This window comes from Schistocerca cancellata, chromosome 5 (assembly GCF_023864275.1).
Source record: "Schistocerca cancellata isolate TAMUIC-IGC-003103 chromosome 5, iqSchCanc2.1, whole genome shotgun sequence".
NCBI lineage: Eukaryota > Metazoa > Arthropoda > Insecta > Orthoptera > Acrididae > Schistocerca > Schistocerca cancellata.
Window position 1 is genome coordinate 618,290,703 of NC_064630.1, and position 144,179 is coordinate 618,434,881.

Consider the following 144,179-nt stretch of genomic DNA (forward strand, 5'->3'; position numbering starts at 1 on the left):
AGTCTCCCAGGAGGAGAAACGGGCGTGGGAGTTGGTCGATAAGATTTGTGAGAGCCTCTAAGTTCACTGCATCCAGAGGGGGTAAATAAAGGGAGCAAACGGTAAGCCTCCGACCGGAATAAATTGCAACTGCAACTGCTTGCAGGTCAGTATCCAGGGGGAGAGCAGAGGAGTGGTGGTCATTATCGACAAACACGGCGACTCCGCCTTTGGCCCTGTCTCCAGTCAGGTCATCTTTGCGATACAACCTATAGCCCCTGAGTACAGGAGCATCAGATTGTTTTAGATGTGTTTCCTGTAAACACAAGCACAGGGTGCGTTGCCGTGCTAGGAGGTGCAGTTCCTCCACATGTGCCCGGAATCCATTCATGTTCCACTGAACAATGGGAGCCATCTATCGGGGCGGGAGTACCTTCAGTCGCACTTTCTGTCGGGGAGGAGAACCCACAACAGGTGGAGGCTCAGTTTTGGGGAGAGACGATTGCCCCAGTCTGACATCTACCTCCATCGCCTCAGAAGAGGAGTCGAGAGAGACGTCAGAGAGAATGACATCCACATCAGCAGACTGTACAACTTCAGTCTCCTTTAGCGGGCGAGTCTTCACCTTTGGCTTGTGCTTCGATTTTCTGGCCTGAGGTGGCATTGGAGCCAAAACCTCAGAAGCAGTAGGGGGTGTAGAAGCGCTAGGCATTGCACAAGACTGGACCTGGGAAGGGGCAGGAAGTTCCATGACGTCAGCTACCACGGCCTGGTCAGAAGGCCGGGGAGGAGCAGCAGGCTTCACAGGAACAACAGCAGCACATGTACATTGACAAACACAGGTGCTAGTGCTGACAGTAGCAACCTCCGTTTGTGTAGCGGCATCAGTTTTCAAGACTGGCTGTTTCAGAACGGAGGAAAAGGAAGCAGCGAACGTGGGCGGCTGCAGGGACTTGTAAATTTTCTTTGCCTCACCGTACGGGATGCGTTTGGTGGTTTTAAGTTCCTGGATCTTCCGTTCCTCAAGGAAAACTCTACATTCCCTACTCCACACAGGGTGATCCCCAGAGCAGTTGACACACTTGGGAGGAGAGGAGCAATCAACTCCCTCATGAGCGGCTTTACCACATTTCCCGCAAGTGGCTTCCCCTTTACAGCCGAGAGTAGTGTGGCCAAAGTGTTGGCATTTAAAACACCGCATGGGATTGGGGTAATAAGGCCGTACACTGAGACGTAGGAAACCTGCCTTCACATGCTCTGGCAATTTGGTGCTGTTAAACGTAAGAATAAATGAGTCAGTTTTTATGAGAGCACCATCCACCCGTTTCATAACGTGTTGCACGTCGACAATTCCTTCCCGGGACCATTCAGACTTCAGTTCGTCTTGGGGGATGTCGACGAGATCTCTGCAAGTCACAACACCCTTGCTGTAGTTCAAGGTGCTGTGAAATTCAGTCTCTATCGCAAACTCCCCAAGAAATTGTGCCTTCTGAAGGTTCTGGATTTGCTGGAAGCTAGATGTTTCAACCAGCAAGGTGCCATTGCGCAAGCGCTTTACAGACTTTAACGTGCCAGCAATACCCTCTAAGCCCTTCTGTATATAAAATGGCGAAACTTTTTCAAAACTCCCATCTTTTCTTTTAATTATGAGAAACACATTCTGAGAAGCAGAATGCGTTCTGTTACTAGTACCTGAATTAGGAGGACTGGCTACACGAGCCCTCTTGTTAGATTGGGTGTTAGAACCTACCAGCGGCCCACCCTTTCCGCTGGGAGGAAAAGAAGAAAAGTTCGAGGGTTCCATCTCGATCCCACGAGCAGCTAGGGAACTAAAGGTCCGCTCAGACAGAGCCCCGCATGCCTGAGTAAGCCCTATACAACTGGGGTGTGGCAGGTGCCCCAGAGGTTGCCCGCTTGCGACTGTTCCACCTCAACAGCCATGCATCTCATAGGCGCGGAGCACACCGGAAGATTGAGGGTTTTTTTATAGAGGTTTGTTCCATCCTCGCGATCCGGGCGGTCAAGCCAAGATCCCCATTCCCTGAGACACACAACGTTCCACCGCCGCGCCGCACGGTGGTCGCTGAAGTGTACTCAGAGCTTACGGTGACGGGGGACAGGTGGCGCTTACCAGTCCCCAGCTCAGGAACCCCGGGGTCGCCAAGCCCGTACCCAGCAAATGAATGCTGAGCCCCTGGGGGCATTTTTGAACCAAATGCCGACATAGTGTAACTGAGGCGGAATAAGGGGAACCAGACCGCATTCGACGAGGCAGATGGAAAACCGCCTTAACAACCATCCACAGCCTGGCTGGCACACCGGACCTCGACACTAATCCGCTGGGCGGATTCGTGCAGGGGACCGGCACGTCTTCCCGCCCGGAAAGCAGTGCATTAGACCGCACGGTTAACAGGGCGGGCTTTCGGGGCGTCACACCTGCACAAATTCATTGGGAATAAATAATAATCCTCAACATACGATTTTATTCAGCCATTTTCTTCTGATTGCGAATATTATACGACAGGTGGAATCATAACCATGACAGTCTTCTACTATTGATAAATTTGTTAAGATCAATGCGTAGATCGAATAACTGCCACCTCTGTATGGTAAATCACGTCGAGACAATTTTTTTTTTTTCTTCGTTCTTCCTGACTTCATCCTGAGTTGGAGCTAAGATGATCCGGCCTAGTGCTATGTCCGCTCCCCGCTAATATTAGAAACCAGCACACAGCAGTGGGAAATACGTTGTCGTCGGTAAATTCCCGATAAATGTAAATACCGTGTGACTAGGGCCTCCCGTCGGGTAGACCGTTCGCCGGGTGCAAGTCATTCGATTTGACGCCAGTTCATCGACTTGTGCGTCGATGGGGATAAAATGATGATAATTATGAGACTTTTTTCCACTAGCTGCTTATTTTTTATGACCCACCGTCTAATTTCTTATGGTGGGTCGTATGTTGCCACTTAGCCGCTGTGACTGAATCCGAGGTCCGGTGCCACTGAAAGGAACACCACCCGCCTCCCGTCCCCACTCACACCGTTTCCCGTGTCCCGCCACGTGGAAGCGGGCTCTATTTGTTTACATCCATTTGATATCTTTTTTGTGCAGCATTAGAGAAACTTATAACTAATACAAAATCAAGTGAGATATTAATAAGCAAAACGAAATTATAGAATTAGGACAACACAACACCCAGACCCTGAAGGGAGAAAACCTCCGACCCAGCCAAACAAAACGAAATTAATGAATTAGGACAACACAACACCCAGACCCTGAAGGGAGAAAACCTCCGACCCAGCCAAACAAAACGAAATTAAAGAATTAGGACAACACAACACCCAGACTCTGAAGGGAGAAAACCTCCGACCCAGCCGGGAATCGAACCTGGGCCCTTAGGATTGACATTCCGTCGCGCTGACCACTCAGTTACCGGCGTCGGACAATTCCCGATCTTTGTCCACGTTAATGACTGCGAGACGAGAACGAGCGCGTGACGGAACCGTTGAGTGTCTGCGAGGACGGGCTTCACCGACTGCGTACTTCGCGACTCTCGGAATAATTGTGCAAAGCTAGCTGCTTGCTGACCTTCACGTTCCGAACTTGTCGCGCTATAAACGACACACACGTTACCCGTTCCAGACGAGGCTCACAGTTGGGCCGACCGTTCTGCTTGCGACTACCTTCTGAAATATGAACAGGTTTCTGGTATGTCTTCGCGAGCCGACAGACTGTAAGCAATTTCCAGTATTTATGAATTTCCGTCAGGATTTCTAAGTCCCGCACACCGTCAGGAAAATCGGCATCCTTTCGGTAAAATAATGCGCTAAGCTATAAACAGTAAATTTAGGTAGAAGTTAAGGTAACTCTGTTTCAAGCAAATATTCGGCGTCATAAATTTTATTCCATTAGTAGCACCAGAGATTTCGAGGATTTCCACGAATATGACTTGTCACATTCAGTAACCCCACATACATTTTGTCAGTAATGATTCTTAGTCTTCATATTATTCATCCATAACGAAGTCACTTTTCTTGCTTCATCCAATAAAACAACAAACACGTAAGTTGAATGTCAACTATCTTCTATTCTACTATACAAATCTGTATTGCTAGATACGTAAATTTCATGCATCTCTGTATATGCGTAAATCCAGCCACTCTATTCATTTCTTTTCTGTACTGTCTGTACAGATGGAATTATCTACACTACTGCCCATTAAAATTGCTCCACCCAAGGAAGATGACATGCTACAGACGCGAAATTTAACCGACGTCCTGTGATATGCAAATGATTAGCTTTTCGGAGCATTCACACAAGGTTGGCGCCGGTGGCGACACATACAACGTGCTAACATGACAGTTTCCATCCGATTTCCCATACACAAACAGCAGTTGACCGGCGTTGCCTGATGAAAGGTTGTTGTGATGCGTCGTGTAAGAAGGAGAAATGCGTACCATCACGTTTCCTACTTTAATAAAGGTCGGATTGTAGCATATCGCGATTGCGGTTTATCGTATCGCGACAATGCACCTCGCTTAGTCGAGATCCAATTACTGTTGGCAGAATGTGGAATCGGTGGGTTCAGGAGGGTAATACTGGAACGCCGCACTGCATCCCAACGGCCTCGTATCACTAGCAGTCGAGATGACAGGCATCTTATCCGCATGGCTGTAACGGATCGTGCAGCCACGTCTCGATCCCTGAGTCAATAGATGGGGACGTTTGCAAGACAACAACCATCTGCACGAACAGTTCGACGACGTTTGCAGTAGCATGGACTATCAGCTCAGAGACCATGGCTATGGTTACCCTTGTCGCTGCATCACAGACAGGAGCGCCTGCGATGGTGTACTCAACGACGAACCTGGGTGCACGAATGGCAAAACGTCATTTTCTCGGATGAATCCAGGTTCAGTTTACAGCATCATGATGGTCGCATCCGTGTTTGGCGACATCGCGGTGAACGCACATTGGAAGCGTGTATTCGTCATCGCCATACTGGCTTATCACCTGGCGTAATGGTATGGGATGCCATTGGTTACAAGTCTCGGTCACTTCTTCTTCGCATTGACGGCACTTTGAACAGTGGACGTTACATTTCAGATGTGTCACGACCCGAGGATCTACCCTTCATTCGATCCTTACGAAACCCTACACTTCAGCATGATAATGCACGACCGCATGTTGCAGGTCCTGTACGGGCCTAACTGGATACAGAAAATGTTCCACTGCTGCCCTGGCCTGCACATTCTCCAGATCTCTCATCAACTGAAAACGTCTGGTCAATGGTAGCCGAGCAACTGGCTCGTCACAATAGGCCAGTCACTATTCTTGATGAACTGTAGTATCGTGTTGAAGCTGCATGGGCAGCTGTACCTGTACACGCCATCCAAGCTCTGTTTGATTCAATGTCCAGGCGTATCAAGGCCGTTATAACGGCCAGAGGTGGTTGCTCTGGTTACTGATTTCTCAGTATCTATGCACCCAAATTGCGTGAAAACGTAATCACATGTAAGTAATAGTATAATATATTTGTCCAATGAATACCCGTTTCTCATCTGCAATTCTTCTTGGTGTAGCAATTTTAATGGCCAGTAGTGTATTTATGGTTCCTCAAAAATATGACACATTTATCAGACTTGATTCCTTCCTCGTGTTTACAAAAGAAATCTTGTAAGTGTCTGCTCCGTAGTTCGAAGATTTTTCTTCTTCCGATAACGATTGATATGGAGGTTATTTATTTCGTTGGCCAGGAGAAGTCTACTAGTACCAAACATAGGTTCAAATTTCGGGAAAAATATTCTGAGATTCTACGTTTGGAGCACAGCGTCGTATGGTAGTGAAATATGGACTGTGGGAGAACCGGCGCAGAGGACAAACGAAGTTTTTGTCACACCTCCTGTTGCAAAAAAGTGCCTGTTGCTCCAAACTAATAGAGGGACCTGTCAGAGAACAGTAATGTAATTTAGGTATCACTGGCGATTATATCTGTGCTGAAAAATAAAGGATAAACATATATTCCGTATACATTAAAGGCATTCATTTAACTATTGTTTTAAGACGTGTGGCGAATGAAAATTACAGTTGCGACACTCTTACGAACAAGTGCTATATTTGTACTCATGTTTCACAATAATTTTCATTTACATCTCTTCTCATATTCCTAAGAGATACTGAATGCAAGTACTTTATTCGTTGTTGGAATTTTCATTGCTGTATTTAGTTAGTTTCTTGTATAAAAATATATTTTAATAATTTGATAAACGTCGTTTTAAGGTCCACTTGCCGGACGATCAACCAGAAATAAAACTCGGATTTTATTAGAGAGGGAGCTGGAACTAAGTGTGGGCGAGAATGCCGAAAGAAGTCGTTTGTGGGTTTACGAGGGAAGACTCAGTATTCTCCTGAAATAACTATGATCAGTGGACGATAATGATGATATTTGGTTCGTCGGGCCATCAACTATGCTGTTATCAGCGCTCATACAAATCCCCAGTCTCTTTGCTTTCCAGACTCACCACTTTCCCGAATAAGTAAAAGAAGAATGAGGTGACATACACCCAATCCCTGGGTGGAGGAAATCCACGACTCGGCCGGGAATCGAACAGGTGACCCTTTGACCCAGAGGCAGCAACATTAGGCACAAGACCACGAGTTACAGATAATCAGTGGCCGGATATTTGACTCAACTCCGGTAGAACACCAGTGTACTGTCTTAAAACCATTCGCATCCGTTGTCACCGTGAGTGTCGGCCACACTGGAAGATTTTTCCTTAGTAGTAGCCTTGGGAGGGGGTTGCACTCAGCTTCGTGAGGACAGCCGTGTAGCTACTCTACCGATTGGTAGAGGTTTGAGGGTCAAGAAACCGGACAAAGACCGGGAGAGCCGTGTTCTGTCTCCACTCCCCTCCACCCGCCATACCGCATCCAATAACGCTAGAGGATGACACGGCGTTCGGTAGTGACCGATTGACCCATCTAGGACCAGAACACGGAACTTCACTTACTTTTACCTTTTACTATAATAAGCGTGAGATTGCACCTAGACAGTTTCTCTAAAGCCAACACTGCAGGTATTTCATCTCTCGTGTTTAACGTGGGCAATAATGTTTGATGTGCAAACGATACCGAAAGGTTTGCTATGTGAGTGCACTGAAAGTACATTTTCTTCTGAGAAACTACACTTCCCCAGTCCTCTCACTGTGAATGACAATATGGCATTTGTCTTGGTGCTATCAAATTAATAAAGTCGTTTCATCTTGTAATGCTGTAAAGTTTCAGGGCTAAATACTTCAAGAACGGCATTGAGTCTTTAACAGCTGATATTCTGAATCCAGAAAACTTAACATTCTTCCCTTCCATACGACAGGAACTTCGATCTCGCTAAGGACGTGTGGCTAAATCTGCCGTGTACATCTGACCTCAGAGATCATTCAAAACTGTAACAAAATCAACAAGGTTCTTGTCAAGTTAGTGGTAGACATAGTATGTTTTTGATTTTACAAGTTTCTGCCAGACCTTTTATCAGAAGAAACTGCTAAGAGAAGCGTTCCATGGGGCCAGAAGTTACAGTTTAAAAACATTTTATCTATAATGCCAAGCTTCTTTTTGCATTACTGCCAGAGATTTCATTAATTCGGTGTTGCAACATTCTTTCCGTGTGGTTCAATCAGGACGACCTGTGCCCAGTCCACCTTCCAGACTAACATATCCAACAGGATTTGTGCCACTGAAGTCCATCCAGTGTTATAAGAAAAGTATTTCTGTACATATCTGAGGCGTATAACGACTTCCTGTAAGCTTACGGATTCAGACGAAACGACTGTTATATTTCCACAAATGGAAATGAAGTCCCATGCTTCTTGACAGAGCGTAGGGGAACGATGCGGGAGACACATAACACCGTACTAGGCAAGGTGCTAATGGAGGTGGTTTCCTGTTGCCTTCCTCCGACCGTAATAGGGACGAATGATGATGAAGACGACACACCAAGACACAGTCATCTCGAGGCAGGTGAAAATTCCTTACCCCACCCAGAATATAACCCGGGACCCCGTGCTCGGAAAGCGAGAATGTTACCGCGAGACCACTAGCGGGGACTTTATTCCACAGCTAGTCAACATAATTATAAATTTTATGTTCGGAAACTAGGAATTTGAAAGAGCGTGTAAATATAGGATGGTGTTAACGACAATGTTACACTACGCAGCCCGTATTTAACTGAAATTACTAACAATCCACTGTAAATTTGTGTGGTACACCACTCTTAGAACTCTGTGTTTCCCAATTGTTTTCTGGCGCAAATACAGACAAAAATTAAAAGATGTCATAAAATATGTCATATCATGCAGAAAGTCCCCAGTCTGTGTCTTTCACCAACCGCACTAAGCTATTTGAAGATCAAATAATCTTTCGAAATTATAATAAGTATGCTAATGAATGTAATACAGGAAAGTTATTTTTAAAAAACTTAAGAGAAATTTTAAGATATGTGACTGCTTTTCTTCTTTCTTTTTCCATGTTACTCGAATTTGAGGCCTTCCCAGTGTGGAACAGTTCATATACACTCCTGGAAATGGAAAAAAGAACACATTGACACCGGTGTGTCAGACCCACCATACTTGCTCCGGACACTGCGAGAGGGCTGTACAAGCAAAGATCACACGCACGGCACAGCGGACACACCAGGAACCGCGGTGTTGGCCGCCGAATGGCGCTAGCTGCGCAGCATTTGTGCACCGCCGCCGTCAGTGTCAGCCAGTTTGCCGTGGCATACGGAGCTCCATCGCAGTCTTTAACACTGGTAGCATGCCGCGACAGCGTGGACGTGAACCGTATGTGCAGTTGACGGACTTTGAGCGAGGGCGTATAGTGGGCATGCGGGAGGCCGGGTGGACGTACCGCCGAATTGCTCAACACGTGGGGCGTGAGGTCTCCACAGTACATCGATGTTGTCGCCAGTGGTCGGCGGAAGGTGCACGTGCCCGTCGACCTGGGACCGGACCGCAGCGACGCACGGATCCACGCCAAGACCGTAGGATCCTACGCAGTGCCGTAGGGGACCGCACCGCCACTTCCCAGCAAATTAGGGACACTGTTGCTCCTGGGGTATCGGCGAGGACCATTCGCAACCGTCTCCATGTAGCTGGGCTACGGTCCCGCACACCGTTAGGCCGTCTTCCGCTCACGCCCCAACATCGTGCAGCCCGCCTCCAGTGGTGTCGCGACAGGCGTGAATGGAGGGACGAATGGAGACGTGTCGTCTTCAGCGATGAGAGTCGCTTCTGCCTTGGTGCCAATGATGGTCGTATGCGTGTTTGGCGCCGTGCAGGTGAGCGCCACAATCAGGACTGCATACGACCGAGGCACACAGGGCCAACACCCGGCATCATGGTGTACGGAGCGATCTCCTTCACTGGCCGTACACCACTGGTGATCGTCGAGGGGACACTGAATAGTGCACGGTACATCCAAACCGTCATCGAACCCATCGTTCTACCATTACTAGACCGGCAAGGGAACTTACTGTTGCAACAGGACAATGCACGTCCGCATGTATCCCGTGCCACCCAACGTGCTCTAGAAGGTGGAAGTCAACTACCCTGGCCAGCAAGATCTCCGGATCTGTCCCCCATTGAGCATGTTTGGGACTGGATGAAGCGTCGTCTCACGCGGTCTGCACGTCCAGCACGAACGCTGGTCCAACTGAGGCGCCAGGTGGATATGGCATGGCAAGCCGTTCCACAGGACTACATCCAGCATCTCTACGATCGTCTCCATGGGAGAATAGCAGCCTGCATTGCTGCGAAAGGTGGATATACACTGCACTAGTGCCGACATTGTGCATGCTCTGTTGCCTGTGTCTATGTGCCTGTGGTTCTGTCAGTGTGATCATGTGATGTATCTGACCCCAGGAATGTGTCAATAAAGTTTCCCCTTCCTGGGACAATGAATTCACGGTGTTCTTATTTCAATTTCCAGGAGTGTATATTTATAAACGACATTAAATAACTGTAATCTCTCTTCTTCTACACACTTCAGGTACTCTAGTCCTAAAATGTCTTCAGAATACAGCGTCACGATTTCTTTCAGGTTTTCGTCGCCGCTGCGTTGTTGCTGGTGGTAGCCATATGCTTATCACCAGCGAAGGCTGTGGCTGTCGCAGCACCATTGACCACCTCACCAGCGAACACTACAACACCATGGACCACCACACCACGGACCGCCACACCATCATCGTCGGGAGACTAACTAATGGCTGCTGTAGCATTGTCATTCACATGCGTTTCATCACTCTGGTGATCAGAACTACCTTTCTGATGGCCACATTTTTGTTGGCTAGGCAATACGATGTATTTGTACCAATTGGTTATTGTTTACAATAAATAATTACAAATCAAAGTTGTCTATTATATGAAATTGGTCATGCAAAATTCATTAGACTGCTTCAGTGCTTTTCAGAATGTGAGGTTACAAGAGCGTTTCCACAGTAGAGGATTCAGTTTGAAGTGCAGAACTACTGTACATTTCCATAAATTTGCATAGCTACACGATATTTTTGACGTTTTAATCAACACTGAAATCATAATTTTATGTGCTATTGTGACCGGTGTTTTCTGCTTGAGTTACTAATTCGTCAGTCGTCGCTTGAGTTAACTGATTCAGTCAGAAGAAATTCAGATGATGATTTGCACTTTATAATTTGAACTAACAACTACTAATACACTCCACATAGTAATTACAAAAGTTACTTCAAAATATCTTTGGCATGAGTGGCGTAGATTTCATATGTTTGACGAGACAATTGAAGAGTTTTCGAGGATATGTTGCATATTCTATTAACTTTCTTGTCAATGAAAGAGATGTTCACAGTTTTAACGTGCGCGTCGCTACAGCACCTGAAGTGTAGGGTGTACTCTCCAACCAGTTTGATACAAATACACTAAAGCGCCAGAGAAACTGGTATAGGTATGCGTATTCAGATACAGAGATACTTAAACAAGCAGAATACAGCGCTGCGGTCGGCAAAGCCTTGTAGCGTTGCTCTTGGGGGACGAAAAGAAAAAGAATTGATATTTTATTTATTTTTTTTTTTTTTTGAAAAATGTAGAAAATGTGATTACTTTGGTGGGCCACTTGGCAACAGAATCAGGGATTGATTACTCTATTATAATAGTATACGTTGACCGTTAAATACCTGAATAAGAGCAGCATATTGATGTATATATATATATTTGAGATCGCTCGGAAGAAACATTATCATTTCTGTGCATTTTTATAGTCGCGATGTAGTCATACCCGGATCAACACTAAGGGACCAGAAGATTTATAGACTTTAAAAGAAATGCAACACTACACAATTAAAAAAAAAGGAGTTGGTTCAGAAATAATAGGAAAACGATAATGTTCCTTCTGCCTCATGCTGCATTCGGCCCATCAGCGTGATCGTATTTCTGGTGATGAAGTAACACAAAAATAATTATCATACAGGTAAATAAGGAGATTGAATCATCAAGGTTAATTTACTAAAATAAGCACACTTATCTTTAACACACGTTTTTTAATGCTACGTACCTTTTCATATTAAATTACAATAGATGACCATTGTGGTTAGATACTTTATACATAACAGTAAAAATGTCCTCTTGACGCTGTCTGTTCGATATCAATTACAAGAAACTACATGTTTTCTGTTTGGAAAAAATAACAATTAGCATATTCACTCAATACTTTCACATAGAATATAAAATACAGTTGCGGAACGCAGCAAGTCCGCGTCCGCCTCTCATGAAATACAAGCAGTAAAAGGTGAGGCGCCAAAAACCTCATTTGTCTTGAAACAACAGAATTCTTTTTTTACACCATTAATCGATACATTTACATAGAGATTTACTGCCACTGCGCAAGAACGGCAAAGATAAAGAATAATAGATTTTGTCGCTGCTATGCGATGGTTCATTTCTTTTACTTTACAATTGTTCGATAACTTTAGGCCATCAGGCGTTTACTATTGAGCGTATATTAATGTTTGTGAGGCAAAATTACTAATATTACACTGCCTCCCATGAGGAGGGAAGGAATACCGAAGGTATTACTTTCATCCTCATGCACATTGGAATATTTGTAATTTTCGGGTGTAACATACAGGTTATTAAAAATTTCATTTCACATTCATTTCATAATAAAAGAATTAACGCTTCAATTTGTAATTACTGACGATGGATCATTGTGAATTTGTTCTGTGTGTCTATCAGTGTTTGCATGGATTCAGTCTTTCTTGATGATTCTTAAAATTAAGGCTATAAGTACACATATTTACAAACTTTATAAGGAAATAGAGTCACACTTCATTTTTCAACGTTGCAAAAGTAATTTGACTATCACTACTGGTACACAACTTTCTGTTTTGACTGTATTCATTATATTGTCATCGTCTTGTCGATTGACTGCCTTGTCCGTTGTCACACTTAATTATAGATTTATTTTCGTCGGACATACACTATTTATGATAGACTTGGATTGTAGAGCGGCCACTGGTGATGGCTTCGACAAGGAAGTCCATATCTTTCACTTTCAGGGCTCGAGTGTGGCTCTCCGAATTATTTCACATATGAAACAGATAAAATATCTTATATTAGAATAGCTTACAAAACTAATTTTATATACATATGGGATGGGATTTAGGAAGGATCGGATCCTTTGACGTATTTTCGTGTGCTTATTTTCATTCGTATCGTGACCTTTCGTTAAAGTTTACATTTCAACAGTGTTCAGAGGTGACCTTGTGACTTGTCTCTGTGTACAATCAGTCATTATACTAATTACGCTAACTTCTCTATCTTAGAGTCTCTCGGAAGATTTAGGATACATACAAAATGCTTTCAGTACTGGGTGTGAATGTTTTTGCTACAGAATGTAGCGCACAGCAACTGTGTTGGTGGTTGAACGTTTACATTATTTCGTCACGTGGTGGCTGTCCGCCTCCACTGTTGCGAGCAATCTTGAAATTCAGTCTGTGCGCGCGCACGTGACCGGAGCTTTCTTGCAGAGCGTTGATTTCGCGCTTGAGGTGCCGTGCGTCGCTTTTGTTCGGCGGATCGTGGCTTTGTGCTTTTTAGATTGCTGGAGGGAGCTTCTGCCACCGAAACTGCCTCATATCACTTCCTGCCCACTATCCAGTTACGGATTCACAGGTAAGTGGTAGCTACCGCTGCAATTGCATGTGTGGAATGATACTGATTATTACACACTGCACACATCAATGAATTTTTCACACATATGGTGCAGTAGAATATTGCCACTGAAAATCGTCGAACTTTAAAACTTCACTTGCACTGTGGTGAGCGTCTGCGTGAACGGTGTATTAAAAGAAATTCTCGCTTCATAACATCACACGGTGTTTACAAGTTGATTTACATACTAATATTTACAAGAGTTCATTTAAATCGAGAATTAATCTAATTGACCACTTTGAATCAGAACAATTGTTTCTTAATTAGTCTTTTTTTTATTTATGCCTACGGTCACAGGTAGGCTATTATAAGTCCTTTTTCTTTGACCAAATCCATTCCAATCTCCTTTACAAATTAATTTCATTCATAGTAATCTTTATCACGCTTGCTTATTCATTTTGTAGGCCCAATACATTTTTTTTTAAATTGCTCGTCTTATTTAGTGACTTGTGAAGGGAGCTTCATTTATGTCAAAGTTTCTCTCGTATGTGCTTGTCTTTAAAGAAAGTTCGAGGACAGATTTGAAAATAGCAATTCCGCCTCGGGATTTCGTGTAGAAATACAAACAGTCGTAAAAGAAAAGTGGGCAAAGCGGGCCTACTCACAGATCATCGACAGAATTTAAATTACTCCTCTAACGGGTCGAAAATTTAATTTACATTACGCATTACAAAAGCAATATGCGCGTCGCGAACCTACTCATTTTTATATGTAGTGCCTCACTTCCTAACACACGTGCATCTTTACAAGTTGATCCTGACGAGCGGATAGGATCAAGGATCTTAAAGGATTTGCACTTAGGAAAGGGATTCAATAATCACATAATCACAGAGAAAACAATAAATATTGCAGTGCGCACTTAAAATAAAATCTATCACTTCAAGCATGTATATCTAATATGTATCTTGCTGCAGCTTGCTTACTACTCTTTGCTCATTTCTTAGACTAAGTCAAGTTTATGCATTACGCACTTGGGTATTAATTATCATTTGTATATATAAGCCTCTCACTAGAGTGTTGTTGTTTGCTGCTGTCGCGACCTGTGAAGCTTGGGCGAGATTCTTATTCTATTTGCTGCTAGCTTGTGAATTTGCAGTATCGCTAATGCTCAATAGTACCGTGAAGTTGGCATAATAAATCATGTTACTCATATGTTCTTTTACTCAGCTTGTTTATAGTCTGGACTCATCTTACTTTGCGTTATATAATAAACTTCCTTTTTATTCCATCACGCTTTTACTTAAGGTTAACGTCAGGCCTTTTTTAGAACAATTGCACTGCGTTATCAATCTGTTCATGCTTAATCCTAGGTATCTGTTTACTTCAAAGAGATGTTATTTCATCGCTGGCACAGCACTGTGCTGGAAGTTACAAGTTAAATCTACCGACTGTTTTGCGCTAACAGGTGGTGCCTTATTTACGTCACATTTGAAAATAGGGAATAACCTCATGGAATCGAATCTTTTCACATAACTTTCCTCTTTTGTCTGGACATTTAAGTATTTCCTTTTAAAACAGGTCATTAACTTGTCCTCGATTAAATTTCACTTACTAATACTAAGCACATATAATCATCATTTTCATATTACTATTTAGTGAGAGAAGTGCATTATTCGCACCTTCCTGCTAATTCTCAAATTACTATTTAGCGAGAGAAGTGCATTATTCGCTCCTTCCTCTTTCCTCATTTTAGTACCTCGGGGCTAATTAATACCTCTCGAGTACATCATTTTTCTTACATACAAACTTATAACTAAAATTGAAAATCGCCTCTAGGACATGTCCTCCTGTTTACATAAAGATTATTCATGTAAATACTTGTCTTCAACTTATTCTGTATTTTATTTTCCAGACACGTTGTTTTGATACATAAGGTTTCCTTTTAGCACCGGTTAACGTCCGTAGTCAGTTCAGTTCAGTTCAGTTCTTGTCACTCATTGGTTAATCCTGATCTCCAATACCTTAGAATTTTCTTACAGCTTAAATTAACTTAATTCCTGGCGTTATAAAATTTTATTAAATCATGATGGTGGAACAATCCTTTGATTTTATTCGTGGCAGGGTCAGATAACAAATAGCTACCAATGTGTGGTTTCCTCATTATCACAAAGGGACCTTCATAAATGTGTTGCCACTTACGATTCTTCTTTAACAACAAGGATGGTTTAAAGTGAGTCCTGACTAATACCTTTTCTCCTTCTTTGAAATCTATAACTCTGTTTACCTTCTTATCAAATGCCTTTTTTCGGAGGTTAGCATACGTTGTCAATGATATGAGAGCTTGCCTGATTTTTGCGTCTAGGTCCAATTCGTTGTCTTGTAACTTTGGAAGGGGGTCTATCCATTCATTCCTTTCTTTTGATCATGACATTAATTCATGTGGCGTGAATCCGGTCGACAGATGAGGAAGGTGGTTTACAATCTGTTTGAAAGGTGTTACGAAGTCTACCCACTTAGATTGTTTATTCGGAATGTACGTCCTTATAAATCTGTTAAATTCTTTGAAGATTCTTTTTGTCGGATTCGATTGCGGTCGAAACAGGGATATCAAAATTTGTTTGATTCCATGGCGAGCAAGAAATGCACGCCACGGGCGTGATGTGAAATTTGAAGCATTATCAGACAAGATTGATTCTGGAACCCCGAATCGTGGGAAATAGTCATTTTCAATGCGACGAATTATTGGATTTGCACAAGAAGATTTTACTGCGTACAGTCTTATGTGCTTAGAAAAATTGTCCAGGATTGCTTCTAAGTATTTAGCGCCTCCCCTACCGGTGGGTAGTGGACCTTTCAAATCAATACTAAGAAGCTGGTTTGGCCTTTCAGCAATTATTGGATTTAGTGGGATTGAAGTGGAAATGTTTAAGGATTTTGCCTTTTGACAGATGACACAGTTTCTCAATAATTTATGGATTCTCTGGTGTAGATTCGGAACATAACAGTAAGTCGAGATTTTCCTTTTACATTTTTCTGGTCCGTAGAGACCCCATGAAATGTGAGTGTACCACAGAAGATGTTCAATGAAATTTCGAGGGATGCAAACACACCACCTCTCAGATGACTCAGACGTCTTATGAAATAGTACTTCGTTATGAACTTTATAAAACTTGGACAACTTATGGGCTGGATTTTCGTGAAGAATTTGTATAACCTTTTTCCATTTTGGATCTGTATTTTGAAGAATCTGAATCTGCCTACATAACTGAAGAAAATACTTTCTGTGAATTGGATCTTTCATTAACAAAACTTTATAAGTAGACATTTGTTCCACCAGTTCGCTGGTTTCTGGTAAGCCCTCAGGTGAGCGAGAAAGTGCGTCTGCTATAACATTATCTTTACCTTTTATATATACAATGTCAAAGTCATATTCCTGCAGGAATAAGCACCATCGAATAAGACGAGGGTGTTGCAACTTGCATGTAAGGAGGAATGATAAGGATTGATGGTCTGAATAGACTTTAATTTTTCTTCCATAGATATAATAGTTAAATCGCCTAAAAGCCCATATTACGGCAAGTGCCTCCAACTCCGTAACCGAGTAAGACTTCTCACACTCTGATAACACTCGACTCGCAAAGCTAATCACTTGGATTTGCTCGTGTCCATTTACTAATTGAATCTGAAAAAGACAAGCGCCGATACCCACAAAGGAAGCGTCTGCAGTAATACAAAATTCCTTATCCATCTGAGGATGATGGAGAATGTTACTGTTAACCAGACTGTCTTTAATTTTCTTAAATCCGTCTTGGCATTCCGGCGTCCAATTCCAATGTGAATTCTTTTTTAAAAGGTTGTGAAGAGCTGGATTGTTCAGTACCTGATTGGGAACAAAACGTCTGAAAAATGACGTAAGACCGATAAATCCTCTCAGTTGCCTTTTTGTAACAGGGGTTGGAAAGTTTTTTATAGCAGACAATTTTTCCGGGTCGGGTTTAATTCCTTCAGGGGTGATGATGTGTCCTAAAAATTTAATTTCACTTTTTCCAAACTTGGATTTCTTAAGATTTGCTGTAACACCATACTCTCTGAATCGTTGAAATACCTTTTGCAGAAGGGCCACATGATCTTCCCAATTTCTCGATGCTACAAGAACGTCATCCACATAGACTGTTACCTCGTCTAAAAGTTCAGGACCCAGTACATAGTCAAGGGCAGAAATAAAAATTCCGGAACTCACATTTAGTCCAAACGGTACAACTTTGAAATGGTAAGATCTACCTGCAAATATAAACGCAGTGTACTTCCTAGACTCCTGCGCAAGTTTTACTTGCCAGTAACTGCTTTTCAAATCAAGGGTGCTCAAATACTTAACTCCATGAAACTTCTGCAGATGCTCTTCAAGAGCCTCTGGTCTCGTTCTTAAGGGTACTATAATTTTATTGATTAATCTGGCATCTAGGACTAGCCTTACGCTACCATCTGATTTTAGTACAGACAATAAAGGACTCGAATAAGGTGAATGAGATACTTCTATCACATTCCAGCGTAACATTTTCCTGATCTCGCACTTGACAGCTTCTCGTCTCGCATATGGAATGGAATAGTTTGTTCTACAGTAGGTTGAATGGGGCAGGACATCCATTCGATATTCAAAGCCTTTTATTAGTCCAGGTTTCTTAGAAAATACTTGAACGTAATCTGTTAACAAATTGTAAAGCTCATTCTTCTGTTGTTTGGATAATTCAGTGGACTCACTAGCTTTACCGTATAATTCATTCTGACCGGGAATTAGGTCTTTACACTCATCGTCATTAACACTTTCAGGATCTGTCACGTCTTCTGTCTGACTGTACTGTTGTCTTTTAGTCCATGGCCGTACTGCTATCCGAAGCACCCCAAAGTTTGTCTTCACCTTACTTCTTAACAAATTTACAGTTACTTGTTGCTGGCTCGCTACTAGAGTACAGATTCCACACTCGATGTCAATTTTAGCTTTCGTCTGCCTCAAGAATTCCATACCCAGGATACATGGCACTGATAGGTTTTTAACAATAAGAAAAATGCACGTTACTGAAATAGACTCTATCTGGATTTGAAGCTGAGTCTGAAGATTTACACGTTGTGTTAGTGGACCAATTGCTCCCGATACGGTGCAACCTTGAATTGGAAGTGATAAAACTTTGCATACAGAGGATATTTGCTTAAATAAACATAAAGATAAGACATTTATATTAGCTCCTGTATCTACAATGGCTGTTACTGGTATGTTGGCAATTGATACGCTTATGGAAGCTTGAACTTGTTCGTCCCATACGTCATCATTGTCTTTCGTCTCAGTGTCTGCTACTAGATCATCCCGTAAGTTTGTCTCTTTGTCATACCTAATTGCTTTAATTTCGTGTGGACTAAGGGACAGGGTGCCCCCATTCAAACCTTCAGCATCCTCTAGGCGGCTCAAAGGTGCTGCTTTTAATTTTCCGCTCGACGCTTACTTTCCTGCTGATTTATATTTCTTAAAGTTTCTTCCGTCTGGAACTGGTGTTGGTTTTGTGTTACGAACTCGGTTGGAAATGGATCTTGTTGTCCTGGCGTATTCGCTTGCGCATAATAAATTTGCGTATTATGCGGGCGTTTAGGCTTCAGACTTCCCGAAGGTCCGTTCGCTTGTTGCGTGAAGTGTATATTTTGTGGCTGAAAGGTATTTTGCTGTGGCTTGTGTTGATTGTAACCGTTACTGAAAGGTGTACGTTGGTCTCCACCTTGATTATTCCATTTATTTCTTTTCCACTGACGATTTGAATCGTAAGACTGATCGTTTTGATAATTACCGTTGATCGGTTGCGTGTGTCCATATTGCTGGGGCTGTGTGTTATAATGTGCATTTTCGTACTGAGGTGGTAACGAATTATATATTGGATTGTATCTCTGGCCGTTATTGTACTTATTTTTGTATTTGCTGTTGGAGTACGTAGTGTGTTTATTTTTGAAACCGTTGTGGCGTTGGTACTGGCTGTCGCTGTGACGCGCTTTCGCTCGGCCACCATTGTTGCCTGCATATTCTGTATTGTGCTGGCCGCCTGCACTGAAGTGAGCGTTGCCAACATCAACTCTAGCGTCCTCGTAAATCAGATCTAACGAGTCTAACACAGATAGGAAAGTGTCCGTATCGTCCTCAGACACGTTTACTAACTTTTCTCTGATCGCAATAGGTAGCTTAGTTTTTAGAATCATAATAACGTCTTTGGCGGTGATCGGCGAATCCCAGAACTTGATTTACGCTAAATACTTTTCAAAATACCTTCTCAAACTGCCGCGCTTACTGTTAAACACTTCGGCGTTGTAAACCTCTTTTCTCAGGCGCTGCTGCACACGAGAACTCCAGAATTTAGCTAAAAACATCTCTTCAAACTCTTTGTAACTCTTACAAGAGTCGACCATTTCGGTTCCCCATAAGGCAGCATCGCCTACGATAAATCCACTAACGAATTGAATTCGCTGGCGGTCACTCCAGCTATTCGGGAAAATTCCTGAAAAATTTCGGAGGAACACTATAGGATGAATTTCTCTTTTCTGTGGGTGAAAGGTCGGAAAAATACGATGTTTGATCACGCTTTCCTCATCAAACTGACGAAAGTGGGTGGGCTGGTACTCTGGTTAACTTGTGCTTCTATAGAACTATGAGTTTGAGCGTTATCAAATGGTGAACGGTAATGTACCTGCTGTTGTTCATTACTTCGTGGTGAATTATTCCAGTCTCCTAACACGGGAGGTGGGGAATTTTCAACTTGACATTTTAGTGTACGAACTTCATCAACTATCTGTTGACGCCATTCAGGTAAATCTTGAGCTAACGTTCGTCTTATCTGGCCTAATTCTGACATCACCGTGTCTCCTGTTTTTCCAGGGGCCGCCAATATTTCAAATGTCACGTTTTTGACAGTTTCCCTGAGTTCGTTCTTGACCTTGTTTTCTATGAATCCGTCTTTATTTTTAATCCACTCTTGGTAATGGTCAGACAATGCTTCAGCATGTGCCTTAACAGTATTCTTTATTTGATCCTCTACATTAAGAGTCTCGATCTGTTTGGAAAGATCATCAACAACATTCTCGATCGTGTCTACTGCGGTTTTAACTCCTTTGACCTCATCAGAGATTGCAGTATAATCTTCTTTTAAGGTCGCAGCTTGTTTTTGATATTCCATCACATTTGAATTTATTTCTCCCTTGGCTGCTTCGATTTTTTCATCTAACCGTTTTGAAATATCCTCTATTTTTGACTCTACTTGTGTGTCAATTTCTAGCCTCATGGTCGTGATCTGACTACTGATTTGGCTTTGGACATTACCCAACAGGGTATTTAAATCAGCTGTTATGTCTGCCTTTAGTTCGGCCTTTACCGAATTTAACCGTGTATTTAGGTCATTTATCTCCGTTTGCAGATCTGTTTTTACTGAATTTATGTCTGTTTTTACCGAATTTATGTCTGTCTTTACTGAATTTATGTCTGCTTTTACTGAGTTGCACAGATTTGTAAGGACCTGATTTTTATTATGCCGTCTTTCGGCCTTCTCTTTTTCTTCGCGGGCCTTTTCATCTAATCTTTCCTGTTTTTGGCTTTCGAACTTGCGTTCCATTATTGCTTCGATCATTGCAGCCAAGTCATTTTTTTCAAAAGCAGGAATAGTTTGCACACTAGGACCAGCTTCTAAAACTTCGGTCGAGGCTGTTTCTGCCTCCGCTCGTGTACCTATCGCGCGTGATCGTAATGGATAGTGAGGTCCATTCGCATCACCGCTGTCGTCTGGTTTTGTTTGTGTCCGCTGTTTACCGTCAGCCATGTTCATGAATTATTTGTCAAACGTCAAAATGCTACAGATATTGTTTGTCACTGCCGTCAGTCGTTTGTCTGTGACGTAGTGCTATGGCTTACTGGGACCTAAGATGAAATTTAAACTCTGGGTAACAACTGACGTTCATTTACGCCAAGAAGACAAGATGGTACCTACTAATTACAAACAAATGAAATATCACACGTTTTACCCGTTTTGAGCGTAATTATCCGCCATACCGTAATTTTTTTTATGCACTGACAACAATGATACACTTTCACTGAATTTAACTACATAAGAATGGACTATGGACAAATTGAAATAAAGCTGTTTCAAGGCAAGGAAAGACAGGTTTACGTTCTGATCAACTCGAAAGATGCTACGTCACTACGAAAGCTTGGCTACTGCGTATAAAAATTTCACTTACTATGGCTGTCTTGATGGTGATACAGATGAATACTCGCGTTTTTTTTTGGTAATTTCATCAATCGTTCTTCTGAATTAATTAAAAGGTTTTCCCACTTCTCTTTCTCGGTTGAATTGCATCCACATGAAAAAATGAAACAATTATTAGAATAAGCACTGAAAAATTTTTAAACACATAAATGAAATGATTTTTTGATCGAGTCCCTGTTCGGGCGCCAAGTGTAGCGTTGCTCTTTGGGGACGAAAAGAAAAAGAATTGATATTTTATTTATTTATTTATTTTTTTTTTTTGAAAAATGTAGAAAATGTGAATACTTTGGTGGGCCACTTGGCAACAGAATCAGGGATTGATTACTCTATTATAATAGTATACGTTGACCGTTAAATACCTGAATAAGAGCAGCATATTGATGTATATATATATATTTGAGATCGCTCGGAAGAAACATTATCATTTCTGTGCATTTTTATAGTCGCGATGTAGTCATACCCGGATCAACACTAAGGGACCAGAAGATTTATAGACTTTTAAAGAAATGCAACACTACACAATTAAAAAAAAAAGGAGTTGGTTCAGAAATAATAGGAAAACGATAATGTACCTTCTGCCTCATGCTGCATTCGGCCCATCAGCGTGATCGTATTTCTGGTGATGAAGTAACACAAAAATAATTATCATACAGGTAAATAAGGAGATTGAATCATCAAGGTTAATTTACTAAAATAAGCACACTTATCTTTGACACACGTTTTTTAATGCTACGTACCTTTTCATATTAAATTACAATAGATGACCATTGTGGTTAGATACTTTATACATAACAGTAAAAATGTCCTCTTGACGCTGTCTGTTCGATATCAGTTACAAGAAACTACATGTTTTCTGTTTGGAAAAAATAACAATTAGCATATTCACTCAATACTTTCACATAGAATATAAAATACAGTTGCGGAACGCAGCAAGTCCGCGTCCGCCTCTCATGAAATACAAACAGTAAAAGGTGAGGCGCCAAAAACCTCATTTGTCTTGAAACAACAGAATTCTTTTTTTACACCATTAATCGATACATGTACATAGAGATTTACTGGCACTGCGCAAGAACGGCAAAGATAAAGAATAATAGATTTTGTCGCTGCTATGCGATGGTTCATTTCTTTTACTTTACAATTGTTCGATAACTTTAGGCCATCAGGCGTTTACTATTGAGCGTATATTAATGTTTGTGAGGCGAAAATTACTAATATTACAGCCTATATAAGACAACAAGTCTCTGGCGCAGTTGTTAGATCTGTTACTGCTGCTATATGGCAGGTTGTCAAGATTTAAGTGAGTTTGAACGTGATGCTATAGTCGGCGCACGAGCGATGGGACACAGCATCTCCGAGGCAGCGATGAAATATGGATTTTCCCGTACGACCATTTCACGAGTACACCTTCAATATCAGGAATCCAGTAAAACATCAAATTTCCGACATCATTGCGATCGGAAAAAGATCCTGCAAGAAAGGGACCAACGGCGACTGAAGACAACGTTTAGCGTGACAGAAACGCAACCCTATCCCAAATTGCGGCACATTTCAGTGTTCGGCCATCAACAAGTGTCAGTGGGAGAACCATTCAAGGAAACATCATCGATATGGGCTTTCGGAGCCTACTGCACGACACAAAGCTTTACGCCTCACCTGGGCCCGTCGACACCGACAATGGACTGTTGAATACTGGAAATATGTTGGGTGTTCGCACTAGTCTCGTTTCAAATTTAATCAAGCAGATAGACGTGTACGGGTATGGAGACAAACTAGTGAATCCATGGACCCTGGATGTCAGCAGGGGACTGTTCAAGTTCGTGGAGGCTCTGTAATGGTGTGATCGTGTGGAACGTGTGCATCTGGGATGATATTGAATCCCTGATACGTCTAGATACGACTCTGACAGAGACACGTACGTAAGAATCCTGTCTGATCACCTGCGTCCATTCATGTCCATTGTGCATTCCAACGGACTTGGGATATTCCAGCAGGACAATGCGACACCCCACACGTCCAGAATTGCTACAGAGTGGCTCCAGGAACACTCTTCTGAGTTTAAACACTTCCGCTGGCAGCCAGGCACTCCAGACGCGAACATTATTGAGCATATCTGGGTTACATTGCAACTTACTGTTCAGAAGAGATCTTCAATCGCTCGTTCTCTTACGTATCTGTGCACAGCTCTGCAGGATTCCTGGTGTTTGTTCCATCCAGCAGTACTTCAGACATTAGTCGAGTCCATGCCACGTCGTGTTGCGTCACTTTCGCGTGTTCACAGGGGCCCTACATGATATTGGGTAGATGTCCCAGTTTCTTTGATTCTTCAGTGTAGTACGTAATTCATCAGTACCATGAAGTGGTGGTTAGCAAGGACTGATATAAGAAGGTATTTATAAGAATCACTGCTAAGGAGGACAGCGTGTGGGCAATGATGTTTGAATGATAAATAATGATAGCAAATTGCATTATAACTTCCCATGTCAGTAGACAGAGGACAGTCGATCTGGTGACAGATATGTTCCTTATATTATTGAAGAAACATTAGTGAAATCTGCAGAGCAGTGCCACTGCAAGTGCGTCACCGACAGAGAAGCAGTATGAAAACAAAATAAAAACAAAAAAATCACTCACAAGCACACGCAATGCAAAAGTAATATTTCAAACGCGTTCCGAGGGTGTATACCTTAATCGTTGGGCTTATCTTCACACAAGAATCTCCGTTGCACAGAAAGCATTTACAAACACTCATCCATGTGAAATTCTCACAGTAGTGTCATTGCACAAAGGTAGAAAAGGCAAAATTACGCTTGTAGCCGTATCGTAACGTTGACTTCAGTCCACCAGCACCTGAATTTCTGAAAATTAATCAGATTATACCAAGCATGAACACTGTTACCGACCCAGTGTTTGAAGTTTGTGTGCTCCACCTGTCTTCCAGAAAGAAAACATGTTCGGATGTCAACACATGCGCTGCATATTTCCTCCACATACGAACCCCATGTGGAAAGGAAGTCTGTACTCGATTGAATGTCTTACGAGACAGTATAAGCGCTATAGGAAGTCCCAGTATAATGATGCTTTTCGGACTTCAATAGATACATCATCGCGTGAAACATCAGGGTAAGAAATCAAGGTTTACCGCCCATAGCTACAGTATTTGCGCAGCGAAATAAACCACACCACGGAAAATCAGTTATTCGTTTTTTCGCCAAGAAGAATGGAACCAATAAAGGACAAAGCTGATTTTGATTTACCCCTTGGACTGCTATTAACGACAGCTTGGTCTGATGCTTTAGGTATTGAAGGGGACCACACCGTGGTTCAGGTCGAAAAAATCGATTTTCGGTTTTCATTATATTTCGATAGATTTAGGTTTTATATAAGTACTCTGAAAATTATTTTTTGAAAAAAAATTTTTTCGAGCATTTAAAGAGGATTTTCCTATCAACTGTGTTTATGTGCCATGCCCACTTTTTTGTCACTCACTTTTCTGCATATACAGGGTGGTCAAAAAATGTGTGAAATGCTAGTAGGGATTTTACAGGGCAGGTTATACTGAGACATAAATGTTAAGAAAGAAATTCTATACGTTGCTCCGTTTCCGAGTTATTTAGCATTGAATTTAGCCAATCGGGGCGTCGCGCGCTCGCAGTCAAGCGGCTTGCCAGGGGCGGTGTTGCCCAAAGAGTGCTTTTGTCTCGTTAGCCGAAACTTGAATTTACGCGTGCGACGATCTGATTGGCTAACTTCAATGCTAAATAACTCGGAAACGGCGCAACGTATCGAATTTCTTTCTTAACATTTATGTCTCAGTACAACCTGCCCTGTAACATCCCTACAAGCATTTCACACATTTTTTGACCACCCTGTATTTTAGATTTTTATCTCCACTACATTGCACGTTAGGGATTTTTGTTTTACTCCCGAGTGTGTTGGCTATCCTTGGAATTCAACGGTCGGTATTCTTTTGTTTCTGCTGTTTGACCGGACAGGGTCGGTTAACTAAAACTGGAATAGAAAACTTCAGGTATACTATGGGCAGGCAATTAGGAGAAATAAAGAAAATCTGAAGGCAATGAAGAGAGATGTTTGGGCCATATTCTTCCATAAGTCCTCTACTGATGATAAGCCATTTTCAGAGACTTGGTTCATCCTTACCTTCTAAGGAAATGTCTGCATGGGTAGACACAGAACCCAAATGAATGTTTCCACAGCATAATTTGGAACCGCCTTCCTAAAACTGTATTTGTAGGCATGCATACAATGGAACAAGGAGTTCATGATGCTGTTATTACATTCAGTTGTGGTAATATTGGAAAGTGTTGGGTACTGAAAAAGCTGGGAATTAATCCTGGTGAAAATATGATCGATGGGCTGCAACATTGCGACAAAATGAGGATAGCCGATGCAGACAGGTCTACATCTAATATGGCCAAGAAAGCAAGACAAACATCCAGGAAGGTGAAAAAGAAGCTGGAAGACCTGCTAGAGGCCAAGGAAGGGCCATCAGATGCAGCAGCACAGTAAGTAACAAATTTCAAAAGTTTTTTCTTTACAGTCAATTTCCTGCAAAGTAAAATTTTCAGTACAAATGCCCCATTATATCAGAAACTGTCATAGATAAATGAATGAAATTTTCAGAGACTCTGCATAACATAAAAAGCCCCCTCTGTGACTGCATTCATTAATATTCCCACATTAGAAAGTTCACAAAAAATATTTTCTGCACAAAAAACTTAGTATCTTTTGTTAATAAATTAAAAAAGTATTTCTTAAAAACTATAAAATGGATAAAGTAGATTTTAGTACAGTTGACTCTATTAGTATCATGTAACATACAGTAAAAATATTAAGGTCCTGCATCAAATAGTTTTTTTCAGAAATGGGTCAAATGCTTGCCTAAATTAACTTGGGTTAGATAGGCAGGGAGTGGTTCCCTTAAGAAATATTTTTTTCAGTGACGGATGAGGTTGGAAGTTGGAGGAGTGTTCTCGGTGCTAAACTTCCCTCCTGAAACCCTTAACTTTATTTGGTCTATACCTACATCTACATGATTACTCTGCTGTTCACAATTAAGTGCCTGAAAAACGGTTCATCGAACCGCTTTTAAGCAACTTCTGTACCGTTCCACTCTCGAACAGCGCGCGAGAACACTTACATCTTTCCGTGAAAGCTTTGATTTCTGTTATTTTATTATGACGATCATTTCTCCCTATGTAGGTGGGCGCCAGCAAAATATTTTCACACTCTGAGCAGAAAGTTGGTGATTGAAATTTCATGAGAAGTTCCTGCCATAACGAAAACCGCCTCTGTATTAATAACTGTCACCCCAATCCGTGTATCATATCCGTGGCACTCTACATCTCCATCTACACCATACTCTGTAAGCTTCCTAATCGCGTGTGGTGGAGGGTAATTTTTGTACTACTAACTGAGGCATCCAACCCTGTTCCACTCGTGAACAGCGCGTGGGAATAATGATGGTCGGTAAGCCTCTGTATTGGCTCTAATTTCTCGAATTTTCGCCTGGTGGACATTACGCGAGACGTATGTGGGGGTAAGTAATGTACAATCCGACTCTTCCCGGAAAGTGCTCTCTCGAAATTGCATTAGTAAATCTCTCCGTGAAGCACAACACCTGTCTTGTAACGTCTGTCAATGGCATTTGTTGAGCATCTCCGTAACGCTCTTCTGCCGACTAAACGATCCCGTCACGAAGCGCGCCGCTCTTCGTTGGATTTTCTCTATCTCTTCTACCAGCCAAAGTTTTTGGGGATTCCAGACAGATGAACATTACTCGAGAATTGGTCAAAGAAGCACCATATAAGCCACTTCCTTCGTGGACGATTTACACTTCCTTGGGAGTCTTCCTATGAATCTGAGTCTAAAATTTGTTTTTCCCGCTATTTGTTTTAGGTGTTCACTCCACTTCAGATAGCTCTGGATAGTTACTCCTAGATATTTTACAGCAGATACAGTTTCCAGTTGCCTGTAATCAATAAAGTAGCTATTTAGTACTGGATTTCTTTTCCCATCCATTCGCAAGGTGTTACACTTATTTACTTTCAGGGTCAACTGCCAGAGCCTGCACAATCCGTCAGTTCTCTGGAGGTTATCTGTTACTATCTTCTGGCGTTGCTTCTTTGTTATAGACAATCGCATCATCTGCGAACAGCGACCATATATATATACTACATCTATACTCCGCGAGCCACCTTACGGTGTGTGGCGGAGGGTACTTATTGTACCACTATATGATCCCCCCTTCCCTGTTCCATTCACGAATTGTGCGTGGGAAGAACGACTGCTTGTAAGTCTCCGTATTTGCTCTAATTTCTCGGATCTTTTCGTTGTGATCATTACGCGAGATATATGTGGGCGGTAGTAATATGTTTCCCATCTCTTCCCGGAATGTGCTCTCTCGTAATTTCGATAATAAACCTCTCCGTATTGCGTAACGCCTTTCTTGAAGTGTCCGCCACTGGAGCTTGTTCAGCATCTCCGTAACGCTCTCTCGCTGACTAAATGTCCCCATGACGAATCGCGCTGCTTTTCGCTGGATCATGTCTATCTCTTCTATTAATCCAACCTGGTAAGGGTCCCATACTGATGAGCAATACTCAAGAATCGGACGAACAAGCGTTTTGTAAGCTACTTCTTTCGTCGATGAGTCACATTTTCTTAGAATTCTTCCTATGAATCTCAACCTGGCGCCTGCTTTTCCCACTATTTGTTTTATGTGATCATTCCACTTCAGATCGCTCCGGATAGTAACTCCTAAGTATTTTACGGTCGTTACCGCTTCCAATGATTTACCACCTATGGCATAATCGTACTGGAATGGATTTCTGCCCCTATGTATGCGCATTATATTACATTTATCTACGTTTAGGGAAAGCTGCCAGCTGTCGCACCATGCATTAATCCTCTGCAGGTCTTCCTGGAGTACGTACGAGTCTTCTGATGTTGCTACTTTCTTGTAGACAACCGTGTCATCTGCAAATAGCCTCACGGAGCTACCGATGTTGTCAACTAAGTCATTTATGTATATTGTAAACAATAAAGGTCCTATCACGCTTCCTTGCGGTACTCCCGAAATTACCTCTACATCTGCAGATTTTGAACCGTTAAGAATGACATGTTGTGTTCTTTCTTCTAGGAAATCCTGAATCCAATCACAAACCTGGTCCGATATTCCGTAAGCTCGTATTTTTTTCACTAAACGTAAGTGCGGAACCGTATCAAATGCCTTCCTGAAGTCCAGGAATACGGCATCAATCTGCTCGCCAGTGTCTACGGCACTGTGAATTTCTTGGGCAAATAGGGCGAGCTGAGTTTCACATGATCTCTGTTTGCGGAATCCATGTTGGTTATGATGAAGGAGATTTGTATTATCTAAGAACGTCATAATACGAGAACACAAAACATGTTCCATTATTCTACAACAGATTGACGTAAGCGAAATAGGCCTATAATTATTCGCATCTGATTTATGACCCTTCTTGAAAATGGGAACGACCTGCGCTTTCTTCCAGTCGCTAGGTACTTTACGTTCTTCCAGCGATCTACGATAAATTGCTGATAGAAAGGGGGCAAGTTCTTTAGCATAATCACTGTAGAATCTTAAGGGTATCTCGTCTGGTCCGGATGCTTTTCCGCTACTAAGTGATAGCAGTTGTTTTTCAATTCCGATATCGTTTATTTCAATATTTTCCATTTTGGCGTCCGTGCGACGGCTGAAGTCAGGGACCGTTTTACGATTTTCCGCAGTAAACATTAACGGTCCTATCACACTTCGTTGGCTGGGTTCAAATGGCTCTGAGCACTATGGGACTTAACTGCTGTGGTCATCAGTCCCCTAGAACTTAGAACTACCTAAACCTAACTAACCTAAGGATGTCACACACATCCATGCCCGAAGCAGGGTCCGAACCTGCGACCGCAGCGGTCGCGCGGTTCCAGACTGTATCGCCTAGAACCGCTCGGTCACTCAGATCGGCCCACTTCGTTGGAGTATTCTGTCCACTTTATCCCAATCCTGGGGTGAGAGAGTTGCCGCCAGTGAAAAATGCACATCAATTAAAACGGGACTAACATAATTCAAGTCTCTGCGTATTTGCTGACTTCTTTCATGGAGAAGTGCTTGGATGGCCCTTTGGTAGATTCTCCTTGCTTTCACTGTCTGCACATGGTGGCTAATTCTGGTGAATCTGGGAATAACTTCATTATCACGACACCGGGACAGAAAGGCCAAATCGCTTAGTAATTTACCTTTTCTTCTGCGAAGATTCTCCAGTCTTCTGACGGTGGTATAAACCTCTTGCCCATACAGGCGTTTTATGTAAGCCTGCAGGCTTTCGTGGCCATTGCCTCTGAAGCTAAATCTTCTGAGTTACTAGGCAGAGTCATGTTTCGTCTAAAATGATCGACGTTTCGACCCCTCTGCTAGGATCATCCACAGGATCTTCTGGTGTCCACTACTGCTAGAGCACTGTCAGAGACAAGTGTAGCGTCCTCTTATAAAGGGGGAGTTTTCACGCGATCGTGCTGAAGAAGTGATAGTATTGGTTAAATTCATATGGCTACCATCGGTGGGCCATAGTTTATTTACTTACCTACAATAATCACTCGACGACCAATGAGTCGACAGTAGATGGTAGTTTGTGTCATCATTTGTGGCTACGTATTACATTTCCATTAACGGAGAACGGGTGTGTCGTCCTCAGCTTCCAAGATTGTTTTGAAATTTAGGACATAGAACATGTATCTAGCTTACGGATTGATAGTACTTACAAGAGAAGAACCGCAATTCGAACAGCTTACACCGAATAACAATGATTTTAAAATATTGAGATGTGTTCGTTCTACAGCTCGTCAAAGTCATTTATCGCTAAAACTGCTTTTGTACAAAATCAGTATGTGAGAGTTAAAGAATCTGAAGATACAATACCTTGCAAGAGACAATTGTGACCAGCAGATACATGAATCTTAACTGACGTTTTATTTGCGGAAACGCTAAATATTTCCCTTAAGCATTTTATGTCGAGTTGCTGCTTTGTCATACGTTAACCCCTTGTTTGTTATCGAAATTCAAATGTGGAGTTTCAATGAAGTGAATAAAACATAGCTGAATGAAACAACTACCAGTTATCTGAATAAAGGTATCACTGCGGCTTTCGATATTGCACTACTGCGGAGAGGATATATCGAAATTGATGAAACGTGTTCACATGTTGCCCTGATCAAGCATGTCTACTGCTCCTTTTGCTACATTTGCAGCCCTATGACGAATAAGGGAAGATAGTATGACAGCATAGTTACTGCTATTGTAAGGCGGGCAAGTCATTTTGATTTTTGTAAGTTATCAGTGTACACGTGAGAGAGAGAGAGAGAGAGAGAGAGAGAGACGGAGAGAGAGAGGGAGAGAGAGAACAAGTGATGTTACTGTTAAACAATCTTTGTTCTTGTTGTGGCGCAGAGTTTGCTTCTGAGCAGACTGATACATTCTTAGTTGAAGCGTGGTAAGTGATGGACGTATCCAGTAGTGCTGTGTTGGATGGTGATTGTATCTGTAAAATGAAGAGAGATTTATTGTAAAGGTCAGCAAAGCTGGATATGATGTATATATTGAAAGAGGAAAAAAATATAAATTCTGATTTTTTTTTAAAGTTTGAGGTAAGACTGCAGCATTGTGCAGCTAGTTTGTCTCAATGATTACTGTCGGCTAATTAAATTTGTTCACTTGCTTAGAGCTGAGAGAAAGACCACCGACCACCCCACTTCCCTGAGCCATGCATTAACACATCAACTGATTAAACTGTTGTATTTTATGGAAATTAACTGTTAATATTGTACTCTTTTTAAAACATTGTTAACTTTGTTAACTACAGTATTGGTCAGACCAACGTTACGTGTGAACATCACGCGAAGTTTTTCTCTGTCATTTTGAGTACATACTGCATTCCAAAATCGTTTTCTTTATCATTTCATTCGAATAGTTACTCTCCACATACCACTGTTTAAAAAAGATATCTCATTACGCATTATCACACTGAACCATGTGGCATGCAATAGTTTGAATACGGTTTGGAAATTTTATTTAAAAAGTGAAAATCTAGCTTAGCCACTGCCTTCTTGCTGTTTGCTGTTATGCTATAGAGTAATCGGTAACAATGTTTTCAAGACGCGAGGTAAGTGGAAATTCTGATTATGGCCAGATAATTGTTTTACATCAGTTAAGCGTTTAACATAAAGCCAAGTTGTATTGAGACCAGTAACAGTTCAGTTCAATTCAAATTAGATTGTGTTTAGTTAAAGGTTAGCGTACGAGTTTAAGTTGGATAACAGTTTGTTGCTACATAGTTTTGTAATACGTAGACATTTTATAGAGCGGAAGGTAAATTTGGGTTAAATTTCATATAGGAGAACATAGAGGGGAACTTACACTATTTAGGAAAATATGACTTTCTAAGTATAGGAAGTATTAATACACACTACATGACAAACAAAATGTTCAGTAATGCATTTTGTGTTAGAGTGCACTTATGAAAAAAATTGTAAATAACGAAAGAAAATAGCGGAAAATCAACTAATACATTTTTACACAAGCCCGACGATCACCAGGGTTCATTACTGTTGTTCACTTTGAGTACTGTTACCAGACGTAGCGAAAAGCTTCATATGTTGAACAATCAATGTGAAGACGCAGGTGCCGCGTACTCATTGAGAATGCGTTACCAGCATTTGAGAGAATGAAAGGGACGTCGTTCTGAGTCTCCATTTGGCCAGCTGGTCAAGTCGTGCAACATATATACTTGTGGCGCACTAGGATGCGACAGTCGCCCGATGTTGGACTGCTCGGCAACGTGACGGCTGGCATACTCGTACCCAGTGTTCCGGTCACCCTCGTCTTACCACCACAAAGCAAGAACACCGTATTGTGCACCAGGCGCGACGTAACCTCTTCACATCTCCCCTCTTCCCATATCCGAGGACATTCCTTGTCATCGAGCACCATTGGTTGTAGCCTAGAAACAGCCGAACTAGGGAATTATCGTCATAGGTTGCCGTTAACATCGCAGCACCAATGGCTACGACTGGAATGGTGCTGTTAGAGGAACACACGACTCCTACTGACTGACGTCACTACACCGGATGATGAGTATGGCGGCGACCTGGCGAGACGTTCCATACTTCTAATATTTGCTTTGGAGAGGCACAGCGTTGTTCCTCATGGCGTCATGGAATGGATGGAATGCCATAGAGTATGACTTCAGAGCGTGGTTACCAGTGACGGCACAATAATACGTCACTGACATCATGCGTCCTCGTGTGTTACCTCCCACACGACAGTAACGTGATGCCACTTTCAACACATGGTACGTGTCCCAATAAACCAGTCGTTCCCAAAATTTATTAGACCATTACCCCTGAGTTCAATCAGACATTAGATATTCAATAACAACACAGGGATCAATGTAGGTGGTGGCATGTATATTTACAAATGCGCGGTGCAGGGCAGAAGTCTCCTACTTAAAAAACTTAGATTGATTATGTGAGTTATCAAGCATCTGCATAATGCTTACTCGACGCATGCTGCCACGGGCACCATATTTTATGCCTAGTGGCCGTGAAGCAGAAAAGTGGAAGGAGTATATAGAGAGTCTATACAGGGGCGATGTACTTGGGGGCAATATTATGGAAATGGAAGATGAAATTGGAGTTTTTGAATTTGACAGAACACTGAAAGACCTAAGTCGAAACAAGGCGTAGGAGTAGACAACATTCCATTAGAATTACTGATAGCCTTGCGAGAGCCAGCCATGACAAAACTTTTCTGGTGAGCACAATGTCTGAGACAGATAAAATACCCTGAGCCTTCAAGAAGAATATAATAATTCCAATTGCAAAGAAATCAAGTGCTGACAGTTGTGAAAATTACCGAACTATCAGTTTAGTAAGTTATGGTTGCAAAACACTAACACGAATTCCTTACAAACGAATGGAAAAACGTTGAAGCAATCTCGGGGAGGATCTGTTTGGATTCCATAGAAATGTTGGAACACGTGAGGCAATACTAACCCTACGACTTATCTTAGAAGATAGGTTAAGGAAAGGTAAACCTACATTTCTAGCATTTGCAGACATAGAGAAAGCTTTTGATAATGTTGACTGGAATACTTTCAAATTACGATGGTGGCAGGGATCAAATACAGGAAACGAAACGCTATTTACAATTTGCGCAGATGCCAGACGGCAGTTATAAGAGTCGAGGGGCATGGAAGGTAAGCAGTGGTTGAGAAGGAAGGGAGACAGGGTTTTAACCTATCACCGATGTTCTTCAACATGTATATTGAGCAAGCAGTAAAGGAAACAAAAGAAAAATTTGGAGTAGGAATTAAAATACATGGAGAAGAATTAAAAACTTTGACGTTTGCCGACGACATTGTAATTCTGTCAGAGACAGCATATGACCTGAAAGAGTAACTGAACGGAATGGACAGTGACTTGAAAGAAGGATATAAGATGAACATCAACAAAAGCAAAACGAGGATAATGAAATGTAGTCAAATTAAATCAGGTGATGCTGAGGGAATGACATTAGGAAATGAGACACTTAAAGTAGTAAATGAGGTTTGCTGTTTGGAGATCAAAATAAGTGATGACGGTCGAAGCAGAGAGGATATAAAATGTAGACTGACAATGGCAAAGAAAGCTTTTCTGAAGATGAGAAATTTGTTAACATCGCCTATAAATTTAAGTGTCAGGAAGTCTTTTCTGAAGGTATTTGTACGGAGTGTACCAGTGTATGGAAGTGAAGCATGGACGATATACAGTGTAGACAAGAAGAGAACAGAAGATTTCGAAATGTGGTGCTACAGGAGAATGCTGGGGATTCGATGGCTAGATCGCGTAACTAATTCAGAGGTACTGAATAGAGTTGGGGAAAAGAGGAATTTGTGGCACAACTTGACTAGAAGAAGGGATCGGTTGGTAGGACTCATTCTAAGGCGTCAAGGGATCATGAATTTAGCACTGGAGTGAAGGGTGTAGTGTAAAACTTGTAGAGGAAGACCAAGAGACGGGTACACTAAACAGATTAAGGAGGATGTAATTCTTGAGTTTCTCCCGGCGTATTTGATAATCAAAATATCCACGGGTATGCTGCCGGTCTATAGTGTCCAACGGGCACAATATTTCGGCGATCAAACATGTGGTGAACTGACGGACTGAGCTCCTGTGAACGTGCCGGCACGGAGATCCGTACGCTATGGCTGCTCAGAGGGAACTGGGTTTGGTCGCGGCGGCGGCCGATTTAAATACCCTCCGCCCGCGGCGCGCTCCCTCCGCCGTCCGCGCCCAGCGCCACGGTCGCGCGGTGGAACAGATTGCGACGGCGTCTGAGATGACGTCGGTGTGATGGCTCTGTCCGCCGTGGTCGTCACAACTATACGTCTGCTCGATTTACTCTCGATTAAAAACCAAACCCAGTTCCCTCTGAGCAGCCATAGCGTACGGATCTCCGTGCCGGCACGTTCACAGGAGCTCAGTCCGTCAGTTCACCTGATGATGGCGACATGTTTGATAGCCGAAATATTGTGCCCGTTGGACACTATAGACCGGCAGCATACCCGTGGATATTTTGATTATCAAATACGCCGGGAGAAACTCAAGAATCACATCATACACCTTTACGGGGAGGAGATGTATCGCAGCATGAAGAAATTTGAAAAGTTGCGCCACCGTAGATGTCGTTTGCTAAGTACTCTTGCCTTTCTAAAGAGATGTCGTTCCGAGAATGTTGTTCCAAATTTTGCTAAGGTTATGCATCACATCGATTCTGCAGCAGCTAAAAGAATCAAGAAACGAGCCAGCCTCGCATTGGTACGTGAGAGAGTGCAATTCACCCGCCGGAGCCTTGAGTTTATCTCACAGGAATTACTCAAACTACATTTGCAACTAGCTAGTAAGTTCACTTCTTGTTCCTGGGATTGGATTGATGGTGTCACCTGGGTGTCAGCTGATTCCGCCCATAAGAAGGCTACAGGACGTCAAACAGCTAAGTTCTCACGTCTCCTTGACAAACCATCCCTGCAAGTTCCGTGCAAGACTGTCATCAATTTGAGTGGCATGGTGTTGAGTGATGATGCGGTCTCGGTTTTGCAGAGAGGTCTCAACTTCGCTCCCACCCCCAAGTTCACTCCGGTCGCAGAAATTGTTAGTGCTGTTGAACAGGTTGCAGCTCGACTTCCGCCAGAATCAGCCGAGGAAATACGTCGTGAAACTTGTCGTGCGTTGACGAAATCCAAGCCGATGAAGTCAAATATCAGCAGTAAAGAGAGGGCGGCCATTCGTGATCTGAGGGAGCGCTCTGAAATTGTTGTCTTACCAGCTGACAAAGGCAATGCTACAGTTGTTGTCTCCCATAAGGACTACACTGATAAGATGCAGAGCCTGCTAAATGACGATTCCTACCGGAAGATCAGCGTTGACCCTACAAAGAAGGTGGAGAACAAGACGAGGACGCTTCTCAAAGACGCAGATTTACCGGAGGGTGACACTAAGAAATTGTTACCCCAAGGTCCGGTACCGCCTAGACTATATGGACTCCCGAAGGTTCACAAAGAGGGGGTACCATTACGCCCCATTGTCAGCAACATCAGGGCACCTACATATTTGTTGGCCAAATACCTGACGGGAATATTAAGTCCTTATGTGGGTAAATGCCCTCATCACATCCGTAATTCCGTGGATTTTGTTAAACGCCTTGATAGCTTCAGGTTGGATGAGTCAGATATCATGGTGAGTTTTGATGTCGTTTCCTTGTTTACGAGGGTACCCTTGCGAGAGTCACTAGAATTGATTAGTCAGAAGTTTGATGAGAAGACCACTGAACTTTTTAGGCATGTCTTGACTTCCACGTATTTTCTTTTTAATGGAGAATACTACGAACAAACGGAGGGAGTCGCCATGGGTAGCCCACTCTCACCGGTGGTAGCGAATTTGTACATGGAGAACTTCGAGGAGGAAGCCCTGTCGTCATCCGTATGGAAACCTACTTGCTTTTTCCGTTACGTGGACGACACGTTCGTCATCTGGCCACATGGTATGGATAAACTCCTTGACTTCCTTACACATCTAAACTCCATACACCCCAACATCAAATTCACTATGGAGACTGAAACGGAGGGTAAATTACCTTTCCTTGACGTCTTGGTCAAGAGAAGGGCTGACGGCGCCCTAGGTCATGGGGTGTATCGGAAGGCTACGCACACTGATCTGTATTTGCATGCAGACAGCTGCCATCACCCTTCACAGAGGAATGGGGTACTTAAAACTCTAGTACATAGGGCGCGCACTATCTCTGACGCAGAGAGTCTACCCCAGGAATTGGAACATCTGAGAACTGTATTTCGAAAAAATGGGTACTCAGAGTGGCAGATTCAACGTGCTCTCCGCCCACCCACTGCAGCACAACCTGTTGAGATGGATGAAGTCACGAGGGAGGAGGTAGGCATTGCATTTATTCCATACACAGGCGCACTCTCGGGGAAAATCGCCCGCATTCTGAAGAAACACCGGGTCGGAACTGTGTTTTGTCCTCCAAATAAAACTCGTGCACTGGTGGGGAGCGCCAAAGATGACCTCGGTTTGAGGAAGGCCGGCGTGTACCAGATTCCGTGTCAATATGGCAAGTCGTATATTGGTCAGACGATGCGTACCGTCGAGGATCGATGCCGTGAACACCAGAGGCACACTCGACTGATGTATCCGAGCAAGTCGGCGGTCGCTGAACATTGTTTGTCGGAAAATCACGCCATGGAGTATGACCGCACGAGGATTCTGGTACAGACGTCGAGATACTGGGACAGCGTTGTTAGAGAGGCCATCGAAATTCGCACCAATGACGACCTCATAAACCGGGACTGTGGCTATAGTCTTAGCAAGGCTTGGGAACCAGCGATCGGGTCAATCAAGAGTAAATCGAGCAGACGTATAGTTGTGACGACCACGGCGGACAGAGCCATCACACCGACGTCATCTCAGACGCCGTCGCAATCTGTTCCACCGCGCGACCGTGGCGCTGGGCGCGGACGGCGGAGGGAGCGCGCTGCGGGCGGAGGGTATTTAAATCGGCCGCCGCCGCGACCAAACCCAGTTCCCTCTGAGCAGCCATAGCGTACGGATCTCCGTGCCGGCACGTTCACAGGAGCTCAGTCCGTCAGTTCACCTGATGATGGCGACATGTTTGATCGCCGAAATATTGTGCCCGTTGGACACTATAGACCGGCAGCATACCCGTGGATATTTTGATTAAGGAGGATGTAGGTTCCAGTAGTTATTCGGAGATGAAGAGGCTTGCACAGAATAGAGTAACATGGAGAGCTGCATCAAACCAGTCTCTGACCGAATACCACAACAACAACAACACACCGTTAACAGCAATGGGCAGCAGAACATTGTATTAATGAAACGGATATGGATGAAGAAAAAATTATCCAGTTTCCATCTACATAACGAATGGATTTCTTTCCATTAGACTAGGAGGTCTTCTTGTGGAGCCACAAAGATTGACAGACCGTTATAATAAGAGCACACAACCATAAGTTTTGTTCGTTCTTATGCTACAGTAGTCCAACAGGCCACCTTTAGTACAAATTAAAATAATGGTAGTGTATAATCTGAGTGTTGGGCAGACATTGTAGAAGGTGTTGTGTACGATTCTAGCAACTCTCACCCGAATTTTTTAATTGGTAATATTCATTGTGAACCTCCAGCTGTCCTTTATCCTGCACAATTCGCTACTAGTTTCAGTCAAATGACCATATCAAGCGAAGCTGGCATGAACGTGTGTGTTAGAACCAGGAAGGGAAAAAATTCCCTACGGTTGACCAGTTTTTGACTGCCTCTCAGAGAAATAAACGGGCGCGTATCAGAATACCTGGCTTGCTCACTTGCTTGCTGTTTCCAGAGATGGATAATGAGGGCTCTTCTGGTGGTATTCAGTTTGTTCGTTGAGCAAGCTGTGAAGGAAACCAAGGAGAACATAGGAAAGGGAATCTAAGTGAATGGTGTAGAAATATAAACTTTTAGACTTGCGATGGTATTGTATTTCTGTCAAATACGACAAAGGGCTTCGAAGAGCAGTTGAACGAAATGGGCAGCTTATGTAATGGAACACCTACAGCCGTCCTTGTGATGTCATTTTTTATATGGCTACCAGTTTTGGTGCGCCATTGCACCACCTTCAGGCCTTAACTGACGCTGAAGGTGCCAACACCATCCGTATACATGATTCATCAATGACCAACATCTACAACTGGTTTTCGCCGACTGGCTGCAACAGCGATGTTATCTCTCCAACCACAACTATCAGCAACAATTGGAGAGACATCATCGCTATTACAGGTAGTCTGTGAAAAACAGCTAGAAGTATTGGCCACTGATGAATCGTTTATACGGATGATGTTATCTCCATCTGCGTCTTTTATGTCCTGAAGATGGTGCACTGAAGCTCTGAAACTGGGAGTCATATAGTAAAAGGCATAATAAGGATAACTGTAGGTGTTCCATTTTATTATACAAGTGAATGGTCGAAGCCCCTCAGATCTCCAATCACAGACATAAAAACCGAATGGACAGTATCTTCAAAGGAGGGTATAAGATGAACATCAATAAAAGTGAAGCAAAGATAACTGAATGTAGTCGAAATAAATCAGGCAACGAGGAGGGAAAAAGATTAGTAGTAAAAGCAGTAGATGAGCTTTGATACTTGGATAGGAAAAAGTTGACAAGGGCTGTTCTAGAAGGTAGGAGACGAAGTACTGGCAGAAGTGAAGCTGTGAGGAGGGAGCGTGAGTCGTGCTTGGGTAGCTCAGATGGTAGAGCACTTTCCCGCGAAAGTTCGTGTCTCGGTCCGGAATACAGTTTAAATCTGCCAGGGAGTTTCGGGTGTTCTACTTAGAATACAAAAAGCAGATGGGCAACAGCAACAAATTTATTTCTGTACAAGAAGTATCTGTTAACTTCAAATATAAATCTAAGTGTCAGGAAGTCTTTACTGAGATATTTGGCCGGAATGTAACATTGAATGGAAGCAAAGAGTGGACGATAAACCGTTTACATAAGAAGAGAGTAGAAGTTTTTGAAATGTAACGCTGAAGAAGAATGCTGAAAATTAGTTGGACATGTAGAATAACGATTGAGGAGGTACTGAAGCTAACGAAACTTATAGAATGGATCGGCTGATAGGACAAGGCATCAACGAATTGTCAATTTGGTAATGGAGAGATGTATGAGAGTAAAAAATGTGGAGGATGATCAAGGCTTGACTACATATAGTGGATTAAGTGGGTGTAGGTTGCATCAGTGATGCAGAGATCAAGAATTAAAGAGAATAGACTATGAAGCATCGAAACATGCATCAAACTACTGTTTAGGCTTAAGAACACAACAACAACAACAACAACCTGTTGGGCACGTAGAAGTCGCATTATCAATATACAGTAAGGGTAGATCATATTTGTGTACGGAACTGTACATTATTATTTATGGTGTTACCCTATTACGGTCTATTGTGCTAATATGACCTTCCATTTTTCCGTCGTGAAACGCTGGGTAGATAGACCAACCACCGACATTCCGTCACAAGTGTATCATTGGTTCTGTCTGTAACACTCCAATCGTTAAAATATATATTCATCTGATGCTGGAGTACGTGATCACCTGAGAACTGACAGCTCTTCTCAATCCCATACACTCCTTGTCCTCTACTTCATTATCTCCGTTATATGAGAGTTTATGAACAAAACGTACACCACTGGCCATCAAAATTGCTACACCAAGAAGAAATGCAGATGATAAACGGGTATTCATTGGACAAATAATTTATACTAGAACTGACATGTGATTACATTTTCACGCTATTTGGGTGCATAGATCCTGAGAAATCAGTACCCAGAACAATCACCTCTGGCCATAATAACGGCCGTGATACGCCTGGGCATTGAGTCAAACATAGCTTGGATGGCGTGTACAGGTACAGCTGCCCATGCAGCTTCAACACGATACCACAGTTCATCAAGGATAGTGACTGGCGTATTGTGACGAACCAGTTGCTAACCACCACTGACCAGACATTTTCAATTGGTGAGAGATCTGGATAATGTGCTGGCCAGGGCAGCAGTCGAACATTTTCTGTATCCAGAAAGGCCCCTACAGGACCTGCAACATGCGGTCGTGCATTATCCTGCTGAAATGTAGGTTTTCGCAGGGATCGAATGAAGGGTAGAGCCACGGGTCGTAACACATCTGAAATGTAACGTCCACTGTTCAAAGTGACGTCAATCCGATCAAGAGGTGACCGAGACGTGTAACCAATGGCACCCCACACCTTCATACCGGGTGATACGCCAGTATGGCGATGACGAATACACGCTTCCAATGTGCGTTCACCGCGCTGTCGCCAAACACGGATGCGACCATCATGATGCTGTAAACAGAACCTGGATCCATCCGAAAAAATGACGTTTTGCCATTCGTGCACCCAGGTTCGTCGTTGGCGCTCCTGTCTGTGATGCAGCGTCAAGGGTAGCCGCAGCCATGGTCTCCGAGCTGATAGTCCATGCCGCTGCAAATGTTCGTGCAGATGATTGTTGTCTTGCAAACGTCCCCATCTGTGGACTCAGGTATCGAGACGTGGCTGCACGATCCGTTACAGCTATGCGGATAAGATGCCTGTAATCTCGACTGCTAGTGATACGAGGCCGTTTGGATCCAGCACGGCGTTCCGTATTACCTTCGTGAACCCACCGATTCCATATTCTGCTAACAGTCATTGGATCTCGACCAACGCGAGCAGCAATGTCACGATACGATAAACCGCAATCGCGATAGGCTACAATCCGACCTTTATCAAAGTCGGAAACATGATGGTACGCATTTCTCCTCTTTACACGAGGCATCACAACAACGTTTCACCCTGCAACGCCGGTCAACTGCTGTTTGAGTATGAGAAATCGGTTGGAATCTTTCCTCAAGTCAGCACGTTGTAGGTGTCGCCACCGGCGCCAACCTTGTGTGAATGTTCTGAAAAGCTAACCATTTGCATCTTCTTCCTGTCAGTTAAATTTCGGGACTGTAGCACGTCATCTTCGTGGTGTAGCAATTTTAACGGCCAGTAGTGTAGAATACTGTGTAAGAAGCTGAATTATTATGATTTATTGCAGTTAACAAACAGTTTATTGTTTATAAAGAAGGATTTGTTTCGGTCCATGAAAAACAGTTGCTGTGTTTCTGATCTGGATGTTACAATTATGCTTCTATCATTCGCAAGGAAATAAGTATTACAACAACTTAATGCAGTTAAAGGTACTTCATTAAAGTTATGTCAAACAGAAGCAGCCATACAATGGATATGCGAGGAAGATATTCAGCTGTGGATGGACGGTTGTTCAAATGGTTCAAATGGCTCTGAGCTCTATGGGACTTAATATCCGAGGTTATCAGTCCACTAGCAAATGGCTCTGAGCACTATGGGACTTAACATCTGTGGTCGTCACTCCCCTAGAACTTAGAACTACTTAAACCTAACTAACCTAAGGACATCACACACATTCATGCCCGAGGCAGGATTCGAACCTGCGACCGTAGCAGTCGCGTGGTTCCGGACTGAAGCGCCTCGAACCGCTCGATCGCAAGGGCCCGCGACGGTTGTTCATCTGATAGTTTACAAAAGTTGTAACGTCCTTAGGCGGTGATCCTTTTCGATTACACAGTGATACTAAATAAAGATAGATGCGTTATTAATATTTTACAACATTGTTTAGGAATTTTGTGTTTGGGTATTTTTTTAAAACAAATTCGTATTGTTGCTCTTTGGTATTGTTTTAGTAGTTGGACACATCTGTATGCTTTAGCGCTATGCGACATTTTAACATTGAGGAAACGCAGTTATCGTTCTTCACGTAAACAAGGAGGATTTATAACAATTTCTGTTTACTAGTTACAGTAGGACGGATCACCGCCGAAATTACTTGTTCTAGTCTCTACGTCTAGTGCCAGCAGAGAGCAGATCCCGACAGCATGTTTACCGCCAAGAAGAAATCAACGACAACGAGGTAACGAGGTAATTAATTTCATCCCTTAGTCCGACTGCTTTCTCGTAAATTGCACCCCAAGCTTCCGACAAAGAGGAATGTGACACAGCAAGAGAACTTTTCTGTAATTCACGCATTAACCAATCAAATTTTCTCTGTTAAAAAAAATGGGCGTCAGCCCCAGAGTGTTTTTTCAGTACTTCAGAATATCTCGTGCAAAGAGGAACGTTATTGATTCATCAGCTGAAGATCCCTGTTGAAACATAGAAGGGTTGGCCAACTTCAAGCGTTTCCTTCCTTTCTGCCCAATGCTCCACAGTTTGTGTAAATTTTCTTTGCATTAACCTATTGAACATAGAAGTACACTTAGACTTTTAATCTTGGACGGTCATTAGGAACCTCTTTCGGCCCGACACAGAAGATGAGCTGTTTTATTACTACTGTGTGACTACCGTAATCATGGATTTTCTAATCGTGAGCGGATGCATTGAGCCTTTATACTGATCTTGCTCTTGTCTGCAGTAAGTAATTGTAATTGCTCTTGCGTTTTACAGAATACTCTGGTCGCGAGAGCGTTTGTGACAAGAAACGAATGAAACTTCGTTTCAAACATTCCAGAGACAAAAGTACATTTACCGTCATTTTAATACTGAAACATTACCAGTAGTTATAAAAGGAAAGAAAAGGGGCAATATGCATTAATCGTGTGGTAATAAAGACCCAGTGTTTGGTTACAACACTGCCGTGCTATTCAAATCGTTATCCAAGTATCATTTTAATTTTTGCAGTATTCGAAAAAATAGCAACACTTTTGTGTTCAAAGAAAAACAATAGACTGTTGCTTATTCGCTTCTGAAGCATTTCAAGAACCCAGGTTTTTGTGATGAAATATTACAATTAATGAATTTTTGAGGTATGACACTATCGTCTATCAAAATGTTCAGCCATTTTAAACAACTGACAGAATGGAAGTGCTAAAATTACTGGTTTCTTTTTGTTACAAAATCCCAAATTCTAAATTGGACACGGAGTTAATATGAAGCTGAAACAGTGAACTAGTTCCTGCAACAGTAAATAGTTTCGACGGTTCATCGAATTCGAAAGTTAAAAGTTAAGAGGTCCCCAAGTTAGTTCTATCCGCGTTTGGGAAACGAACGTTAAATATCTCTAGATTACAGTTTGAAGAAGAAAATTCTGTAGCTATAGATTTCGATTAGTACAGAACGTGTTTTTTGTTGTCTATGCATACTTGAGGGATAAAGTTGTCTATATTTTCTTGCTCTAGAAACCGATAAATGTTGTCATCTTACAAGTCTTCTTGCCTTCGAGAGTTAAACTAGATTCAAGTGAGGCGTAAGATTCCCGGTGACGTTTGCAAATTAACCTGATTTACAGAGCCGGAAATTAACGCTCGCTGTTACACAAGTACTTACAGCTTCCACTGGAAGGCGCCATAGTAGGCAGAACGTGTGACGTGCGTCAGCCTGTTCACACTTCAGCTCTAAAGGAGGGCGCTGTTGTCACTACTTCTGAGAAGATGGCGCTTTACCAGACCGCACAGGTTTGCCGATGTCTTTTTTGTCTATTAGCTTTTGGCAACAGCAACGTATCTCGACTGGGACTTTACTGCAGGCACGATATTTCTTTGACCTTAATACGCGTACCACAACACTGACTTTTTAGTTTCCATTGTTTCTAAACGGTGCTTCCACGATAAAATCCAAATATCTGTGTGAACTATAGTAAATTTAGAGAAGTATGTTGGCATGACCCCTGGACTGGTAGTGCAGTAATTAACTGATACATTATCAGAATATTTTCTCCTCTTTTGGAAATGAGAGTTACATTTATAACATATCACCAGTACGCGTCATGATGTACATTGTTATCCAATTCAGCAATCATCGAATATCAATAACGGCAGATTGTTGATGTTGATCAGAACGCCGGATTAGCTGCGTACTAAACTGACGAATACTTAGAACATGCGAGCGAAAGGAATATTGCAGAGCTACCTGGTGTAAAGTTCGAGTGATTGGAAAGAAACGATAAGTGTGATGAGCATACCACGCGAACGCAAATGGACGATTAGGAGAATTTTTTATGATTAATATATATATATATATATATATATATATATATATATATCAGCAGAGTAGTTACATACTTCACCCACAGATTCCAGCGTAGAGGTTATTTCAGTAAAATCTGACTGGTTTTCACAAATATAAAATAAAGCGGACAACCAGTAAAACGTCGTGTGGATGTATGGTCCACACGTTTCGCCTTACACAACTTTATCGTATCTTAGTAAAAAACGCTCTCTCAGTCGGTAAAGAGATGACTAATCGGTCAAAACATTTTATCATTACAAAATAATGACCAGTTCATGAATTACTGCGGTAGCAATTTTCCTCTTCTAAATTTTTGTGTTGCTGCTGAATCACTAAGTATAAATGTCATAGAAAGGTTATTTAGATTTTTAGTATTACGGAGATGATGGGATACGTATGGAAGTTAGTGGCTGACTCAACACGTTTTATGCAGAGTGTTTAAAAAAATGAGCCACATTATTACAGCGTACGTACGGTACTAGGATTTTATTTACGGATTGAGAGGGATTTAGAGTGGTGTGTGGTCAGATGTAAATCCTCGAGCGGTTATTTAAAGAAAGCAGGCAGGGTCGTTTTAGTATTCTTTGGTGACAGAGTCATTGTGTGTACCCTTGACGACTAACAATAAGAGATACTATTTAGTAATAATCTCTGCGCTTCAATTACTACGCTATTGGGAAATGCTGGCCTTTCAAGTACACAAAATTTGTCATTTCTACAACCGACCGCCACATCACTCTCGCCATCGTAACGTTTCAAAATTGCTTGCTTAGTGACGCATTGATCAAGAACGTCTGCTAGTTTGTCCTCCCCGTTTAACTGACCAAAATCCTCGAAATTCTGAACACGGACACATTCCAAACCAATGGTGTACACCACACTTACAGACTACGCACGCACATTACAGAAGCTTACGACCCGTACACGTGCGCAAGTCTGTGGGTAATCATGTGAGTGGTCTGTTACGAGTTTGTGACTCGTTAGAGTCAATTGAAAGGTGTGTATCACTACACCGAGCACCTCTTGTAGCTTCTGAGTATCATGGTACTATGGTACTAGTTCCTCTAATGATGTGAGACACTTTTTTTCAAAAACAAAATGGCACAGAGCGCTATGGGACTTAGAACTACTTAAACCTAACTAACCTAAGGACATCACACATATCCATGCCCGAGGCAGCATTCGAACCTGCGACCGTAGCGGTTGCGCGGTTCCAGACTGTAGCGCCTAGAACCGCTCGGCCACTCCTGCTGGCACTTTTTTTCACACCTCGTTTATTTGTCTCTGCGTTTTTGTCTAGGTAACCAGTCTAAGTTGAAAAATGCTGTTAAGGAAGGTTCGCCGATTGTGCTTGTGAACAGAAGCGATATCTTCATAAGGTTTACTGACGATGACGACTCTTTATGTGGACGCTGTCTTTGTCTTCATCTCTCTGTGTAAGTTACTGAATATGGAAATGCACACCATACTGGTAAAAAAAAATGTAAGTAGGCTGTTTAGGTTTTTTTATTGGTAACTCCATGTAGCGCTCTGTATGAAAATCGCTGGCTGTGCTGTGTGCAGTCTGTGGTTGGTTTGCATTGTTGTTGGCTATTGTAGTGTTAGGTAGCTGGATGTTAACAGCGCGTAGCGTTGCGCAGTTGGAGGTGAGCCGCCAGCAGTGGTGGATGTGGGGAAGTGAGATGGCGGATTTTTGAGAGCAGATAATCTGGACGTGTTTCCATCAGGAACAGTACATTTGTAAGAATGGATGTCATGAACTGCTATATATATTATGACTATTAAGGTAAATACATTGATTGTTCTCTATTAAAATATTTCATTTGCTAACTATGCTTATCAGTAGTTAGTGCCTTCCGTAGTTTGAATCTTTTATTTAGCTGGTAGTAGTGGCGCTTGCTGTATTGCAGTAGTTCGAGTAACGAAGATTTTTGTGAGGTAAGTGATTTGTGAAAGGTATAGGTTAATGTTAGTCAGGGCCATTCTTTTGTAGGGATTATTGAAAGTCAGATTGCGTTGCGCTAAAAAAAATATTGTGTGTCAGTTTAAGCACAGTCATGTATAATTTTTCTAAGGGGACGTCGCATCTGGCAACCCTGCCAGGATACCTCGCTGGAATCTTCTGATTTTTACTTGTAGTTTGTGTAATTAGTGTAGATTTTGTTTATTGCTAGCCCATAATTGTAGAGAGAATCTGCTTTGTAGTTGCAGTCTTTCATTGTTGTACAGTAAAACAGTTGTGGCACGCATGTAGATTTGCACTAAGTATTTCACAGCTGCGCTTGCAATTAAATAGATATTATTTTCAATGCTATGCTAATGTGGTTTCTTATTTTTGCTCTTCAAATTGTGCTTATCTGTGTTATCGTGTGAAATATTGTGACAATAATGGCGTGTAAAAAACGTAACACTCGGCTCCAAAGTAAACTGAGAAATAATAGTGACAACAAGCATAGGTTATCAGCACCACTGTGTAATGAATTAACAGACATTCGAAGTAGTAATTTGGTAATTGTGCATAGGAAAATGGAGTGGGCGGTAAGTAATGGTGTAGACAATGAAACAAGTAGTGAACATAGAAGCATTATCGATCGATCGGTCGGCAACAACTCACCTCAGGAGTCCGAAATGACGGAACACAATATTGCAAATACTATAGACTCAGGTTTTGGGTCCTCACCGCTTTCTCAAATGTGTCAAGACACATTTTCTGCTTGTCAAAATGTGAATGTTGCCGGTGAAACTGCACTGCCAAAAAGCACAGAGAAACAGATTCGAGACACTAATACATTATTATTGCAATCAATGCAACAAATGGAACAAAATCACAGACAAACACAGCAAAAGCTTCAAAAGTTAGACACAATGGAACAAAATCAGAGACAAACACAGCAAAAGCTTCAAAAGTTAGACACAATTCTTGAACAAACACGTGAAGATTTAACCACTGAGTTACATAACATTGAATCGAAATGTCAAAAAGTCTGTAATGATGTAAAAACACAAATTTGTGAGCATTTTCAACCTATTTTTTCGCGGCATGAAAATACATTACAGAATCACGAAGCTTCCATAAAAGAACTACAAATTATTGTTCATGAAAATCATGAGACCTTGCAAGCTAAAATTGACTCAGTTGCATCTACCGATTCGGTTACACAACTTGCAAAAGCTCAGGAAAACTTAAAGGACACAGTACATACTCTGAAAATTGGTTCAGAAAGACACATGAAGGAAATTAGTTCATTATCAGAGAAAGTAGTTGAACTTGCGGATCAGCTAAATAATTTATCTACGGAGGTAGATGATGATCTGAATGACACAAAACCGGTAGTCTTTAATGACACAGAAGAGTGCGAACAAATTAGGAAATTCAAAGAAAATCAGAATCAAATTAATACACAACACTAAAGAGAAATCCGGGAAGTACAAGATCAGCTGACACAAGTGATACAAGAATTACGTATTTCAGAGGACACTCGCACTCCAATATGGGAAGAGGGACATTGAAATACGGAACAGCCACTAAATCATAAGACAGGGCACTTCAGAAATTATGAAAGACATTGGCAAGGTACACCGAATTTTGAGATGGAACCGCCGAAACGAAGTAACAACGACCGATATGCGACTCGCCGACATGATGATTTTGACTATAAGGTGTTTATTACTACACATAAATTCTAAACATTTAGGAATTCCGGCAACGACATTCATCCACAAGCGTGGCTTCATCAATTTTCTCATTGTTTTCCTCCCAAATGGTCATTAGAACATACATTAGAATGTATGTGTGGCTACTTAGAGAATGAACCAGCTGTAAGAATGCGATCGGTCATTCACGATTGTCACAGTGAAGGAGAATTTTATCATGCCTTCCTCTCAGCATTTTGGTCTCAAGCTACACATGACCGAGTAAAACATAGCATCATAATGATGAAACATTTCGAACAATCTGAATTTTCCAGTCTTGTGAAATATTTTGAAGACATGTTGCACAAGAATCAATACCTGTGAAACCCTTACAGCCCCTCAGAACTCATCCGCATTTGCTTAATCAAATTGCATGAACATTTACGACATACTATTTTGGCAGGAGTTGCAAAGACGACGTGGAAGCTTTTCAGGGACTGTTACAAGAAATGGAAATCGACACTGACAATCGCAGAACGCGAAAACAGGAGCACAACAATTACAGGTCACATCCATCACAATTCCGTGATGAAAGAAATAATAACTGGACACAACAAGGCTATTCTTATAACGCAAATCGTGACCAAAACCGACACCACCCGTATGACAACCGTTGGCAGAGTAGTAATAGTTACAGAGAAAAATCGCATTTCCATAGTAATGACTATCACAGAGACGACCAGAGAAACAGACAATATGGGAACCAAATTAATTATTATCAAGGGAGACAGAAGAACTTCAGTTCAGCGTGCAGTTATGATTCCAGGAGAAATTCTCCACCACATGACCGACAAACAAGAAACTATGTAAACTACCGACAAAACGACAAACCTGAATTCCATCCGAATTGGCGGGATTCAAACAGGGCAGGGCCCTCTCGAGAAGGTGAATTTTTAGAAGTTAGGTTCCCTAACCCCAACAACGATGCGCGCCAACAAATAGACAGACAATGACTCGCACGGCAGGCAGCCACGTGCGCCAGCTGGCTCAGAGAAAAATAACATTGACGCTAACCTTGAGAAAAATTCCAGTATTCTTTACCAACGTACACCGCATGATAGTTGCGTTCAAGTTGAAAGTCTGAGTACTATGAAGAGTAAAGGATTGCACCACATTTCACATGTAAAACCGTTTATTGAGAGATAACCTGTTTTTTAACTTAGTCTTTGCTATAAAATTTTTCAATTCACATTACTATTATGCTTTTGACTTAAGAAACTGTTACCATGCAACAATGTTTGAAGTTAAATATCCAGTCAAGAACCAAGAGAACTTATTTAAACAGAAATTACGAATGCATTGTTATAGTGAACAGAAGACATAGTGTTGTTATTTGTAGATTCTTGCTGGTTAGTTGTACGATTATTTAACGCCTATCAGGCTTACATACTTAGAACATATACTGCTAATGAGATTTTAATGCAACATTTTGGTTTACTTGAAAAGATACTCTTTATTTGAAGTACATTCGGTGAGATTAAAGATGACTTAGCACTTGGTTTCTTTGATAGCTACACGATTATATCACGATGCTACTAATATGTGACACAATTTACGTTGTTGCTTTTGCGGTGTATCTGTTTTATATCTGCACAGTTTTTCTGAATTCTTCTGGAAAGTAAAATATGTTTTAATAGTAACTTTTGTGATATGGGTACAATGAGACAGCCTTTTCTGTAGCACAACAATACGTTACATTATAGTACTTTCTTGATGATGGTAAGGTACGTAATAACTACGATATCGATACGCAAAGCATTTCACTTTCGTTTATGATGAGGTAAGTACATTGACTTCAGCAGAACTTTGCTTACAGAGGACTTTAACTACGACACTTCCACAAAATTATCTTACAGCAAGATGCACATTTAGCGCTACAGGACACGCATTTGAGTGATTAATTTTTTATTTAACCATTTATTTTTAAAGATTTTTGAATTACAAAATAAGTTTTCCGTGATACATTTCTTCCATTGCTGTAATCTGTAAAACCTGAGGGTATAATTACATTAATCCTCAGGGCGATACACGCTTACTTTGTCTACCATGTGTTTGGTAAGCACAAGGAGCCCTGGCTAATATGGTATTTGATTATACAACTTTACACATCGGTACCATATTTCTCTAACACATAAATTACACAGCTATCTGATCATTTAACTGAGAGAGACAAACATTTTTTTACTACATGAGTGACAGATGTTTACGTAATTACACAGTTGGATAACATCATACCTATGAAACTGTATTGTGTATGTACTTTATGAGCTCTTCATATTTTTTCAGAACTATTGTGATACTATGAGAGCTTTGAATGATGTATTTGGTATGAGATCATGATTTTTAAAGTACGTTTGAGGTAGATGACACTATTTAAATGAGCAGAGAATTTGTTTTAGGTTTTGACATAATTGCAGAAAGCTACGACGTTTTTGAGATTTGACTGAGGTGTTATGATGTTATTATTACGACGACGATGTGTATTATGCTGTTCAGGTATGTTTATGATCAATAAGCTGATGCTATATGAGGAATTTGATTATGCTACGTATTTATTATGATGAAATATTGAAGAAGTGTCGACAAATATTTATATGTGTAATGAGGTAAGGAATAATGAGTAGAGGCTAGGAACTCTGATTTGTGAAAAAGGATGTTGGAAGCCGAGAATCGTACTTTAAGAGTTATGAAATGTGTGTATATGCGTGAATGTATCACTATGCTGGCGAAAATTTTTTGGACACTGTTATATTTACAGGATTTTGTTTCTACAGATTTGCAACGCAAATTCTCGACCTGTGAAATTTTTATATGAGACTGTCACTGTAGTGCAAACTGGTGTCGTAAATATTTCGGTAAGAAAGTTAAGTAGCCTTCACATAATGCGTCATGGGCACCTAGCTGCGTGACAGTCACCTGGAAAAAAGTCATTAGTGTGTGCCTTTTAGGGGCACAGGTGAAAAAAAAAGAGGCCATTTTCCATGCTATTGATATTCCTTTGTAGAAAGCATCGCAAATACGACACACTCAAACTTGAAAACATATGATTACACTGTGGAGCTCTTAATTTATGAGATTTACTAAAATACCTAATGAAATGATGAGAAACATTTTACATCTATTGTCTTTCTAGTTGAGAGATTGCTTATTTTGTTTAATATCTAGTTTCTAGCTGTGCTGCAGCATTGGTTAATATAAAATTTTATAGATGTACTAATATAAATATTTTCTGTCTACAGATCCAGTAAATAATAATTTTGTGTTATACTTCCAAAAAAATGAGGGAGCACAAAAAGACATTTCCCTTCACAGGAACTGCATACATAATTTTCTTTTCAAGTACTTGGTAATTTATTTCATAGAATAAGTTTTTGTGGTGCACCACTTTAATTATATAGACATTAAAATGTGAATAGACATCTCCTTTATCAGCATTGTTGTCTTTAGTGTACTATTTTTTTCTGCTTGAGCTTTGGCATGTTTAGATATTAGTTATTGCATTTGCAGCTGCTGTTTTCCAGGCATAATGTTACTGAATTTGACTTTATATTACTGTGTTAAGCCAGTTTTACTACGGATTTATTTTTCTTGTTTGCTATGCATTGCCTTATATTAGCTGTAATATTGAATTTGCATTGCTAATTTATGCTGCTTGCTTTGCAAATCTGCATTTTTTTGTCATTGCTGTTTGTGTAATTGTTTTGTGCTGCTGCATTGCCTCGTTCCTTAGTTTAGCACCTGAGCTCAGTAGATTTAAGTTAGCTTAAGATGGGGTAGGCTATATGAGTTGTGATGAATCAGAAGAAGTACATTGAGAAGCTATAAGAAGATGGTTTGGCCAAAAAGGTATTTTGAAAGAGGATATGAACAAAAAAGGAGGGTTTAGGGACAACAGGTTTAGGTAGGGTTTTCTTGGAAATGAATGATGAGGTAAGATAATGGAAAATAAATAATGAGGTAAGAAATATGTGAACATATAAATACAGAAAGCACGTTTGGATAGGATTTTTTTGGTGGAAACAAATGAAATAAGACGAAAGATGTATGGAATGAAGTTTTAGGTTGGACTGCAGTACCAAATGTTACACTGAAAACAAACCCTGCCTTTTCCTCTTGTGTTATTTTGCTATGTGTTTGTGTTCTCTTGTATATTGGTGTTTTTCCTGTCTTTATGTGTTTAGCTGATATGAATTATGTTGTGGAATTTTTCTAATAATATGTTATTTTCTTTGTAAAGTTGCTCAGACATTATTTATTCTGTTTTGTTTTAATGCTCATGTGTGAAGTTGATGTTTCAAAGTTATTCTGATCTTTTGTGTATTTGCTTATGTCATAATTCCAGTAACAGTGATGTATATGTTTATTTCTATTGTTTTGTAAAGCCTGTATTACTACAAATGTATCTGTATTATTATGTTTTTAATGGTGTATTTTGTACCTTTGTTATTGTATTCTTATGTTATAAAATTGTAATTGACACCATTTCATCAAATGAAGTAACTTGTAAGTTACATTTCACTGCACACGTTTCTGTTAGTATACGGACAATACGTGAGAAGTAGGGACTGATAGTGTTTGGAGTTGTGTTAATAATTCAGCAAGGAACTGATTAACATCATTGCTGGTTCTAAGGACAATTCCAAAAATTTTGTGATTGCACAAGTGGTAGTTCATGGACTTGCTGTATTGTCCACAAGACTCTTTGATGGTGATTGTGCACCTGCACAGTCGCAAAGGATGGCTGCTAGCCATCTCTACAAGGACTACAGTGGGTCTGCATCTTTGATGGCCCGCCAATTTCTACAAGGACTGCAGTGGGTCTGTACCTCTGGTGGCCCACCAATACCATACTCTCTACCAAGTCTATAGTGGGTCTGCTCTATTATGACCTACCTACCAATATTCTTTAAAACTTCGACTGACTCTGTGGTGGGTTTGCTCTGTTGTGGACCATTACCTGTCTGCATGTCAAGAGTCAGCACTGTCTTTCTGTTGGAAGGACAACACTACTTCTTCAAGACTGCATGGAAATCCACTACTTCCGTGTGCATTTTGTTTTACTGCTCAGACTTTGAGAAAAACACTGCAATTTTACTGTGATGAAAGATCAGGACTGTCTTTATGGACTGTGAGAAAATTTTAGCCTTTGACCAACATTGCATCGATAGGTGTGTGCATTTCATTTCTTTGTTATTGTAATTATGAAAAATTTTTTCAAATCTGTATTGGCCACTGCCCAAAACAATTTGTAAATTTTTTTGTGGGGAGCATGGGGGCTATGTAAGTAGGCTGTTTAGGTTTTTTTATTGGTAACGCCATGTAGCGCTCTGTATGAAAATCACTGGCTGTGCTGTGTGCAGTCTGTGGCTGGTTTGCATTGTTGTTGGCTATTGTAGTGTTGGGCAGCTGGATGTTAACAGCGCGTAGCGTTGCGCAGTTGGAGGTGAGCCGCCATCAGTGGTGGATGTGGGGAAGTGAGATGGTGGATTTTTGAGAGCGGATAATCTGGACGTGTGTCCATCAGAAACTTTACATTCGTAAGAATGGATGTCATGAACTGCTATATATATTATGACTATTAAGATAAATACATTGAGTGTTCTATATTAAAATCATTCATTTGCTAACTATGCCTATCAGTAGTTAGTGCCTTCCGTAGTTTGAATCTTTTATTTAGCTGGCAGTGGTGGCGCTCGCTGTATTGCAGTAGTTCGAGTAATGAAGATTTTTGTGAGGTAAGTGATTTGTGAAAGGTATAGGCTAATGTTAGTCAGGGCCATTCTTTTGTAGGGATTATTGAAAGTCAGATTGCATTGCGCTAAAAAAAATATTGTGTGTCAGTTTAAGCACAGTCATGTATAATTTTTCTAAGGGGACGTTACATTAACAACGGGTGTGCATCTTTGGTTCAACATCATCTACTGCTACTTGGACGGGAGGCACACTTACATTGTTGCACTGAGTATTTCACCCTTCATCGGGCGCAGGGGCACATTGGCTGGCATGTTAAAGAGCAGGAAATGCATCTCACATGCAGTCCACTGAACATATCTGGAGTTAGGTTGCTGGATAAATCACTCGTTATGGTCTATTAGCTGAGGAATCCGGCTTCGCTCAGGCAGTTGGTATGAGAATTTTTGGCAGTTGGAATTAAAGGATAAACGTTAAAGTACAAAAGGTGAAAAAAATTATGGTAAATATATTCTAACTATTTACAACACTTGTGAACGTATAAGAAGTAAACACTTTTTGTTGACAATATATTCTATTTACGATAGTTGTTCATAAGCAACGTTTTCCATTTTGTTAACTGGGGTACATATTTACAATTTTTTTGGAATTTCCCGCAAGAGAGAAAGCTTTTTTTAGTTGATCATGAAGACGCAGGAGTCTTGGACGTTGATAGCACAATACTTTAAAGTTCGTCGATGCGATTTGTTAATCGTAAAAGTGCATGCTAATTTGATCTGCAGTGCTAGTTAGCATATAGACTTATACTACTGTCGTAGGCGTGGGCTTCATGTCTATCTTGGACACAACAACGCGTTCGCTCTGCTGTTTGTAGTAGCTTACCCGCATTCCTATTGTTTTGTTCATTATTAAACCTACTCATGCATTACCCCTATTTGATTTTGTATTTATAACCCTGTATTCACCTGACCTTCTGTCTTGTTCCTTCTGCCACCGAACTTCACTAATTCCCACCATATCTAACTTTAACCTATCCATTTCCCTTTTTAAATTTTCTAACCTACCTGCCCGATTAAGGGATCTGACATTCCACGCTCCGATCCCTACAACGCCAGTTTTCTTTCTCCTGATAACGACGTCCTCCTCAGTAGTCCCCGAGATTCGAAAGGGGGACTATTTTACCTCCGGAATATTTTACCCAAGAGGACGCCATCATCATTTATCCATACAGCAAAGCAGCATGCCCTCGGGAAAAATTACGGCCGTAGTTTCCCCTTGCTTTCAGCCGTTCGCAGTACCAGCAGAGCAAGGCCGTTTTGGTTAGTGTTACAAGGCCAGATCAGTCAACCATCCAGACTGTTGCCCCTGCAACTACTGAAAAGGCTGTGCCATTGTGCTTTCGTCCCAGAGGATAATTTCAACTTGCTTTAAAAGTTCACGCCATCCTGATGCCCCTGAGATTTTTACACCGCGAAGCAGGTCTCATATGTTGTTTAGCACGTGTTTATGTCATCAGTAGATTTCTTATAAATGTAATCTGGGTGCCGCCTGGTTCGTCCAAGTAAGTAATTCCGCCAGGGTAGTCGTCAGTCGGGTCCATGATAAATTTCGTTTTTTCGCTGTTCTTCTTTTACTTGAGAACTGGCAAGATCTCCTCCTCTTTTACGGCTGGGTATTGTCTAAAATATAAATCACATCAACTTTTCATTAACAAATACAGTAAATACGCTTTATACATTTTATTTTCAATTTATATTCAGTTTTCGGTTCCTCCCTTCGTCACTGGTAGGACCTGTCATTCGAACCCACTACGGGTCTTGCTTTATATACCCCTACCAATGGATGGCCCTACCAATAGTGAATTCCAGAATATATCAAAAACGCTTGGAATGGTCCACAACGTTCCAGAACACTCCACTGGAGAGTGTTCTGGAATGTTAGGCAATGATTTGGGATGTTCCGTAATATTACCGAAGATTCTAGAATCTTCCCGAATGTTCCAGACAATTCCAGAACGTCCTGGAATATTGTTAAATATTCCGGATCTTTCTGGAATGTTGTGGAATGCTCCCGAATACGTTAGGATGTTATGGAATGTTCTCGAATACTCTCGAACGTTCTGGGATGTCCTCGAATACTCTCGAATGTTCTGTAATGTTCTAGAAATTTCTAAAGAGCGAAACTTCCGAGCCTTTATGTATTCAAAAACACGCCCTTCACGTAAAAACAGGAACCTTCTTCATGGATTTGGATAGAGAGCTACCACACCATATAGCTCCCTTCATCGTCCCAGGACTCGTTCGTGAGTTGTAGCGGCACACTTATTGACTTCCTACCAATTGCGAACTATGCGGTTTTGCATTTGCTGTTGTAAGTAGGCTGTTTATGTTTTCTTATTGGCAACGTTACGTAGCGCTCTGTATGAAAATAACTGGCTGTGCTGTGTGCAGTCTGTGGCTAGTTTGCATTGTTGTCTGCCATTGTAGTGTTGGGCAGCTGGATGTGAACAGCGCGTAGCGTGGCGCAGTTGGAGGTGAGCCGCCAGCAGTGGTGGATGTGGGGAGAGAAATGGCAGAGTTTTGAAATTTGTAAGACTGGATGTCATGAACTGATATATATATTATGACTATTAAGGTAAATACATTGTTTGTTCTCTATTGAAATCTTTCATTTGCTAACTATGCCTATCAGTAGTTAGTGCCTTCCGTAGTTTGAATCTTTTATTTACCTGGCAGTAGTGGCGCTCGCTGTATTGCAGTAGTTCGAGTAACGAAGATTTTTGTGAGGTAAGTGATTTGTGAAAGGTATAGGTTAATGTCAGTCAGGGCCATTATTTAGTAGGGATTATTGAAAGTCAGATTGCGTTGAGCTAAAAAATATTGTGTGTCAGTTTAAGCACAGTCATGTATAATTTTTCTAAGGGGACGTTTCATATGTCGACCCTTAGACCAGGATACCTCACTGGAATCTTGTGATTTTTTTCTTGTAGTTTGTGTAATTAGTGTAGATTTTGTTTATTGCTAGCGCGTAATTGTAGAGAGAATCTCTTTTGTAGTTGCAGCCTTTCATTGTTGTACAGTAAAACAGTTGTGGCATGCATGTAGATTTGTACCAGATATTCGCAGCTGCGCTTGCAATTAACGAGATATTATTTTCAGTGCTATGTTAATGTGTTCTCTTATTGTTGCTCTTCAAATTGTGTTTTTCTGTGTTGTCGTGTGAAATATTGTGACAATAATGGCGTGTGAAAAACGTAATACTAGGCTCCAAAGTAAACTGAGAAATGACAGTGAAGACGAAAGCAGTGTGTTAACGCCACCATGTAATGAATTAACTAATATTCAAAGTAGTAATTTGGTAACTGTGCATAGGGAAATGGAGCGGGCATCAAATAATGGTGTAGACAGTGAAACAGGTAGTGAACAGGGAAGCATTGTCGATCGATCGGTCGGCAACAGCTCGCCTCAGGAATCGGGAATGACTGAACACAATATTACAAATACTGTAGACTCAGGTTTTGGGTTCTCACCGTTTTCTCAAATGAATAAAGACACATTTTCCGCTTGTCAAAATGTGAATGTTGCCGGTGCAAATTCACTGCCGAAAAGCACTGAGGAACATGTTTCAGACACGAGTGCATTGTTATTACAATTAATGCAACAAATGGGACAAAAGCTTCAAAAGTCATAATATATACAGCAGTTCATGACATCCAGTCTTACAAATTTCAAAACTCCGCCATTTCTCTCCCCACATCCACCACTGCTGGCGGCTCACCTCCAACTGCGCCACGCTACGCGCTGTTCACATTCAGCTGCCCAACACTACAATGGCAGACAACTATGCAAACTAGCCACAGACTACACACAGCACAGCCAGTGATTTTCGTACAGAGCGCTACGTAACGTTGCCAATAAGAAAACATAAACAGCCTACTTACACTGTTTAAATACTAGCACATTGCACTGACTTGAAAACACGAAAAGTTGCTTATCATAGTAATTCTGAATCTGGTATTAGATATGGTATAATTTTCTGGGGAAGTTCAAGTAATCTATATCGAATACTGAAACTGCTAGGAAAATTGTCAGACACGTGTGTGCTGCATAGCAATCAGATTCTTCTAGCCCATTATTTCGGAAACTAAAAATCCTAACCGTTCCCTCCATATACATTTATGAAATTATAATCTTCCTACACAGCAGTCAAAGATTATTCGAGGAGAATAATTTTAACCGCACATATAAAACGAGAATTAAAAATAATTTCATGCTACCCACACACACACAAGTTGAAATGGTATGAGCGGACAACACAGTGTATGGGAATGACGATATACGAGAAGTTAATGGGCAAAAACATATTTACCATGAATCCAGAAATTTTAAAAACGAGGCTACAGCAGATTCTGTGGGAGAATTCAATAGAAGAATTCATAGAGGGCGAAATGATTACTAGAGCAGGAGGTAATTAAGTGTTAAATTTTATTGTATGTATATATAACAAAATTGTAGTATTATAATGCTGTTAACATCAGCAGTTCTGTATATACAGTGAAATTATACCGCTATTTTGACGGGTCTCCTGTACCTGAATCAAATGATGTAGATTATGTACGTTATGAGATAAATAAACCACAATTCAAGAAATCACAGTTCACTGCCTGCTCGTGCTTAGATTGAACTGCGACAGTGTAGCATGAGCTACGAGGAAGTGCTTCTCTCAAAAACGACGCAAAAGACGTGTCACATACTTTATAGTCATACAAACGTTTTCCTTATGTTGTGCTTAGGGGTCAGGACCACCTTGTTATCGACTTTATCAAGAGACATATCAGTTGTATGCTCCCGTATTTACACACATTTTTCGTACACTGAGATATCGCAATAATGAATAAGAGAACTGGAAGAAAGTAGGTAAATGAGAAAAGCACCAATCCCTTTTAGACAAGCGAAATATTTTCTGACAGTGTATATGCTATTTAGTGCACAGAAAAAGTATAGAATGGATTAATCAGAAACACGCAGTCTGAGATAATTTGGATACATCAGTACAGATGGACGATCACAGCTAAGAGCAAAGGCCAAACAAATAAATTCGTAGTGTGTAAGTAAGGTGTTGAATCAAGTCTACCAGAAACACCAGGTTAGAAGGGATACACGTTGGAATGACATGTGCTACACTCCTGGAAATTGAAATAAGAACACCTTGAATTCATTGTCCCAGGAAGGGGAAACTTTATTGACACATTCCTCGGGTCAGATACATCACATGATCACACTGACAGAACCACAGGCACATAGACACAGGCATCAGAGCATGCACAATGTCGGCACTAGTACAGTGTATATCCACCTTTCGCAGCAATGCAGGCTGCTATTCTCCCATGGAGACGATCGTAGAGATGCTGGATGTAGTCCTGTGGAACGGCTTGCCATGCCATTTCCACCTGGCGCCTCAGTTGGACCAGCGTTCGTGCTGGCCGTGCAGACCGCGTGAGACGACGCTTCATTCAGTCCCAAACATGCTCAATGGGGGACAGATCCGGAGATCTTGCTGGCCAAGGTAGTTGACTTACACCTTCTAGAGCACGTTGGGTGGCACGGGATACATGCGGACGTGCATTGTCCTGTTGGAACAGCAAGTTCCCTTTCCGGTCTAGGAATGGTAGAACGATGGGTTCGATGACGGTTTGGATGTACCGTGCACTATTCAGTGTCCCCTCGACGATCACCAGTGGTGTACGGCCAGTGTAGGAGATCGCTCCCCACACCATGATGCCGGGTGTTGGCCCTGTGTGCCTCGGTCGTATGCACTCCTGATTGTGGCGCTCACCTGCACGGCGCCAAACACGCATACGACCATCATTGGCACCAAGGCAGAAGCGACTCTCATCGCTGAAGACGACACGTCTCCATTCGTCCCTCCATTCACGCCTGCCGCGACACCACTGGAGGCGGGCTGCACGATGTTGGGGCGTGAGCGGAAGACGGCCTAACGGTGTGCGGGACCGTAGCCCAGCTTCATGGAGACGGTTGCGAATGGTCCTCGCCGATACCCCAGAAGCAACAGTGTCCCTAATTTGCTGGGAAGTGGCGGTGCAGTCCCCTACGGCACTGCGTAGGACCCTACGGTCTTGGCGTGCATCCGTGCGTCGCTCGATCCGGTCCCAGGTCGACGGGCACGTGCACCTTCCGCCGACCACTGGCGACAACATCGATGTACTGTGGAGACCTCACGCCCCACGTGTTGAGCAATTCGGCGGTACGTCCACCCGGCCTCCCGCATGCCCACTATACGCCCTCGCTCAAAGTCCGTCAACTGCACATACGGTTCACGTCCACGCTGTCGCGGCATGCTACCAGTGTTAAAGACTGCGATGGAGCTCCGTATGCCACGGCAAACTGGCTGACACTGACGGCGGCGGTGCACAAATGCTGCGCAGCTAGCGCCATTCGACGGCCAACACCGCGGTTCCTGGTGTGTCCGCTGTGCCGTGCGTGTGATCATTGCTTGTACAGCCCTCTCGCAGTGTCCGGAGCAAGTATGGTGGGTCTGACACACCGGTGTCAATGTGTTCTTTTTTCCATTTCCAGGAGTGTATAAAGTATGCGTCATGGGCTGGGAATGGCTTGAACGTTAGCGGATTACATCTTTAGAGAAGTATACGAATTGTAATACACAAAATAATTTATTATTGAAGGCTCTGGGCGTAAATGGCACACTGTAAACAGTTTATGAGTAATTTGTTGTTGGTGTTGCGGTCTTCTGTCCGAAGTATGGTTTGATGCAGCTTTTCAAGCTGGTATATCCTGAGAAATCCTCTTCATGTCGGAAGAACTACTACAATCTACATCCATTTGAATATGTTTACTGTACTGATGACTAGTTCTCTTCCAACAATTTTAATAGCTCGTCCACACTTGCCTCTATTATCCATATAAATAATAGTTGTTGCCCCAGGAGATATGCCGGCCGGTGTGGCCGTGCGGTTCTAGGCCTTTCCGTCTGGCACCGCGTGACCGCTACGGTCGCAGGTTCGAATCCTGCCTCGGGCATGGATGTGTGTGATGTCTTTAGGTTAGTTAGGTTTAATTAGTTCTAAGTTCCAGGCGACTGATGACCTCAGAAGATAAGTCGCATAGTGCTCAGAGCCATTTGCACCAGCCCAGGACATATCCTATTAACCGATGCCCTCTTTCAGTCAAGTTGTTCCATAAACGTTTTTCCCAAATTTGATTCAGCACTTCCTCATTAGTTAGTCGTCCTACTCACGTAACGTTCAGCCTTCTTCTGAAGCACTACATCTCAAAAGCTCTATTCTCTTCGTTTGAATTGCATATCGCTCACGTTCTAATTAGTTGGAAAAAAAGGTATTTTTGAAAAGGGTAGGTGTCAACATCCAATGTTTTGCTAGCGAGCGAAGTGAAAGTGAAAATTTGGGCTCAGAGCACCCTGGCGAAACGTTCATCACATTAGACAAACTAGCGCAATATATCTTGTAATTAAAATTTTCCCGTGACGTGTAAGTCTCATCTTCATCTACGATCATGTTAATAATAATGGTTCGTGGAGCGGTCGTGTGATGGTCAGCATTTCCACCTAGTAAGCAATAAAACACGGGTTCGAGTCCCGGTTGTGGTACAAATTTTAATTCATTTCTTTTGCTTCCATCATTATCGTTGCGCAGTAGAGTCGCTTGACGAACTCTTAACAGTATTAAATATGCCGTAATCCGATTGTTGAAATTCGCTGTACTGTTTATTTGAGGAACAACATACTTTTCCTTTAAAGGAAAATTCCACGTTGGTACTACTCGAAATATACTTCAACATGCAGTATCCCCTAATAAAGTACAGCTAACATTAGAATCACATCATAATCCTCGAGAAGACACGGCACGAATTTTTTTAGCGATGCAATGAAAAACGAAGGGAACAATGAACCGCAGCCAGTAGGAAAAAAAAAAACCACTAACCACCACAGCAAGACGTTACGTCGTTTTGGGCAATTTGCTTCGCTCTGCGTGAATCTTCATTGTGAATGGTTGTTGTACACCTTACCATTGGAACACGAAAGATGAAGTCGTGTTAGCTCCATCTCTACAACTTCTATTCTAAATGTCACGTTGTTCCCTTACACCACGTTGGTGTAGTGCAACCGAGTCACGGAAAACCCTCCTGCACAACACGTGACTGCGTAAATACGTCTTCGGGACATTACACCTGCGCAAATTCATTGGGAATAAATAGTAATGCTGAACTCATGGTTTGATTCAGAGACGTATGATGAATGCTTCATTCGATCGGAGATAAGTGACATCCATTTTATTCAGGTTGCTGTCAGAAATAGGGTCATGTGAATATTATACGACAAGTGGAATAATAACCACGACAGATTCTTATATTATTAATAAAGCTGTTAAGATCAATACGTATACCGAACAACTGGCGCTTCTGTATGATACGTCATGTACCGAGAAAAGAATTTCTTTTCGTTTGTTCTTCGTGATATCACCTTGGAAATAAGAATGTCCGACCGAGTGCTATGGTCGCTCCCCGCTAATGTTAGAAGCCAACGCATGTCAGTGGGCAGTACGTTCTGTCGGTGAATTCCCAATGTTTGTCCAGTTCAATGGCTGGGCGCTGAGAACGAGTGCATGACGTCGGAACCGTTGAGTGTGTGCGAGGAGCGCTTTCACCGAATGTGTACTTCGCGACTCTCGGAATAATTCTGCGAAGCTGGCTGGTTGCTGACCTCTATTTTCCAAACTTGTCGCACTATAAAAGACACCCGCGTTCCAGACGATGCTCACAGTTGTGTCGACCGTTCTGCTTGCGACTACCTGCTGAAATATGAACAGGTTTCTGGTAAGTCTTCGTCGAGCTGTAAGCAATTTCCGATATTTATTAATTTCCATATGTCAAATCAGCATTTCTAAGTGCTCATACTGTCATGAAAATCGGTATCTCATCGGTAAAATATTGCGCTAAGTTATAAACAGTAAATGTAGCTAGAAGTTAATGTAACTCTGCCACAAACAAATATTTGGCGTCTTAAACTGTACTCCATTAGTAGCACCGCAGACTGAAGTTTTTCACGTTAATTTTTCCGCTGCTATGACGTCATATTCAGTAATCGCCATACATTCTGTCAGAGGCGAATATTATTTTTCATATTGTTCATTCAGTAAGCAAGTCACTTTTCTTGCTTCCTCCTATAAAAGAACGAACACATAAGTTTAGTGTCAACTGTCTTCTATTCTACTTTTTCAATACGTGTTACTAGATACGTAAATTTCATGCCCCTCTGTAGATGTGTAAATCTAGCCACACTATTCATTTCTTTTCAGTGCAGTCTGTAGAGGTGGTATTACATCTACGTCTACATCAACATCCATACTCCGCAAGCCACCTGACGGTGTGTGGTGGAGGGTACTATGAGTACCTCTATCGGTTCTCCCTTCTGTTCCAGTATCGTATTGTTCGTGGAATGAAAGATTGTCGTATGTCTCTGAGTGGGCTCTAATCTCTCTGATGTTATCCTCAAGGTCTCTTCGCGAGATACTCGTAGGAGGGAGCAAAATACTGCTTGACTCCTCGGTGAAAGTACGTTCTCGAAACTTCAACAAAAGCCCGTACTGAGCTACTGAGCGTCTCTCTTGCTGACACTGGAGTTTATCTATCATCTCCGTAACGCTTTCGCTATTACTAAATGATCCTGTGCATGGTTTCACAATAACATGATAAATTCATCAGACGTGATTCCTTCCTCGTATTAACAAAAGGAAATTTGTAACTGTCTTCTCCATGCTTCGAAGATTTTGCTCCTTCCGTATATATGATTCGTATGGAGATTATTTATTTTGCTGGTCAACAGAAGTCTCCAAGTACCAAACAAAGGTTCAAATTTGTGGAAAAAAAATTCTGAGAATGTACATTTGGAGCACAGCATCATATGGTAGTGGGAAAACCGGTACAGAACGGAATCGAAGCGTTTGACACACCCCCTGTTGGAAGATAAGCCCTGTAGCTCAAAACTGACAGAGGCGCCATCAGAGAAAAGTAATCTGACTTAGCTTCCTCTCGCGATCATATCAGTACTGAAAAATTAAGGCTAAACATATATTCCTTATGCTTTAATAGCATACATTTCAATATTGTTTCTAGACGTGTGGTGCCTGAAAATTAAAGTTGTGACTTTCTTACGAACAGATGTTATATTTGCACTCACGTTTGATAGTAATTTCCTTTCTCAGCAGTTTTCATCTTCATAAAGTGACTGAATGCAGTTAGTTTATTCGTTGTTAGAATTTCCTTTATTTCTTTTTTAGTGAGCTTTTGGTGCGAACATGTATTGGAACAATTTGATTAATCTCCGTTTAACGTACCCGTTGCCGGACAAACAACCAGAAAGTAAACTCTGAGATTATTAGAGACGGAGCTGGAACTCGGTTTGGGCGAGAATGACGAAGGAAGTCGTCTGTGGTTCTACTAAGGAAGACTCAGCATTGTCCTGAAATAACTACGATCAGTAAACGGGCATTTGACTCAGCTCCTCTAGGACACCACTATAGTACTATCTTCACCGTCCACCTACGTAGTCATTGTGGATGACTGCCATACGGGCAGATTTTTCCTTGGTGGGAGGCGTGGCACGGTGGGTGCACTCACCTTCGTGAAGACAACTGAGCAGGTACTCGACCGATTAGCAGAGGTTCCAAGGTCGAGAAACCGGTCAAAGACCGAGAGAGCAGTGTTCTGTCTATACGCCCCTACACCCTCCATGCCACATCGAATAACGCCATTGCCAGAGGGTGAGACGGCGGTCGGTCGGGACCGACTGACGCGTCTAGTTCCACAACGTGGAACTTAACCTACTTTTACCTTTTACTGTCTTAACCAAGAGATTTCACTTAGACAGGTTCACTAAAACCAACACTGCTTGTCTTTTACATCTAGAGTTTAATGGGGGAAATAATTTTTCGTGTGCAAACGATATTTTAAGATTTTCTACGTGAGTGCACTGTAAGTACATTTTCTTCTAAGAAACTACACTTCTCCTGTCCTTTCGCTGTGAATGACTGTATGGCTATCAAATTCATGAAGTCGTTCCACGTTGTAATGCTGTGAAGTTTCAAGGTTAATTATTTCAAAAACGTCATTGACGTCTTTAAGTAACAGGTGATTTTCTAAAACCAGAAAACTTACATTCCTCTAGTCGCACGTATCTGATGACAAATCTTTTTACGTATGAACATCCACAAGTAAATGTGTGTTACCTTCAACATCATTATAGTTGAGAACATCCAGCATCTCTAACCCCGAAGACAGGTTTTCCTTTCTCCCTTCTCGCTGATTCTTATCTGCTGTGAATTGTTAGAAATGACAGACTACTAATTGCAAGAACATTGTAATCAGCCGTAATTCTTCCCTTCCTTACGACAGGAACTTTGATCTCGTAAAGGAGTCGCTAAGGATGTGTGGCTAAGTCAGCCGTGTACATCTGACTTCAGATATTATTGAAAACTGCAACAAAATCAACAAGGTTATTGTCAAAAGAATGTAGACATACGATTTTTGATTTTACAACTTTCTCCCAAATCCTTTACCAGAAGAAACTGCTAAGAGAAGCGTTCAATGAGGCCAGAAAATGCAACTTAACCACAGCAGCTTCAAGCATTTGATCTGTAATGCCAAGCTGTGTTTTAGCATTGTTCTTTTAGATTTCATTTATTCTATCATCCAACATTCTTTCCATGTGGTTCAATCCGGACGACCTGTGCCCAGTCCACCTTCCAGACTAACATATCCATCTGAATTTGTCCCACTAAAGTCCATTGAGTGCTATAAAAAAAGTATTTCCTTACATACTTGAAGAGTGTAACGAATCTTATGATGAACTTCCTATATTGTATTGTATTGTATGTTAACCGGGGACCTAGAAACGACAGAGAGGCTCCGTCCCCGCCGCAGCCGCAGTGATCCACAACCCCACGACGACTACCGCAGTCCACTTCACCACTCCGCCGCCTCACACCGAACCCAGGGTTACTGTGCGGTTCGGCCCCCGGTGGACCCCCCCATGGAACGTCTCACACCAGACGAGTGTAATCGCTATATTTGCGTGTTAGAGTAATGGTGGGGTACGCGTACGTGGAGAGCTTGTTTGCGCAGCAATCGCCGACATAGTGTAACTGTGGTGGAATAAGGGGAACCAGCCCGCATTCACTTAGGCAGATGGAAAACCGCCTAAAAACCATCCACAGACTGGCCGGTTCACCGAACCTCGAACCAAATCCGCCGGGCCAGGCTCTCCTTCCCGCCCGGAAAGTCGTGCGTCTGACCGCACGGCCAACCGGGAGGGCCGAACTTCCTATTCCTATAAGCTTATGAGTTCAAACGAAAGGACTAATGTATTTCCACAAAAGGCCAACATGATTATAAATGACATGTTCGGCAACCAGAAATTTCTAAGAGCGTGTAAATATAAAACGGTGTTAATGATAATATTACACTATGCAGTCTGTATTTAAGTGAAATAACTAACAATACACTGTAAATTTCTGTGGTCCACAACTTCTAGAACTCTGCGATGTGTTTTCTGACGGAAATACAGGCAAAAATTATAAATTCTCCTCAGAATATGTAATATCATGTAGAAAGTCCACAGTCGATGTCTTTTACCAACCTCACTAAGTTACTCGTAATATTTGAAGATCAACTAATATCTGGAAATTTTAATAAGTATACTGGTGAGTGTAATACTGGATAGCTTTTTTTAAAAAAGAATTTAAGAGAAATTTTAAGAGATGTAACTGTTTTTCTTCTTTCTTTTTCTATTTTACTCGAAGTTCAGCCCTTCTCGGTGTGAATCAGTTGATATATATTTGTAAACGACATTAAATAACTGTACTCTATCTCTCTCCACGCACTACAGGTACTCCGGTCCTAAAATGTGTTCAGGCTATAGCGTCACGCTTTTCCTTCAGGTCTTTGTAGGCGCAGCGTTGTTGCTGGTCGTAGCCATATTCTCCTCACCAGCGGAGGCTGTAGCTGTAGCAGCACCGCAGTTCGGACACCATGGACCACCACACCACGGACCACCACATCATGGACCACCACATCATGGACCACCACACCATGGACCACCACACCATGGGCCTCCTCACCATGGGCCACCACACCATGGACCTCCTCACCACGGCCCTCCTCACCATCATGGCTGAGTGATTGACCAATAGCTGCAGTCACAGTGTCATTCACCTGCATTTCAACATTCCGATGATCAGAAGTACCTTGCTCATAGCCACATAATTCTTGGCTAGGCAATACGATGTATGTGTACAAATTGATTATTGTTTACAATAAATAATTATAAATCAGAGTTATCTTTTATGTGAAATTGATCACGCAAAATGCATTATGTTGCTTTAGTGCTTTTTAGAATGTGAGTTTATTAATGCATTTTTACAATAGAGGGTTCATTATGAAGTACAGAGCTACATTTCTATAAATTTGTATAGCTATACGAAATCTCTAACGTTTCAATCCAACATAAAATTCACAAAGAAGTGTGCATAAGGAGCATTCAGTAAGAAGTTGCTGGACTCGTTTGAAAAGAAGTGATAGCAGTTGGTAGAACAGCTGCAGTTAGTGGAAGGAAGAGGAATTTTGTGTGCTCTTGTTGCTGGCGTTTTCTATTTTGAGTTCCTCATTCGTCAGTCGCAAGAGTTAACAGATTCAGTCAGTAGAAATTCGGACGATGATGTGGACTTTATGAGTTGTGAAACCTTCCCTTAGAAATATTAATGAATTACTGTGCTGATAAACCCCTTAAATTATTTGATTTTCAAACAGCTGAGCAGAACTGGACGTACTCAGACATTTCGCTCTTTACTTATTCTGATCAACATTAAACTGACACACAATATTTTTAGCGCAACGCAATCTGACTTTCAAAAACCCCTACAAAAGAATGGCCCTGCCTAACCGTAACCGCCCGCATCTCGTGGTCGTGCGGTAGCGTTCTCGCTTCCCACGCCCGGGTTCCCGGGTTCGATTCCCGGCGGGGTCAGGGATTTTCTCTGACTCGTGAAGACTGGGTGTTGTGTGCTGTCCTTAGGTTAGTTAGGTTTAAGTAGTTCTAAGTTCTAGGGGACTTATGACCACAGCAGTTGAGTCCCATAGTGCTCAGAGCCATTTGAACTAACCGTAACCTAAACCTTTCATGAATCACTCACCTCACAAAAATCTTCGTTACTCGAAATACAATGACAGATATTCAAGATTTAAGTGAGTTTGAACGTGGTGTTATAGTGGGCGCACGAAAAATGGGACACAGCAGCTCCGAGGTAGCAGTGGAGTGGGGTCTTTCCCGTACGACCATTTCACCGTGAATACCAGGAAACGGGTAAAACATCGAATCTCCGACGTCGCTGCGACTACATAAAGAGCCTGCAAGAATGTGACTAACGACAACTGAAGAGAACGTTCAGTGTGACAGAAGTGCAATCCTTGCACAAATTGCTACACATTCAGTGCTGGGCCATCAACAAGTGTCAGCATGCAGATCATTCAACGAAACATCATAGAGATGGGATTTCGGAGCCGAGGGCCCAATCGTGTATCTTTATGACTGCACGACACAAAGCTTAGCTTTACGCCTCACGTGGGCCAGTCATCATCGACATTGGACTGTTGGTGACTGGAAATATGTTGCCTGGTCGGACGAGTCTCGTTCCAAATTGTATAGAGCGGATGGAAGTGTACGGGTGTGGAGACAACTTCATGAATCCATGGACCCTGCATTTCACCAGGGAACTGTTCACGCTAGTAGAGACTCTGTAATGGTGTGGGGCGTGTGCAGTTGGAGTGATATGGGACCCCTGATACGTCTAGATACGACTCTGGTGACAAGTACGTAAGCTTTCTGTCTGATCGCCTGCACACATTCATGCCAATTGTGCATTCCGGACGGACTTGGGCAATTCCAGCAGGACCACACAGGTCCAGAATTGCTACAGAGTGGCTCCAGGAATCCTCTCCTGAGTTGAAACACTTCCGCTGGCCACCAGGCTCCCTAGACATGAACATTATTGTGCATATCTGGTATACCTAGCAACGCGCTGTTCAGAAGAGGTCTTCACCCTCTCGTACTCTTATGGATTTGTGGACAGCTCATCACGATCCATGGTATCAGCTCCATCCAGCACTGTTTCAGACATTAGTAGAGACCATTCCACGTCATGTTGCTGTACTTCTGCGTGCTCCCGGGGGCCCTACACTATATTAGGCAGGTGGACCAGTTTCTTTGACTCTTCAGTGTAGTATGTGATTCATCAGTACCATGAGGTGGTGGTTAGTAAGGAATGATATAAGGAAATATTTATAGGAATCGCTGCTAAGGATGACGGCGAGTGGGGAATGACCAATAATGATAACAAATTGCATTATAATTTCCCATGCCAGAATACAGATGACAGTCCATCTGGTGACAGATATGTTCCTTGTATTATTGAAGAAACATCAGTGAATTGCGCAGAGCAGTGCCTCTGCAAGTGCATCACCGACAAAAAAGCGTTATGAAAACAAAAGAAAAAGAAAAAAACACGCACAATCGCACTCAGTGCAAAAGCAATAATTCAACGCGTTTCGAGGTTGTACACATTCATCGTTGGACATATCTAAACACAAGAATCTTCATTGCATGGAAATCATTTACAGACCCTCGTCCATGTGAATTTCTTACAGTAGTGTCATTGCACAAAGGTAAGAAAGGCAAAACTACATAAAAATAGATATATATTGGCAATTTCACTTGTAGCCATATCCTAATGTTGGCTTCAGTCCATCAGCACCTGTATTTCCTGAAAATTAATCATATTACGCCTATTATGAACATTGTTACCGACCCAGTGTTTGAAATCTGTGTGATCGACTTGTCTTCCAGAAAGAAAACATGTTCGGATGTCAACACATGCGCTGCATATTTCCTCTACATACGATACCCCATGCCCAATGAAACTCAGTACTCGATAAAATGCCTCACAAGATAATATCAAGGCTACAGGAAGTTCCCATTATAATAGTGCTTTTCGGAATTTAATAGATACACCATTGCGTGAAATATCCGTTTGTTTGTCAGCTGTCTGACCGGAAATCAAGGTAAGAAATCAAGGTTTCCCGCCCATTGCTATCGTACTTACGCAATGAGATAAACCCCACCACGGGACATCAGCTATTCGTTCTTTCGCCAAGAAGAGTGGAACCAATACAGAATAAAGCTGATTTTTATATTACCCCACGGACTGATAGTAACGACAGGCGCTGGAAATAATCTAGGGGTCTGATGATTTCGGTAGCGAAGAAATATTTTTTTCAGTGACGGATGAAGAAGTTGGAAGAGTGTTGTCGGTGTTAAAATTCCCTCCTGAACCTCTTAACGTTATGTGGTCTAAATCTACATCTACATGATTACTCTGCAATTCACAATTAAGTGCCTGGAAGAGGGTTCAAGTTCGTTCACATAATGTTTGAAGAAACTTGTAGGTATGTCATCTGATCCTGACGCTTTTCCGCTACTAAGCGATTGTGGCTGTTTATCTATTCCGCAATCGGTTATCTCAATATCTGCCATTTCGACGTTCGTACGGCGATTGAAAGGAGGGACAATGTTACGATTTTCCGCGGTGAAACAATATCGGAAGACCAAAGTTAGTATTTCGGCCTTCCCTCTGTTACCTTCCGTTTCGGTGCCAATATAATCACTGAGTGAAGAATAGATGATTTTGACCCACTTACTGATTTTATATTCGACCAAAACCTCTTATGGTTTTCACTCAGATTGGTTGATAAAGCTTCACTTTCATAGTCATCTCTCGTTGCTCTCTGTACGCTCATTTTCGCTTCGTTCACTTTTTGTTTACCAGCTAGTTTTTTACTTCTCTTGACTCTGAGATGAAGTTCTCTTCCTTTACGTAACAATTTTATAACACGGTCATTAAATCATGGCAGCTCATTCCCATCCCTTAAGACCTTATTCGAAACATATTTTTCTGCCTTCTTTGAACATTTTCGATATCCTCCGTCAATACTGTCTGATGCAGTTAGCACACCACATAGCAATACACTAGACGGTGGGCAAGCCTAGTGTACGCAGTCTCCTTAGATAACCTCTTACACTTTCTAAGTGTTCTGCCACAGTCACAGTCTTTGGTTTGCTTTTGGCGCAACATTATCTATGTGATTGTCCCAGTTTCAGTTATTCGTAATTGTAATCGCTAAGTATTTGGCTGTGTTTACAGCCTTTAGGTTTGCTTGATTCATGGTGTAACCGAAATTTAGCGGATTCCTTTGAGTACTCATGCGAATGACACACAGTTTTCATTATTTTGAGTCAACTGCTACTTTTTTCACCTTATGAATATCTTGTCTCAATCATTTTGCAATTACTTTTGATCATCTGGCGATTTTATAACACGCTAAATGGCAGTTTTATTTGCAAACAATATAAGAAAGCTACTTAGATTGTCTCCTAAATCATTTCTGTAGATCAGGAACTACAGAGGGTCTTTAACACTCCCGTGGGGAACGCCAGATATTTTTTCTGTTTTTCTCTATGACATTCCGTCAGTTATTACGAACTGTGGCCTTTCTGTCAGGAAATCACGGTCAGCCGACTAAAATACACTCCTGGAAATGGAAAAAAGAACGCATTGACACCGGTGTGTCAGACCCACCATACTTGCTCCGGACACTGCGAGAGGGCTGTACAAGCAATGATCACACGCACGGCACAGCGGACACACCAGGAACCGCGGTGTTGGCCGTCGAATGGCGCTAGCTGCGCAGCATTTGTGCACCGCCGCCGTCAGTGTCAGCCAGTTTGCCGTGGCATACGGAGCTCCATCGCAGTCTTTAACACTGGTAGCATGCCGCGACAGTGTGGACGTGAACCGTATGTGCAGTTGACGGACTTTGAGCGAGGGCGTATAGTGGGCATGCGGGAGGCCGGGTGGACGTACCGCCGAATTGCTCAACACGTGGGGCGTGACGTCTCCACAGTACATCGATGTTGTCGCCAGTGGTCGGCGGAAGGTGCACGTGCCCGTCGACCTGGGACCGGACCGCAGCGACGCACGGATGCACGCCAAGACCGTAGGATCCTACGCAGTGCCGTAGGGGACCGCACCGCCCACTTCCCAGCAAATTAGGGACACTGTTGCTCCTGGGGTATCGGCGAGGACCATTCGCAACCGTCTCCATGAAGCTGGGCTACGGTCCCGCACACCGTTAGGCCGTCTTCCGCTCACGCCCCAACATCGTGCAGCCCGCCTCCAGTGGTGTCGCGACAGGCGTGAATGGAGGGACGAATGGATACGTGTCGTCTTCAGCGATGAGACTCGGTTCTGCCTTGGTGCCAATGATGGTCGTATGCGTGTTTGGCGCCGTGCAGGTGAGCGCCACAATCAGGACTGCATACGACCGAGGCACACAGGGCCAACACCCGGCATCATGGTGTGGGGAGCGATCTCCTACACTGGCCGTACACCACTGGTGATCGTCGAGGGGACACTGAATAGTGCACGGTACATCCAAACCGTCATCGAACCCATCGTTCTACCATTCCTAGACCGGCAAGGGAACTTGCTGTTCCAACAGGACAATGCACGTCCGCATGTATCCCGTGCCACCCAACGTGCTCTAGAAGGTGTAAGTCAACTACCCTGGCCAGCAAGATCTCCGGATCTGTCCCCCATTGAGCATGTTTGGGACTGGATGAAGCGTCGTCTCACGCGGTCTGCACGTCCAGCACGAACGCTGGTCCAACTGAGGCGCCAGGTGGAAATGGCATGGCAAGTCGTTCCACAGGACTACATCCAGCATCTCTACGATCGTCTCCATGGGAGAATAGCAGCCTGCATTGCTGCGAAAGGTGGATATACACTGTACTAATGCCGACATTGTGCATGCTCTGTTGCCTGTGTCTATGTGCCTGTGGTTCTGTCAGTGTGATCGTGTGATGTATCTGACCCCAGGAATGTGTCAATAAAGTTTCCCCTTCCTGGGACAATGAATTCACGGTGTTCTTATTTCAATTTCCAGGAGTGTAATTGTGGAAGTTTACGTAGTTTGATGTATTTTACTTGTAGTTAGCTAAGAAAACAAGACCTTAGGAACTTTACATTGATCATTGTAGAACTGAGTAACACTGAGCAAAATATTCTTAGAAACCTTTCGCGTTTGAAGTAAAGTAAGCTAAATAGGTAGCTGAATGTCTGTAGCATGGCATTTTTGTGCGAACTTTCTGTTACTTCGTTAGAGTTACACAAAAACTGTAAACTTTCACCAATAACCAGAACTCTAGCTACTGTTTTCGAATCATGACGACTGTGGTACATAGCAAGTCGTTTCATCGAGACGAATGTAACAGGGGGTTGGGGAGAGGGAGGGGGATGGGGGAAGGAAGTTTAAATGCCCCATTGAGCGCGAAATCATTTGAGATTGAGCAAAAATGGCTCTGAGCACTATGCGACTTAACTTCTGAGGTCATCAGTCGCCTAGAACTTAGAACTAATTAAACCTAACTAACCTAAGGACATCACACACATCCATGTCCGAGGCAGGATTCGAACCTGCGACAGGAGCGGTCGCTCGGCTCCAGACTGAGACTGAGCACAAGCTTGGATTATGAAAGAACGGCGGAGGAAATCGGCGGTGCCCTTTGGAAAGGAACCAGCCCGGCACTTGCTTGGAGTGATTTAGTGAAATGACTGAAATCCTAAATCTGGATGAACAGACGGGTTTTTGGAACTTCGTCTTCCCGTCCACGACTCTAGTGCGCTAGCCACTGCGTTACCCTGTTCGGTACGTAGCAGGTAGCAGGGAAGGTACCGAGGAATGTGTCAAGGCCCCCTCCTGTAGCAGAACTGACTGCCAGAATCTTAGTGAGTGAGCAACCTTCCAACCGTCCGCTTCAGGGAAAATTTGCAGACGGTACGTAGAATATGGCCAGTCTATGGTGGGGGAGGGTCGAGAAATACTGCCAGAAGTTGAGAGAAAGGCCTTTAGGAAGGTAGTTTCCTTTTAAATGTTGACAGTACTTTTAGCTAGACTGCACTGAAGAGAATTACCATTAGTTATTTAACCAGGTAAAATCTTCACACAATCCTAACGCTGTTTAGAAGCCTAAGGTAGATAGAAACGTTAGAAGAGGTGATGTGCCCGAGTGATGTTTACGCTGTGGTATTATGTATTTCGTAAGTTCACAAGATCAGCGGAGTACGATCGAACTTGGTCCGTGAAGCATAACCTAGGTAATATAAGTAGACATTACGGTCTGCAAGGTAGCTCCGTCCAATCAACTTATATTGGAAATCAACGGGCGTCTCGGTCAACGGAACACTGAAATGGAGAAATAAAATCGGGCGCTCATTTGTTGAAAGAGTGGAGGCTTAAGGAAGAAATAATTGTTATCTCCACAAAATTTCATTTCATTCAAATTTCGGAAATGCATGGGTCTGTTCTGTTTTGACAAGAAAAACTAAACACGTCCACTTTTTCCCGCATCTGTGGCAGAATCTTATACCACCACTGGCAGAAAAAAAGCAATTCCTGAAAATATCGTAACCTGCAAACAGACGTAGTGCACTTTGTAACTCCGACACATAATGAAATATGTCCACAGTCTTAGCTACAAGGAGCGTATCCGCATAACAAAACTTCTGGTAGAGCCAATACGTTTCATATTCACTCTACAGGAAAACATCATTTGAATCTTCACCAGAAAAACTTCCTGTCACGTCCACCAGAATACTGTACATAATCCCAGAATAGTTTGTTAAATATTTAGACTGCTGTCGTTAGGACGGAATAAAGCAAATAAGTGTAAGAATACTACAACGCTTTCTTGAATGGAAATGTAATTAAAAATTATTCAGAACCGTTTCTTATATAAGGGGAAAGTATACAGACACTTTCCAGCAAATTACAGAATATTCAGTCTTCACAATCAAGTTATATAGTCCTAAACTGCAGTAAATGTTTGCGACTTTGTCTGCAGCCCTTACTAGATTACCCAAAGGTATATTTTCATTAATAATTTATATTTCTCTGGCGTCTCTAAACGTTAACTGGCGTTGAATATCCGGTGTGGCGCGTGTTTACACTTCTGCTACAGCTTAAGTCATTACAAAGTGTTCTGCCACTAGCAGCTAGATGAAACAAGTGTAGTATTTCTTGGCGGTCTGCAATTTTAAGGAGTTTAATTTTAAAAGGACGGACAAATCGAGCATTGGTTACCCTCCTTTAACTAATTTAAAGAATGAAACATTGTTAATTTTCAGTATAAGCTGTTGGCATATACATACGTTAGCGTTAAAACTTTGTTGTGAATGCAACTTCTAAATTGTGCCACCGATAGAAACCAGTGATTGGGTTTCACTACTACACGGATGTATTTGCATCGCAGTCAGTGCTTACCGTGACATTAGGCGCAATGCTAAAGGCACTGAGTTCACACGATAGAGACCCGAGGTTCAAAACCCCGATATAACTTTTCCGTTGTTTCCAACATCGGATATGAGGAATGCCGGGATGGTGCCTTTTGATTGAAGACGATCGATTACCTTCTCTTACTTGCTCTGTCTTCGCAGACTTCGTCGTCAACGAGGTTTTAGACGATAATGTTTCTCCTTCGATCAATGAGTCTATTTCTAATCACGTACAGGCTAAGAGTTAAATTCATTTGAGGTATGAGCTGTTTAGGAATACTGAATGACGCAGGTTCTATAAAGTTTTGTGACTTATATTGACGGGAATTGCCGGTCGGGGTGGCCGAGCGGTTCTAGGCGCTACCGTCTGGAACCGCGCGAATGCTACGGTCGCAGGTTCGAAACCTGCCTCGAGCATGTGTGTGTGTGATGTCCTTAGGTTAGTTAGGTTTAAGTAATTCTAAGTTCTAGGGGACTGATGACCTCAGAAATTAAGTCCCATAGTGCTCAGAGTAATTTTTTTTTTTGACGGGTATCCACCTCAAAGAATTTGCACAGGTAGTTTAGGATCATCCCGCACATGGACGTCGCAGTAATTTTTCCAACACTCGTCAAGATTCTAGAACAGCTATTTTTCAAATATGGTTCGGATAGGTTGGATAATGTGTCCTGCCTCAAGAACTTCGCAATATTGACAGGATATGAACCAGATTATTCTATCCTTAACTATTGGTGGTTATCCACTTGGTAGTTTTAAGACACACTCCTGTGATAACTAAATGCTGAGCTTATTTCAGTAGCATATGCGAAATGTATCTATCATATTGTGTGTGTGAATATGGGTGCCACCTTTTTGATTCAACGAATTAAATTCTCATATGATAAATTTACAGCATTGACACTGAAAATTAAAAAGATATAAAACTAAGGAAGCCACAACGCTCGAGAAAATCTTCTTTAATCTGAACAAAAATAACCAACAAAATGCCACATTAATGCTCCTCAAATTGGAGGAAGGGGAAAAAACACCAAAAACACTTATTCAGCTCTGATGACACTTCGCTGCATACAGAATTTTACAGATGATCATGTTAATGAATTTATTACATTACTTTCATAATTTCTATTTCCGAATGTAGACTGGTATAACTAGAGTTGAACAAATTGTGTTTTGTTAGCTACATGTTTTACGTTGATTGGATAAAGTGTAACTCAGACTGGATGCAAACGAGCTATTTACTATCGCGAGTTCGCAGTGTCATTTTCTGTCGCGTTTCAGCATTACATGTGGAACAATAGAGAATACACGTTAATGCGGCGAGAGACCTGTGCTCGCCCGCCACTCTTGCATCGCAGAGATCTTTCCGATCGGCGCGAAGCAGCAGTCGTGGGCAAATGGGACACAGCACACAAGGGTTCTTAACTCCAGCAACGGCTGGCGCCAGTCTGCCTTGTACTTGTTCATCGAAAGGGTGAAAAAGTATCCTTAAATATATGACACATGCCGCTAGGAGCTATCGTGACATGATTAGGAAGAGAGTCTCACGGTTTCAAGTGGTATACTGTTTTGTGAGGAATTTACTTCGAAACCGCATCAGGAGAGAAATGATGTAGCTAAACATCACTGTAAACTATTTTGTGTTTTTGTTCTACAACTGGCGTTTTTACTCGAATGTGATCATTTAAAACTTGGAATAGCTCTTTGCTCCGTCGGGAGAACTCTTTTGTCTCAATGAACAAAACTTCACTCAACACCAACAGTTTAAAATAAATTGTGTTACCTTAGCCGCTTCAAAGTAATCAATGATTTATTGTATTTCTGCCACGAAATACATAATTGTCCACATTTCAGTAGTGATATAAACTGAATAGTCTTTGACATTCGGGAATAAATTGATTCACTATTCACAATGGCTGCTACCGGCCAAAATTAGATACATTTGTCTTGCCGTGGTACTTTGCGAGGATTGTCTACAAAGGGATCAGTGAAAACATTCCCTCTAGTGTTGCGTGAACTTACTTTTGGGTTATGGCATTTCACTGTCCACATCACTTAGCAAGCTTTTCAAATCCCCTGGCATTTTCTAACCACCTTACTTCTGTGACTTTCGGTAAGTGCTGGAATTCCCACACATATTTACAAACAACCATATTTTACAAACTGTTCTGTGGTCGATTCTGTATTGATAATGCAGTTTAACTACCCAGATACAAGACGAACAGTTGATGCTACAGCGTCCATCAAACGACTGTACTTGCATTCTAAAATAAAGAGTTTACTTTCATCTTGTCTTAAATCCATAAACAGTGTTACGAATGCTCCTTTCAGAAGCCGTGAGTGAAAAACCTCGTGTTGAGTTTCTTAATGTGTTGATAAACGAAAAAAGTAAACGTGCCTGCTTTCTTGCAGACTCATTGGATTCTAATCCAGTACTGCAGCGCGATTATCGATGAGGGGCTGTCGTGTGTGCACTGAATCGATTTTTGACACAGCAATCTCGCAGCGAACAAGCGTGGTTAATGCTCGTTTGCATCAAGTCTCAGGGTCAGTATGCGACTTGATGAATGTGCGGAGTCTCCACAACCTCCCTCAAATCGGCCTGCCCTCCGATCTACAGTTAGCGCATCATGCCATATGAAGTGCATAATTCATAGCTCTGTGACTGCACGTGGTGCTCTGTTGTACACCAGTTACTTTGAGAAAGTGGCGTGGACGTCTTTTCGACCTTGAAATTTCACATTTTTTTCTCGTAGGAATTGACGGACTAAACTAGGAGGACACAATAATAGCACGAAATCACTGCCGTATAAAACAAGTGATATAACTTCCCGTAAAGAGAAGTTGAAATCAAAAGATCTCGATAAACATAGTATTTCCCCTTGCTCTCGGGTACATTCAATGCACAGAGAGTCGCAAACAGGCATTGTAGATATTCGTGAGAATTCTCTTATGAATAAAAACAAATATGCTCTAGATTGCAGAAGGGGGTAGATGCCCCCTTCTTCTCACCCCCATCCCACCTACACCCTTTCGGTCACCTATGACACCGTGTAATGCGAGTGGAAGTCAATGACTCAGTGGACATCGGGTTTTCTGAACATTTTCGAAAACTCTCTTATGAAACTTCGTGTTATTAGTGCACCGAGCAAAACAACAAAAGCAATTTTTTGTAAGGGAACGTTTTGGAGATGCATTTTGCCTTAGGCAACACACTGCGTTGTGGTTTTGTTTTCCCCAAGAATTTTCCGTACTTTTTGTGCTATCTTCAGTAGAATTATTAGTTTTTTTCTTTCTGACATGAAGCTATTGGTTTTGCTGATAATTGTAGATCTGCTACATAGTTTACAGTATATCATAGTTTTCTGGTGTTATTGTGTTTTCTTTTCTTTGTTCGTGTCGAGGTAATACGATTTGTTTTGCTGTTACCATTACACATGCATGTTCTAATATCTGTTTGCCAAGCACTGCGTTTCCATCCTAGGACGAACAGATCTCAGGAAATGTATGTGTAACGAAAACAGCGGAAGAAATAAGCATGTTACCTCGACACAAAGGAACGAACAGCACAACACCATGAAACTCTGACGAGATGTAAGTTATGAGTACTTCTAAAGGTACCAGTTTAAAGTATAAATAGCTTAATGTAAGAAAGAAAATAAATAAATAAACCCACTGAAGACAGCACAAAAACCGCTGAAACATATCTGGATGAAAAGCAAACTACAAAACGGTGTCTTGCATAAGGCGGATTTCCTCTCCAACTCTTCTTAGCAATTACGGAAATAACCACTGGAACAGTCACAAGATCTTTATGAAATATTTTATTGTGGAAACGAAATATCAAGTAGTTTTATTTCTCAGCGTAATCTTCCTAAAATGGTGCAAATGGCTGTGAGCACGATGAGACTTAACATCTGAGGTCATTCAGTCCCCTAGAACTTAGAACTACTTAAACCTAACTAACCTAAGGACATCACACACATCCATGCCCGAGGCAGGATTCGAACTTGCAACCGTAGCGGTAGCGCTGTTCCAGACTGAAGCGCTTGGTACCGCTCGACCACACCGGCCGGCAATCTTCCTAGAACTCTGTGCAGCTGATCCAACTCTTGACTAGCTTTGCTATATGGCACCTATTCACTCTTTCGCCGGCTCCACAGCCTCATCATCTGCCGAAAGTATGAATGATCCTTCATCGGATCAAAAAGCTGAAATTCAGCTGGGGCTAGGTCGGGATTTTACGGTGGATGATCACCAGCTCAAAAACTAGGTTTCTGTACGATGCGGGTTGTTTTCCCAGCTGTATGAAGGCAAGCATTTTCCTGCAGCAAAATCTCAAGTTCTAATATGATGTATTACAATCCTGAATGAAAGTATATTCTTCCCAGAAAAAAAAGTGTTACATTATTATTGAACGCCCCGCGTGTTGTTACAAATAAAACGTAGTGGCTCAGCAGTAGTGGCACTTGGAACAAAATTTGACTCTCCGCCATTTTGTCGAAAAGCGACATTTTTCATTACTACTAATTAATTAAAACAAACAGAACCGTTACCGGTTTCGAAACGACAGTTTCATCTTCAGGTGCCTGTTCATTTTTATATTAGCTACATTTTTCATTACTACTAATTAATTAAAACAAACAGAACCGTTACCGGTTTCGAAACGACAGTTTCATCTTCAGGTGCCTGTTCATTTTTATATTTCATTTATTGTTATTCACAATAGTTGTTGAGAGAAAATAGCCAGCAACTGCTGGTTTCTGTTTCCCTGTTTGTTAGAAGCAATTTGTAAGAACTTTATTGGCCTTGATATCAGTGCGTTTCCTGCTATGGCACTTAAAATGTTCGCAATAAAGTATTTATTTTCTAATTTGTCTCATTATTGTTTGCAGTGATGCGGTAATCAGCATAACTCTGTGGTATGCAAACAACTTCTCAATTTTCAGTGTTCCGTACCTTAATTGGTAAAAACAGAACTCTTGCTGGATGACTTTGTTGTTCGTCTCACTGTCCGTCTGTCTATCCGACGATTAAAAACCCTTTCTATTTGGGACGAGTGTGGGAAGCTGATATTTACATCCGGAACCGCGTTGCTGCTACAGTCCAAAGTACGAATCCTGCCTCGGGCAAGGATGTGAGTGATGTCCTCAGGTCGTCGAGCGACTAGGGCCTCCCGTCGGGTAGACCGTTCGCCGGGTGCAAGTCTTTCGATTTGACGCCACTTCGGTGACTTGCGCGTCTATGTGGGTGAAATGATGATGATTAGGACAACACAACACCCAGTCCCTGAACGGAGAAAATCTCCGACCCAGCCGGGAATCGAACCCAGGCCCTTAGGATTGACATTCTGTCTCGCTGACCACTCAGCTGCCGGGGGCATGTCCTGAGGTTAGTTAGGTTCACGTAGTTCGAAATCTAGAGAACTGTTGACCTCAGATATTAAGCCTCGTAGTCCTTAGAGCCATTTGAACCAGTTGATATTTATGTCGCATACCAAGGTCATACCACCGGTGTGGAAAATTAAGCTTCTACGTCAATGCAACCAAAAGACACGGCCGTGTATGACACATATTTTGATATCTCGCCAGTATCGATAAAAGCCAAATATCGGCGAAATTCTCGATTCCCGGGAGGAATGAACTGACTACATACATAAATGATTTTTTAAGGAGCCCTCGGTGCGCGAGTCGCTCTTAATCAGATTTCTTGGATACAAATCAGTTATGTAAAAACACATAAAGATAGTGTTTCTTCTTTCTCCTGACAGATGTCAGATATAGCACTTACATCGCTTCCCATTTACGCTCTTCATATGGCAACACAAAATGCAGATCACCTGATAAAGCACTTGAAAACGGTTCATTGCTGAAATCCGACTGACAGTGTGATAATAAATTTCTGTGCTCAAAATACACCAGAGGTGCAAATGGCAATACCTTATAATAAATTTGTAGCAGTGGCACTCGATATGGAAAACTTATTGACTTGACATCACATTAGCTATGAGAACATTGTGCAATAACTTGTTTGTCTATGCTATCTAACCACAGATTCTTTGGTTAGATCTTAAGAAAGGAAAAGGAAACATCACCGGCGTCTTCGAGGAAAAATTGCAAAATGTGTTCTCTGCAAAATGGCACCGCCATTGCTATAGGTCAAGAGGCACTTCGTTTTGCTCCAGAGGGTAGCCGTGGTTTACATTGGGCAACAACAGCATCTTGAGGCAATGTTTGTCAGCAGTGAGCGGCTACCAAGAACGTATGACGTCGAGAGAAAACAGCGCATCTCAAGAAGCTCTTAGACAGTTTTCCTTTAACTTACACAGACTTCTACAGACTACTGATGAATCAGCAGATGACACTAGAAAGTATAAAAGATCTGCTTGCTTCAGACATGCGTCACTTCTGTTTTAACAGTTTCGTTTTCAACTAACAGTAGCAAAATGATCAGAACTTTGGTACATGTTGCTTGCAAATGAAAATTAGTATTGTAGTTACCATTCTTAGTTTCAAGATAATCGCTAAAACTACATCGATATCAATAGTACCCTCATTTAATACTTACGCATCCTTTGTTTAACATTCCGCCTAACCTCTAATTTATTATGTTTTAATGTTTATTCTGTTGCTTTGTTGTTGTTGCTATAGTTTTCAGTGCAAAGACTGATTTGATACGGTTCTCCACGCTACTTAATCCTGTGCAAGCCTCTTCATCTCGGAGTAACTACTGCAACCTACACCCTTTTAATCTGCTTAGTGTATTCATCTCATTCTGGAAACATCCCCCAGGCTGTGGCTAAGCCATGTCTCCGCAATATCGTTTCTTTCAGGAGTGCTAGTCCTGCAAGGTTCGCAGGAGAGCTTCTGTAATGTTTGGAAGGTAGGAGATGAGGTACTGGCGGAAGTAAAGCTGTGAGGATACGAGGTGAGTCTTGCTTGAGTAGCTCAGTTGGTAGAGCATTTGCCCGCGAAAGGCAAAGGTCCCGAGTTAGAGTCTCGGTCCGGCACACAGTTTTAATCTGCCAAGAAGCTTCATATTCAACTCTCGTTCTCCCTCTACGATTTTTACCCTCCACGCTTCCCTCCAATACTACCTAAACTGGTGATCCCTTGATGCCGCAGAACGTATCCTATCAACCGATCCCTTCTTCTAGTGAAGCTGTGTCAAAAATTCCTCTTCTCCCCAGTTACATTCAGTGCCTCCTCATTAGTTACGTAATCTACCCATCCAGTCTTCAGCATTTTTCTGTAGCTGCACATTTCAAAAGCTTGTATTCTCTTCGTGTCTACACTCTTTATCGTCCATGTTTCTCTTCCATACAAGGATACGGTCCATATAATACTTTCAGATAGTTCTTCCTGACACTTAAATCTATACTCGATGTTAATAAATTTCTCTTCTTCAGAAATGCTTTCCTTGCCATCGCCAGTCTACATTTTATATCCTCTCTACATCGACAATCATCAGTTATTTTGCAGTCCAAATAGCAAAACTCATCTACTACTTTAAGTGTCTCATTTCCTAATCTAATTCCCTTAGTATCGCCTAATTTAATTTGACTACATTCCATTGTCTCTGTTTTACTTTTGTTGGTGTACATCTTATATCCTACTTTCAACACATTGTTCATTCCGTTCAACTGCTATTTCAAGTCCTTTGTTGTCTCTGTCAGAATTACAGTGTCATCGGCGAACAAGGTTTTTATTCCTTCTCCCTGGATTTTAATTCCTACTGATTGCTCAATATACAGATTGAATAACATGGGGCTTAGGCTACAACTCTCTCTGACTCCCTTCCCAACCACTGCTTCCCTTTCCTTCCCTTCGACGCTTAAAACTGCCATCTGGTTTCTGAACAAATTTTAAATAGCCTTGCACTCCCTGTATTTTACCCCTGCCATCCTCAAAATTTGAAAGTGAATATTCCAGTCAGCATTGTCAAAAGCTTTCTCAAAGTCTACAAATGCTATAAATGTAGTTTTGTCTTTACTTAAAATCTCTTCAAAGATGTGTCTACGGTCAGTATTTCCTATATTACTACAAAATACAAACTGATCTTCCCCGAGGTTGACTTCTACCAGTTTTTCCACTCGTCTGAATAGTATTCGTGTTAGTATTTTACAGCCGTGACTTATTAAACTAATAGTTCGGCAATTCACACACCTGTCAGCACTTGCTTTCTTTGGAATTGGAATTATTATATCCTGTTTGAAGTCCGAGGATATTCCGCCTTGCTCATACATCTTGCTCACCAGACGGAAGAGGCGGGGCCTTGTTACGTCTTTCAGTGCTCTGTCAAATTCTTCACGCAGTATCATATCTCCCATCTCATCTTCATCTACGTCCTCTTCCATTTCCATAACATTGCGCTCAAGTGCACCGCCCTGTACAGACCCTCTATATACTCCTCCCACCTTTCTGCTTTCCCTTCTTGGCTTAAGACTGGTTTTCCCTCTGAGCTCTTGATATTCATACAGATGGTTCTCTTTTCTACAAAAATCTCTTCAGTTTTCCTATAGGCGACATCTGTCTTATCCCTAGTGATATACGCTTCTACATCTTTACATGTATTCTCTAGCCATTCCTGCTTAGCCATTTTGCACTTCTACAAATGCTATAAGTGTAGGTTTGGCCGGCCGGTGTGGCCGAGCGGTTCTAGGCGCTTCAGTCTGGAACCGCGTGACCGCTACGGTCGCAGTTTCGAATCCTGCTTCGGGCATGGATGTGTGTGATGTCTGTGGTGTCACCGCCAGACACCACACTTGCTAGGTGGTAGCTTTAAATCGGCCGCGGTCCATTAGTACATGTTGGACCCGCGTGTCGCCACTGTCAGTACTTGCAGACCTAGCGCCACCACATGGCAGGTCTAGAAAGACGGACTAGCACTCGCCCCAGTTGTACGACGACTTTGCTAGCGACTACACTGACGAAGCCTTTCTCTCATTTGCCGAGAGACAGTTAGAATAGCCTTCAGCTAAGTCCATGACTACGACCTAGCAAGGCGCCATTAACCCTATCTGGAGAGAGTCTAATTTGTATCGTCAATAGCGATGTACCACAATGATGGAATAAAGATAAGTATTATACAAGCTACGTACTTTTCTTATTAGCATTCATTATTTATCCTGTTCCAGACTTCACGCCAGTCGGTGTGAGTTGACGCGTGCCCTTTCGGTAACCTCACCCTGTGTCTAGACTGTCTTGTCTAGACACAACAAAAGTTGGCGACGAGGATGGGATGAGGCTTTCGCGTTCATATTGCTCTGATTTAATTTGCTTGTGTCATGGCTTCGCCACAATCTCCAGATGTACTGTCCGAATTTTATCGCTTGCAGAATCAGCAGACGCAGGCGTTATTGGATGCCCTTGGGCAGCTCGTTCAGGGTCAACGTGCGCTGCAAAACGATGCGGCCGCCGCCGCTTCATCGCTACCGCAGCCACAACACGCAGTTGTACCGACTTTTAGGCCTTTTGATGCAACCCAGGAAAGCTGGACGGAGTGGTCACGCCAATTTGGATTCCATCTCGCCGCCTACAGAATTCAAGGTAATGAGCGGCAGCCGTTTTTGCTTTTGTGTGTAGGTGTGTCCACCTACCGTGTGATAGTGAAATTGTTTCCCCGACGCGACGTAGCAACTCTGTCCTACGAGGAAATTTTGTCTGCTTTAGATGCTTACTTCAAAGAAACAGTTAATGTAGTTGCAAAAAGGTATACGTTCTTTCGTACAAAACGTACGGCCGGTCAAACTAATCGGGAGTGGGTTGCAACTTTGCAAGGCCTTACTAGGGATTGTGCTTTTCAATGCGACTGTGGACTCCCTTATTCAGATACTATGGTACGTGATGCAATTGCACAGAACGTTTCTGATGTTTGCATACGGGAACAGATATTGAAACTAGTCAATCCCTCCCTTCAACAAGTGATAGACATATTGGATAGGCAAGACACACTTGACTTTGCTCAGGAATCATTTGAAACTTCGCCAGCTGTGTGTCGCATTAACCGGCCCGCCGGGCGCGCTGCAAGGAACTGTAAACAGCCTTCGCGCACGTCCGCAACTCCACGTGTCCCGCGAAAGCAAGCAAATGCAGTGCTGAAATAATGCCCGCGGTGTGCAACTAGACATTCGCCTGAGAATTGCCCGTCACGCCAAGCTATTTGCTTTTTCTGTAATAAGAAAGGACATGTTCAAAGTGTTTGCCAGAAAAAGCTTAGATCGGACACTACCACCCATTCCAGGCCCTTTGCTTCGCGCCGGAATCGAACCAAGGACACTCAGGCTCGGGAACCTTCGCCCATGGACATTCATGTAGTTAATGCCACTCCGCCCAGTGTTCCTCTCTCTAACAGTGACTGTGTTCGTCCCACAAACATCGACGGCAATCCCGTCACGTCGCAAGTGATTCTGTACCAGTGTCTGTTCAAGTTGCACAAAACAGTCGCTCTTGTCGTCAGCAGGACAATAAACTTTTTGTAGATTTGGACTGTGCCGGACAAGTGATACCGTTCCAGTTCGATACCGGAGCTGCAGTTTCATTGCTCAATCACGCTACGTACAAACAACTGGGCGCACCTCCTTTGCGTGCCGCAAAAGTTCAGCTCACTAGTTATTCAGGACAGCTTATCCCTGTGTTAGGACAGTGCAGCCTTCTTGCAACATACAAGGGACAAACAAAACTTGTGTCTTTTTACGTTCTTCGTTCGTCTGCTGCAGTGAACTTGTTTGGTTTAGATTTATTTCAATTGTTTAACTTGTCTATCGTAAATCAGGTCCTATCAGTGAACCAGACTGTGCCTTCTGCCAGTGTTTCTCGTCTATGTGACGAATTTGCAGACATTTTTGCACCGGGCCTTGGTTGCGCGAAGAACTATGCAGCACATTTGGAACTGAAAGTCGACGCGCAACCGAAATTTTTCAGATCGCGCAATGTTCCCCACGCATTGCGTGATGAGGTCGCAAGAACATTACACGATTTAGAGTCACAAGGTGTAATTGAACGTGTGCAGGCTTCTCTCTGGGCCTCACCCTTAGTAATTTTGCACAAACCTTCCGGAAAATTGAGACTTTGCGTGGACTTCAAGCCAACAGTAAATCCACAACTAGTGACTGCTACTTTTCCTTTGCCCCGCCCGGAAGATCTTTTTGACAAACTGTGCCCGGGAAAATATTTTTCAAAGTTGGACCTCGCAGATGCGTACTTGCAAATACCGGTGGACGAAGAATCCCAGCGCGTATTAGTGGTTAACACGCATCTTGGATTGTACAGATTCAAAAGACTGCCATTTGGGTGTGCATCCGCCCCTGCATTGTTTCAGCAATATTTACAAACTATTTGTGCGTCGGTCCCTACTGCAGCAAACTATCTGGACGATATAGTGATCTCCGGAAAGACAGAAGAAGAACATTTACAAAATCTCCGAACATTATTTCAGGTCTTGCAACAGAATGGTCTTCGTTTGAGGAAGGACAAATGTGTGTTTTTTGCTCGTGACTTGCCATATCTGGGACATGTCCTTAATGCCCAAGGCATACATCAGAGTCCAGAGCACCTCCGTGCCATACAGGACTTGCCTTCACCGCAAACTTTGAAGCAGCTACAGAGTGTGTTGGGAAAAATTAACTATTATCATAGACATATTCCGAATGCCTCTTCCATTTCAGCTCCGCTTCATCGCTTACGCCGTAAAGGTGTTCTGTTCGTCTGGTCGACGGAATGCGAACGCGCCTTTCGCCAATTGAAATCGGCGTTGCTTTCAAATACTTGCCTTACGCCATTCGATCCTTGTTGATGGTAGATGCCTCGGATTTCGGGATCGGTGCTGTGCTTGCGCACAAAGATGGTTCGCATGATCGCCCTATAGCCATTGCGTCGAAATTGCTGTCGTCTGCGCAAAGAAATTATTCCCAGATAGAGAAGGAAGCTTTGGCTCTCGTGTTTGGTGTTACTAAGTTTCATGATTTCTTGTATGGTCGTCAATTTACCATCATCACAGACCACAAACCTTTGACATCGCTTTTTCACCCGAACAAGCCTGTACCTCCACGTACAGCGCAGAAATTCATTCGCTGGTCTATTTTCCTCTCGCAGTACCGCTATGATATCTTGTATCGGTCCACTGCTAAGCACGGAAACGCCGATGCGTTGTCCCGTTTGCCTGTTGCTGAGGATAAAGCATTCGATTCTTCCGAACTTGCTTGCATGTTCATTGATGCGGAAAATGATTACGTGGTCGAATCGTTTCCGATTGATTTTCGTCGTGTAGCTACAGCCACAGCTGCTGACCCTGTCCTTGCTACCGTTTTGCGTTTTGTTACTACACAATGGCCCTTGTCACAGTCGCTGATCGAGGATCCGTTGGTTCGCAGATTTTTTGCTCACAAGGAGAGACTTTTTGTACGACGTGGTGTTTTGTTGTTGCGTTCTGATAATGATCAGTCTAGGGTCGTGGTCCCATGTTCGTTACAGCCCTCTGTTTTAAAGCTGCTCCACCAAGGACATTGGGGTATAGTGCGAACGAAACAACTTGCTCGTCAGCACTGTACTTGGTTCGGAATCGATGCTGTGATTGCGAATATGTGCTCTTCTTGCATGGCGTGTGCCGAACAACAATCCGCGCCACCGCGGAAATTCTTTGCATGGCCAAAAGCCACTTCCCCTTGGCAACGCTTACACATAGATTTTGCTGGTCCCTTCTGGAATGCTCGATGGTTGGTTGTTGTCGATTCCTTCAGTAATTTTCCATTTGTTGTCCGGATGTCTTCCACGACGTCCTCTGCCACCATCCAAGCGTTGTCTGCTATCTTTTGCGTGGACGGTCTTCCACAGACTATTGTTTCCGACAATGGCCCACAATTCATGTCCGCAGAATTTCAGTCATTCTGCAAGGCCAATGGTATTCAACATCTGACATCCGCGCCGTTTTCGCCTCAGTCAAACGGTGCCGCTGAACGATTGGTACGGACTTTCAAGTCACAGATGTTGAAATTGAAAGAGTCGCATTCTCGGGAGGTCGCGTTGTTGCTCTTTTTGTCTTCGTATCGCTCTCAGCCCCGCGATGGTCGCTCGCCGGCTGAGTTGCTTCACGGTCGTCCTCATCGCACCTTGATGTCTTTGTTGCATCCGCCGCATCAGGTTCCTGTGCAGCGGCAGACCCCTGCTTTTGCTCCTGGCGACGTTGTATTCTATCGCAACTATCGCGGTTCACGGCGTTGGTTCGCAGGGCGCATTCTTCGCTGCCTCGGCCGCGCGATATATTTGGTTTTGGGGGCCTCTGGTGAGGTGCGTCGGCATCTCAATCAGCTGCGCCTCTGTCGTCGCCTGGGTTCTGCCGCTCCCCGTCTGCTTTCAGCGACGGTGCCGACCGGTCAGCGCCCTGGGGACCCATCTACTGGCTCGCCTCATCCCCAGGCGTTACCGACGATGCCTTCCATTTTGCCCCATGGCGTCGCGCAGCCGCCGTCGCCGCCGCAGCCGCCGCCGGTGCAGCCAGCAGTGGACGCTTCGCTGCAGCCGCCGGACGCCTCCCTGGGTCACGCGCTGCCGATCGCTTCCCGTGACCAGCTGTCCTCCGCCATGGAACTCTTGCCCGCTCCGGACCACAGGGCGTCATCGCGCGTCGGATACCCCGACGCAATGGAGGTCGACCCTTCGGCCCCTCCTGTCTCATTACGGGCGCATGCGCCGCATGTTGACGTGCACCCTGGAGTAGGTTTCCAGGCGTTTCCTAGCTCCCCTCGGACCGAATGGCCGGGTGCGGGTGGCACAGCCTCGCCTGTTGCTAGGCTCCCCACCTCATCGCATACGTCAACATGGGGCCCTCCCCACGGCGGGCGGAAGCCTTATAACACGACCGTTCGCCGATTTGCGGGGGAGGAATGTGGTGTCACCGCCAGACACCACACTTGCTAGGTGGTAGCTTTAAATCGGCCGCGGTCCATTAGTACATGTTGGACCCGCGTGTCGCCACTGTCAGTACTTGCAGACCTAGCGCCACCACATGGCAAGTCTAGAAAGACGGACTAGCACTCGCCCCAGTTGTACGACGACTTTGCTAGCGACTACACTGTCGAAGCCTTTCTCTCATTTGCTGAGAGACAGTTAGAATAGCCTTCAGCTAAGTCCATGGCTACGACCTAGCAAGGCACCATTAACCATATCTGGAGAGAGTCTAATTTGTATCGTCAATAGCGATGTACCACAATGATGGAATAAAGATAAGTATTATACAAGCTACGTACTTTTCTTATTAGCATTCATTATTTATCCTGTTCCAGACTTCACGCCAGTCGATGTGAGTTGACGCGTGCCCTTTCGGTAACCTCACCCTGTGTCTAGACTGTCTTGTCTAGACACAACAATGTCCTTAGGTTAGTTAGGTTTAATTAGTTCTAAGTCCTAGGCGACTGATGACCTCAGAAGTTAAGTCGCATAGTGCTCAGAGCCATTTGAACCATTTTGTAGGTTTGTCCTTTCTTAACATCTCTTAAGTTATTTGAGACGTTTGTATTCCTTTTCGCCTCCTTTACTTACTCAATTTTTATATTTTCTCCTTTCATCAATTAATTTCAATATCTTTTATGTTACCCAAGAATTTCTACTAGCCCTTATCTTTTTACCTACTTGATCCTCTATTGCCGGCCACTGGTGGCCGGGTGTTCCGAGGCGCTTCAGTCTGGAACCGCGCGACTCTACGGTCGCAGGTTCGAATCCTGCCTTGGGCATGGATGTGTGTGATGTCCTTGCCTTGGGCATGGATGTGTGTGATGTCCTTAGGTTAGTTAGATTTAAGAAGTTCTGAGTTCTAGGGGACTGATGACCTCTGATGTTAAGTCCCATAGTGCTCAGAGCCATTTGAACCATTTTTTTGATCCTCTGCTGCCTTCACTATTTCATCTCTCAGAGCTACCCATTCTTCTTCTACTGTATTACTTTTCCCTGTTCTTGTCAATCGTTCCCTACCACTACCTATGAAACCCTCTACAACCTCTGGTTCTTTCAGTTTATTCAGGTCCCATTTTCTTAAATTCCTACCAGCACGATTAAGGGATCTCACATTCCACGCTCCGATCCGTAGAACGCCAATTTTGTTTCTCCTGATAACAATGACAGCAACGGAGGAAACCAGAAACATTTTTGCTGTGTATGTGGATTATGCCACCGGACAGAGCACGGCAAGAAAATGATTTTCAAGTTTTAAGGAGGATCGATTTGACATTACTGATTCTCCACATCAGGAAGACCTCGGGGTTTGATGAAGTCTTTAAACGTATGAATCCACAATGATTCAGATCAGTGTGCTCGAGAACTGGCAAATGTGATGTACTGTGATCACAAGACCATAGTGAGACATTTGCATGCGATGAGAAAGATTCAAAAACCGAATGTATGAGTACCGCATACTCTAAGTCAAAACCACAAATCTTGTACCGTTACTGGTGACGAGAAATAGTGCCTTCATGCTAACATAAGGACAGGATAGGACTGCCTGTGCCCAAACAAAGCAGTGCAATGACTGTTATTATTTGTCCTTTCCGATGGTTCTTATTACTTCTCAAGTTCACTGATTAATTCCTACTTATTATGATAGTGAATATATATCGTACTTCAAGAGATGATAACGTCAATAAATAAGCCCAATGAGTTCCAAGTTTGAAAGTTATGTGATAATAGAAACTCCATTCGTGAGTGTATTGTGTCTGTATTTTGAACTGTCTAGAGAAATACTATCTTTCTGAATTCGTTTTTTGCAACAAAACATGCTAACTTCTAGTTTCAGTACAGAGTTGCTCCAACGTTTATGAGCTTTCTACATTGATAAAACTGAAGTAAAATGGTACAAAATGTTCTAAATCCTCAGAAAAGTAGGTGGAAGCTACAGTGAAAGACGGGTGAAATACAATATCTACAAGAACCATAGGGGAAAGATAGGAAATGGAGACCAAGAATGAACTGCTCAGGTAAAAGAGGATGTAAGAATGGGATGCAGTCTTTGACCTCTACTGTTCAGTCTATCGACAGAAGAAACAACGACAGATATAAAAGAACGATAAAAGAGTGCGATTAAAATGAAAAGATATCAATGATAACAGTCGCTGATGACATTGCTGTATGACATTGCTGTACTCATTACATGTAAGGAAGGACTGCAGGACGTATAGAATAAAATGTATTGAAAGGAAAATGTAATGAGAAGTGGAAGAAATAAGATTAGCGATAAACTTAACATCAGAATTCGGGAGTACGAAGTAGAGGAAGTAAAGCAGTTCTGCTACCTTGGAATCAAAATAACATATGGTGGGCGAAGGAATGAGGACATAAAGGGCAGACTGGCAAAGGCAAAGAGGTCAATTTCTATCCAGAGAAGTCTATTAGTATTTAAAATTGGCGAATTGAGGAAGAATTCTCTGAGAATGTACCTCGGAGGAACAACGTTGTATGGAAGTCAGCCATGGGCTGTAGACAAACCTCAAATGAAGACAATCGTAGTGGAACATCCTGGCAGATTCAAGCTGTGTACCAGACTGGAATTAGAACCTGGGACCTTTGCCTTTCATGCCATGGCTTAGCCACAGCCCACGAGATTGTTTACAGAGCGAATTTTCACTCTTCGGCAGAGTGAGCGCTGATATGAAACTTTCTGGCGGATTAAAACTGTGCCACGGACTGGAATTTGAACGAGGAGCCGTTGCCTTCTGTGAAGTCAAGAAGAAGGGCAGGATGATAGGACCTGTGTTAAGACATTGGAGAATAATTTGCACGGAACTAAAGGGAGCTCTAGGAGAAGACAGTATCCTGTAAAGTATTCAATACGTAACTGAGGACGTTGGCTGCAATTGCTACTTCGCTATAAAGAAACTGGCAAATTTGAAGTATTCATTGCGAGCCACGTCAGAACAGTGAGAAGAACGATGGACAATACTCCTACAAAAGAAAAAAAGGAGAACTTGCCTAGAGTTTTAATTTTTTTCAACAAATGTCGATGAAAGGTTTAATAAGCGTATTTGTTCAGAAGAAATACCTAACGGTCCTCACTGAAAAAGTGCCATCGCATATGAGAAGCTGGATTTTCCACGAAAGATGAATTCATTGATGTCCTTCGCGAACATCTCCCTGTAGTAAGTGAATGGCTCAGGACGCATCGCCCTAAACTCATTAACAATCAACGAGCTACTTCAGTTAGCACCCATGCTCGAGTGCTTACATCAGATGACCATCACAAGGAGAAATATTATTCTCAAATTTACATACTGTTAATGAATATACCCCAATGAAATAGGATCATACTTTTGAGGGATTTAGTCCGCGCGGGGTAGCCACGCGGTCTAAGGCGCCTTGCTACTGTTCGCGCGACTCGCCCAGTCGGAGGTTCGAATCCTCCGTCGGGCATGGGTGTGTGTTGTCCTTAGCATAAGCTAGTTTAAGTTAGACTAAGTAGTGTGTAAGCCTAGGGGCCGATGACCTCAGCAGTTTGGTCCCATAGTAACTTACAACAAATTTCCAGTTTTCAAGAGAATGCCAAGGACAGTATCTTGTGGCCTAGTACCATTGGAAAGAAGGAGGAATAAGAGTAATTCCGATAGAACTGTGTTGGCATCTAAATTCTCGGAACTTGATCTTGTCATTACAATCATTTTCTTCCGAGAAAAGGACGAGTTCAAAACACTTTGGAAACACATCAGATAGAAATACTGGCAACTGATTAATTATGCTATTGCTTGCACCTGCTATTGCTTGCGCTATATGTTGATCACTAGAGCTTTGACAAAGATGATGATTGTTCTGATCATATGCTGATATCGGCTGTAATGTCGTTGTACGTCTCTCCAAAACGAATTAGACTGAGAAACCAAACATGCAAAAAAGGATCACAATGGCTTAAAGACGAGCAAGTGCTAACACAGTTTCGTCATATCCTCTTCCAGGTAAATTCCCCGGGGATACTGAAAAAGACTGATCGATGTTCAAGTCAGTACTTCTCTCATCTTTTAAAAGACAATGCTCCATTCGAAGGAGACTCCATTACTGGATCGATAAAAACGACCTTGAAAATCAATCTCATAGACCGAGAGAGGCAATTTCGCATTGCCAAGCAGAACGATCCCAATTCAGTCCTCAAGAAACTATGATACCTACCAGTGAAAGCTGAAGTTCAAAGAATAACTCGATTTTTAAAAACGAAAGGTGGAAAATAAAATCACTTGAAGTGAAGAAAGTAGCTGAAAGTAACAATATTTAGGCATTTTTGAGTGCAACGAAAATTGATTGTGGTCCAACTACTCAAGGCCAGAACTCATTACTATCCAAATATCACATTAGACTCCGCAAAGACGCTCACTCCATCAACTCTCACTGGAAAGAAATTTTCAGGAACTTCTAAACAAGGACACGTAGGTTGAGGTGAATACAGGGGATGGACAAAAATACGACAACACCAAAAACACAACACAGTACCATGCCTAACATGGCGTAAGAAGGCTGTTGGCATTCAAAAAAGTTTCCAGTCGTCTCGGAACGGATAAATGCAAGCCATGTATGGTTTTCAAGGGAATCTTAAACCATTCTTCCTATTATATGGTGGCAAGTTCAGGTAGTGATGATGGAAGTGGACAGCGACCACGTACGTACAAAGGACTGCTGATTGTCGTGCCCAGACGAGGTTTGACTGTTCATCTTCATGCTCACAAAATCAGTCCTGAACGATGCGAACTGTGTGATTAGAGGACCTGTCATCTTCTAACACAGTCTTTCAATGGGGAACGAAAATTGTACCACCCTGCCATGTTTTTCTCTTGTAAACGCGGTTATAAGTTGGAAAATATTTTAAACAAGACTCATGCGACCAAATAACATTCTTCCATTGCTCCACAGTAGAGGTTTTATGGCTTCACCACAACATTTTCCTGTTACAGGCATTTGCATCTCTGATGTATGGTTTTGGGATTCCAGCTCGCTCTGCAGTTCCTGACTTACGGAGCTCCTTTCGTTGTGTTTTGGTGCTGACAGGGCTGGCGAGTGCGACATTCAGTTCTGCAGTGACTTTCGCAGTAGTCGTCCTCCTGTTGTTCGTCACAATCCTCTTTAACTATCGTCTGTCACTTTCACTCAACACATGCTTTCGTCGCGTTTAGACTAAGCGGATGATGTGACTCTTGAGGTTTTCCCGGCGGATATGTTGTAAATAGTCTTCACGGGTTTGTCGCCGGATGACGTTGTGCAAATCCCACAATATTTCCTCGGAGCAACTGTCCGACATCATCAGATGGTTGAACCTCGCTGGTGGCTAGGTACGACTGACAAGATCCGCATGTCGACGCCGCTGTATATAGAGCACGTGCGTGAAGATTGCGCAGGCGGGGGATCCACGCATGCGCAAAAATTTGCAGACAGATGGCGCCAGACTCAAACGCTCTCTGCCGGGAAACGCAGAGGGGCCGTTCTGCGCGTGCGCTGACGCTGTGTTTACTAACAAGCTGCCAAAGTTATGACGGGTCTATTATCGAAAGCTCTTTGCTTTCTCGTCGTGATTTAACAGCAACCAATGCAGGGTTCCAGGGTGTACTCAATTGAAATCCCACATCCCTGTTGATAAGGTTATCAGCTGTACGGATATGTATTGCTTCCTTAATGACGCAATCCCAGAAGGAGGATGCTGGGGATAAAACTTCCGTCTTTTCATAAAACATGTGATGTCCTGTGTTCAGACACTGTTCTGCAATTGCCGACTTCTCCGATTGGCGTCGGCGAGTATGACGCTGATGTTCATCGCAACGTTCTTGTACTGTGCGACATGTCTGACCTATATATGCCGCCCCACACTGACAAGGAATCTTGTACACACCGCGTTTCCTCAGACCAAGATCATCCTTAACCGAACCTAACCGTTTCCTCAGTTTTGCAGATGGTCGGAAAACACACTTGATGTCATATCTTTCGAGGACTCTTCCGATTCTTGACGACATGGCACCAAAGAACGGCAAGAAGTCCAAGGTGGTGAGTGTCTTCATATCTTCATTCTGCTCCATAGATTGAACTCGCTTGGGCCTGAATGCATTACGTATCTGTCTCTCAGAATAACCGTTTTGACGGAATACTGTTTTCAAATGTTGCATCTCACTCGGCAGGCTTTCAGAGTCAGATACCACACGCGCTCTATGAACTAGCGTACGTAATGCACTACCGCATTGTGCTGGATGATGACAGCTTGTGGCCTGCAAATATAGATCTGTATGCGATGGCTTGTGGTATACGCTGCGTCCCAAGGTTCCATCTGCTTACCTTCGTATCAAAACATCAAGAAAAGGTAAAGTGCCATCTTTTTCCACTTCCATAGTGAAGTTAATATTCGGATGGAGCGAATTTAAATGTTGAAGAAACTTAGGTAGAGTATCCAGTCCGTGTGGCCACACCGCAAACGTATCGTCAACATACCGCAGAAAACAAGAGGGTTTGATGTTTATCCGCTTTCTGTGCGACGTAAATCTTCGATACGGCACCTCTTGAAGCACCAAACACGTCGGCTATGTTCGTTACGAAAGCACCCACCATACGAGCCCCAACAATTTGACCATGTTCGAATGCACTTATCTCCAATGTAATGCACGCACAACTACACACTGTTGTGACCTGGACTGATATGCGCAACTTGATGAGCACATTGCACAAGTGCCGTTCGTGGTCAAATACAGCGGTGCAACCTGCAGGTTTGGCTAGCGTCTTCATTTATGTTCAAGCACACATTTCTCACTCTGTTTCCATTTTTTGTCCAAAGCGTGTAAACTGTAGAATGACTGGTACACGTCGCTTATTTCACAAGTAAATGCAGGCAATACAAACTGGTGGGAGGTTGCTGAAATAATCTCACGTAACGAAGCGGATTCCTCTAGCTGTGGCAGGAAAGATTTCCTCAAGACTTCGGTGCCAGTCTTGGAAGGTTCCCGGAGCCCACTCGCCAAATGCTGAAGTAGCTGTTTCGTTGCGCAAATCGCTACGTGCGACCACAAGGTGTCTGAGCTCCCAAGTGCCTGGCTTCAGCTAAGACAAGTACCTATTCAGCATGCATGTCAACTAGAACCCCTTCTTCTCGATTCCCTGAAGCATGAAAAAATTCGTACTACGTCAAAGAAGTCAAAGAATTTCTGTCTATCCAATCCTGGGTACTGCCCCCCCCCCGCTCTCACAATCTCCTCCCCCCTCCCTTCCAGACACTGTGTGCGCTATGTCCACCAATAATAGCCGGCCGCGGTGGCTGAGCGGTTCTAGGAGTTTCAGTATGGAATCGCGCGACTGCTACTGTCGCAGGTTCGAATCCTGCGTCTGGCATGGATGTGTGTGTTGTCCTTAGGTTAGTTAGGTTTAAGTAGTTCTAAGTTCTAGTTCCATTGTGCTCACAGACATTTGAACTACTTGAACCATCAATAATAAATGACCCCTCTAACTCGGTAATTATCTAATACATGGTTTATGCATATTTTAGGCGACCCTTATGTAACTGCAATATAATCAGTAATACACTAATTCGCGTCTCAGTGTGATAGTGTTTCCGTTGTGCGCAGTGGCCAAATAATGAGTGGAATAATGCATAATATACAAATGCATTAATTGTGCTGTTGAGCTGCTAGCACTCGCACGTTTATTTCAGAGCTCAGACCACGTACTAACGCAGATAAGTTTCCATAGTCAATATAATTTGTCAAAGGCCTACTCCGTGTCAACTCGACGATATTCCATCTCTTCAGGAAGTCGAAGAGACTGTTCATCAGGTGAAGAACAACAGTGCATCTAGTAAAGACGGGATACTTGCAGAGTTCTCTAACTTACGAGATGTTTTGATTTTAGGTATGATCAAAAAGGGGAGTAAAGCCGACCGTGGCAAGAATCGTGGAATGTCTTCATGGACAATAGGGAAACCACTGCCTTCAAACGTCCAACATGGTGCCCAACAGTTTACGATAGCTCACAATACTTTGAACAGCAATGACGAAGACTGTGATCGGACAGACGGAAGCGCAGGAAAGAGAAGAAAAACCCGTTACAAACAATATGCAACAACCCGTGGTTGACATGGACGAAACATGCCACCACTGTAGCAAAATGTGGTTCCAGAGTAGGTCTCCTTAGACACTCACGAACTCGTAAAGACAATGAGGTACATTCGTTAGCGAGTCTTTGCCTTTGATGACATGGTGATGAAGCTGAAGTGCAAGCCTGGATGATGTAGTTTATAGGAAATTATGACGCATTTGAAGCTCTTTTCACTCCTCAGTCTATCACGGTAGCTTTTAAGGAAGGCGAGTTAATAACCAGTTTCCCACGGGTGCACCAGAAACAACGCAGAAACTCGTATGTAAAACTGATGGGACAGCAGATCGCCCGTGGTCTGTCTAAACGAAAGTCTGTCTAATGGAAAAATTCCAGTGTTTAGCTAAAGTGATTTAAGGAACCGATAAAAGTCCAAATCTCCATGGGCTGACTGTGATTTTAAGTACTTTTTTCCGGATCACTACTAATGTTCCTTGACACCCGTCCGCTACAGGGTCAGCGGGGCAGACTGCTAACCAAAGGAGCCCGGATTCGATTCCCTGCCGGGAAGGAGATTTTCTCCGTTTGGGAATTTGGTGCTGTGTAGTCCTTATTTTGACATGATCGTATCTGACACAAAAATCGTCTGTATGGCGTCACGTGATAAGTCTAAGCCTACGTAACTTCATACTAGGGTATGGCCTGACACAAGTGAATTGTCGGAGCACATTGTCGTATAGTGTTTCGGTTGATGTGATGACTGTATGAGCACGGACCGAAAGTCAGTTAAAAAAAATTAAAAGAAATCATCCCTACGCAAATACGCACGGACCAGTGTTACTCGACAAACAACCAAGAACACAATGAATGTGATTGGTATTTCTGGATATGGAAAACACATGTTTCGAGCTACGGGTATCCATATCACTTTGACCATACATCACAGGCGTGTATAACAGTGCCACAAAAAGCTTAGTAGGAAATCGGCTTTAATTACTTACGCCATATGAAGTAAGGACGTTTAAAATAGTTCCTATACTTCGTTTCTAGTTGATGCGATGTTCAGTAAGCGAAATTTATTTTATATATGACGACGCTCATTATATCAGTTTAAGTAAGCTGTGTAACTGCGCCACTTCTTGCAAATACAGTGCCTAACAAAAACAGTGAAACACCCAGAAGGGGTGTTGAAACTTCATGGATTGAGAAGATACATGATATTATTTCAGTGTCTACAAAATGGAGTCATACTTACAAATAACTTGCCAGTAAGGAAATAGTTGTCAGTACAATGTTGCAGCACCTCTGGCGTCTATGCACGCACTGACTCCGTTGGGAAGGGTGTTGTTTCCGCTCATGGGTCAAGCTGACCCACAACTCTTTTAACTCGTTCTCGGTATCCGGGATACTGCCAATGAGACCAAGTTGACGTGTGAACAGGTACCGCTGATATTGTACTGGAGGCAGCTCTGGGTCTCATGCTGGCCATACAATGTCATCATCACGCAGACAATTCATAGAGATACGTACTATGTGCTGGCGAGCATTGTCCTGCTGGAACATGGCACCACGATGCTGTCGTGTGAGACGTAACACACGAGGATGCAGAATGTCCGTCACGTGCCATTGTGCTGTCACAGTTCCCTCGATCACTACTAGCTGTGATCTGAAGTGATACACGATAGCTCGCTACACCATGAACTGTGAATTCAGGTGGAACACCGCTGGGCACCTCCAAAACATTGAAAGAAAGAGGTCTCTTCCCAGGTCGCCGCCATACATGATGACGATAGTTACCCGGGGTAGTGCAGAACCACAAGACACCTCCGAATACATGCCATTCATCAGCAGTCCATACTTCTCTATCATACCATCACTACAAACGCCGCCGTTTCTGTTGTGGGGTAAAAGGATGCCTACGAATGGAATGATATTTCTCTATATCGCCTGCTGTTAGGATTCAACCAATCGTGCGAGACGACAAGGAATGTTGTAGGGAGTCCGTTATTTGTCTTTAGACAGTAGGCACAGATATGAAGAGATTACGATGTACCTGGAGCAGGACACGACGATCCTCGTCAGGTGCGGTCCACCAGATCCTTGACAACCAGTATGCCTGCCCTTACGTTACCATGCAGCCCTGCATCGGGCCACTGTCACATCCGAATACCCCATAAATTTAGATATGTTCCATTCGATCAGCCGTCCAAATTTAGAACCACAATGAGGACCTTTTCAAGGTGTGTCAGGTTCTGATAATGCTATCTCAGACTAGTTCGTGGCATCTGCAAGTTCTTCGTAGTGATCAATCTAATATGACACTGTTCAACGCCGTTATACCTATCACAAAGAATTGCTACTCTAATCTTTTACATACGCGTCGATGGTCTGTATGTTTACAAATTAACATTGACATCTGATTACGTTTTCTGCGTACTTCTCTTTTTTGTCAGACAGTCTAGATTCTAATGTTCAACAGCTGCTAATCGACAAGTATAGGAACAATCATCTCATGAACTCAATGTAACCCGTCTCCACTGATACGCCAAAACATTATGACCATCGCCCACCGCGACTTATAGCGTTGCGGGTACTTGACGCGGCAAGGAAAGTATCTAACCCGGGCAGACACGGATAGGTGATCACCCAAGCGAAGATATGGGACGGAAATGGGGAAATCCATGGAGATATGCTGTTTTGACAAAGGACAGATTATTATTACGCGGAGCCTGTGAAAGGGTCTCTCGAAAACTGAAGCCCGTCGAATGTTCAGGTACAGTAGATAGTGGAGCTTCCATGCGGCTTTTCGCGGATAATGCTGTAGTATACAGAGAAGTTGCCGCATTAGAAAATTGTTGCGAAATGCAGGAAGATCTGCAGCGGATAGGCACTTGGTGCAGGGAGTGGCAACTGACCCTTAACATAGACAAATGTAATGTATTGCGAATGCATAGAGAGAAGGATCCTTTATTGTATGATTATATGATAGCGGAACAAACACTGGTAGCAGTTACTTCTGTAAAATATCTGGGAGTATGCGTACGGAACGATCTGAAGTGGAATGATCATATAAAATTAATTGTTGGTAAGGCGGGTGCCACGTTGAGATTCATTGGAAGAGTCCTTGGAAAATGTAGCTCATCAACAAAGGAGGTGGCTTACAAAACACTCGTTCGACCTACACTTTAGTATTGCTCATCAGTGTGGGATCCGTATCTGGTCGGGTTGACGGAGGAGATAGAGAAGATACAAAGAAGAGCGGCCAGTTTCGTCACAGGGTTATTTGGTAAGCATGATAGCGTTATGGAGATGTTTAGCAAACTCAAGTGGCAGACTCTGCAAGAGAGGCGCTCTGCATCGCGGTGTAGCTTGCTGTCCGGGTTGCGAAAGGTTGCGTTTCTGGATGAGGTATCGAATATATTGCTTCCCCCTACTTATACCTCCCGAGGAGATCACGAATGTAAAATTAGAGAAATTCGAGCGCGCACGGAGGCTTTCCGGCAGTCGTTCTTCCCGCGAACAATAGGCGACTGGAACAGGAAAGGGAGGTACTGACAGTGTCACGTAAAGTGCCATCCGCCACACACCGTTGGGAGGCTTGCGGAGTATAAATGTAAATGTAGATGTACTCTCGTGAGCATCTACAGAAAGAGGTAGAAGTATAGTGAAAATACGACTAGGCACTAAATGGTTCGACATCAAAGACTCTTCATGGAAGTGCGGTTCGGAGGCTTTTTCGCTCTGTAAAGTAGGATAGATGCTGATTTGTGGCATCTGTGCCGAAAGAGCACAATGCTGGTGCACGCACGAGTGTTTCGGAGCACATCGTCCATTGTACGTAACATGGTGCTCTGCACACAGACCATCGTACATGTTCACATGTTGACCCAACGATATCGTCAGTAGCGATTGCAGTCGGCACGGGAGCATCGGGATTCAACCGCTGGTTAATGGAAATGTGTCGGCTTTTCGGGTGAATCACAGTTTTGCTACGCTAGATCGTTGGTCGTCTCCACAAATGCCGTCATCGATGTAAACGGCAGCTCCAAACGTGCAGCGAGCTACGGACGCGGACCGGTGGGAGCAGTATTATGCTATGACATTATCCCGCGCTTGTATGCTGTGGTAGTAATCGAAGACACTTTGACAGTTGCGAACCACCTGCGCTCTTTCATGCTTGATGTGTTCTGGATGGCGATGTCATTTTTCAGCAGCATAATTGTCAGTGTCTTGGAGCCAGAACCGTGCTAAAGTAGTTTGAAGAGCATTATAGTGATCTCACGTTGATGTCGTAGCGACCAAATTCCCCTCATGCAAATAATATGGAACGAGAAATATATGATGTGAATAAACATTTAACGCCACATACCACCACAAACGTACCAACAAACTTTCGGATCCCTGATACGCAGAATCTGCGATGTATTTCGTTCAAAAGACGGACAAACAACTATTAAACTAGTGGTCATAATGTTTTCGCTCATAGGTGTATTTTATTTCTGAATCACACAGAGAGTGATAAAGAGATTTCGTAAACCTTATAATACACTCCTGGAAATGGAAAAAAGAACACATTGACACCGGTGTGTCAGACCCACCATACTTGCTCCGGACACTGCGAGAGGGCTGTACAAGCAATGATCACACGCACGGCACAGCGGACACACCAGGAACCGCGGTGTTGGCCGTCGAATGGCGCTATCTGCGCAGCATTTGTGCACCGCCGCCGTCAGTGTCAGCCAGTTTGCCGTGGCATACGGAGCTCCATCGCAGTCTTTAACACTGGTAGCATGCCGCGACAGCGTGGACGTGAACCGTATGTGCAGTTGACGGACTTTGAGCGAGGGCGTATAGTGGGCATGCGGGAGGCCGGGTGGACGTACCGCCGAATTGCTCAACACGTGGGGCGTGAGGTCTCCACAGTACATCGATGTTGTCGCCAGTGGTCGGCGGAAGGTGCACGTGCCCGTCGACCTGGGACCGGACCGCAGCGACGCACGGATGCACGCCAAGACCGTAGGATCCTACGCAGTGCCGTAGGGGACCGCACCGCCACTTCCCAGCAAATTAGGGACACTGTTGCTCCTGGGGTATCGGCGAGGACCATTCGCAACCTTCTCCATGAAGCTGGGCTACGGTCCCGCACACCGTTAGGCCGTCTTCCGCTCACGCCCCAACATCGTGCAGCCCGCCTCCAGTGGTGTCGCGACAGGCGTGAATGGAGGGACGAATGGAGACGTGTCGTCTTCAGCGATGAGAGTCGCTTCTGCCTTGGTGCCAATGATGGTCGTATGCGTGTTTGGCGCCGTGCAGGTGAGCGCCACAATCAGGACTGCATACGACCGAGGCACACAGGGCCAACACCCGGCATCATGGTGTGGGGAGCGATCTCCTACACTGGCCGTACACCACTGGTGATCGTCGAGGGGACACTGAATAGTGCACGGTACATCCAAACCGTCATCGAACCCATCGTTCTACCATTCCTAGACCGGCAAGGGAACTTGCTGTTCCAACAGGACAATGCACGTCCGCATGTATCCCGTGCCACCCAACGTGCTCTAGAAGGTGTAAGTCAACTACCCTGGCCAGCAAGATCTCCGGATCATTGAGCATGTTTGGGACTGGATGAAGCGTCGTCTCACGCGGTCTGCACGTCCAGCACGAACGCTGGTCCAACTGAGGCGCCAGGTGGAAATGGCATGGCAAGCCGTTCCACAGGACTACATCCAGCATCTGTACGATCGTCTCCATGGGAGAATAGCAGCCTGCATTGCTGCGAAAGGTGGATATACACTGTACTAGTGCCGACATTGTGCATGCTCTGTTGCCTGTGTCTATGTGCCTGTGGTTCTGTCAGTGTGATCATGTGATGTATCTGACCCCAGGAATGTGTCAATAAAGTTTCCCCTTCCTGGGACAATGAATTCACGGTGTTCTTATTTCAATTTCCAGGAGTGTACATGAATATGATATCGTCATAGGCAGAAATAACATTACTTAAGGACAGGTAGAGTCGAGCTCAGTAGAATCAATAAACATAACAAACAAACAGGATGTTTGGCTTGCGGAGGCGATATTCAGAGAGTTAAACGAAAATTATGTTTGATGATTATCTTAGGTGCTGCTTCTCCGCTGAACTGTATGTATAAATTTAGTATGTCAGTTCTAAAACAACAACTATCGGTCGTTTAAGACGTGTAAGTGTTATCAGATCGGCAGAATTGAAGTCAGGTCCAAAGCACGTTTGAGACAACCCCTCAGGATGTGCTTTTGTGATAGCACTTGACGATGTATTTCCTTGAGCTGTCTACTTTGCAGAGAACCTCAAATAAAACCAATGCAAAGATGGAAACTACTCCTACATTTCTGATTTTAATTAATTTTGAGTGAGAGTAGTTCTTTACTTTTTGTTCCTTAGCTGCTAAGAACTAGCTAAAGGTTAAAAGCATGACTTCATCAACGCTGAAAGTTTCCGCATACCTCGATAGGTGATGTATTTAGCGGCATGATGGTATAATGTGACAAGTCCTGTAAAGCCGAATCTCGTACTCTGCTGCGTGGTCGTGAACCATTGTACTGTTAATATTCGTCAAAAGCTTACAGATCACGCAGAATCACGCTTTTCACTTTCATAGTTGTCCATTTGGTTCATGTCATTTCTCATATATTGCCAGATATTATCTTTCCTTCTCCACACCTACTTAATTCAACAAATTCCACAAAATTATTCACAGAGGGTTTATTAGTAACCAGGTGAAAATTGTCGCTTTCGAGGATCCAATAACAACGTATTATGAAGGCCCATCAGAAGTTTTTCTATATGTTTTATTAATGACCTTCTGTTGTTTCTTTTAGATTTAAAAATACCCTCCTTGAAAAATTGCTCACTTTTCGTGGAGTTACGAGGGCAACGTTGTCACTGGAGAGCAGAGAAAAATGGCCCGTCTCAGGAAAGTGACTTAAGTGGAGGCCTCTTTAACACACATTCCAGTGAACCACCACTGACCAGAAATACTCTCCGCTACGTAACAACAGGTGGCTTGCGGACTATGATGCAGATGTAGAATATAAAAATGAAACAGTCCTTTCCCGCGTACCGATCAAAATTTGAGTCAAGAACCGACACAGACCAAACTCTTCACCGACGTAATGAAACCCACGGACAAAAAAATTAATCATTCCTTTAGAATAGCAAACTGGTCGCTTTGGAGCACTGTTGTTGGCGTAGAACTGGTAGCAATCGGTCATGTGACCTTCGACAGCTGGCAGCTGAAAGGAGCTACTGCGTTTGTACGTGACGATGACTGTTCTCTGACTGAGGATTCCTGTAATGCGGCATGTTTTCTGATTTTTTGAGGTGGGTTCGGGTAATTCGCTTGAAAGTAGGGTGACCATACGTCCCGATTAATCGGGATTGTCACGTTTTTTGAGGCTCAAAAATTTGTCCCGACTTTTTTTTTTAAAACAAGCAATTTGTCCCAATTTTCAAGGAGTATTTTCAGACATTTACAAAGTGGTTAAAATACTTTCTGAGTGTCGATTTTATAAACTATCAATAGAAACTGACATTCCGTACGCTGGTATCCCCTGATAATGTACAGCTTAAGCACTATGATTGTTGCGTACTCTATGATTGTTGCATATTCTTATTTTCTTTGCTTTTGCTTGCCATTGTTGTCAGCACTCAGTATCAGTTTCGTGAAGTGCTAGCACGTCGTGACGATGCCGAAAGGAAAATCAAAGTTTTCGGAAGAGCTTCAGAGGTAATTTCCTCGCTTCACTGCTACAGACAATGACTGTTCAGCAAAATGTAACGTATGTAACTGTGCTGTATCCGTGTCTCATGGTGGTGCTGCAGATCTCAAGCATCATATGGAATCAGAGAAACACAGGAAGAATCTTCGATCGGCAGGTTCCTCGCAAAAAATGACGATATATTTTGTAACGTCAAATACACAGGAACAGAAGACCGTAGCTGCAGCAGTAGGAACCCTGTCATTTCATGTTGTTAAACACCACCAAAGCTATCGCTCTAATAACTGCAGTGTTCAACTAAACAAAAAAAAATTTCCTGATTCTAAGATTGCAGAAAATGTTTCGTGTGGAAGAACAAAGTGTGAAGCAATTATCAACAATGTCAGAGCTCCGCATTCCCAGAAACAGGTAATAGATGCTGCAAACAGTGCAAAATACTTTTCAATATCTACTGATGCTAGCAACCATAGGCATCAGAAAATTTTTCCTGTGATAGTTCAGTATTTTTCTGTAATTGAGGGTGGACTGCAGACGAAATTGCTTGATCTTGATGAATTGCTGAACGAAAAGTCCGAAACAATTTCCAATTATCTTTCTCATGTTATACAGTCATTCATTATCATCTCAAAGTGTGTTGCATTTGGTGCAGACAATACTAACTGTAATTGTGGGGGGTTAATGAAGAAAGAGGGTAATAATGTTTTCACACATCTGAAAGAAAAATTAAAAAACTCTAACAATGTTGGCATAGGTAGTCCAGCACATGTTTTTCCTAACACACTTCAAAGTGCTTGTGATGTTTTACCTGTTGACATTGACTGCATTGTCATGAAGTTGTACAACCATTTTCATATTTTTTCTATTCGTGTTGCAGAACTCACTGAATTCTGTGAATTTGTTGGTGTCACAAAAATTTACTTTCCTTTTCCAAAACAAGGTGGCTTTCATTGTTGCCAGCCATAGAAAGGATCTTGAAAATGTATGAACCTTTGAAATCTTACTTTTTGTCAAAGTCTAACTCAAAGTGCCCTGCAATCTTAAAGAGTTTTTTCAGTGATCCAATAAATGAATGTTATTCACTTTTTGTACATTCACAAATGAGTGTTTTACAACAATCCATTCTTAGCATTGAGAAACAGAATAATTCCATGTGTGAAGTATTAGCAGCTTTGACAAGTCTAAATTCAAGGAAACATGAACATTTTGTACCACTAACTGTAAAAAAAACTGCTGAATGATTGCGATGACCAGTCTGTTAAGAAATTTGACATAGCAGTATTAACATTTTATGATGCTTCAGTAGACTATTGAACGTCATGGTTACAGGGAATAACTGAGTTTTCTGTATTCTCATGGATGATGCTCACAGAACCACCAGAATGGTCAGTAGTTGAAAATACTTTAATGTGGCTAAATGAAAAGGGCATTCTAGTAAATGGCAGCCTCTTATTTGATGAAATAGTTCATATACAGTCATTTGTAAAACAACACGTGGAAACAGACAGTGAACAATGGAATCAGTTGATGGCACATGAAAAATGGTGTAAGTTTTTCAGATCTTGCCAGTGTAATGAACAGTTCAGAGAATCGCTTAATATAGCACAATACTTCCTTTCACTCCCTACGCACAATGCAAGTGTTGAAAGAGTTTTCAGCTTACTATCGTCACAGTGGACAGATGAGAGGAATAGATTTACGGTGAGGAGCATTAAATGTATTTTACTGACCTGTTTAAATTTCAGTAAATACAGTTGCGCTAACTTCTATTCATACCTGTTAGGCAAACCTGAGTTGCTGAATGAAATTTCATCTTCGAAGAAATATGATTGCAGTGTGGTATCCAAAAAACCATAAATTCCTTGTGTTCACTAAGAACTTTTTTTGTAGTGATTGTTACTGTGTGTCTTTCTACATTCTGTGTTATAAATGTACGTGTTTCCAGTCTTTCCATTATTTGTTTGGTTTTGTACACACACACACACACACACACACACACACACACACACACACACACACACAATAACAACAAACAAATATCAGTGAAGGCTATATTTGCAAAGGAAGAAGAAATGTTAGCATTAAAAGTGATATTTAACGAGAAATAAAAAGTGTCCCACTTTTTGGCCAAGAAAATGTATGAAAGTCCCACTTTTGTCCGAAGAAAGTATGGTTACCCTACTTGAAACCTGCGTACATCTTAAATCAGTGTATGCAAATATGTTATCCAGACACGAGAAATGATTTGGAAAATATTAATTTTTCATTCTTAGGCTAGTTAGATGTGGTGTCACCGCCAGACACCACACTTGCTGGGTGGTAGCTTTTAAATCGGCCGCGGTCCGTTAGTATACGTCGGGCCCGCGTGTCGCCACTATCAGTGATTGCAGATCGAGCGCCGCCACACGGCAGATCTAGTCTATAGAGACTCCCTAGCACTCGCCCCGGTTTTACAGCCGACTTTGCTAGCGATGGTTCACTGTATATATACGCTCTCATTTGCAGAAACTACAGTTTAGCATAGCCTTCAGCTACGTCATTTGCTACGACCTAGCAAGGCGCCATATCCAGTTACTATAATCTGAACAGATAATATCATGTACCATCAAGAGCGACATTCATCATTAATGGATTAAAGTTAAGTATCAAACTAATTACGTCCGCTTTCTGAATTCTAATTCCTTGTCATGTTCCAGACCTCACGTCGGTATAGTCCTTCCCTCCTCACGCCAGCCTGCGTGAGCTAAAACGCGTGCATTTCGGCCTCCACGAGTAACACGGTGTTGGCTCTTCTGTCAACAAAACAGTAGAAGTTAACGAGAAGCGAAATAAATTCCCAACGTTGTTTTGTTCCCTATCTTTAAACTCAAGCACAACAGCCACTGCCGAGAAAACGACGCCCGCACCATCTAGCTATGAGAGGCAGAACTACTTAAGCAATGGATGTAGCGGAGTACGCCAATCACAGGCGGACATCGAGGTTGTTAGAGACGGAGACAGAGTACACGCTCAGATTACGAAAGGACGGGGAAAGAAACCGACCCTACCTTCCCGAACGGATCATGCCAGCATTTGCCTGGAGCGACTTAAATTACGGAAATTCTAGGGCAGGATGGCAATATGCTTACCTGAAGCGTCGAGTTGCACCGCCAGTTTAAGATAGCAGCATTTGGGAAATTGCCGTGTGGCTAGAGCCTCCCATCGGGTAGAGGCAGACCGTTCGCCGGGTGCAAGTCCTTGGAGTTGACGCCACTTCGGCCTCCCATCGGGTAGAGGCAGACCGTTCGCCGTGTGCAAGTCCTTGGAGTTGACGCCACTTCGGCGACTTGCGTGTCGAATCTGGGAAATGATGAATATGTTATACGTATTGCGATGTGATGAATAGCTTTGTTGGTGGAAACATATAAAAACGTTGCAGTCATTAAATTCCGCCCCTGCTTTACTCAGACATGGAGTAGGTGAAGTCTATATTTGTTTTCGTAAAACATTTATTTCGATGTATAATGAAATAAATTACATAACAGGGAAGTAGTTTTTTGTGAATGTAAATAGTAAGAAAGAGTTAACTGAAGGACATTTATTTTCGTGATTAGTGAACTCAGCTGATTTACCGAGATTGCTACTAAAATGTTAAACAATAATACATGTCAATCTATATTTAATTTGACATAAAGTGTAACTATTTTGAAACCTCATAGAGATATTATGACTACGGTTTTAATGTTAGATGTCTGTTTTTCAAAGTATTGTTCTGTTATTTGACACGAGTTGCCTGTAACAAACTATTTTTCCAGGATTACGTGAATTTTATATGACGTGGTTGAAAGTTGTGTTGATGTAGATGAAGACACCTGTAGCGTATGAGCTTTGCTAAATGAAGAAATTCATTTGTGACTGAGACTGTGCAAGCCTATACCAGCATATTTTATTGTGCGTCGCACAACCGCGCCACCATAAGTAAAATACACTCCTGGAAATGGAAAAAAGAACACATTGACACCGGACACTGCGAGAGGGCTGTACAAGCAATGATCACACGCACGGCACAGCGGACACACCAGGAACCGCGGTGTTGGCAGTCGAATGGCGCTAGCTGCGCAGCATTTGTGCACTGCCGCCGTCAGTGTCAGCCAGTTTGCCGTGGCATACGGAGCTCCATCGCAGTCTTTAACACTGGTAGCATGCCGCGACAGCGTGGACGTGAACCGTATGTGCAGTTGACGGACTTTGAGCGAGGGCGTATAGTGGGCATGCGGGAGGCCGGGTGGACGTACCGCCGAATTTCTCAACACGTGGGGCGTGAGGTCTTCACAGTAAATCGATGTTGTCGCCAGTGGTCGGCGGAAGGTGCACGTACCCGTCGACCTGCGACCGGACCGCAGCGACGCACGGATGCACGCCAAGACCGTAGGATCCTACGCAGTGCCGTAGGGGACCGCACCGCCACTTCCCAGCAAATTAGGGACACTGTTGCTTCTGGGGTATCGGCGAGGACCATTCGCAACCGTCTCCATGAAGCTGGGCTATAGTCCCGCACACCGTTAGGCCGTCTTCCGCTCACACCCCAACATCGTGCAGCCCGCCTCCAGTGGTGTCGCGACAGGCGTGAATGGAGGGACGAATGGAGACGTGTCGTCTTCAGCGATGAGAGTCGCTTCTGCCTTGGTGCCAATGATGGTCGTATGCGTGTTTGGCGCCGTGCAGGTGAGCGCCACAATCAGGACTGCATACGACCGAGGCACACAGGGCCAACACCCGGCATCATGGTGTGGGGAGCGATCTCCTACACTGGCCATACACCACTGGTGATCGTCGAGGGGACACTGAATAGTGCACGGTACATCCAAACCGTCATCGAACCCATCGTTCTACCATTCCTAGACCGGCAAGGGAACTTGCTGTTCCAACAGGACAATGCACGTCCGCATGTATCCCGTGCCACCCAACGTGCTCTAGAAGGTGTAAGTCAACTACCTTGGCCAGCAAGATCTCCGGATCTGTCCCCCATTGAGCATGTTTGGGACTGGATGAAGCGTCGTCTCACGCAGTCTGCACGTCCAGCACGAACGCTGGTCCAACTGAGGCGCCAGGTGGAAATGGCATGGCAAGCCGTTCCACAGGACTACATCCAGCATCTCTACGATCGTCTCTATGGGAGAATAGCAGCCTGCATTGCTGCGAAAGGTGCATATACACTGTACTAGTGCCGACATTGTGCATGCTCTGTTGCCTGTGTCTATGTGCCTGTGGTTCTGTCAGTGTGATCATGTGATGTATCTGACCCCAGGAATGTGTCAATAAAGTTTCCACTTCCTGGGACAATGAATTCACGGTGTTCTTATTTCAATTTCCAGGAGTGTATTTTCAAATTACGAAATCTACATAAAATTTTGTCACAGTTATGAGAACGCCTGTACCTGTTGTGTCTTCCCTATCAAAATAGAACATCCGCTCACTTTTCTGAGAACTGAATATTAATAAGAGTGGTTGCCTGGCGATGGGTGACGCTGGAAGTCAGCTCATTTCGACAATTGAACTCTATGGTTAAACGTTAAGGCTTATGGAGAAAAAAATAATTCTTCTACTCAGCCACCACAATTAAATTTTAAAAAATTGGTTATTTTCAGCTCAGCATTCGTTTCACGGAGTATTATAATTTTTTTTATCAGTTTGTTATCAGAGACAGCACATTATTTCTGATACAGATCCATTTTCTACTGCTGTCCTAGTGACCATGTAGTTTCCTAGGGTTCTGTACGTCTATCTGTAGGAACCGATAGAATATACTAAGAATCCTTTCTCTGAGGAACGGGTAGAAGTTCAAATTTATGTTACACTTTGAGGTCGATGGTCCCTTGACGGTGTAAAAACTTGAACGTTGTAAGTCATTGCAGCAAAATATAGGCCCATTTATGTCACAAGTTTTGATACTCGCAAAACTTACTCATCAAAACCTATATGGTACTTCCTTTTGCAGTAGAGTCGTGAAATTTGGCAGAAAGTAAGATTTTAAAGTACAAGTACAGAAAAATATCCTAAAATTGTTAACATGTAATTATATTCACGAAAATAATTTTTTTTATCATTTGTTATCAGACTGGTTGTCTTTCCGCCTGTTAAAATACCTTTCTCTCAGGAACCGGTAGATGTATCAACCTGAAATTTACGTCACATACTAAGGTTTGTAGTTCCTTGGCGGTGTAAAAAACTTATGTTTCTAAATCAATGCAATAAAAAGATACGATCATTTACGTCATACCGGGTACATTCTATATTTATTGATTTCAGAAAAGCATTTGACTCAGTTCCACAGCCACCTTTTTGTAAAAAGTAAGATCATATAGGGTATCAAGTGAAATTTGGGACTGGACTGAGGGCTTTTTGGTGGGGAGGGAACAGCATATTTTCTTGGATGGTGAGTCGTCCTCATGTGTAGAAGTAACTTCGGGTGTGCCCCAGGTATGTATGTTTGGACCCTTGCTGTTCATGTTGTAGATTAGTGACCTTGCAGACAATTTTAATAGTAAAATTAGTTTTTTTGCAGATGATGCAGTTATCTATAATGAAATACTATGTGAGTGAAGCTGCATAAATATTCCGTCAGATCCTGATAAGATTTCAAAATGGTGCAGAGATTGGCAACTTGCTTTAAATATTCAGAAGTGTAAAATCTTGCACTTCACAGAAAGAAAAGACATAGTATCCTTCAACTGTAACATCAATGAGCCACTGCTAGAACCGGCCAATTCATACATATACCGGGTGTGACATCTTGTGGGAATAATGACGAAGGTTCAGTCGTGCGTAGACTTCGGTTTATTGGCAGAATATTGGGGAAGTGCAATAGATCTACAAAGGAGATTGCTGACAAATCACTCGTGCAACCGGTTCTAGAATATTGCTTAAGTGTGTGGGACCCGAATCAGACAGTACTAACAGGTATATTGAACGTATACAGAGAAGAGCCGTACGAATGGTCACAGGTTTGTTTCATCTATGGGAGAGTGTCACAGAGATACTGCAGGAACTGAACTGGAAGACTCTTGAAGAAAGACGTAAACTATCCCGAGGAAGTCTGTAAACAAAGTTTCAAGAACCGTCTTTAAATGATTATTCCAAGAATATACTACAAACCTCTACGTATCGCTCCCATAGGGATCGAGAGGATAAGATTGGAATTATCACTGCAGGCACAGAGGCATTTAAAGTATCATTCTTCCTGTGCTCCCATACGTGAACGCAACTGGAAGAAACCCTAATAACTGGTACAATGGGACATCCCTTCTGCCGTGCGCCTCACAGTGGTTTGCAGAGTACAGATGTGGGTGTAGATATTTTGTCACTTGCAAATTATCTCATCAAAACCTATAGGTTATTTCCCGTTCACCTATTATCATGAAAATTGGCAAGAAGCAAAGCTTTACAGCACAAGGAAAGATAACAAATCCGAAAATTTTGTAATTAATTCACACGACCAAAATAACTCTTTTTTGTCATGTTGCCTGTCCGTCGGTCTGTGAAGAGTCGTTTCTCTCAGGAAACATTTAACCATCTACGTCAGTGCAATCAAAAGATACGGCCATTTATCAAAAACTGTCGAAATTCTCGTTCCAGGGATGGATGAAGTGTCTATATACATAATTAATTCTGTACAAAGCGTTTGGTGTACGAGCTCTGCTCGCTCTTATCTGATTTAACGATATGCCATGTCGTTAAGTTCATTTCATTATGCTGAGCAATAGCTCACTTCCAGTTCCAAGAGCGTCACTACGCTGCTGACCTTGTGAGGTTAAGAAATATGTAGCATTACATGCGTCATTTACGATCTATCACTTACAGCCACGTAACATGGCGTACAATCAATCGTTTTAAATACACTGATGAGCCGAAACACAATGATCATCTGTTTAAAAGCGCGTTGGTCCATTTCTGGAACGCAGTTCAGCAGTGACCCTGCATGCCATGGATTCGACAAGTCCTTGACAGATCTCCAGAGGTTTCTGGCACCAGATGCCACTGTCATGCTCCCCAAACCACGGCAACACGATTTTGGCCTTGTGACACTGACTGTTATCCTGCTGGAAGATGCCATCGCTGTTGGGGAAGCGTAAGGACTTACAGATGGTCTCTAACAATGCTCACGTAGTCCACAGTTGTCATAATGGGTTCGATTACCTCCGCAGATCCCATGGAAGGCCAGGTGAATGCCCCCCATAACATAATACTGCTCCTACACGCCTGTGTCCGCGGCGCACTGCATGTTTCGAGCAGCCATTTCCCAGGATCACGGCGTATCTGGACACGACCACCGATCTGGTTTAGTAATAATCGGGATCTATACGACCAAACGACACGATTCCACTGATCCGCAATCCAATCTCGATAATTCCACCGAGCGAGGTGGCGCAGTGGTTAGCACACTGGACTCGCATTCGGGAGGACGACGGTTCAATCCCGTCTCCGGCCATCCTGATTTAGGTTTTCCGTGATTTCCCTAAATCGCTTCAGGCAAATGCCGGGATGGTTCCTTTGAAAGGGCACGGCCGATTTCCTTCCCCATCCTTCCCTCACCCGAGCTTGCGCTCCGTCTCTCATGACCTCGTTGTCGACGGGACGTTAAACACTAAGATCCTCCTCCTCCTCGATAATTCCGTGCAATTGTAATCATAATTGACAATGTTTTTGGGTCAACGCGGGAACACGTAGGGGTCCTCTGCTGCGGAACGCTATGTTTAACACTGTGCCCTGAACAGTGTGCTCCAAAACTCTCCACTCTGTCGTCAGATATGCCTCAGGGCGCTGCCTATCCTGCTCTAGATAGCGGGTAATCCTCCGATCCGTATGTTCGATGATGCGATATGGGCGTCCAACTTCTTGTCGCCTGTTGGTAGTTTCAGCGTTCTTAAACGACTTTCCACAGATTCTCACGTCAGTAGGACGCGAACAGCCGACCATTTTTGCCGTTTCCGAAATGCTACCTCCCAGGCACTGAGCCAGAGCAATCTGCCTTACGTCAAAGTCGGTAAAGTCAGACGATATCCGCAGTTACGCTTGTGTCTTGGTCTTCTCTTGTCATAGGCGGACCTAATTCAGCGCCTACTGTAAGATGTTTCCTAGTGCTGAACGGTGTTCTAGTGAAAGCGTATGCCGGCACAAACAAAATGTCAAGAATTTTATGAATATCCATTTATAGGTACATATTGCTGACGCCATGCCGTAGTAGGCTTAGGAGTATGTTTTGTGAGCATTTGGGAGAGCGCAAACCTCCTTTGAATAAACCAACATGGATTCAACAGAGATATTACAAAACTCAGCTCAATCTAATCCTTCTTGAGACCCAGATAGCCATAAACAAAGGTGTATGGGTTGACACCGTATTCCCTGGCTTCTGGAAGGCTTCAGATACGGTTTCTTACTGTCATCTAGTACTGAATCAGATTTGTACCTGGACTCTGCGATTCCTATCACTACAAATCAACACGTTATTCTCAACTAGACGAAATCTACAGATACGTGTGAAGGTAATTTTGGGAGTATCCGAGGGGAATGTTAGAGAGCTATTACTGTTCACGGGATATGCAAATAATGAAGTGGATATTGTCGTAAGCTCCGCAGGCTCTTCGAGGGCCAAGCCTTTATCGATAGGAATGTTCCGGCGTCGAAAGAGCGCTGTGAATCGAAGGGACTGATTAGTACAAGGACCAGAATTTGACCCTTAACGTAACTAAATGGGACCCATTGGGCATAAACAGGCGAGTAAGTTCATTACTGAAATGCAAATAAGGACAGCAGTCATTCGCAGAACCCGTAATATATTGTAGATCTACATGTCGAGTTTTACACACTCATAATCGGCGTTAAAATACAAAAACAGAAATAATCAAGAACTGATATAAATTACGTATATAGTGTTGCCATACGGCGTGTACGGGTACAGCTGCCATGCAGCTTCAACACGATACCACAGTTCAAGAGTAGTGACTAGCGTATTGTGACGCGCCAGTTCCTAGGCCACCATTGACCAGACGTTTTCAGGTGGTGAGAGATCTGGAGAATGTGCTGGCCAGGGCAGCAGACGAACATTTCCTGTATCCAGAGAGGCCCGTACAGGACCATCAACATGCGGTCGTGCATTATCCTGCTGAAATGTAGGGTTTCGCAGGGATCGAATGAAGGGTAGAGCCACGGGTCGTGACACATCTGAAATGTAACGTCCACTGTTCAAAGTGCCGTCAATGCGAACAAGAGGTGACCTAGACGTGTAACAAATGGCACCCCATACCATCGCGCCGGGTGATAACGCCAGTATGGCGATGACGAATACACGCTTCCAATTTGCGTTCACCGCGACGTCACCAAACACGGATGCCATCATCACGATGCTGTAAACAGAACCTGGATTCATCCGAAAAAATGACGTTTTGTCATTCGTGTACTCAGGTTCGTCGTTGAGTACACCATCGCAGGCGCTCCTGTCTGTGATACAGCGTCAAGGGTAACCGCAGCCACTGTCTCCGAGCTGATAGTCCATGCTGCTGCAAACGTCGTCGAACTGTTCGTGCAGATGGTTTTTCTCTTGCAAACGTTCCCATCTGTTGACTCCGGGATCGAGACGTGGCTGCACGATCAGTTACAGCCATGCGGATAACATGCCAGTCATCTCGACTGCTAGTGATATGAGGCCGTTGGGATCCAGCACGGCATTCCGTATTACCCTCCTGAACCCACCGATTCCATATTCTTCTAACAGTCATTGGATCTCGACCAAAGCAAGAAGCAATACGATACACCGCAATCGCGATAGGCTACAATTCGACATTTATCAAACTCGGAAACGTGATGGTACGCATTTCTCCTCCCTACACGAGGCACCACAACAACGTTTCACCAGGAAGGCCGGTCAACTGCTGTTTGTGTATGAGAAATCGGTTGGAAACTATCCTCATTTCAGCACGTTGCAGGTGTCGCCACCGGCGCCAAGCTTATGTGAATGCTCTGAAAAGCTAATCATTTGCGTATCACAGCATCTTCTTCCTGTCGGTTAAATTTCGCGTCTGTAGCACGTCATCTTCGTGGTGTAGCAATTTTAATGGCCAGTAGTATATATAAGCGAACAACAGAATTTATATGCATTATCTCATTGTCGTACCACGACAACCTTCTTTAAAAAAATAATAAATTTCGGATTCTGCCACGGAATGCTGTCCTTCTTTACATTTGAATGTTTAACGATTGCTACGAATCACGGGCATCCAATGAATTGGAGTTCTTCATTGGCGATAAATCACTGATATTAGTAACAATCGCATAATAACAAGGGCAACCGTGAGTAGGACATCAAGTGAAATGGGTCACATAAAATTAGTTATAGGAAAACAAAATGTGAGGCTAAGATTAATTGGGAGACCTTAACGAAACTTAAATCGTTCAATAAAGGTGTGGCCTACAAAACACTTGTCGGACTGGTTCTTCAGTATTGTTCATCGGTCTGACACCCTTACAAGGCTGGGTTAATGACAGAAGCGGAAAGTATTCAATGAAAAGCGAAATGCTGAACCATCTCCAGTAACAGACGGTACAAGAGAGGTGTTGTGTATCACCGAGAGGTTCCGATAGCTTAAGTTCCAAGAGACGTTACACAAGGTATTATTTGCTCCCAAATACTTCTCGTGAAGTGATCACAAGAAGATCAGAGAAATTAGAGTTCACATGGAGGTTTACTCCACACACACATACCGGTCGCGAACGGAACAGGAATGTGGGAAAACTATAGTGATGCATGCTACGGTTAATTGCGAGGTGTAGATGTAGGTGTAAAATTGCTGGAAGGTGATTCACATCGAGTGACTTGATTAACTACATGAAGCAACGGTTTCGGTGTGCTGTTGGACTTTTTCCTCTCAAGGACTACGATACTTGTTGGGAAGTTAGCAGCTTGTGGATGCACTCTGGAAATATGACGCTACGCTTCATGTGGAGCAAGCTGACAAACTTTCAGAGGACGCTTGTGGCGGTATATGTCAGTGAGTTGCTGAAAGGCAATGCTCACCATACTCTCTCAAGGACTGATACCTGTTAGAATAGACCGTTCGCTAGTGGATTCCTTGAGCAACTCCAACATCATTGCTAAGACTACATTGTCGTCAGAGAAAGTGAAACACAATATTGAACAAAAGTTTATAGATTCAAACATTTTAAACTCTTCATGGATATTGGCACATACGTGGCCGTTACCCTTATGTTGAATATATTGAAGAAAATGAGGTCCTGTAATGGGCAGTGGTTACATTTGTGGCCATTGTGTTCCCATAAGTTAGCTATTCGGTCCCTAGTTCATTATCTTTGACTGTTATGGAGAGAGATGTTTTTATATCTGTGGATAGTCAGCGGCTGCCTATTGTTCAGTACGTGCATTTGAAATAATAATTTACACTTTTTTGCAGGAGAATTATTCGTCCACCATTTTTTATTGTGTGCTTTGAACATTTATTATCATAATGTTACTGTTGAAACAGTGATATCTGGGAACTATTTTGTATAAATCGACTGTTTACAAACGTACACATTTGTGGACACAGTGCAATAGGTAACACAACCTGAAATACAACGTAAACACCAGTGTCTCCATTATAAAATACCGTTTTTGTCATTTTGTTACTTTCATTAATTTTCAGTTTCGCTTCCAACATTATTAAAAATGAATCGAAGGGAAACATTGAGCCCAGAGGTAATTTTACTCATTTTAGATTCTGTTGATGATGCCAATTCTTATGATTTGGGCATAATTGCAAGTGACGATTCTGATGATGACAGTGTTATTGGTGATGACATTGTTGCTAGTGATGATTTAGCTGTTGATAGCCTAATTCATTCAATAACAGTGCAGACCAATAGTGCAAATACTAGCAGAAGTTCCACAGCTTCGAATTCTCCAACATCTTCCCGTATTATATGGTATCCAAACAAGGACAATGACTTCGTTGGTAACATTCCTGCATTCTGTGGCGTTTACAAAAGTAGTAGTGGTCCTTCAGTAGAAAAAAACACCATATTTTTACTACTGTAAACATGTTCATTCCTGAAGCACTGGACGTGATAGTTTGAGAGACAACACGGTATGCTTTTTCAAATGGTGAATGCAATTTATCTGTCTCAGTAAGTGAAAGTCATTGCTTCTTAGCGATTAATTTGATGCCATACATAAAGTACCCTGACTATCGTATGTAACGATCAAGTAACCCAACTATGAGAATGGATCTTATTGCTGACATTATGACACCAAAGAGATTTGAGAAAATAAAAACGTATTTACATTTTGTGGACAATGACGAAATCCCTGAAAACAACACTGACATGTTTGTGAAGATGAAACCCATTTTGGACATACCGAGAGAGACATTTTCAGGGACAGTAACTCCTACTGACTGTAAATCTATAGATGAAATGATTATCCCCTTCAAAGGTAGAAGCAGGGAAAAACAGTATATAAAGTCTAAACCCAAAAAGTGAGGATTCAAATCATGGGTACGTTCTAGCTCAGATGGAAACGTGACGTTTTTTGAGATGTACCAAGGGAAAAGTCAGGAACAGAATAACACACTGAGTCCTAACTGTGGTCCTATTGGGAACACTGTCGTAAGATTGTGACAGGGGCTAGAAGGAAAGAATCACAAGATCATTCTTGACAATTTATTCACAACAATCCCATTGCTTCCGTATCTGAAGCAAAAGAAAATTCATGTATTGAGAACCCTAAGGTCGAAGAGACTGAAGGGTGCAGGGAGTAAATTGACCAACAGCAAAGTGCTAATGACAGTATTACAGTTGTGCGATGGATGGGTACAAACATTGTCCACATGGTATCTATCTTTGCTGGAGGGACACCAACTGATACTGTCAAAGATGGGACGTGAAGAACCATGCTCGCTTAGATATAGAGAGGCCATATGCTGTAGCATGCTACAACAAATTCCTGGGTCGAGCAGACATGACTGACCAGATGATTGCACACTACCCTCGCACGATGAAGAGCAAGAAGTTTTTATTTGAGATTATTTTTCCACTTTCATAATGTTGCACTAATAAATACATGGATTCTTTATAAAAGAGGCACTGAAAGAAATATGTCTTTTGTGGAATTCAAGGCTTCAGTTGCTACAACAGTTATAGACCTTGGAAGCCTGCAAAGGAAGCGTGGCATACCAGCAAACAGCCCTGACCATGCTCACTTGAAGAAAAGGCAACCCACTGGATGTTCCGCAGATATAAGACTGGATGGAATAGCCTATTACCCTGAAAAAAAAAGGAATGTAAGAATCCTCCTAGGTGCAGAGATAAAAACTGCAAAAGATGAACAAGATACATTTGCAAAAAACAATGCAAGGTTCCTGTTTGCCTAGGATGTATGGAGTTCTTCCACAATACATGATGCGAACAATTTCTTGTTACTTGAATTTCGCCATTATTTATCACATTTTTTTGTTTTTTTACGTTTTCTTCATGTTTGCTCTCATGTAACCTGCTATGCGCCATGTACACATATGTGGCCAGTTCCCATTTTCATTATTGTACAGTAAATTGAAGCACTTTTTGAAAAAATATATTTGTAATGACTTCTTTGCATCTCAAATATAGTGTTAAAAATAATTGTCAAAATTGAAATTATTAAAAAAGAACGTCCCTGAAGAGGTTAATTTATTTATTAAATCATTTATTTTTTAAATTGATGGGGAAATCCAATACTTGCTTAAAATTATTTAATTAATTTGTAAGATCGTAGAAATCGTAGAATACAACTAGTGATATCTTGTATACTTTTCGTGATTTGCTGAACCAATGTCGACTACGTTCAGTAAATACATTTACTCTGACCAGCCAAAATTTTATACCAGTACTTAAAAGCGTGTTGTCCCACTTCTGCGTGTCATGGATTTGACGAATACTCGAATGGTTTCCAGAGGTTTATGGCACCAGGTTCCTACGCACAGGTCACACACTTCCCGTAATTTACGGGCGATCGGATTGTGGCCGCGGAGCTGGCGGCCGATAGCGTCCCAGCTGGGTTTCACGTCAGAGAAGCCTAATTTAATGGCCAAGACACCATCGTGAGTTCACTGTCAGCACGTTCTGGCCTTGTGACATAGTTGTTCTGCTGGTAGATGCCATCACTGTTGAAGAAGATATCGTGGCGTTCTCTGTGTTATTCGGTGGTTTGGTATTTTATTAATTTGTAAATGAAAATGATGATCTTATTTTATTACAGTGAGTAATTACTAAACAATTTTTTTCCCGGCTAAAGATTTGGTCAAGTTGCTAAAGGACTCCAAGTTAACGTCGTGTTAAAGTGTTGTCTGCAAGTTGTGTAAGTGTCACTAAATCACAGTTCATACAGCAGATTCTATACAACTATTGATTATGATGGAAGTTATCTTCAGCAAAATGATAATTAAAACCACCGAATATCAGCTGCGCAGAACACTGACGTATGTTACCTGAAACAATATTCTCCGCAACTCGTGCTTAATTAGTTTCGGCTCCATACATCAGCTAGAAAAGTTTGTTATAACGATCGTGCTATGATCACTGTTTTTAAAGAACCAATCTGATTCGAATTATTTTCATTAAAATGAGTTCGGAACCACCGGTGCACATTTATTTTTACACATTTGTATTACGTTCGGCATATATGTCCGCAGAGTTGCGTAATTTGAATTTGCCGCTGAGATAATTGTTAAGATGGCGGCGGACAATTGATAGAGACTTACTATTTTTAGAGCAAACAAGATAAGTATTTGAAATGTTTATTAAACTTTACTTTCGTATTGTGCACTATTTAGACTTCATCAAGCAAACATTCGATTTTTTTCTGAGGAAAACACAGACAAAAACGCGATAGAAATCGCTATCATCAATGGGTGCTCTCCCTGCAGCGGAAAGAAATAATTAAAACAGATAATGCTTACTGAGAGAGGAATTAAAGTTACAAATAATTATTCACTCATATTTATAATAATAATGAACTCTATTCTCAAGTAATAATTAACAAATAATTACAATTTCTTAACAGACCTCAGTTTGATATGCGTCCGCAACCTACAAAAGCCAACAAAAGGTAAAAACAAAGGAAGACAAACGCAGATCATAAAAGGAATTTACAGTTATCATTGTCTTTGTATGATACACATCGAAATGTCCAATTACATCATAAAATATTACATAAATAATTAATATTTATCTTTGTTTTCACTGCTTTTTCATATATTGAATAGATAATGTTTATAATTGTTAGAGGCATAATTTCCTCTCGTCGCACTGTAGTTAAAATTTATCTCGTGGATGTTACAACTGTCAGCACGTTCTGGTCTTGTGACATAGTTATTCTGCTGGAAGATGCCATCACTGTTGAAGAAGACATCAAGCGTAAGGGATTACAGGTGGTCCCCAAAAACATTCACAGCTGTCATGGTGCCTTCGATTACTATCGTAGGTCCCATGGAAACCTACTTGAATGTCCCCCATAACACAGTACTGCTTCCAACGACCTGCGTCCGTGGCGCGCTGCATGTTTCGAGCAGTCGGTCGCCTGGATGATGGCGTATATGGACGAAACCATCGGCCTGGCCTAACAAGAAACGGGATTCCTACGATCAGGCGACACGACTCCATTGATCAGCGGTCTACTCTCAATGATCCTGTGCCCACTGTAGTCAGAACTGAAGATGTTATTGGGTCAGCGTGCGAACACGTAGGCGTCCTCTGCTACGGAGCCGTATGTTCAACTATGATCGGTGTGCTCCAAACTCTTGTGCTTCCGCCAGCAATCTATTCAGTCGTCAGATCTTCCACAGATAGCCGCCTATCCTGCTGTACAGAGCGGGCAGGCCACTGACCCCTATGTTCTGTGGTGAGGTACGGATGTCCAACTTCTTGTCGCCTACTCGTAGTTTCAGTATTCTTCAACCATTTTCCACGGATGCTCACCGCAGTAGCACGCGAAGAGTCGACCAACTTAGCCGTATTAGAGATGTTCGCTCCCAGGTTATAGGCCACATCAATTTGGCTTCCGTTAAAGTTGCTTAAGTCCGTGAATGTCGGCATTTACGCCACTTTACTTTCGCTAGAATGATTCCCCATTCGTCTCTGTTCCGCTCAAATACGAGGGTTGTTCAGTAAGTTTCTCCGAACATATTTATTGTTAAGAGTCAGAATTTGGTAACAATATACATCAATATGTCTTGTCCATGTGCTATTTTTCTTCGTAGTCTCGATCACGTTCTATGGCCGTAAGCCAACGTTGTGGAAGAGCATGTATTCCCTGCTGGGAAAATCTCTTGTCCTGTAGACGCGGCCAGGCTTTCACTGCATGACTGACACCTTCGTTATCTTCAAAGTTCCCTGAAGAGAATCTTTACGTTCCAACAATTCAGATGAAATGGTCTTTCTTTGAATCTTGAGGTCCTCTGTGAGCATTCGTGGAACCCACCGGTAGCACATATCCGAGACGCAGACGCACTTTCAACTCTGACCGACAACTGTAGAGTCAATTCTCGAGCTGTGGTGCGCCGGTAGGCACGAATAACGACATCCGAATGATTCAGCATGTCTGGAGCAGTGACTGTGACAGGACGTCCCGAGCGTGGCTGTTTCTGCATTTCCTAAGGCTGTAACTTTCTTTACCCATCGCCCAACTACACTCCTCTCAATAGCTGCATCACCATCCACCGCACACAAACGGTTATGGATGTTCGCCAAAGTTTCTTTTTCTGCACACAAGAATTCTAAAACATCGCGCTGCTTGTAAAGTGAGTCGTATGTAGAAGCCATGTTGACGCTGTTCTACGGCTCTGCCATCTGCTAGAACGGTTAGAAACTTCACGGGCGCACAGAACAAACATCAAATGTGAAGTACCAGCGAGGTCTTTTTTCTATGTAAATGTCTTTTTAAAAAATTTAGGGCATTACTTATCGAACTACCTTCGTACTTCTCTTACAGCGTCATGTGTCCTCAGGGACACCAGGCAACATAAAACCTCACGGTGAGCAGTGGTTCAAATGGCTCCGAGCACTATGGGATTTAACATCTGAGGTCATCAGTCTCCTTGCATCTGAGGTCATCAGTCTCCTTGAACTACTTAAACCTAACTAACCTAAGGACATCACACACATCCTTGCCCGAGGCAGGATTCGAACCTGCGACAGTAGCGGTCGCGCGTTCCTAGACTGAAGCGCCTAGAACCGCTCGGCCACGGCGGCCGGATGGTGGGCAGTGGTCATAATGTTTTGGCTCATCGGTGCATATTCGTATCACGTTTACTTGAGTCTGCAAGCTGCTACAAATATTTGTTTTCGAGTACATTTCATGTTTCTCACATATAACTTATACTAAATGCTCTGTTGTTCGATCGATTGCTCTCGCTATCATGTCCCTACTGTTTAATGTGCCTGGTCTATAGATCACTGGTGCCGAAGATATTTAACGACGTAAACAGAAAAGAAGCTGAAACTTCCTGGCAGATTAAAACTGTGTGTCCGACCGAGACTCGAACTCGGGACCTTTGCCTTTCGCGGGCAACTGCTCCACCAACTGAGCTACCGAAGCACGACTCACGGCTGGTACTCACAGCTTTACTTCTGCCAGTACCTCGTCTCCTACCTTCCAAACTTTACAGGAGAGCTTCTGTTGGTAGCTCAGTTGGTAGAGCACTTGCCCGCGAAAGGCAAAGGTCCCGAGTTCGAGTCTCGGTCGGGCACACAGTTTTAATCTGCTAGGAAGTTTCATATCAGCGCACACTCCGCTGCAGAGTGAAAATCTCATTCTGGAAACATCCCCTAGGCTGTGGCTAAGCTACGTCTCCGCAATATCCTTTCTTTCAGGAGTGCTAGTTCTGCAAGGTTCGCAGGAGAGCTTCTGTAAAGTTTGGAAGGTAGGAGACGAGGTACTGGCAGAAGTAAAGCTGTGAGTACCGGGCGTGAGTCGTGCTTCGGTAGCTCAGTTGGTAGAGCACTTGCCCGCGAAAGGCAAAGGTCCCGAGTTCGAGTCTCGGTCGGGCACACAGTTTTAATCTTCATATCAGCGCACACCCCGCTGCAGAGTGAAAATCTCATTCTAGAAAAGAAGCTTATAACGGACTGCCTTATGCAGCAGCTCTCGAGTGCAGTCAAAATAAACCAGGTGAAACTGGTTATAGCTGTTAAATAATAAAAAAGTACTGTAGGGAAAGAAAGAAAATTATGGTCCACCTTCACTAAAAGACGAAGAAAGTTGTTAGGACACAACTTGGATTATCAAGGAATAGATTTAGTAGTGGAGGGTAGCCTGGAGAGAAAAAAATAGAGTGGAAGTCTAGCTCTCATGCAGTATACACCAGCGCCTGTTTTTACGTTGTAGTATTTATGTAGAGATGAACAGTATTGCACAGGATAGGTTACTATGGAGAACTGCATCGGGCTCAAGATGACTACAACAACGTACTAAATGCAAACTTATCGCGGCAATGCAACTTGATTCAATCGCAGCATTCTTTACTGCTTCGTTTTAAATTATTTTATGTTAGGATTAATCTGCATTGCATGATGTTCAAAGTGATTCACCTGTTTCACGATTACCCCTTCTACATAAATGTGGATAAATTTTATAGTACTGATGATTCTTGCGATATTGTTTATACTTTAACTCCACTATGATAAGTTTTATGGACTGTGTACTACAGCAACTGTTCATAACACAGATATGATTTAATTATTGCAGAATCAATACTGTTACAATTAATTTTAATTGCAATGATTTTGTTTTTAATTTTAGTACATGACATCAATACTGCTATTCACTTCACTCTTTACAACATTCCGCCCCCCCCTTTTCTCCCCCCCTCCCCCTCTTAACCACCTTTTCAATGTTCCTTGCTCCTTCCCCTTGCCCAACTTTTTTCATACTACTTGCAGCAATCATTTCCGGATTGTAATAATATATGTGTATACTGTAAATTACGTTCCAGTGTGCTATACTAAGTTATTGTGAACAGAAATGATTTCGCATAGCAGTGTTCCTATCGGGTTGGTGCAAAATTAGTAGCGTTTTTCTACAAGTTTAAAAAACACAATAATACATAAAACAGAGACTAAAGTCATCAATAATATATTCTTCACTATTTACTTCAGTCTGTCGACGCTGGGGAAACTTTTAGATTCCACGATTGCAGAGATCACGAGGCGAAGAATTCGTCGAGCCTTGTTCGGAGCACATTTTCACACCGAAAGGAAATTTCTTGAGGGCTGTTCGATAGAGAGTGGAAGAGGTTGCAATCTGAGGGAGCAAGACAAGGTGAATAAGGTGGCTGCGGAATGACTTCCCAACCCAATTCCTGTATAGCGTTTTATGTCAGTCTAGCAGAATGCGGGTGGGTGGTATCGTGAAGTAGCATCACTTCACGCAGTCTTCCTGGTCATTGTCTTTGGACTGCGTCTGCAAGACGTCTCAGTTGTTGCCAATAAATGTCAGCAATGATGGTGTACCTCGGGGAAGCAATTCGTAGTACATTACACCGTCGCTGTAGCACCAGATGCATAGTAATATCTTTTGTGGATATGCGCGGCTCTTTGAATGGGGAGTTGCTACTTTGTTTGGTCTCAACCATTCCTTTCTTTTCATTGTGTCAACATGAACACACCATTTCTCGTCAGCAGTAACCATACAGTATAAGAATGGTCGGTATTGGACATCAGCCAATTAATGACGAGCAGGCAGAGATGTACATATTGCCATCCGTTAATTTTTGTGGTTTTGGCTTAGAGCATGGGTGCACACCCAAATTTTTGAAGCTTCCCCATTTCATGCAAAAGTTGCATGATGGTAGAACGATCGTAGATCATCAGAATTGTCTGTTCTCGAGTACATCACTGTGGATTAACGTATTTAAATGATCTTCATCAAATCCCGAAGGTCTTCCTGAACTTGGAAAGTCACTAATGTTAAAACAATGCTCCTTAAAACGAGAAAAACGTTTTCTTGCAGTGTTCTATCTAGCGATATTATCCCCATATATGGTGTTTCTGGCTGTCTCCGCTGCTGTAACGCCTCTATGGAACACAAGCATAAAAGTATGTTTTATAAATGATAGTGCACAGCAGCAGTCGTCCTCTATTATTAGTGCTAAAAATACAAGAATTACATGGTCAGGCGATACTACAAGAAGTTACAACCAGTGGCATAACCTATATGGCTTTAGATTACATACCACTATTTTCTAGTGTCTAGTTTTAATTTTTTATAGTATCGCCTGACCAGGTAATTCTTGTATTTTTTAGCATTAATAATGACTAGGCACTAGCCTAAGTATGCATTTATCAAATAAAACTAGCTCTATCATTTGTAAATTAGACCACAGTCGCTGAGTGCAACCACGTTCGTAATGGAAGGTAACCTGATAAGAATATGTCGGAAAAGTTCCGAATTCTTCACTTGGCACACCATTTTATAGCATCCACGTTTGCATTCACTATCTCCAGATGACAAAATGACAATATGTAAACTCAAATAGTAACAGTAAACTAAAAATAAAAACAGGATATCGATAAACAGACCCGTAGCGACCGCAATGCCAACATGCAAAACAAAAATACTACGAACTTCTTCACTAACCTACTACATCAGAATTAATCTTGGATCAGTAGTTAAAGTCTCCTTCGCATTTGTTAGCAAACGTCATCCACCCATTCCCTTCCCCACCCCCTAACTTCCACCCCACCCTTGCCCCTGTTTATTTTAAATTTACACTTTTACATTATAACATTTATATAAACGTATACATTTACAATTACAGATATCCATCATTGTAAAATGTATACTGGTGTTAGGGTTAATCCTGATTGGTAACACAATTTATTTAATGCATTGAAAATAATATCACGATGATAAGTCGCCAGTGGACAGCATACCATAGCAACTGTTCATAACAGATCTATATTGAGATTGTTTTTTCTCAACCAATGCCTTCTAGACTACGCTGCCGCTTGAACATGTGTAATTTACGTATCTTATTTTATTATTTCATATATGTTTATGTAATAATTTTACGGTCTAATTACTGTAAACTTTAATCGGACGTATGCTACAATTGTTTTTCATGAGCAGCACGACCTATCTTGATTTTAAGTGTAGCACATATGTTTTTAACAGCTCAGTTAATTGACTGAACAATTGTAATACGACAATCAACTAGTTCTACTCTTTTAATATTTGTGTAATTTGTATTTCATGTCTGTAAACTTGCTGTTTGTTAATGGTAGACGTATTCCTATCTAAGTGGCCTCTTGTAGCCGACTTCACTTAAGGCCACACGCAGTACCAGGAATTAGTTTGCACCTGTCTGTTGCTCACAACAGATAACTACGTACTATGTAGCCATGTGTTTAGTATATGGAGTATATACGGAAGGCTTTTATGTATGATATGATCTCCATAGATGCCTCACTTCTACTGTGGATTTAATGTAACCATTTGTTCTACTATCATCATTTGGATTTGCAGCTCCTTGTGTTGACCGTGTTTGCAGTTGAAATTGTAGGATTTGAGGTCCTCCAGTTACGCAAAAGACCGTTTTTTCTCAGGTGATGGCACAGTGGTGCTGAAACATGTTTGGATACTGAGAAAAAACGATTTTTTGCATAACTGGCGGACCTCATATCCTACAATTTTATATTATATATTATATATATATATATATATATATATATATATATATATATATATATTCCATTCAGTCTTTGAAAATTATGTATAATCGAAATGCGTGAGACAGCTATTTAATAAATAGTGTAGCTAAAGCAATTTGAAAATTTTACTGCAGAAGGGCCTCTGCGTCCTACAAAGCATTTTTGCAGATCATTCATGAATGTAGCTCAGAAATTGGGTACATCCAAAATAATGTTAAGGACTACAAAGATTTTATTATCGAAACAACCCCGACTTTACGAGGGTATATCTTTCACATATATGCAGACAGAGCTTTGGGGTACTTTTTGCAGTTATGTTTCATTTAACTGTAACAAATATTCGTCAAACATTCATACTATAGTCGTATAGTCAAACTAATCTTATGCTTCTGCGAGCCTGTTTGAATTTACTGCATTCATTGCTATTTCTATGTGGCATTGCAATTTGCCGAAATGTTTGGAAGGCTCAGGGCACGACATCAAACGATCTCGTAGGCCAATGCTGAAACGGGAGATCGGCTCGCGCCTTACTACGGATTAATCACTGAGCCAGCTCGTTGTTACGAAATGCTGTTGCATGCAACTGACAGCGCGCTGGTACGCAGTACGCCCCATATTGCAAATTTTAAGGATGTTCTCGCAATTGTGAAAAACGTGATCTTGCTGTAGGGCGGATTTGGGAGGATGAAGGATTCGACTCGATTTGGTATCTGGTAACTGAAAATACACTGTGCAAATGAAGTCATTCCACAAGTAACTAACACGATTAAACCATTGACGTTTTGACAATGCGAACTTGTTAGCCAACTTGCGGAATGGGTTCATGCCCCGTAATTATTTTACTGCTGGTGAGCTGGTCGCAGAAGGATCAGGTGTCTCCTACCTACCACTGTTATTGTGCATAAAAATCAGATAAAATTTTCATTGGGAAATACTGCCTCAAGTTTATTATGGAACTCAGACAACAGTACAGATTTGGATTACCAGAATCAGAACCATGTCCATTATTTTGATATTAACACTAGTTATGAGCAAACGGTGCTGTGAACTCCAAAGGAGAGCTCTCTCTCTCTCTCTCTCTCTTTCTCTCTCTCGCCCTCACACACACACACACACACACACACACACGCGTGCGCGTCGTAAAATAGGAAATTGGACTTAGCACATACCATACGCACTGTAGATGTTAACCCTAGTAATTCCGTTATGAAAGGCCTAAAACGAGCGTAAAAGCTTGAGTGTGACCGAAGGGAGAGAAAGGCGGGAAGGCTAACGTCATGGAAGCAGCTTACATGTCGGCACACCGGCGGCAGTGACGGACCGTGGGCGGTCACGTAACTCTACTAACGTCTGCGAAAATCTAACATAAAATGAGCCCGAACAGTGGGCTGCTGGTTCGAATTTCCCGTTGAGCCTGGCTGCCATCACCCAGCTCCTGTGCCAGCGCAAGCAGGGGTGACCTGAAAGAACGGCCCCCGACTCATGCCTAGCATAAGCCAACAACCGGCATCTTCTGCAGTCGGAAGATTGTAGCCAGGTAGGGCCGAACGCAGTGCAGGATTATACTGTACGATTCCCCTGGCGCCGGGCTGTCGGGATTGTAGTGTATCCCTCCGCTTAACGGCCAAAATTAGCGCCATTTTTACAACTCTGAGGCTTCCGAAGCAGCTTTCAAGCCCTATTTGCAAGATCATTGTTTACTCAAATAAATGCGGTGTTAATGTCGCACTACACGCAACGATATACCGTGCGCAGTGGTTAGCACACTGGACTTGCATTCGGGAGGACGACGATTCAAACCCGCCTCCGGCCATCGTGGTTTAGGTTCCCGTCATTTCCCTAAATCGCTTCAGGCAAATACCGGGAAGCCTCCTGCGGTTCTTTTGAAAGGGCACCGCCGACTTCCTTCTCCGTACTTCCCTAATCCAATTGGACCGATGACCTCGCTGTTTGGTCCTCTACCCCAAATCAGCAAACCAACAGTACAACGATGATAGAAATGGACGAGAGTTTGGCGGGGTGTCTAGCTACTCCGGCTGTTTGCAAATAACATCTTTAATTCACCGATTAATCTTGATATTTGAGCAATTGCTTTTCCAAAAGAGGTCGGCCGATTAATCCAGATATTCGAACAATAACTTCCCTAAGACAAGTCGGCAACTGCTCTTTCGTATTCTTTTTAGAAACAAAGCACTACAAGCCAAACCTCCATCGTATCCACCTAAGTTATTCCTGTGCCGGTCCTTTCGGCTAAACAGAAAGAGTGATAAATCTGTTCTCGGGAAAAGATGACAATCACATAAAGCTTTGGAGGGTCTCTCTCACGTTCGAATGCAGTATGTGACTGCTGTACGTTTCGAATCTGCTGGCGCAGACGTCGTATGCTTTGGGCTGTAGGATTTGCAGTGCCGTATTCTCACGTCGCACAGTCACCTTATAACTGCACCTGCAGTAACAGAGGAAGCAAAAGGCCTTTTCTTACATTGTTACTGCCACCTCGCATCGATATAAAAGTTGGCTGCGCCAACTAAACCTCACCGCAGGCAACATGAAGCAGCAACTTTCAGCTGTCGCCAAAGATAAACTTTGTTGCAATCATTTACGACCGCTCGTTCGACGAATGGTCCGTACCTGAAGCCTGGAAAGCTGCACTAATTACACCAAACCACAGGAAAAAATACAAGTTATCCACTGAATAATAGACTCATAACACCGGCATCGACTTGCAGTAGCCGGCCGCGGTGGTCTAGCGGTTCTAAGCGCTCAGTCCGGAGCCGCGCGACTGCTACGGGCGCAGGTTCGAATCCTGCCTCGGGCATGGATGTGTGTGATGTCCTTAGGTTAGTTAGGTTTAAGTAGTTCTAAGTTCTAGGGGACTGATGACCATAGATGTTAAGTCCCATAGTGCTCAGAGCCATTTGAACCGTTTGAACTTGCAGTAGTGTTACGGAGATGTTTAACAAACTCAAGTGGCAGACTCTGCAAGAGAGGCGCTCTGCATCGCGGTGTAGCTTGCTCGCCAGGTTTCGAGAGGGTGCGTTTCTGGATGAGGTATCGAATATATTGCTTCCCCCTACTTATACCTCCCGAGGAGATCACGAATGTAAAATTAGAGAGATTAGAGCGCGCACAGAGGCTTTCAGACAGTCGTTCTTCCCGCGAACCATACGCGACTGGAACAGGAAAGGGAGATAATGACAGTGGCACGTAAAGTGCCCTCCGCCACACACCGTTGGGTGGCTTGCGGAGTATAAATGTAGATGTAGGTGTAGTGTTCTGTAACACAAACTGCGTTCGAACATTCTGAATTCCCCGAGGAGACCTATTTGTTAATGTGCAGTTATCCCGGCTTTATAAAATACCGTTCTTGGCAGACATCACTGGTTCTTTATTCACTAGGAGTAATGAGTGCTATCGACAGTAGATCTCAAGTTGATTTCATATTTGAGGATTTTCAGAAGATCTTTGACATCGTTCCTTAGAAGCGGTGCCTAATCAAATTGCAGGCCTATAGAGCTTTTTTCTCACTTATGTGACTGTATTCGTCATTCCCTCTCAGAAATATCACAGTTAGTAGTAATTCGAGTGAAACGGTCTGGTAAAAGAGAAGTGATGTCTGTGGCTGCGCGAGGAAGTATTATGGCCCCTCTGCAACTTGTAACATAATTTAGGAGGTGGCCTAAAAAACTCTTTTAGAATGTTTATAGACCAGATTCTTTAGAGAATCGAACTCTCATGTATTGATTGCTTTATAGATCAGTTAATGTGCTAAATATTTGAGGTTGAAGATGCAAGCGTTTAAATGTTTAGATAAGCTTACAAATTATGTTTGAAGTTTTTGGAAGTCTCTAAGTGGTCTGTTTATCAAACACTGGATGAGTATTGCGTGGGCAATTTGCGCTCCGTTTAAAACAAGACACATTTTTTCACGCATCTCAGTACGAATTAAAAAACATTTTCCACAAGACTAATATCGCCTGTGATCGAAATTGAACCAATGGCGTCAGTGGAATTCATCTGTGATAGCAATTGTCTGAAATTTTAGCTGTCACAAGTGATCCGCGGCAGATGCTGCATTGTAGCTATTTGAGTTCTTGAAATTATTATTTGACTTCTCTTAAACTGTCCGTTGTTTGAAGGGGATCTTTGATACAGTACGTTGAAAAATAAATTTTGTGTTAATGGCAACAAATTAACTTTTTCATTATGACAATACAATGTGAATGCCCTTGCGTCGCGTTAAATCACTTCAGACGCGGAATGATTTGCGTTACAAAATCTGTACTGTGTCAAAGCGCAATTGTAGTTCTCAAAATTAATTGAAACAATGTACAGTGCACATTTAAATGTGTATTTTTCAGAACGACAATGGAATTTCCGTCACAAACATCTGTATTGTTCCTATTACTTCCTCTACGCTTAAACTGTGTCTCTTTAGCTCTTCATCTTTCAGTCCGACCCGTTAATGTTTTTCTTCGAACAATAGTCTAAAAGAAATATAGTTTCCTTACGATAAGGGACTTTTTGGCTACGCAAAATGAAGATACTGAAATTTATGAACACATTAAATCTGTGGTGACGGCGGCAAACGAACACAGAGTTAATTCCGTTTACTCTAAGACCAAAGTAAGTGAAAAACGATGCTAATAACTAACGTTTGTTGACGTCGACTGCTGGCAACACCAACGACGTAACAGTTGCGACGTTGTAGCTGTCCGTTATATGCGTGTTACTGCAAAGGAACTGTCTCCAACATTTAAATCTGAATGTCAATAGAACGCAATTTCACTAAACGTTGTTACTTGCGTGTGTCGTTTCTACCACAGCACCTGATAATTACTCATACTAAAAGTTGGTAGCAGTGTCAGAGACAAAGGAAAACTTTTCTCATGTTTGTGTGTCTACGTCCTCTCCTAATGGCTATGTATACGCAGGAATTTTTTCCGTTGTGCACATCTAGGCTTACAGCAAAGTTCCTTTCGAATTATATAAGGTTCATTAACTTCCTTCTATAATTAATTTTAAAAATCGATACTTCAGTCCGGGTTCCCGGGTTCGATTCCCGGCGGGGTCAGGGGTTTCCTCTGCCTCGTGATGACTGGGTGTTGTGTGATGTCCTTAGGTTAGTTAGGTTTAAGTAGTTCTAAGTTCTAGGGGACTGATGACCATAGATGTTAAGTCCCATAGTGCTCAGAGCCATTTGAACCATTTGATACTTCAGTTTTCGATGGTCACCTGTTAATATTATGATCCCTAAGTAAAGTAGATGAATTATCATTATGTATGTTCATATTGCTGTTACTTTCTCTACGCAAAATTTGTGTCTGTCTAGCTCATTGTCTTTCTCTTTAGCTTCTTTTTCTTGTCATACTCTAAAACAAACATAATTTCCCCAAAATAAGGGAAGTCGGAAGTCGTAGTTACCAAAACTAAAAAGCTAAAAATTAAGAACTTACTTCAAATATTTTGGTAAAGGCAGAAAATGACCACACGGTTACTCTTACAGTAAAGTAAGCGAAATAACGACACCAATATACAACGTTATTTACAGACTTCGTTACTGTGATAATGTTGATTTTCACTGCTGACAACACCATCGACCTAGCAGTTGTCGCATTGTAGCTGCCCGGTATGCATGTAATGCAGCAAACGAACCGTACGAACATGTTAGTAGTTCCTAGAATGCGAGTTCACTAAATGATGTTACATTAGTTGTAAATTCTACCACAGCACTTGATCGGTGCGCGAGGAGAGATTGGTAGCTCTTCAGTTTTCGATGTTCAGGTATTGGACATTTTAATGCTTGGTAAATAATGTAACATCAATGTTATAAACGTGAAAGTTTGTATTTCCTTTTACGACTCCTAACGGCTACATACACACATTGTTTTTTCTTTGTTCAAATGGTTTAAATGGCTCTGATCACTATGCAACTGAACTTCTGAGGTCATCAGTCGACTAGAACTTAGAACTAATTAAACCTAACTAACCCAAGGACACCACACACATCCATGCCCGAGGCAGGATTCGAACTTTCGACCGTAGCGGTCGCTCGGCTCGAGAGTGTAGCGTCTAGAACCGCACGGCCACTCCGGCCGGCTTTTTCTTTGTGCACGTCTATAGTAAAGTACTTTTCGAGTTACGAATGGATCATTAGCCTCCTTTTGCAATTAATGTAAAAAATTGGTATTTCAGTTTTCGTATTCACGTATTAATATGATTTCTGCATGGTGTGGCAATAGACCTCGAACAAAAAAAGTGTGAGGTCCTCCACGTGAGTAACGAAAGAAATTATATTAAATTTCAATTACACGATAAATCGAAAAAAATTTGAAGGTTGTTGATTGAATTACATACCTAGGGATTACAATAACGAAAAAGTTAAACTGGAACCATTGCATATAAAATGTTGTGGAGATGGCGAACCAAAGACTTCCTTTTATTAACAGATCACTTGCAAGATGCAACAAATCTATTAAAGACACTGGCTACGCTACGCTTGTCCATCCTTTTCTAAAGTAGTACTGTGTGTATGGGATCGTTACTAGATAGGACTGACAGAGGAAAAAGTTCAACGGAGGACAGCCTGTTTTCTATTATTGCGAAACAGGAGAAAGTTCCACACGATCTGATAAACAACTTGGGGTGGCAATCGTCAAAACAAAAGAGGTTTTCATTAGGGCGAGAAGTTTTCATGAAATTTCAGTCACTAATTTTCTACTCCGAATACGTATTGCTGACTTCCACCTATTACTGTCATGACAAAATGGAAAAAAACAGATCTCGTACGAAAAGATATAGTTATACAATTTCCCAATGTCCTTTACGAGAGTGGAACGGTCTAGAAATAGTCCGAAAGTGCTTCTATGAAACCTCCACCAAGAAACGACGTGTGAATTGAAGAATAGTCTTGTTGAAGTAGATGTAGTAGTTTTTCCGTACGCAAGTTAAAATTTCACCTGAAGTTTCCATTTGCACTCATGTAGAAAGTACAGTCTTGTGCAATGCGATAAATCCTTTCGAAACACCTTGTACTCAGGAATTAGGAAACCTGGTAACAAGAATGACACGGATTTTTAATTGGGCTTGCGTGGTAAGTCATTTTCTGTCGTTAAGTGCGATCAGTTCCTACGTGATATTTTTATAAAAACTGGATATCATTGTCGGCGGAGAATTATCTACGACGTTTATTTGAAGAAGATACACTTAATTTCTGTCCGTCGATCGCTGTCCTATTATCTCGAACTTAACAGTTTCGGGCAGAGTCGCTCATCTTCAGATCGTTTCACGTAGATATGAAGCAACAGATCTTAACTGAACCTCAATTTCACTGTAATGTACTGACATACAGGGTGGTCCATTGATCGTCACCGGGCCAAATATCTCACGAATTAAGCGTCAAACAAGAAAACTACAAAGAACGAAAATTATCTAGCTTGAAGGGGGAAACCAGATGGTACTATGGTTGGCCAGCTAGATGGCGCTGCCGTAGGCCAAAGGGATATCAACTGCGTTTTTTTTAAGTAGGAACCCCCAATTTTTATTACATATTCGAGTAGTACGTAAAAAAATATGAATGTTTTAGTTGGATCACTTTTTTCGCTTTGTGATACATGGTGTTGTAATAGCCACAAACGTATAATTACAAGGTATTACGTAACATTCCGCCAGTGTGGACGTTATTTACTTCGTGATACATTACCCGTATTAAAATGGACCGCCTACCAATTGCGGAAAAGGTCGATATCGTGTTGATGTATGGGTATTGTGATCAAAATGCCCAACGGGCGTGTGCTATGTATGCTGCTCGGTATCCTGGACGACATCATCCAAGTGTCCCGACCGTTCGCAGAATAGTTCCGTTATTTAAGGAAACAGGAAGTATTCTGCCACATGTTAAACGTCAACCACGACAAGCAACAAGTGATGATGCAGGTGTTTTAGGTTCTGTCGTGGCTAATCCGCACATCAGTAGCACACAAATTGCGCGAGAATCGGGAATCTCATAAACGTCGGTGTTGAGAATGCTACATGAACATCGATTGCACCCGTACCATATTTCTATGCACCAGGAATTGCATGGCGACGACTTTAAACGTCGTGTACAGTTCTGCCACTGGGCACAAGAGCAATTACGGGACGATGACAGATTTTTTTGCACGCGTTCTATTTAGCGACGAAGCGTCATTCACCAACAGCGGTAAGGCACACCGGCATAGTATGCACTATTGGGCAATAGAAAATCCACGATGGCTGCGACAAGTGGAACATCAGAGACCCTGGCGGGTTAATTTATGGTGCGGCATTATGGGAGGAAAGATAATTGGCCCCTAATTGCAACCTAAAGGGTGCAATGTATGCTGATTTCCTACGTAATGTTCTACCGATGTTACTACAAGATGTTTCACTGCATGACAGAATGGCGATGTACTTCCAACATGATGGATGTCCGGCACGTAGCTCGCGTGCGGTTGAAGCGGTACTGAATAGCATATTTCATGACAGGTGGATTGGTCGTTGAAGCACCATATCATGGCCCGCACGTTCACCGGATCTGACGTCCTCGGATTTCTTTCTGTGGTGAAAGTTGAAGGATATTTTCTATCGTGATCCACCGACAACGCTTGACAACATGCGTCAGGGCATTGTCAATGCATGTGCGAACATTACGGAAGCTGAACTACCCGCTGTTGAGAGGAATGTCGCTACAGGTATTGCCAAATGCATTGAGGTTGACGGACATCATTTTGAGCATTTGTTGCATTAATATGGTATTTAGACGTAATCAGGCTGTAACAGCATGTGTTCTCAGAAATGATAAGTTCACAAAGGTACATATATCACATTGGAACAACCGAAATAAAATGTTCAAACGTACCTACGTTCTGCATTTTAATTTAAGAAACCTACCTGTTACCAACTGTTCATCTAAAATTGTGAGCCGTATATTTGTGACTATTACATCGCCATCTATCACAATACGAAATAAGTGGTCCAACTAAAACATTCATATTTCTTTACGTACTACTCGAATATGTAATAAAAATGGGGGTTCCTAATTAAAAAAACGCAGTTGATATCCGTTTGACCTATGGCAGCGCCATCTAGCGGGCCAACCATACCGCTATCTGGTTTCCCCTTCAAGCTAGACAAGTTTCGTTCTTTGTAGTTTTTTCGTTTGACGCTTATTTCGTGAGATATTTGGCCCGGTCACGATCAATGTACCACCCTGTATGTTAGTACATTACAGTGAAATTGATGTTCAGTTAAGACCTGTTGCTTCATAGCTACGAGAAATGATCTGAAGATGAGCAACATTGCCCGAAACTGGTCAGTTCGAGATAACAGAAACAGGGCTTGACATTCGGAAATCAAATTGATTTCTTATATTCTCGTATGCACTAACAGGGCCTGAAGATTCTCACCTCGTACAAGAGGGTTACTCCGGACTTCGCCTGATGCACGCGACATCCAGGAGAGCTGTGCGACAGCACTGGGAGTGCCCCGTTAATAACAGTGTCAGGGGCCAGCAGACGCCATTTTGCGCGACCGTAGGTGTCGGTGAATCCCCGGGAATTCTCTAGGTCAACGGCCGGTCCCGCGCATGACGTTCGGAGAGCCGGGTGACGCTGGCCGTGCTTCGCCGCTTTCACCGCGTACAAAGGATTCGCGACGGCCCAGAAGAATTTTGGGACGTGAGCCGGTTGCCGGCCTCGCCTTACGAATCTCCTCGCAGTATAAAAGACACGCGTCCTCCACAAGGGCCACACAGTTGCGATCGCTCTGCTTCCAACTAACTGCTACACTATGAAGACGTCCTTGGTAAGTTTTCATCATACGTGCATCTGCAGGCAACACAGAAAACCTAAGAACATAATTGTACTGAATCAGAACTTCAAAAATCAATTTCTAAATGCTACCTAATTGATAATCACTCTCGTTCCATAGCAAAGGACACTGTTACGATCGAAATATTCGCGCATTTTTGTTGTCGTTGATTGGCCTTGCATACTATCCCTTCTGCATCTACGTCTACATCTATATGACTACCTGCATTTCACACTTGTGTTTGATTGAAAGTCCATAGTACAGCTTTTAGACTGTGCTTGAATATTGCTCGTCAGCGTGTGATTCATGCCAGATATGACTGACAGAGGAAACAGTGAAGCGCGTAGGTTCTATTAGAGGATCGTTTAGTAAGTTCGAAAGCGTCACAGAGATTTTTAGCCAACTCTAGTGGCGGACAGCGCAAGAGAACCGTTCTGATCGCGATATGGTCTACTGTTAAAGTTCCGAGAGCGTGAGTTGCTAGAAGAGTCAACCAATACAGTCTTTCCTCCTGGGTATATTTCGCGTAAGGGCCATAAAGATAAAATTAGAGAAATTCGGATACACACGGAGGCTTACAAGCAATGGTTCTTCCCACGCACCATATGCTACAAGAACGGGAACTGGGCGAAGCGACAGTGGTACGCACAGTACCCTCTACCACACACCGTAAGGTGGCTTGCGGAGTATAGATGTGGAAAAACACTACCATTGCAGTCTCGAATGGCATGTGAGAAAAATGAGCAACTGAATCTTTTCGTGACCGCTTTGATTTTTTCACTTTAACCATATAGTAGTCTTTCCCTATGTAGATTACAGTTAACAAAAAATTTTCGTTTACAGAGGAGAGAGTTGGATACTGAAATTTCATGAAAAGATTTCACGAAAAGTACATGCCACCTCAATGTTTATCATATTTGTGACACTCTCTCCCACATTTACTGACGATACGAAACGAGCTACCCTTGTTTGAACTTTTCCAGTGCCCTGCGCCAATAGTGTCTGATAAGTATTCCACACTGCGAAAAAATACTAAAGAGGCGAGAAATCGTAATGTAGGCAGCCTCTTTATTAGATTTGTTGCGCCTTCTAAGAGTTCTGCCAATAAAACATTGTTTTCAGTTCGCGTTCCCCATAACATTTAGTATCCAATCGTTCCGTTTTAAGTTGTTGGTAAGATTAAATATTGTTACACTTCTTTATGCGGTTATCTTCAGATCTGCCTCGAATTAACATAATTTTCCTGAGCAGTAATCAAAAATGCATTACAGTTGTGGTCATTATTAGAAATAATTACTTTGCATCAAATTCGCAAGTGATTTACTGGTAACTTTTCAAGGAAATCTGACAACACATTTTCATTACTTGACTTTCAGTTTATGTCTATACGCTGCGACAGTACTCATAAATTCATTGAACGTTCACCCGTTAGTGGCACACCCTCTGCTTCAGTAATGTCCGGCACAACCACCACAAATAATTTTCAGTGCTTTTTCACAGTACAAAAGTAAAGACAAATCAAATTGTCCAATTACTGTCTGTTTAATTTTATTTCCTTTCCATGAGTCAAACGGCGTGTTGACGCCGAATATTTCTCCTGAAATTACCTTTGTTCTGTGAAATAATCTATTTCCCTCGATTCAAACCTTTTTTTTCATTGTTGCGATATTTCTCTTAACGGTTAATAACTGTTCGATACTTTTCTGTCAGTTATTCGTCGAACTGAAATTTCAGTTTCAGGCTTTCATGTACAGTACCTTATTATTTTTCGTTGTTAATTTAGATTTCTAAAGACGATTGAAGTTTTTGAACACTGCTGCAAATTACGTTTAAATGAAGAATGTGTATGATCGTCAGATCAAACAACTGTGATAAACGTGAAGAAAGATTATTTAAAATTATCTAAAAATATTATAGCCGTGAGTACCATTCCATTTCACGTTTTCGAAACAGTATAGTGCTTCTCGATTAGTACTCTCCTCTTTCTTCAAATTCTCCATCTTCCCTTGTATCCACACATCTCAGACGCTTCGGTAATCGGTTGTTACAAGATCCATGATTCACGTGCTTACATTGCTGTAGTCCAGACGTTCATTCTTAGAAACTTCGTCTTCAAGTTATGGCTTATGTTTGATAGTAATGGATTTCTTTTGAGAACGTTTCCTCTGCTTGCCATACTATCTACTTTTTACCATTGATATATTTTCACCGTGAACTTTAAACGCACTTCTGAAACTTTTAGTTTTTAAATTATGTCTTCAATATACAGGGTTGCCTCCACGCATTGAGAAGGACAATTCCTCTCTAGCCTGCTCTGGTAATAGATGTTATGTACTACTGAAATCAATTTGGGGCAACCTGAAGTTTGCAGACCTGGTAAAAACCAGTAGGCCAGGATATACGAAAGCTGTACGGAAAATAAATTCCGATCGGTCGCGAAATGGAAACCACAGTGAAAATCCGATGATTTGCATGGATGTGTTGGACAGTGTCTCCAGCATGCTCGTCGATCGCGCCACGTCACACTTTTTGTTTCTGAGGGTACACTGAGCACATAAGAATGCCTAGAAAATTGTCTCTCCCTCCAAGTACGGGTGCCTGTGACAGATTTCGCATGGTTTCACGCAACCCACACAACGTAAACGTCGTGCATTTCCATCTTCATGACAATTCTCGGCCGCACACTGCAGGAGCAATGAGCGTACTCCTGTGGCGTTTTCGATGGGATATATTTGATCAACCACTATACAGCCTGGACTAGGCTCCCTCTGGTTTTCATCTCTGCTCATATGAACTGCTGGCTATGGAGTCCACAGTTTGGGGTAGACAACAAGCTGCAGACCAGAGAATTGGCAGAAAGTACAGGCGGGTGCCTTCTGTGACGAGGGTATTGGAAAGTTGGTACACTTCTACGACATACACTCCTGGAAATTGAAATAAGAACACCGTGAATTCATTGTCCCAGGAAGGGGAAACTTTATTGACACATTCCTGGGGTCAGATACATCACATGATCACACTGACAGAACCACAGGCACATAGACACAGGCAACAGAGCATGCACAATGTCGGCACTAGTACAGTGTATATCCACCTTTCGCAGCAATGCAGGCTGCTATTCTCCCATGGAGACGATCGTACAGATGCTGGATGTAGTCCTGTGGAACGGCTTGCCATGCCATTTCCACCTGGCGCCTCAGTTGGACCAGCGTTCGTGCTGGACGTGCAGACCGCGTGAGACGACGCTTCATCCAGTCCCAAACATGCTCAATGGGGGACAGATCCGGAGATCTTGCTGGCCAGGGTAGTTGACTTACACCTTCTAGAGCACGTTGGGTGGCACTGGATACATGCGGACGTGCATTGTCCTGTTGGAACAGCAAGTTCCCTTGCCGGTCCAGGAATGGTAGAACGATGGGTTCGATGACGGTTTGGATGTACCGTGCACTATTCAGTGTCCCCTCGACGATCACCAGTGGTGTACGGCCAGTGTAGGAGATCGCTCCCCACACCATGATGCCGGGTGTTGGCCCTGTGTGCCTCGGTCGTATGCAGTCCTGATTGTGACGCTCACCTGCACGGCGCCAAACACGCATACGACCATCATTGGCACCAAGGCAGAAGCGACTCTCATCGCTGAAGACGACACGTCTCCATTCGTCCCTCCATTCACGCCTGTCGCGACACCACTGGAGGCGGGCTGCACGATGTTGGGGCGTGAGCGGAAGACGGCCTAACGGTGTGCGGGAGCGTAGCCCAGCTTCATGGAGACGGTTGCGAATGGTCCTCGCCGATACCCCAGGAGCAACAGTGTCCCTAATTTGCTGGGAAGTGGCGGTGCGGTCCCCTACGGCACTGCGTAGGATCCTACGGTCTTGGCGTGCATCCGTGCGTCGCTGCGATCCGGTCCCAGGTCGACGGGCACGTGCACCTTCCGCCGACCACTGGCGACAACATCGATGTACTGTGGAGACCTGACGCCCCACGTGTTGAGCAATTCGGCGGTACGTCCACCCGGCCTCCCGCATGCCCACTATACGCCCTCGCTCAAAGTCCGTCAACTGCACATACGGTTCACGTCCACGCTGTCGCGGCATGCTGCCAGTGTTAAAGACTGCGATGGAGCTCCGTATGCCACGGCAAACTGGCTGACACTGACGGCGGCGGTGCACAAATGCTGCGCAGCTAGCGCCATTCGACGGCCAACACCGCGGTTCCTGGTGTGTCCGCTGTGCCGTGCGTGTGATCATTGCTTGTACAGCCCTCTCGCAGTGTCCGGAGCAAGTATGGTGGGTCTGACACACCGGTGTCAATGTGTTCTTTTTTCCATTTTCAGGAGTGTATGTCCGAGACAGAGTAGGGACTGTTTAGAGAAGAGCTGAAAGGTGCAACTAACTGTCGCAAATAAAAAATTTCTGATTTTCAATGTGGCTTCCCTTTCGAGAGCGCTCGGACCTTACTTTCCGAATAGCCCTCATTCTTACCTACAACACTCAGCAGAGACGTTTTGACGAAAAATTTTTATAGTGTTAAATTTTCTGAGAGACTCCTGACAACAAATACAAACGCACAATCACGTAACGATTCGTTTCTGCCATCTATAATGACCATTGCCACTGCAGTGAAAATAGCGTTATCTCAAAACTAACGTTACGACTTCATTACTGAACTGTATAAGGGAATATTTGTGGTTTGAATCTGTACCACAGTATTTTGTTTGATGGTTCATCTACATGTTTGCATTTCATTATCGTAAATCTCAGGTTTTTAGCAAATGGCACTACAGTTTTAATTCTGTGTTGATATGTAGCTACTCTACCAGGTTAGAGGAAAACACATCCACAGCGGTGCGGGTGTGGGTAGCGAATGGAGTAATGTGTAGGCCAAATTAGTTGTGAAATTTATTATTCATGATACTTACGTATACTTGCGAACCACACACATGGCAGTATAACACTAGTCACCTGATATGAGTACCACGATTAGTCTTTTCAATTCTCTAATCTCGAAAGAAAAAAGTATCTACGCTGATTCGACTGAGCATAGAGACCAGCGTCTCTCTTTCCTTCCGGTAAGCATGGAGTAGTACTTATGTAAGATCTGACTCTCCGTTGAAGATAGATACAGTTGCTACGCAAGACAGTTTTTTAGTTGAGCGACATTGAGAATTTCTTAAAAATATCTACAGCTGTCCTTCAGATGCACCAACCACAAATTGCTCTTTTAATTTCTCCGTTTGTCGAACAAATGTGACTTTGTTGCTGATCCAGAACTACGTATCACATCTACGTATAGGTCACACGATCGAGTATTAGGTAATTCTGTCTCACAATTTCTCAAATTAAACGACAGGCTTCATGAAACTACACTCCTGGAAATGGAAAAAAGAACACATTGACACTGGTGTGTCAGACCCACCATACTTGCTCCGGACACTGCGAGAGGGCTGTACAAGCAATGATCACACGCACGGCACAGCGGACACACCAGGAACCGCGGTGTTGGCCGTCGAATGGCGCTAGCTGCGCAGCATTTGTGCACCGCCGCCGTCAGTGTCAGCCAGTTTGCCGTGGCATACGGAGCTCCATCGCAGTCTTTAACACTGGTAGCATGCCGCGACAGCGTGGACGTGAACCGTATGTGCAGTTGACGGACTTTGAGCGAGGGCGTATAGTGGGCATGCGGGAGGCCGGGTGGACGTACCGCCGAATTGCTCAACACGTGGGGCGTGAGGTCTCCACAGTACATCGATGTTGTCGCCAGTGGTCGGCGGAAGGTGCACGTGCCCGTCGACCTGGTTCTAGGCGCTCCAGTCTGGAACCGCGCGACCGCTACGATCGCAGTTTCGAATCCTGCCTCGGCCATGGATGTGTGTGATGTCCTTAGGTTAGTTAGGTTGAAGTAGTTCTAAGGTCTAGGGGACTTATGACCTCAGAAGTTAAGTCCCATAGTGCTCAGAGCCATTTGAACCATGGAAACGTGTTGCAGGTGATCTTTGCCGCTGCGCTGCTGGTGGTGTTGGCTGTGTACCCTTCACCGGCGGAGGCGGCGGCTGCAGCAGCACCAGTGGCGGGGCACCACGGAGGCCGGTATGGGCCGCCACCACACTACGGAGGACCACCACACCACGGACACCATGGCGGCTACCACGGCAGGCCGCCCCACTATGGAGGGCACTACCCACACCACGGCTGAGTGCCAGGCGTGTTGCTGCTGCAGCAGTCGGACTTACCTGCCTGAAATATTCAGATTATCACGTTAGCAAATGCGATGCCTGTACTCTGTACCTTCTTGGCAATAAATTATTGTATTTTTAAACTGTCTGTTATTACGA

The 144,179-nt window shown here is 42.8% G+C and overlaps 1 protein-coding gene and 1 long non-coding RNA gene across 3 annotated transcripts; both read left to right on the forward strand.

Annotated features, from left to right (window-relative positions):
• Positions 1-3,672: 3,672 nt before the first annotated feature.
• Positions 3,673-67,425, forward strand: LOC126187773 (histidine-rich glycoprotein-like). 2 transcript variants are annotated; one of them, XM_049929040.1, is made up of 2 exons: positions 3,673-3,688; positions 67,031-67,425. In XM_049929040.1, the coding sequence occupies exons 1-2, from the start codon at positions 3,674-3,676 to the stop codon at positions 67,265-67,267; spliced, it is 252 nt and encodes an 83-aa protein (XP_049784997.1). In that variant the 5' UTR covers position 3,673; the 3' UTR covers positions 67,268-67,425. The 2 variants fall into 2 exon arrangements, with proteins under 2 accessions (XP_049784997.1, XP_049784996.1); XM_049929039.1 differs by lacking the exon at positions 3,673-3,688 and adding an exon at positions 62,850-62,909.
• A 70,294-nt stretch (positions 67,426-137,719) lies between these two features.
• On the forward strand, positions 137,720-144,163 carry LOC126188260 (uncharacterized). The gene is made up of 2 exons (XR_007537843.1): positions 137,720-137,839; positions 143,834-144,163. It is a non-coding gene; the product is annotated as an uncharacterized LOC126188260 (long non-coding RNA).
• Positions 144,164-144,179: the final 16 nt, after the last annotated feature.